Source organism: Phragmites australis, chromosome 8 (genome assembly GCF_958298935.1).
Source record: "Phragmites australis chromosome 8, lpPhrAust1.1, whole genome shotgun sequence".
NCBI classification, from domain to species: Eukaryota; Viridiplantae; Streptophyta; class Magnoliopsida; order Poales; family Poaceae; genus Phragmites; species Phragmites australis.
Genome location: NC_084928.1, coordinates 1,401,953 through 1,525,768, shown reverse-complemented (window position 1 = coordinate 1,525,768; position 123,816 = coordinate 1,401,953). Strand labels below are relative to the sequence as shown.

Here is a 123,816-nt window from a genome sequence, read left to right as displayed (position 1 = left end):
ACTCCTAGGTAATCATACTATTAAAAAACTTTATTTTCTAAATTTTTTTAATTTGTTTGCCCTAACAACCATGCTATGGTAGGTATTGGATCCGATTCCAAATAAGTGATCACACAACAACTACGACCTAGCAGGTACTCCAAGGAACACATATATTGCAATCAGGTACTCCAAGGAACACATATATTGCAGTTTTATATTATAGGTGATGACAATACTTTTAACACTAGCAGTATTTTCAGACAAATTATGACGACAACGAAAATATTATCAATGAAGCCGACTTCGACAAAGAATGCAATAAGGAGATCAACAAACCAGTGCACATAGAAGAGGAACCAACTCGATATAAATCAACAAGGTCTAGGATAAGATCTGCAAGATACACATCTTTGGATTAGAAATGTATTAGCACATAAAACATCAATTTGCTTTCTCATTTGTACCATTATACAAAAAAAAAAAAATTAAAACTTATCATGTACCTCTCCCATGCTCAAAGCTTCTAATCGCATTTTTGTATTCATATATTGTCCAACCCATATGAAGATGCACAAATACCACGTACATCTCCACCTCGGAAGCGCCGAAGGTTTAAAAAGAGAGAATGCAAACAGATAAGGCACATACTAAATTATAAAAACTAACTAAGATAATGAATGGATGCAGTTTAAATTGAGAATTCATCTTACCCTTTAAAAATCTACAAGAGAATAAACGAGAATCACCTTCTACATCTCTCACAATCTTCTGTCTGTGGTTCTCAGACTTTACTCCAACTAACTTACTAACTGATCATATTGCATGCCTTCTTTTAGCAATCTGAATTTAAAGATTTGGCTGCATATAATATATTCGATGACCAAAATGGAAAGGATCAGTATTGTGATACTTAATTTTATGCAGAAAAACAACAAAGACTGAGACATACTCGGTAAAGTACAAACACACAGTTAGAAAGCAACATGTCAAAAAGCGAAGAGTTACTGCAATGACTATGTTTATACTTTTAGATCAACCTTTTGAATGCATTATATATATACAAAATTTTATTTTGAGCAGATACTAAATAACACAACATATATGTGATTAAATACATGATGATACCTTAAATTTATCTTCTGATCAAAGTTCATCATCAAGCATGGTAGATACATACGTATACATGAATATTTCTATGTGAAGTGCACATGAAAAAGGATAGCGGCACACTGATCAGAAGGTTTTGCCATTTCATGTAGTTACATCTTAAAATTTATGGCAATAATTCTTGTGGCAGCACATAACCTTCATGCTTCAGTACAGCTAAATTCCAACAAAGTGTGATATGCCATGACCATTGACTAACATTTAATAATCTCTATACAGCACATATATTTTTATACAAAGTGAAACTAATGACCAGTGTAATAAAAGATAAAACATCAATTTGCTTTCTCATTTATACCATTCTAATCACATTTCGTCCAACCCATATTAAGATGCACAAATAACAATGCAAAATAAATACAGTTGAAAGCAAAGAAGTAGATGTTGAGTACAATCTTGATTGAAATTTGCTACAAGTCTTCAAGCAATGAATCAACACCTGGTACGGTAATCTTGCTGGCGGAGACCATGGAAGCCAACACCGGGCACCCCACCTTCCTCCTCCCCTCCCCTCCGCGAATGGCTCGAAAACTTCCATCGGGATCTCTGCTCTCGCCGGGAGCCTGTACATCTCCACCTCGGAAGCGCCGAAGGTACATGAACCAGGCGGTCCAGATCCAAGCGCAAGTCCGACCGCCTGAGCTTGGATCTGAGTGGATAAGAGAATAAACTGTGGTAGCGAGTGGACGAGGGTGACGGATGGATAAGGGGTGAGGGGTAGGTCACCGGGCGGTAGAGATCCACGGAGAAGACCGACTGAAGCGGCTCGCGTAAAACTGGAAGTGGCTGGGCGGCGCCATGGCACTGGTAGGCGGCGGCAACGGGGGAGCTGGTAGGCGATGCTAGGTCGCCTGAGGTTGGATCTGAGAGGATAAGATCGTGAGCTGTGGTAGCGAGTGCACGAGGTTGACGGATATCGCCTGTTGGACTGAGAGGATAAGGTTGAGAGCTGCGGTAACGAGTGGATAAGGGTGACGGGTAGGATATACTGTATCGATGAGGAGTAGGATACACGTCCGAATCGAAAATAAACCGAACTGCGTAAGGAAATCATCGTATAAATACAGTATGGACAAACATGGGAGAGGCAGGTGTATCCGTTCGTGCCCCAGAAGCGGATTCCCGACGAGTAGGGGGCAGAAGACTGCTATCTCGAGGCCCATCACGACCAAGCTGACAATTTCCAGCCTCCCAGGTCCTTCTCAAATTGCATATACTATTTCTATTTTGTTTTACCACTCTTTCCATCCTGCCACAACGCATTTTGTTCATTTTTTCAAAGGTCCAGCACCAGCATATGTCCTACATATCCATAATAATGTTGTCATCATATACCATAGAACTAAATGACATTTTGTAAAGTTCTAATAAATTACAAGAAATCAAAATTAGAATTAACTAACTATGTAAAAGCTTGATTTTCGTTCTACATTAGTTTAATGTAGCACTACAATTATTACATGTCTCAAACAACTTTGAAATTGCAAGCTAACTTCCATATTATCATAACTACAGGTAGCAATAAGGTGACCTAATGACGAACGAACGAAACGAACATGCATCACTTTGTAGAAAAAGGAGGAGAGAACAAATAGACTTGAAAAGGAGCAAAAAAAGAGCTATGGCTATAGATGAAACAAGGAAGACAAAAGCAAGATTAGCAAGAATGAAGAGAAAAGAAATACTTCAACAAAAGAGGGAAGCAAAGCGTGCAAGAAAAGACAGCACGGAGATAAATCAAGAGGTCAACAACCAAGCATTTAGCAGTAGCATGACTTCAACAAAAGTTGATACTGACATATGGAATTTTGGAAAGCCAACATATAGATGCCAATACTGCAATGCTCTACTATGGTATGAGGAACGACTCAATTCCAAAAAAGCAACTAAAAAACCAGCTTTTGGAATCTGTTGCAAACAAGGAAAAATAAATCTTCCTCCACACAAGAAGCCTCCACCTTATCTCGAAAACCTGTTAACAGGTGAAGGACAAAAATCAAAAAGCTTCAGAGAAAACATCAGATCTTACAACTCAATGTTCTCATTCACATCTACAGGAGGAGTTGTGGATCAAAATATAAACAAAGGACATGGACCATATGTTTTCCGCTTGCATGGCCAGAATTATCACCACATTGGAACTCTTCTACCTGAAGAAGGAAACAAACCACGCTGGGCGCAGCTATATATCTATGACACAGATAATGAGGTGCAGAACAGGATAAATGCATCAAGATGTGGCGAGGGGAAAACACCAATTGATCCTAGCATTGTCGCCGGCCTACAGAACATGCTAGATGAGAATAACGTATTGGCTCAATCATTTCGAATGGCAAGGGATAGATTCAAAAACCTAGACTACCATGATTACACTCTGAAGCTAATAGCACAGCCAAACAGAAACGGCACGCATGGCTTGCCATCAGCATCTGAGGTTGCAGCGCTGGTCGTGAAAGATCCAACAAATGAAACTGAAGGACGTGATATCATTATTGAGTTCAAAGATATGGGACCTCAGAGAATACCAGAAACTCATCCAAAGCTCATGTCACTACAATACCCGCTGCTGTATCCATACGGAGAAGATGGGTTCAACCTTCAAATACCATACAAACAAAGGGAAGGAGTTACCTACAAAAGGAATTATGTAACTATGCATGATTACTATGCATATTATCTTCATCATCGTCGTGAACAATCGATTTCACTGCTGATGTCAGGACACCTATCTTTACAATTCTGGGTAGATGTTTTCACATGCATCGAACAGAACAGACTAAACTGGATAAGACATAATCAAGGAAAATTAAGAACGGAATTGTACAGCGGCTTGCAAGATGCAATTGAACGTGGGGACACTCGGACAGAGCAGGTAGGAAAGAGAATAGTACTACCTTCAAGTTTCACAGGAAGTATAAGAAACAAGTTGCAAAACTTCCAAGATGCAATGGCGATATGTCGTTGGGCAGGATACCCAAACCTTTTTATAACATTCACGTGCAACGCAAAGTGGCCAGAGATCCAATACATACTAGATGAAACAGGAAATAAGCAAAAACCAGCAGATCGGCCTGAAATTGTGGACCGAGTCTTTATGATAAAACTAAGGGAGCTACTAAAAGACATAGTGCAAGGAAAACACTTTGGAACTACTACATCAGGTAAGTGTCATCAAATATTTAATGTCAGACAATTACAAACTTAACTAACCACTCTGAAATTGACATTCAAATGCAGTCCTCTACACAATAGAGTTCCAGAAAAGAGGACTTCCGCATGCCCACATTTTGGTATTTCTTAAAGACAAGAGCAAATGTCATGATCCATCGCACATCGATGATATAATATGTGCTGAAATCCCAGACAAGAAAGAAGATCCAAAAGCATATGCAGTTGTTGAGAATTTCATGATGCATGGCCCATGTGGAGAGGCAAACCCAAAATCTCCATGCATGATAGACCATAGATGCAGCAAGCATTTTCCAAAAAAATTCATCTCTGAGACAACAATCGATGAAGACGGTTTTCCAGTATACAAGAGGCGAGACAATGGAAGAGAGATAAAAAAAAGGAAACACGACACTAGACAACAGATTTGTCGTCCCCTACAATAGGGATCTGTTGGTCAAGTTTCAAGCACACATCAATGTCGAGTGGTGCAACAGGTCAAGATCAATCAAATACCTATTCAAGTACATTCACAAAGGAGTTGATTATGTAGTAGGACTAATAAAGGAAAAGGATGCATCAAACAATGAAATTGATGAGATAAAAAAGTACCTACAGATGAGATACATATCAACAACAGAAGCATGCTGGCGACTATTCCAGTTTGACCTAAATTATCGAGATCCACCAGTTGAGAGGTTAAATTTTCATCTTGAGAATGAGCAGCAAGTTATTTTTCCAGACTCAATTGATATTGAAAAAATAATGACAAGGGAAGCAGTGAAGAAAACTAAATTTACAGAGTGGATGGACGCAAACAAGCAGTACGAAGAAGCAAGAAGATTGACATATGCAGATTTCCCCACTAAATGGGTGTGGATCACCAAAGAAAATAAATGGAAAATGAGGAAAAAAGGTTTTGCAATTGGAAGGATATACTACGCACATCCCGCAAGCGGAGAAAGATACTATTTAAGGATGCTACTAAACACCATGAAAGGATGCAAATCATATGCAGACATAAGGACAGTCGATGGAGTTGTACATCCAACATTTAAATCAGCTTGCCAAGCGATGGGATTCCTTGATGATGACAATGAATGGATCGAGTGCATCAATGAAGCAGCTAACTGGGCAACCGGCACACAACTACGTCAGCTATTCACCACCATATTGTCCCATTGTGAAGTTACAGAACCAAAAAGGCTATGGGAGTCGACTTGGGAAGCCCTATCAGAAGATATCCAGCACAACAAAAGAATAATCCTAAACTTCCCTACACTACAACTGACAGATTCCCAGAAGAAAGCCTATACTTTGATCGAAATAGAGAAACTAATGCGACAAGCAGGAAAATCACTAAAGGAGTACCCGGGAATTGATTTTCCAAACTCAAAAGATCTCGAAGAACTAGGGAACATATTGATAAACGAAGAGCTTAATTACGACAGGAATATATTGAAGGAAGAGCATCTGAACATACTCAAAAATCTAAATCGTGAACAGAAAAATGCATACGATGCAATAATGGAATCAATCGACAATAACATGGGAAAGCAAATATTTGTCGAAGGCTACGGTGGTACAGGTAAGACATACCTATGGAAAGCAATCACAACAAAACTACGATCTGAAGGAAAAATAGTACTTGCAGTAGCATCATGCGGCATAGCTGCTCTTCTGCTCCACGGTGGGAGAACAGCACACTCCAGATTCCACATTCCAATTAACATAACAGATGAATCCACGTGTGAAATCAAGCAAGGTTCCCATCTGGCAGAGCTCCTAAAGAAGACATCACTTATATTGTGGGATGAGGCTCCAATGGCAAACAGAAATTGCTTCGAAGCACTCGACAAAAGCCTCAGAGATATACTCAGATTTACCAACAATAACAGCGACAACAAACCGTTTGGTGGAATGACTATAGTGCTTGGGGGAGACTTCTGACAAATCCTTCCGGTGGTGACAAAGGGAAGGAGAGAACACATAGTAAACGCATCAATTAAGCGTTCATATTTGTGGCAGCACTTTGAAATATTCAAATTAACAAAGAACATGAGGCTCAGCTGTACAAGTAACAATACAACAGAACAACATAATGTCCAGCAATTCGCAGAATGGATACTAAATGTAGGTGATGGGAAAACAACAACAGATGAAGGAGAAGAGTGGATCAAAATACCAAGAGACCTACTACTACAAAAAGGAGACAACCCTAAAGAAGAAATCGTCAAAAGCACGTACCAAAACTTAAAGGCCAACTACCAAGATCCAAAATTTCTAGAAGAAAGGGCCATACTATGCCCAAGAAATGAAACAGTCGATGAGATAAATGAGTACATTATGAATAAAATAGAAGGTGAAGAAATAACATACCGTAGCTGCGACACTGTTTGCAAAGCAACAACAAATAGCAACGAAATGGATCATATGTACCCAACAGAATTTCTCAACAGCTTGAAGTTCCCTGGAATACCAAACCATGAGCTGAAGCTGAAAGTTGGCTTACCAGTGATGCTCCTTCGAAATATAAACCAGTCTGCAGGTTTATGCAATGGAACGAGAATGACAATCACTCAACTTGGAAATAAATACATCGAGGCAAAAATAATTACAGGAACACATGTGGGTGACAAAGTATACGTACCTCGAATCATCATGTCACCAAGCGATTCCAAGTGGCCTTTCAAGCTGAAAAGAAGACAATACCCTGTATCCGTCTGCTTTGCAATGACCATCAATAAGAGCCAGGGTCAGTCGCTTAACAAGGTAGGAATTTATTTGCCGAAACAGGTATTCTGCCATGGACAATTATATGTGGCTTTATCTAGAGTCACAAACAGAACAGGATTGAAGCTGCTAATAGACGACTCACAATGTCCAAGTGAAGACACAGCCAAAAACATAGTGTACAAAGAGATCTTCTAATTAGTTTTCATCAATAATGCACAAGAAGCATCATCAATGTAGCTTGATTTTTAAATCATCTAAATAAATAAACAGATGTATTTTCCTTTCCTTTTTCCATCTTATTACTAAATTTCAAAATACAATAATTATTATGAATAAAATATTATACTAGGTCTAGCCGCGCAATTTGCGCGGGTCTCCATCCTAGTTGTTCTAATACTATTAGCATATTATTTCGTTAATGTAAGTTCATTAGACTGTAGCACGAGAAATGAAGATTGCTAGTGTGAGATAACCCATAATGGAATGTCCTCATGTCCGGTTGTGGAGCTCCGACTAAAATTGAGCCGAGCAAGCGGTTGGATTGGCCTGACTCTTTGAGACCAAAGATACTCGGCTTCCTCTTCATCAAGTCACGAAATTCGACGAATCAAAAAGTTTTGTTCTGATCTGAGAACGGAATTCAAATACATCAATGAGATTTTCGTGAACTTGTTGATGAATGAAGAAAATATTCGACCATAATTCATATGCACTTTCCTTCTCTTTGTCCTTTTCTTCATTCATGGACTTGATTATGGAGGTGGGCTTTGTGTGCTTGTTCACCAACTTTGTTTTCTTCACCAACTATGCAGCACCTTGTAATAGGAGCTCAATTGATTTTCCGCGAGAAATAAATATATATTGTGACCTTGGGTCTATTTTTATGTGTTAATCTAGACCATTTATTGCTTGGGTTCTCACTTGTCGTGCCCGTTCTTAGTATACTGTTTTTGATGTTTGTACTTATTTATTTTTGGTGTGCGTAATTGCAATAGGAGATAAGCAGTTCGTGAATCTACAGGATCAGATTTTTGAAGAGTTTGAGCAGCCCACTGCTGAAGTCAAGTGTACTTGATCACAATGATCTTATTGTAGGAATGTGTGTCTTTTACTTTCTAATTGCATACTTTGTCAATATGAATCCCATATTTAGAGTTTATTAGTACTTTCCATGATTATCCTTATCGCGTGTATTGTAGTTGGGTTCAAGGGTAGAAATGATTAGTTGTGCTATCAAATAAGGTGGGATAAATATTAATTTGATTAATAGTCTATGCAATATGAACCGGTTTGAGTAATCTTTGGTAGCAACATAGAACATAGAGATTTAGGTAGGTTGGTTTGGTTGGTATGCCTGTTGTGTGCGCATTGGATGATGTGCGAGTACCTGTTTGAGATCCTAAGGACCGGTTTATGGACATGTAACCCGGTATAACAGCGCAACCCCTCTGGTTATGTGAGCACTATTGGACGGTTGAGTGGTACAAGAGGGTTTTTTTTGCAGTGATGGAATAGTTGTTAGCGGTGAAACCTCATTGGATGCTTGTAGTTCGGCGGTTGCTTTGTAACGGCCTTGTAGATCACAACTCATCGGTAAAGTGTGTAGACTCTACATGGTATAAAACTGATCAATCAGTTGTGCTCACAGTCAAGAGTGGGCTTGGACTTCTTCATGATTAGTGGGGATCTTGGATGGATGGTTTTGGGTAGTCAGGTGGTGGTACCCAATGAGTTGTTAGCAGGATATAGAATATCTGGTGAGTTTGGTAGTCGGATGAAATCCGATGAGTTGTTTCTTTAATGATGGTGTTGTCACACCTAGTAACTAGGATTACTAAGTCCTTTTTGAGCCCTAGATTAGGATAACATAGATGCAGTAAACCTGAGTTAAGTCTTTCTTGCATTAAGTCTTCATGTCATATTTTTCCACAATTGTTAAGTACTCTATATACTCACGCTTGCCTTCTCCCAACCTCTTGATGTTGCTCAGAAGGTGAGGACTTCAAGAACATCCCGGCCGATGGAGCCAAGTTTTAGGTGCAAGACCATATTCTAGGCTGGCGCTCCGCCGGACAACACCTGTGGATGGATGAAAGACCCGCTACCATTGCAAGTTATCTTAGTATTTTCTTTAAGACCTATGGATACTTTTGTAATTAATCTTATCGTTATTTAATGGCACAATTATGTTATCACTTATGAAGTCACTTATGTTATCACTTATGACATACATGTGGAATGCATCTGGTTTGTTCTTTTGAAATCGGGTGTAACACATGTGGTATCAGAGCCGTGTTGACCGTATGACTCAAGCCTAGCTAGAAATGGTCATTGTTGGTGACATGAGAACCAGGGGTCCTCGAGTCCTAAGGCCAGGACAACATAGTGCCACGTGGCGCCCTCCCTCTGGGATTATCTTCCCGAGGTCCGAGAAGACTAAGTTCCGGGAGAGGGCGCTCGGGGCCATGAACAGTGGTCCCCGAGTACCCAAGTTCCCAGAGGACCCGAGAAGTACAAGTTCCGGGAGAGGGTGCTCGGGGCCATGAACAGTTGTCCCTGAATATCCGAGTTCCCCGATGACCCAAGCAGACACAGTTCTGGGAGAGGGCGTTCAGGGCCATAAACAGTGATCCCCGAGTGCCCGAGTTCCCTGAGGACTAAGAAAAGACATATCCGGGAGAGAGTGCTCAGGGCTATAAACAGTAGTCCCCGAGCACTCACAGTTCCCTGAGGACCTGGGAAGCCCCTTGCCGGTGGACCCCACAAGGGCTCAGCGATGAGGTGTGAATTGGTGAGAGGCCCGATGCTGCATTTAAGAGGGAGCGTGGCCTGTCATTTCCAACCACTCCCCCCATGCCTGTTGTCAGTCCCTGCCATTGCCTGGCAGGGAGGCGTGGGGACATTTAATACGGTGGGTCCCATCGTGCGTCATCCGGCGCGCCTCGGGATATCGACGCAGGGCTCGAGGCACATCGCCTGCCGCTCTGCTGTGTCAGGCTCGCTCTAACCGGGCGGGCATGCGAGGCTGCTCGGTGGCTACCCGGTGGGCCCTCCCTGCTGCACCCGCTGAAAAGCGAGATGATGACGACAGGACCGGACGGGGGCGCGTTTTCAACCCCCCGTAACATCAAACTGCAGCCCATGATGGTTGCTTTCCATTTATGGCGCCTTGGAACTCGCGCCCTCCTTTTTGGGCACGCTAAGTCCCCCCCCCCCCCCCCCGACGATATAAAAAGAGGCGGTGCATTCCGAGAGAAGAAAGAGAGGTTCAGAAGACAACGGCTTCCTTAGGACCAAGTCTCACGAGTTGAAGAAAACCAAGACAAGCTAACGAAGAACAAGACAGACGAAGCGCTAGACTTAGACAGAAATCCTTGTAACACAAGAGATCCTCAGAGAGGTATTCCCTGAACATTTATAGCATACACACAGGAGTAAGGTATTACGCTCCGTGCGGCCCGAACCTATCTAAATCCTCTGAGCATTTATTTCCTCTAGCATCCGATCATCCATCCCACCTGTATCTCATTTACTCCCATTTATTTCACATACGAGGTAGATTCAGAATCATCCCCCTAGCTGAATCTCAAAGGGGGTCCCTCTGGATCCCCACTTGTGGAGTTCATCCTCCGACAGTCATTATTAAAGACATATCTCTATCAAAAACTAATTTATGAAAATGTTTTACTCTACCCGTTTTATTTATGTTCTTCTTTCTATTGTTGTTGTTTATAAATTTTTGGAAAATTGTTACTGATTCATCTCTCTCATTCAAAAATTTTAGATGGCTCACACAAAGCAGATGCCCCACAAGCAGATTGGTGGTTTTGTTCCAGCTAGAGCTCCCGCAGAGGCCACCTGTGCATTCCATCCACCGCGGAGTTTCACTCTTTTGGACTTCAGGCAGGGGAGTTCCCTCGCAAGCTTTGGACGATCCTCGAGGGTCTGGGCTATCAGGAGTCCCTGGTCTACAAGGGAATTAGGACCTCGCTCAGCAGCCATGGTTACGCTTGGATGGTGGAGGTGATCATCTTTGAGAAGAACCCGGACGACGATGGCCACAGGGTGCGCATGATCCACTTAGCCCTCGCACCAAGAGAGACCATTGTAGTTGGGATCTGTGATGCAACTCACCAGGTACTTTCAGTCATCTGCGCAGAGTACCACGTCACTATTCAGACTAAATAGAAAAGCTTCTACCCGCAGCATAGGAGTGGCAGCTTGGAGGTCACCTTTGCTGGCACCAACAGGGAGGGTGACGCCAGACTAGTGGAGCAAGTTCACCTTACTGACACCTTGACTCAGGAGCTGGACAGAGCCCTTGACGAGCTAGACGACGTGCACCTGAGGCTCGTTGAGGCAGAGGAGAGGATTCACATCCTTCAGGCTATGGTGACTGATGACTCGAAGGAGGAACCAGAGGAGATGCCCGAGCCAGAGTTGGCCCGCTCTCCCTCGCGCAAGAAGGTCTGCCTTGACACCGCTCTGCGTGTTGCACCGCATGACCTTTTTGAGGGTGGCGATAGTTCCTGAGATAGCAGTTTTCCGATAGTAGCAGTTTAGCGTCGTTTAGAGTCATTTGTTTTATGATGTAATGAACGTGTTTGCTTTCGATGCTATGAACTTGTGTGTTAGGTTTGCTTTGTGTTTGTCAGTGTGATGTGAAAGTTTTTGTCTTTCGTAGTTGTATCCGTCTTCGATCTATAGATATCAGCTTATGGGTTTTTCGTCATGCTTCATCTATCCTTGCCCTGTTCTCATTTCCCAATATCATGTTCTTGCAACCGTCAGATGGTGAACATGAGGGATGCGAACAATACTGAGGATAATAGGAACAACACAGAAGGCAGCAACCCAAATGCTCACCCCCAGGACGACAACCATGATGTGTTTCCCTCATGGAATAAGAGGACCAACGGGAACCTAGTGGGACCAATGCAGATGATGGCCGTGCAGACCCAGATTCTACAGGGACTGGCGCAGACCATGGTAAGACTTCAACAGGCACCCCCAGCTTATCAGGCACTGCCACTGCCACCGCAAATGCAGTCGCAGAATAAGCTAAAGGACTTCCTGAGCACCAAGGCACCTACGGTTGCACAGGCAGTCGAGCCAATGGACGCCAACAATTGGCTCAAGACGATTGAGAGTAAACTGCAGATTTCTCAATGCATAGGTAGGGAAAGAGTCCTATTCGCTTCTCACCAGCTTGGAAGACCAGCTTCAGATTGGTGTGTAGCTTACACTATAGCCCATGATGACCCCCAAGAGATCACCTAGAAAGAATTCAAGAACAGTTTCCGCAAGCACCACGTGCCAGCAGGGGAAGTGAAACTAAAATAGAAGGAGTTTCTTGGATTAAAGCAAGGTCCCATATTAGTGTGTGAATACCTTACCAAATTCACGTAGTTATCCCGCTATGCCCCTGGAGATGTGGACACCGATGAGAAAAAACAAGACTGTTTATTAGAAGGTTTGAACTCGGGACTTCAGTATTCTCTCTCAGCCAATGAGTACCTGAGCTTTCAGAAACTTGTTAATAGAGCCCTTATTCTGGAGAAGAAGAAGCAGAATTTAGGAGAAGAACACAAGCGGATGATGCAAGGTCAGTCTTCAGGCAGCACCACCCATCCCCGCTTCAACCCACCACCCACAGGATAGGTGTACCATTAGGCAGGTCAGAACCAGCAACAGAGGGCACCAAACTAGGCTTTGGGATCTTTCAGTCAGCCAAGGCAGCAAAGCCCTAGTAGCAATAGCGCTCCAACTACCAGGCCCCATGCCCAGTGAACCAAAACCAGCAACAACAGGGTCACACTGGCCAGGGATCTAGTACCATTGACCCATACTTTAGCTGTGGGAACTTTAGGCACCTTGCCAATAAATGTCCCAAGAAATAGGAGGGTCTGACCAACAACCAGCAGCAGAACCGCCTCGGAGGTCGGCCACAGCAACAGCCACGTCATAACTAAATGAGTGGGCGAGTCAACCACTTTGTAGCAGTGAATGCCTAGGACGCCCCGGTTGTGGTACTTGGTATGTTCCCCGCCAACTCTCCCCCATTATAGTTTTATTCAATTCTGGATCAACACATTCCTTTATTTCAACTAAGTTCGTAGAAAAGCATAGTGTGCCGATAGTCATAATAAAAAGTTGGTTGATAGTCAGTTCTCTAGGCGGAGAAATGGAATCGAGGCATGTATGCCCTAAGATAATCTTTGGCATTAAAGGGGTGGAATTCCCCGCAAACCTTATTGTCTTGGAGTCTAAAGGGATATATATTATTCTAGGAATAGATTTGTTGGCTAAGTTCAATGGAGCGATATGATGCATCACCAAAACAGTTCAGTTGACACACACATATGGCATCAAGGTGGATTTCAAAGCCACAGTAGCATCAGGAGAGAATATCAAGCTCAACCAGGTCAAGGCAGTGGGGGAAGTCAGAGTAGTCAGCGAGTTCTCGGATGTCTTCCCCGAAGAGTTGTCAGGCATGCCACCAGACCGAGACATTGAGTTCATTATTGAATTAGTACTTACCACTGCTCCCATATATAATAGACCGTACAGAATATATGCCAATTAGTTGGCTGAGCTCAAGGAGCAAATCCAAGAGCTATTAGACAAGGGGTTTATTCGCCCCAGCACATCGCCCTGGGGAGCCCCAGTTATCTTTGTGCCAAAAAAGGATAGGACTCAGAGAATATGCATTGATTATCGTACACTTAATGAGGTGGCCATTAAGAACAAGTACCCCTTGCCTCGCATCGAATATTTGGTTGATCAACTAAAAGGAGCATGCGTCTTTTCCAAGATTGATCTTTGTTCAGGTTATAATCAGCTGAATATCCAAGCGTCATACATTCCCAAGACCGCTTTCGTCACCCGTTATGGTCTGTATGAATTTACAGTGATGTCTTTTGGATTAACCAATACCCCAACATAGTTCATGTACCTCATGAACAAGGTCTTCATGGATTATCTGGATAAGTTCATGGTTGTGTTCATCGATGATATTCTGGTCTTCTCAAAGGATGAGGAAGAGCACGAAGAGCATTTGAGGATGGTTCTGCAGAAGCTCAAGGAGAATCAGTTGTGTAACAAGATGAGCAAGTGTGAGTTTTAGTTGAAAGAAGTCTCTTTTCTAGGTCATATCATCTCAGCAGGGGGAGTATCCATTGACCCCAGCAAAGTGAAGGAAGTTCTAAATTGGAAGCTACAACAAACCGTTTCAGAGATCTGGAGTTTTCTAGGTTTAGCTGGATATTACCGTCGCTTTATAGAAGGCTTCTCCAAGATCACCAAGCCAATGACGGAGCTACTGGAGAAAGGGAAGGAATTTAAGTGGACTCCCTCTCGTGAGACCAACTTTAACGAATTAAAGAAGAGATTAATCACCGCTCCAGTGCTAATCATGCGCGACACACAGAAGTTGTTCTCAGTATACTGTGATGCCTCACGCCAAGGTTTGGGATAATGCAAAAAGGCCATGTAATAGCATATGCTTCAAGGCAATTAAGGAAGCATGAGGAGAATTACCCTACCCATGACTTGGAATTAGTTGTAGTGATTCATGTACTCAAAATTTGAAGACATTACCTGATAGGGCAAAGATACGGGATCTTCTTTGACCATAAAAATCTGAAGTATATCTTCACCCAACCCGGTCTCAATCTTAGCCAGCATAGATGGCTAGAACTCATCAAAGATTATAATCTTGGAATCAACTACCATCCAGGAAAAGCAAATGTAGTGACAGATGTTCTGAGCAGAAAGACCTATGTCAGTATAATGACTATACAAGAAAGATAACCTGGATTATGTAGAGAGTTTGAGGAGCTTAATTTGGGAATTGTATTCAGCACAGAAGTAATTGTAATGGAAGTGGATTCTATGTTGGAGCAGGATATACGCAAGGGTCAACAAGAAGATGAGAAGATTCTAGAAATCAAACAACTCATTAAGGAGGACAAGGCTCCAGGATTCACGAAAGATGAGAAATGAGTGGTGTGGTATAAGAAAAGAATATGTATTCCTAATGCTAAGTCTATTCGGGAGTCAATCCTAAGTGAAGCCCATGACTCAGCTTACTCTATTCACCCGGGAAGTAACAAGATGTACCAGGATCTTAAGGATCGTTACTGGTGGTACAGAATGAAATGTGAGGTAGCAGAATATGTAGCCATGTGTGATACCTGCCAACGAGTTAAGGCTGAACAACAAAGACCAGCAGGGTTGCTTCAACCACTAAAGGTATTCAAGTGGAAATGAGAAGAAATCGATATGGATTTTATAATGGGATTACCTCAAACACTGTTTGGGTATGATTCGATTTGGATCATAGTAGATCGGTTAACAAAGGTAGCTCACTTCATACCAGTCAATGAGACATATCGAGGACCGAAGCTCGTAGAGTTGTACATGTCCAAGATTGTGTGTCTTCATGGTGTACCCAAGAGGATAGTATCTGACCGAGGTAACCAGTTCACATCATATTTTTGGCAGCATTTCCATGAGTCTATTGGCACCAGGTTGAACTTTATCTCAAAGAGGACCAATAAAATTCTAGAAAATATGTTGAGAGCATGTGCTTCAAAGAACGACAATGGATAAGAATCTTCCCTGTGTGGAATTCTCATATAATAATAGCTATCAGGCAAGTTTAAATATGGCCCCTTTTGAAGCACTATATAGAAGGAAGTGCATAACCCTGCTATTTTGGAATCAGACCAAAAGAGAGCCAAGTATTTGGCACGAAAGTACTAAGGGAAGTAGAAAGGCAAGTACAGGAAATTTGAAACAACCTGCGAACGACGCAGTCAAGGCAGAAGAGTTGTGCGGACATTCAACAATGGGAGTTGACCTTCGAAGTCGGAGACTTCATGTATCTCAAGGTATCCCAGATCAGAGGCCTTCGCAGATTCAAGGTTAACGGAAAACTGGCACCTCGATACATTGGGTCGTTCAAAATACTAGAAAGGAGAAGTGAAGTAGCCTATCAGCTCGAACTGCCACCCCAGCTCTCCAACGTCCACAATGTGTTTCACATCTCGCAATTGAAGAAATGTCTGAGAGTTCTTGAAGAGCAGCTACCGATGGAGGAATTAAATGTGCAAGAGGATCTCTCTTATTCAGAATACCCTGTCAGGATTCTCGAGACATCAGAACACGTTACCCGGAATAAAAGGATTCGTATGTGCAAGGTGGAGTGGAAGCAACACTCAGAAGCGGAAGCCACCTGGGAGAGAGAAGATGATCTAAAAGCATTATTTCCTATTCTCTTCTATGATCTTTCCAAATCTCGAGGATGAGATTCATACTAAGGGTTAGGTTTGTGGCGCCCGTTCTTCGCGCCCGCGCTGCACGATCCGCCTCCATGCCCTCTCGGCCAAAACCGCTACCACGATCCCCCCCCCCCTCAACTCCGCAACTACTCCCACGCCACGATGCAATAGCTGACCGAAACTGCCAGCGCACGTCCACGACCTTGATCTCCCTTGACTCCGCAACTGCCCCTACCGCGGCTATAAACTCGGATCCAACCCTCGAGCGAGCTTCCTCTCGCTCCACCGCGCCTAAGCCCCCAACTTTCATCGGTTTTCCCCTACCCGAGAGCTCTCATGACGCCATCATAGTTCCGCTGCACCCCTTCACCGTCGTCATGCCATTCTGCGCCTCCCCGACGCTGTTTGAGCTCACGACACCATTCACCGACCGCAGCTAGACGTCCACGACCTCTCGCCATCGGAGCTGAGCTCTAGCCACCACCGAGCCTCCGCCGTCGCCCTTCACAGTCACCGAGCCACTCCATCGCATGCAGACGTCGACGCATGCCTCAAACGGAATCTCCGACGCTCGGTGAAACTTTTCCACCCGTTGGAGACCCTTGTCACCGGCGGCAAAGTTCCGGCACCACCCGAGCTAGCGCCACCGCACCGAAGGCCTGTGCTGCCGTTCGTGTCGCCCGAAGGAAGAAGGAAGCCGGTAAGACGCCCGACTCTTGATCAACGGTCGAGATTAGAACATCAACATACCTCTTCGCTAGCCAATAGGATCATGCCACGTGTCCACTTTGATGACTGGGTTTATATGATCCACGTCAGGGTGCCATATGGATGTTTTTGTCCTACTTGGCAAGCCATGTCACCCACCCGAGCATAGTTAGCCTGCTGACACATTAATTAAGTTTTTCAATTCAAAAATAAATCCTTTAATATATGAAATTAGGTGATCCTACATTTAGGTCCTTATACCTTACTGTTTTCACAATTATGCTCTTGTAAGTACTGTTATTTTACTTTTAGCCCTTTTAATTTTTACTTATTTACAAATAGGTCCCTAAAGTTTACAGATAAATCCCTAGAACTTTCTATTTTTACAAATTAGCCCTTGTTCTTTTTCAGAAAAGACCATGTAGCTTAAAACCCTCATAACTTTTTTATACGAGCTTAGTTTTAGACGATTCTTGCGCTCACACGATCATAACATCGAGTATTATCCGTTAGTAGGCTTTTCATTACGCTTTGCTTCTGTTTAGTGTACTGTTCTTAGATGTTTGTACTTGTTTATTTCCGATGTGCATGATTGCAATAGGAGACAAGCAGTTCGTGAATCTGCAAGACCGGACTTTTGAAGAGTTTGAGCAGCCCGCTGCTGAAGGCAAATGTCCTTGATCACAGTGATCCTATTGTAGGAAAGTGTGTCTTTTACTTTCTAATTGCATGCTTTGTCAATATGAATCCCATGTTTAGGATTTATTAGTACTTTCCATAATTATCCTTGTCGCATGTGTTGTAGTTGGGTGTCAAGAGTAGAAATGCTTAGCTGTGCTGTCAAGTCGGGTGGGATAAATATTAATTTAATTAATGGTCTATGCAACATGAACTGATTTGTGCGAGTACCTGCTTGAGATCCTAAGGACTGGTTCATGGACATGTAACTTGGCATAACAACGCATCCACAAGGACTATATGGGTATGGCCTAACCAATTAATTAGCCACCTCTCCTGTTCTATGAGCACTATTGGACAGATGAGTGGCACAAGAGAGGGCTTCTACAATAATAGAATTGCTGTTAACGGTGAAACCTCAGTGGGTGCTTGCAGTCCAGCGGGAGCTTTGTAACGGCCTTGTAGTAATCTCTCAGTGCACACCTTGGAAGTATGTAAGGTACCGACGGGTACAAAAAAAGAGTTGATCACAACTCGTGGGTAAAGTATGCAAACTCTGCAGAGTATAAAACTGATCGATCAGCCGTTCTCACGGTCAACAGCGGGCTTAGACTTCTTCATGATTAGTGGGGATCTTAGATGGTTGGTTTTGGATAGTCGGATGGTGTTACCCCAATGAGTTGGTAGCCGGATATGGAATGTCTAGTGAGTCTGGTAGTCGGATGTAATGCGATGAGCTGTTCCTTTAATGATGGTGTCGCCACACCAAGTAACTAGGATTGCTAAGTCCTTTTTAGTCTTAGATTATGATGGTATAAATGCAGTAAATCTGAATTAAGTCTTTCTTACCTTAAGTCTTCATGTCATATTTTTCCACACTTGCTGAGTACTCCATGTACTCACGCTTAGTTTCTCCCAACCTCTTGATGCTGCTAAGAAGGTGAGGACTTTGAGGACATCCCGGCCGATGGGGCCGAGTTTTAGGCGAATGGATGGGTGAAAGACCATATTCTAGGCTGGTGCTCCCCCGGACAACGGCCGTGGATGGATGAAAGACCCACTACCGATGAAAGTTATCTTAGTATTTTTTAAGACATACAAGTACTTTTGTAATGAATCTTATTATTATGTAATGACATATTTATATTATCACTTATGAAGTCATCGTATGTATAAAATTTGATTTTGGTATACCTATATAATATATCTGGTTTGTTCTTTTGAAACCGAGTGTGACATCACTATGCTTCATTTCAATTGTGCACAAAAGAATTAGTAATATAAGATCTAACTCCTCCCTGAGAATTACCCAGATCAGCTAGATCATTCGTTCAGTCAGATTAATGTGAAAATATTCTCGAAAAAGCGAAGGGGGCTGAAGAACTGGAAACCAATCAGCCATGTAGCAGTACGTTTGTCTTAACCGGTTCTTGTTTGTTGGTGGCGACATTTAATTTGGGTCACTGGGTGTTGCCGATATGATTATATCTTTTCGTCAAAGCATCCATGTATCGATTAAATTCAAGCAATTCATCAGGTCACTGAGCTATCCGTTTTTGCAATAAACTGAATCAAATTCAACCGAAAAGTTTTATGTGCATCAGGCCTCTGAACTGACCTGCATGTGCGACCATTACTTGGATGCATGAAGAACCAAACAGGTCGAGGTTTGCAGAAGTATTGGCAGGCCTTTGCTTAGCTCTGTCCAATCCAAAGAGCAGAGCAAGAGCAACATAAAGTCTTCCGATCTCAATAGCACCGGCAGGAAATTCATATATACCCTAAAAAAACAGCAAATTCATGCACGATCATGTATGCTCTAAAAAATCCGGCAAATCCATGCAGGGTTCGGTCCCTAGAAATAAGCAAGAACTTGACCGAACATCTAATGCCGGCACATTAAACGCCAACAAACTTCTTCTCCGATCCCGTGCATTGTTCGTCAGCGGTACGGTTGAGCTGGCGCCCAACCAGCCCCACTGTCGGCGACACCCCTACAATTTTTTTCCTCAAAAAGAAATGCACGCTTCTTGTAAAGATTTGATTTTATTTCAATTGAAGCAGCAACTAGTCTTGGTTGCCCAGAGCAAGAGTAATAAGAGAGGCTAGTTATTTTGTTCAAGTAGCCGGTACACTGTAGCTGTTGCGTGTGCAGATTACAGAATGCATGGTGCCGTGGCAATGGCGATGGTAGGGCACACAGGGTAGAGGCTTAGAGACAGGCAGGCAGGCATCAGCACCGAAATCCATGATGTGCTACGTAACCACCCTTGTGTCAATGACGACAATTGACTTGAACCCTCCTTTCCTCTTCTCATTGCCCGTACTTAACACCTTCCCATTTAAGAGACCGAAATTGCAGATGCATCTAGTGTGACTGACTGAGAGAGAGCGAGACGGAGAGAGCTATTGCATGAGAATTTTATAACGTACATACACACATTAGAAATCGAGGGTACACGACAAGTCGGATGCACAGCTGCAATGGCCAGGCTCCTGTGACTTTTCTCTGCACCGGCTGGTCGGCCACCGGTGGTTTGGCTGGTGCACGGCACACGGCAAGTGGCATGCACAGCTGCACGTACACGTTACACATTGTAAAAGGCACACCAGCAGCTCATACATTTCTCCGATGGCGTACATTAGACGCACAGGTGCAGGTGGGGCATCGCGAAAATCAGGTGCCGTGGCCCGATGGCCGGCCGGCCGGCCGGCCGGCCGGCGAATTGAAGCGCCATTAGTGCCGTGGTGCGAGTGAGTGAGTGCTGCATCTGTAGGTGCTAGTACAATTATTGAAGCTGGGCAGCTGAGCACAGTGGCGCTTACGCTAATTTCAACATCATCAATTGAAATAATGAATGGCGCACCGAATTAGCCAGCCATGAGCCTACTATCTGATCGACCGGAATTTGTGGGGGAGTGTTAGGTTTAGGAGATGACTTGCACTTTTGCATCATCCTATATACTCCATCTAGTTACAAATATAAGTCATTTTAGTTTTCTCAACTATTCTCTAAATATAAGTCATTCTCGAACTTCTATGTATTTTTTTCTCTTTTATTCTCGTTTTAACTTTGTTTAATAAATGCTACTACTCTCACAAATGAATGAGCTATTTTTTTCAATACGGAATAAATAAAAGGCAACAAGATCATTTAATCTACTTTCTTAATCCTAATGTATAAGTCTAAAACAAATTATATTTGTAATCGGAGGGAGTATGTTTTTCTTTTTGCATCATCCTATGTCGGTAGCTCGAATCGCCTTGTTTCATTAGTAGTCAAAGCATCAGCATACAGATTGTATGTTTTTTATATATAAAGAAAGCATCAGCATACAGATTGCATGTTTTTTTTTATATAAAGAAAGCTTTGTTGATTCAAGAAGATACAACAGATACAGATTGTATGTGTATCTAGTGTAAGTTGTTTAATTAGTAGCGAAAGTGAGTACTGCCTTGGCACTGGGGACTCTTGTTACCTAGATAAGAGGCGGCAAGAGATATCAAATAAATCTGATAACAAGATGTTCCAACCGAGTCGATACGACAATGTATCGGCGAATGCAAGAAATCTCAGAGAGTTTTTACGAGATGCGTAGATCGAGTCAGACACATCGAATGAATGAACCAGGTCGCCGGCGAGCCTTTCTCCCAAGCGACGCGACCTCATTCTCGTTGGAGCAACATCTTGCGAGCGCGATGATTGAGTTGCACGGGCCGGCCATTAATGGCACCCGAAGAGGTTGGAGTCTGCTCTGACTGGAGCTTCTTCGCTGGGAAGTACACCAAACAAACACCTTTGCTGCTACTCCATGTCTGCAGGGTGCAGATGCAGTGCATGTCTGCCTGCCCTGGCTAGCACGACGTGCCAGCACATGTCGTGAACTGTGGGGTTGACAGGTGGATCCCCTACATGTAGAAGGGGTATGCACTACTCATGGCCCTTAAACGAAAATGGTACTATAAGATCTGATTTTAATTTTAGTGATTAATAATAATATAGTTATTGGAACTAATATGTTTATCAATAATATATGTTAGTAGGTTTATGATATAATACATTAAGAAGTCATCAAAACCGAGACAAATTTTAATTGAATTACAGAAGTACTAAGAAGATTTGCCTTACCAGATGGTTTGATGACTTCACCAGATAATCCGCTGCTCTGTGTGTTGAACTTATCGGAGTATTTCTGACGAATGAGAGAAGATTGAAGATATCACCGGATAGTCTAGTGATCTGCACTGGGTAACACTAAAGTATTTTCTGCAAAGAATAATGTAGAAGACTGAAGATCAACTGACCGTATGGTCTGGTACTTTGTGTGTTGAACTCACTGAAGTATTTCTGACAAAGGGGGAGAAGGCTGAGTGTCACGTCCTAAATTCCATAATCGCATGATTAAGTTTAATCATGCATCATTAGCGTCATAATTATTTTTGAGGTAAATTATTTTGACGTACTAGAGCATTTTGTTTGAAATTAATTGGATGAGAGAAAGAAATTCGAGAGAGAAAAGAATTGAATTCGTATTTTAAACAGACCTCTTTCTCTAGCATATGGGACCCACCAGCTGGCCGGCCCCACACCTCACTCTCTCTCCCTCACTCGGCTGCCAACCCCACAGCAGCCCCACCTCACTCCCGTGCCTCTCCCGTGCAAGCCAAGGAAGCCCTCCTCTCTCACTCACTCTCTCAAGTCCCTCTCCCTTTATCCCTCAAATCCGCGCTCTAGGAGCCGAATCAAGATATGCATGTGGTACCATTGCGATCACAAGCTCACAAGCATTCCATTCCTCCAATTTGTTTGCTCATTCCCGAAGGATTTGAGCCGATTTGGATGTCTTTTAGTGTTAGGGTTGAAAAGTGAAGAACGCCGGAATTCTTTGATTTCCCACCGTTTTCTTCATCACCCGGCGGCCACTAACCTTCACAAGTATCGTGGGTAAGTCTCTTATGCTCCCCATGGCAGAAATTCGTGATTTGATTGGTCGATTTCGCAAAAGAGTGAAATTCATGAGTTTTTGTGAGTTTAACCCTAAATTGAGGAATTGGATGAATTTGAGTTAGGAATGGAGTTTCTAGGTTGTTAAAAGAGTTCTAGAACCCTTGAACTAGCTCAAACATGTTCCCTTTTGGTTTGGAGAATATCGTAATTCGTTCCGGACATTTTTTTCCCTCAAAACAGTCCAGTTCTGGAGCTTCCCTGAAGTATCCGGCCTTCCCCAGAGTCTCCGGGTGAGCCCCAGCCGAAAATAACAGAGAAGGTGCTGCCGGAGAGTCTCCCGGAGTCTCCAGTACCCCGGAGTATCCGGATGCACTGTTCATCAACATCTGCTGATAACTTGTAAAATTCATAATTAATTCATACGAACTCCAAAAATCATGAAACCAATTTTGTTGGTTTCATAATAAACTACTCTATCTATTAAAAATATCCCCAGCCATTAAATGTCGAATCAAATTTTTTAGGCTAATTAATTAGCCTTAAGCTTCATTAATTCACCATTAATTCTTTACAAGTCCAAAATGGATGAAACCAATTTTGTTAGTCATCTTATGACTTGTTCTAGCTAGGAAAAATGTTTTCCTACATTTTAAAGTATATTTTTATGGTATTTTATCATTTGCACCTTGTGACTTACATTGTTGCATTTCATTTATGCTTATCATTGCACGCGTTATTTTTCTTAGAGCACGCCAATCCATCGATCCCGGAGACCGAGGTTGATCCCGAGGCACCACACCTTTGTGAACCAGTGCATCAAGGCAAGCATCTATCATATTGAACCCTATCAATTGAATGAAATAAAGTCTAAATATTGATAAGTTATGCTTATGTATAGGTTTGCATGTATAGGAAGTCGATGTCGGACTTTTATGGGTAGAACCTATGTTGATCGCATTGTCTCTACCTTGAATTATTGTTGATCTATATCCTTGTAGCCTGAGTTTATTCATGATAAGGTCTAACTTAAAAGTGATGTGAGATGCTTAGCAATGCATAAGTCCTCAGTAGAAGTCGAGCGGTGGAACGTCCCATCGTTCGTGAGCTATAAGTTAAATTACTTTCACAATGGTTACCGTGTTGGGTTGTTAGTGTTAGTTGTATGAGTGGTGAGTATGGGACGAGATATGGGCGGTGCTAGAATAGTGTTTTATCCTGCTCGGATGTGGAGTTTCCCCTAGGTAGGCCGATAGAGGAAGACCGGACACCGTAGACCGCTTTCATCGTTTAAGGCCGATCGTCGGGGTAGTTGGTTTTAGCACTTACCTTACTTACCACATGCTGATCTAATGGTAAGGCAAGCCGAATACCTTTGCAGCTGTGGCTTTGTGGGGCCTGAACAACGACGGTGTGAGCGGGCGGGCTTATAAGCGGTACTAGTTTGCTCCGGGAGTAGTTCTGGTACTGCCACGCCGAGTGTTGCATGTCGCACACGGTTGAGGCTGGTTGAGAAAGGTTGACACGGGTACCACTTTGTGTGCACTTTAGTGGGTGACACAAGCCGTATGGTCCCCGAGTCATGTGGGTCCAGGAGTATCCCCTGCATGGTGTATAAACAGTTTGAACTGCCGCGCTCTTGGTCATGAGCATGCTATTGTTTCATTTGCACCCGATCGTAGAGTTCTCGTGGTTGGTTCTGTTGTATGGTTCGGATATGTGGTTTGTGGTTCGAATATGTGGGAGGTGGTCGAGATGGTACTTGTTATACATTGATACTAATGTGGTTTCAGTTTCATATGATCAGTTGGTAGGTGCAGGGTAATTTCATATATGTTGGTTAAGTTAGTTGCTCACACATATATCTAGGTTGCTTATCACATATGTTTTACTTAACCTTGTGGACTACTCTTACTAACAGCTCAATGCATAATCCTTAGAGTCGGGATATTATATACTCATATTGTGTAAGACTTGCGAGTACCTTCGTACTCAGGGTGCTGCCCTTAAGTTGATGCAGGTTCACAGGTCGACAAGGAGAGGACGGTGTTTGGCTACTTTGTGCCTGCCGATCAAGGTGGCGGGCAGGAGTAGCACATTCTACTCCGAACTCGGTGTTCTGGTATGGAGCCTAAGGGCATGTGGCTCCATATCCTTTTGTTGTATAGCTTTTAGTCTTCCGCTGCTTAGTTCTTTTGCTGGTTAGGAGTTGAGCAGGTTTTAGTCTCCTCCTAACTCTCTTTTGCTGTAAATTGTGATAACTTGTTGCATGCTTAAGAACTTTTAATATAATATTAATTACTCGCTCTTTCTTAAGATTTGTTGTGATATACATGTTGGAAAGACGTGTGTTTTGATCTTGGGCACAAAACACGTACCGGGACTACTGGGATGATATTTTGGTTAATCATCGAGGTTGTGATTATGAATAATGATCCTCCTGGTGATTAATTAGAATATTATTTGGACAGTTCCTCACAAGGATCTCACCGGATAGTCCGGTGATCTACACTAGGTAACACCAGAATATTTCCTGCAGAGAAGAATGTAAGTGCAGAAAACTGAAGATCAACCCACCAGATGGTCCGGTGTTTGGTTTGTACACACCCAGAGCATTTCTTGCAGAGACGACTGGAAGTGTTAAAGAATAAAAAACAACCCATCAGAAGGTCCGGTGCTCTGAAGATGAATGCACCGGAGCATTGTACACAGAGAGGCTACAAAGGCTCGGATAGCTCAAGATAACTGACTGAAAAGTCCAGTTTTAGATTTGAAGGTATACCAGAGTGTCCGATGTTCACAGAGACATTAAGTGAAGTTCTAACACCTAATTTTTAAGGTTGTACTCATCAGATGATCCAGTGTTAATACTACTATTCTCACCGGATCATCCGGTGTTAACAACTTTTCTAAGCTATTGGAAAAATGGTTAGTTGACAGGTTTGAGGCTATAAATACTCCTCCACTCAATTATTTGAATGTGTCGCATGCTACTGGAGCCCAGAGAAACTCATATATAATTGAGAAGACATCAAATCCACCAAAGTGCTTAAAGCGATCATTCAAAGCAATTAAGCATAAGATTAATGAGTGATTAGTACTTATAGTCCTAGAGAGAGTGTTGCTATGTGGTTGTTGCCTAGAGAGTGAATTAAGGAACGATACTAGTTTGTACCAAGTGATACGCCGGCGCCTTAGAGTCTGGATGACTCGCTGACAACTTGAGCCGGAGTTGCTCAAGCTTGTTGACCCTCCGACTTGGTGTGGAGCGGTGACAAGACACGTGTATGGTGATGTGGAGACCCTTGTCTTGGTGGCTCAAGCTCCGAAGTAATCACGATGGCAAGTGACTGTAATAGAGACTAGTGGTGAGACATTGTCTTAGTGGCTTGATGGCTCATCTAACTTGAGACCTTGCCTTGGTGACTTAGTGGCTTAAGAGTCATGACCAGATACCGACCAGGAGTATATCCTTGGAGGAGCTCCAACGTAGACTAAAGGTGACATTTATATCATCAATAACACGGGATAAAAATCATTTATGCCGAGTTTATCTCTCTACCTTATTTACATTTCCGTATTTACTTTCTTGCAATTTATCTTGCTCGAGTATGTTGCAATCCTCTTGAGCGATAGAGTAGACACACTAGATAAACTTAGAACACAATTAGATAGAAATTGAGATAGATTTATCTTGTGAAGTTTTTGGAGCAATTAGATTCTAAGTGTTCTAATTCACCTCCCTCTTAGGACGTCATCGTTCCTCACAATTAGTATCAGAGCCTCGTGCTCTTGATAGGCTTAACATCCTAGAGTTGTGACGTTCGAGGTTAGGATTGATACATATAGCGTTCCATATTTCGACGACACTAATTTTTTCTAATGAAAAATTCTTATGACTTGTTATTTGCGAGCTAAAGGTTTAGATGTTTAGAGAGTCACCGAGAAAGAGATGAAATATCGCATCACCAATAAGGAGTGGTAATTAGATGCATTGGCGAATAATATCCTTTTATCATCTTTAAATTTTAATACATTTAATTGTCTTTATTCTCTCACCAATGCACATGATATTTAGACAAGTCTCATTGAAATACATGAAGACACAAAGGATATACACAATGAGAAATCATATACTTGTTACTAAGCTCAATAGCATCAAACAATTTGCCCATGAAAATGCTAATAACATATACTCATAGTTGAATACTTGTCGATAAGATCAATGTGTTAGGTTTGATGTAAATTAATGATGATCAAGTGATGAAAAAAAAACTTCAAACTCTTCTTTCGAAGTACAAGCTGATAGTCTTCATCATCTACGGCAATAACGACATCAAGAAAATATCTCAAATCAAGTGCTCGGCAAAATCACCGCTCATGAGATTACCATGAACATAAGGGTGAAAACCTCTTCATCATCCAACACTAAGAATCTTGCTTTCACAAACAAGCAAACATCATGCACACACATGAAAACGAAGATAAAGACACAAGAACAAAAGTCAAGCTCAGCAAAGAAGATGGAAATGAAGATAAAGAGAACAATAAAGATGATAAGCAAAGCACATCAAGTGATGAAGAAATGAATCCCAAAGTTACCAAACTCATCTCTTAAGTGAAGAAGAACATCAAGAAAATCAATACCAAGATTGATCATCAAATCTCCATAAAAGACTTAGTTAAAACTATTGATCATATCAAGAATAAGAAGAAAACCAAGAGCAAATGAGACAAAGAGAAGAGTCAAAGCATTTGCAAGCATAGGAATATGAGTGAGTGAAGATGAAGATTCAAGCTAAGTGATGAGAGATTCGTCAACCACTCCTTCAAGAGAAACTCTTCCTCAAGGTCATCATCACATAAGTCATCATCGTGCAAATCATCACACAAGTGTTTTATAACCAAAAGTATAGATAGTGATGTAAGTGATGATGAATCCGATGAGAATTCACCCTCCTATGATGAACTCTTTCATTTGATCAATCAATAACAAAAGACCCTTAAGAAACAATCTAAGGAACTTAAAAAATTCAATACCCTCAATGACATTCATTCTACCTTTGTTTCTAATTATGAGCAATTATTGCGCAAATTGAATTTACTAGTTTTTTTAGCTGTTGGAAAAATAGCTAGTTGACGGGTTTGAGGCTATAAATACCCTTTCACTCAGTCATTTGAAGGTGTGTCATGATGTTAGAGTCCAGAAAAACCCATATACACTTGAGAAGACATCTAAGCCATAAAAATGCTTAAAGTGATCATCTAAGATAACTAAGCACAAAATTAGTGAGTGATTAGTGCTTATAGGCCTAGATAGAGTAATGGTAGTTAATTGCTACCTAGAAAGTGGATTAAGGAGTGATGATAATTTGTACCAAATGGTACGCCAACGCTTTAGAATCTTAATGACTCGCTGGTAACTTGAGCCAAAATTGTTCAAGCTTGTTGATCATATGACTTTGTGTGGAGTGACAAAAAAACACGTGTATGGGAACATGAAGATCTTTGTCTTAATGGCTCAAATTCCGAAGTGATCACAACGGCAAGTGACAAAAAAGAGGCTGGTGATAAGACATTGCCTTGCCTTGGTGGCTTAGTTGTTCAAGAGTCATGACCGAATACCGACCAGAAGCATATCTTTAATGGAGCTCCAATATCGACTATAAGTGATATTCATGCCATCCATATCATAAGATAAAAATCCTTTATACTGAGTTTATCTCTCTATCTTATTTACGTCTTCACATTTATTACTTATAATTTACCTTGCTAAAGTAGATTATAATCCTCTTAAGCAGTAGAGTATACACTAGATAAACCTATAGCACATTTTAATAAATAAGATAGATTTACCTCATAAATTTTTTAAAACAATTAGATTCCAAATATCCAAATTCACTCCTCTAATAACGTCACAATTCTCACAGCCCAAGGGTGCCTCCTGCTTTGAGTACGTTGTGCCTACGTACATAGTACTGGAGGTAGATTCAGACCAGTTGGGAATCTACTTGGAGTTACGCAGGCCGTTAATCCGGTCTGGACATTGTAGATCTCATGTGGGGGCCACTTGGGATCTTTCACTAAATCATGCTTCATGCTTTAAAAAAAAACTAAATCATAAACGGATTTTGAGGTGGGGATCATGTGAAATCTCTCTGGATTACATGTTAACTCCATCTTGACTGGGATGGGGTCGTGGGTTGTTAATGTGGCCGTACCCATACCCATACCCATACCCATACATAGCTCAATAGTAGGAGCTATACATGACAAGTTTAAACAACGAACTGTGCTTGTCTTCAGCAGTTGAGCAACGAGCATGGTACTAGTATTCCGTTTAGTCATGCGTGTCCATGGGGACCTAATTGTGGTCACTGATAAATATTAATTGGTGAAAGGGACTGTACCAAGAACACCAGAACAGAAGTGGTACGGCGCCTAGCATTATTCATGCTTACGATATAGACACTGCAACAATATAGTTCTACTTACCCACACGAAAGCGCTCATGGTCAAAACAAAATATATATACCTTGCCAATGCATCTCTTTGGGCTTTTTTATGCACTTTGATTCAAAGACGAGTTACAGTGCAGCACGGGAAGAAAAATATATGGAAAGTTCGCATTTGTTTCTGAAATTGAACTACGAGTTTACTATGCTCAAGGTTGCAGCTTTAAATCAGCACGACGTTCACAGGGCATGTCTCATTATTTGGATTTAAGCACCCGAGAGTGACCCATCATCATGTTCACCCGACAGAATCTGGGCCTTCCTAATATGGCCTCAAGGATAGATATCTTGTAACATCATAAGCCAATTTCGCAGTCACAGGAATGGACAAAGACCATTAGGTACATCAAACTTATTATCGAACAGAATATCTATCTCATTGGAGCCCTTTCAGTTATCTCTTGAGTCACTCAAATGGAACATCCATTTCACAAGTAAGCACAAAAACGTACCCTCTGGTACTTCAATAATCTTATAGCTAATCATCTCTAAGCTCGGTTACTAGCAACCTTTCAGCTAAGTACAGTGATCAAGTGTGAGTTGTCACTAGGTAGGAAGAGTATATGCAAAGGAGAAGAGGTTTCTTTACCTTGCATGCATAGAGAGTGGCAAACTGAAAGCAAAGGAGATTGCATTGGTGCATTGATGCTGTCCACGAGCAGTTTCACTCTGAGAAGGTAGAGCAGAGCTAGGGTTTTCGTACTTCTGACATCTATTAATTTGGTTTGTTGGAGCGACCACTTCTCCTTTGTTGCCAAGTTAAGGTCTTGACAAGATAGATATTTCCTTTAACAAGCTACAGGAAGAAAGATTCCAACAGAATGTAGCAAACAATGCTGCCGACTTTTCTTTTGCCTTTTCAGCCAAAAGAAATCTTAGTTGCCATCCATTTTTTTCCTCATGGTTAACAAATATCTAGTCCACACGTTTTGCATACTTAAGTGCCTGTTGTGCTAAGCAGTTGTTGTGATGTGCAACTTTGTAAGAATAACAACTTAAGCAACCACATACTATGAGAGCTGCAAAATGAATACAGGCAACAATAGCAAAGGGAACAAGAACAGTTGATAGGCAATTCTCGGATGGGAATGGCTAACAGTTGATCAATGGGCCGCAAAATAGCGACCTGGCTTTCATAGTACAGAGATAGATTAATTGGGGGCCCGTTGATGGCAATCAGGGGTTATGACAAGACCTACACAAGCAGAACTAGCTTCCACTGTGAACTATGGATTTACTGTGGGAAAATATGTCATGCAGTAACAGAACCATCTACTTTCAGGGGTGGATGACCAGTGGTTCAGGCCCATATGGATCCATCCATTGGTCTTATTGATCCATTAACTTAGGGGCCAAATCCATTTCAGGCACAAGATGTTTCAAAAATACATCGTTCTTAATATTGCTTGCTGCAGATTTTGTTGTCTTTTGGCAAAAGTTTCAGAATCAAATGGTACTTTCGTGAATCTAGAGTAAAAGCTTATGGTTCACCTGATAAGAAACAACAAGATGCCTGTCTGATAGTAGGCTACTAGCAAAGGCACATGACTTGAGGCAGTTTCAAAAACTAAGGCCTTACTTCAGTTTTACAAATATTAACTGCTCAAACCAGGTTTTTCTTAGAAACAAAAGCTGAAACTAGTAATTAAGGCAAATATAAACTAGGCCTAATGGATGATAGAAACCGATAAACCACTCTATATAACAAATGTTAGGCATCATTTATAGTGTTATCATCTTCTTCTGGCTTCACAAAGAATTCTATATGAGCGATTCGGCTCGTCTGTTCAGCTCCGCCAGCAATATTACGGAAGTATTGCATACCTGGCCTGGCAACTGAAACCAGGTGCTGGATTTTGAGCATCCCTTCCCTCCCAATCGTGACCTTACTCCCACGATTCTCCTTCATGACACTACTTGGGAGATTAGAGGTAGTTGCTCGAAGAAACTTGTATTTATACCTTGAAGAAATCAGTATGGTCAGAAAATTAGCACAAAGCAGCATACCATCTGAGCTTGTAGGCATAAGAAAATTTACCTGTATGACACTTCACGGTCACATCGGAATACGATTAGAAGATCGGTATTTGCATAATAGGGGAATTCGATCTGCCAAATGGTGTAACTAACAGTGAGTTATAAGCACGACTGGAGGCTAAGTGAATAATACAAACTAACTTGTAACATACCTGCAAGTCGCCATGACCTTCGCCTTTGAATATGACTGTTGGAGGATCTGGTTGCATTTGAATCTGAATGTTGGAACCTGGCCATTCAAGGTCATCGATTGATTCTTTCAGGACGGCAGACTGTGACATTTCAGAGAGTGAATCATATATTCCTGGTGCACCAAGACAAACTGCTGACGCACACTACCAACAAATAAATACGGATGCACTGGGAGTACCTTAACAGTGAAAGTGACTGGAGTATTCCCAGCATGCTCAAAATGGTAATCCCAGGGGATTGTATCTGGAATTCTGGTTCTGATTTCTGCATACATGCATGCATCTGGGGAGCCCACTGATCTGCATTAACATTAGCCAGAGTCCCTCATGCGAGCAATATCCCACAAAAGTTACATTTATCACCACAGCTAATTCAGCATCTTAAGCTCCACAGAGGAGGTTAAATTTGTGTCAATGTCAAGAGGGTCATAAGATGAAACTATAAAGTGTAAGTTATTAATCTTATCACATAGCGAGTCATCCGCCCATGAGCTTCAGCAGTTCATCTGAACATACAAGCCCATCTAGTCTTATATTCTGTAACAAGCATGGAGAACCAGCTATTGTCGGCCAAATTTATCCAAATTTCAAATGTCTAATTCTGTGGGCATTATGGGTGGACAATAATTACGTCAGCAAAAACTGTCCGGGCTGGGCTCGTTCAGCCCTAAATGGCTCCAGGTCGGGTCAGTGCACAATAATTTTGCTCATGTTTCGTCACAATTCTGGCTCCAATTCCCGTACGAACAAACATCAGCACCACGGGGCATACATACTTGAGGAGAAGCTGCATGTCGGGGCCAGGGTAGCGGATCTCGACGGCGGACGCGTTCCCCGGCGCGGAGAAGATGTTGAGGCAGTCGACGAGGAGCCCCAGGCTGAGCCCGAACCGTGGCCGCCCCTCCCCTGTGTAGTCGTACTCCACAAACAGCTGCGAGACCACCACGATTCCCGAATAAATCAAGTAGCCAGCGCCCAGGCATAAACACAAACACCTGACGGGCAGGCGGGCAGCGCGGCTCACCTCGCGTTTGAGGAAGACCTTGGCCTGGAGGCACAGGCTCTCCTCGACGGCGAGCACGATCCCGTGTGCCGACAGCTCCATAACCGCGTCCTGCGCCGTGCGGGAAGCGGAGAGTTAGGTAGGGCTTGGGGTGAGGTGGGGGGGGGGGCAGCCGGGCAGGGGAGGCGGAGGCGAGACGACCGACCGACCGACCTGGTGGCGCTTCCAGCGCACGGAGGAGAGGGCGTCGACCATGCCGTGGACGCAGTCGATCTGGCAGACGAGGTCCGGCGCGTCGTCGTCGCGGCCGGACGTCGACGAGCTCATCTCCGCCCACACGCCTCCCGCCGCCTGGGGTTTCCCGCGCTCTCTTGCCTGCCTCCGCGGGTTCTCCCGCGCGAACGAAGTGCCCGCCCGGGTTTTTAGGCCGCATCGCTGTCAAAGGCGGCCCAATAAATTTATCGAAGCTCGGTTTTGGTCCCGGCCCAACAAGTGTTAGTGGCCGACGTTGAATTTTTTTATTTTTAAATAAAAAATTTGTAAATATTTGTGTCCGTGAGTCCCTTTTCACAATAAAATGGGATCCTATATCAATATGTTTTCTTCTTTTTGATTTTTTAAATAACATTTTGAGTATACCGTTTCAATATCTCTAATATATTGTTTCAATATTTTGACAAAATATTGAACTAGTGTTAGAAAATTCTTGAACCAGGTTTCATAAAAAGTTGAATATATTTTTAAAAAAATGTTGACGTCGTCTCGAGCCGAGCTCAATTCGAGTCAAACATCTATCGGAGTCTACAATCAGACTTGAGGTTAGTTTGTTAGGGTCTCAAGCCAAGTTTGAATCGAACAACAAGTCGAGTTCGAGTAGCTCAAGAGTTTTGAATTTGTTATAGTCTTATATGAATCATATATGTATGTAGTCATGTTACTAAAGTGAATGAATATTAGTTTTGTCTCAACGGACAGTAATTGAAGTTAGCCGAGCTTTTAACAAACTATTCAAGCTCCAGCTCAAGCTTAGATGGCTCATGAGTACAGGTTCATGAGTGTATGACTAGACTTAAGCTCAACCTATTAAGATCTCAAATCAAATTCAAACACAGCCCTACACGATCTTGAGCTTATTTGAAAGCCCTACACGGAACAGGTGAAGCCTTGCTCACCGCGCCTTCACAGCCACGAACAAACACATCGGTGTCAGCGTCGCTGCCACCTGCCGACCTGCGTGGCCAGCCAAGGCGGCATGGCATGGCTGTGGTGATGCCTGATGCCTGATGCCTGATGCTGATAGCTCTGCTGCTGCTCCTGTTCTAACTGCATCTCCTCTCAATCGGAGAGCTCTACACGTACTCTCATCTTGGTAATAATAATTGGCCCCATTTCCGGCCCTGCGTCGTTCTAACTCTGAGGTACGTATTAGAAACCAATCCGGTGGCTGAGCTAGCTGAACAGGTTGCAGGCTTGTAGTGAAAACGTGAGCTCGGGCAGCTGCAGCATGTGCCCAACCCAGCAACAGCAATCCATGCCATGATGCAGCTCCAGCACCACACATGGACTGCCTGCCCTTGGCTTCAGAAGGATTCCGGCGACATCACTAGCTTTAGAGGACACAGAAATATGCGCGATCCTTGGATCCGGTTCTTTAGGGCCATAAAGAATCGCAAGGTAGGCCTAGGTTTGGTTGCTCCATGTTTTGTTTAGGTAGACGAGCATCTTCCCCGGTCAGTTAGGCGGCCTTTGCAAAGTTTTCTGAGGCAACAGGCGGACACACCAAAACTGAATTCGGTATATCCATCGGAGAAGAGAGGAGATGGAATTCAGTATCGAAGATTATCGAGTAGGTCACAGGACGGTCACGGAACTCTCTTTTAGCATTCTATAATACGAAAAGATGGCACAACACTGACACTGGAGATCTTGAATGATGACACTGATTCAGTCCTTGAACTACTTGCTCCACTACCTAGCAGAGTACAGGGACTTGTTAGATATCTGCTAGAGTAGTGATGGAAAGGAAAGGAGAATAAGAGAGAAGAAAGTTTATCAGAGATAATAATTCAATTCGAAAGAAGTTCATAGAAAAAGATTATTTTTTTAAAAAAATGAATCGGCGGAATTCCTACCTATTATATTAATAAGGAGAAAGTCCAATAGACCCAAATATATTTGCTCCTTATGTATTTTATTTATAAGGAGAAAGGCTAACAGACTGAAGTATATTTGCTCATTATGTGTTTCATTAAGATGAGATTTTTTTTCAGTGATATGTGATATATTCGTCAAGAGTGGAATGTATGTGATGACTTTATTAATTTTTAAATTTTATATCTTCAATCTCTAATAAATATTAGGTGACTATATATATATATATATGATGGTGTAAATATATACTTTCTCCAAGTTGTATGGATCTTCTTAAAGAAAACTGTTGAAAGGACAAGGACGCGGTGTGGGGCGTTTGTGGTCTTATCTATGCGGCGATGCGTGGTGCCATCCCATCCCATGCACCATTCATCCGCTGCCGGGTGTGATGAAACGAATCTAACTGTGCTTGCATGTACTCTGTTCTCTGCGCACGTCAGGCCATCGGAGGGTCAGAAGAGATTCAGAGCCCATTACAGCAGCATAGCTAGCGATAGATCCCTGTAACTGTGGACTGGAGTGGGTATAAAAACATGGCAACGGCCGTGTAGCCCTGCGCCATCCATTCCTACGCCGCCGGCGAGGTGTGCCCGGCCAGTGACCAGTGGCCGTAGCCGACGCAACTCTGCTCTCTGCATGGGACGAGCGCCTTGATCCTCGCACGAGAATCTAGACGGACCGGTAGCTAGGCTGGCGGATGCGGCGGCACATGGCAGCAATGCAGTGCAGGGCTCGAGGAGAGGGAGCAGCAACTCCAGCAGGCGGGCCGCGGCCATGTCTTGTTAACCTTCGATCTGTTCGTGGCGTGGGCATGTGAATCACGCCCTCACGTGAAGTACTTTGATGGCGCGGACAGACACGATTTAATGGAATAAGACAGGGCAACCGATGTCGTGTTTTCTTCAGCTTCGTGTATCGCGGTGTGCGTACCATGTGGGCACTGGTTTAGGTAGTGTTTGGTGAATAATTCAATTAGATCAAATGATTCTAAATAGGATGATACATGTAAGTATGTCTGGTTGTTTATATAAGATAATGTATGTTTTTGTTTGATTGGTTATATATGATATCATATAAAATTATGTTTGGTTGAATGAATATGTGCGGTTGTGGTTACTCCTCTTAAGATAGGTGGATTCACCTCTTACCAAAGGTCTACCAAAATTGCCAGCCAAATCAAGCGAAGGGTCTGTCAATTTATTAAGGTTAATGGTTGCATGGGCCTAATACATACTAGTATGACTGGTGAAGCTCTCTTACAATTTAACCGTATTGAATGAAAAATTGAACGGTATAAAATCTCGTATTTTCTTACTACACATGGTTAATAACAAAATATTTAATTGACTTTAACAATTATTGACAACATGCAACACAAGATGTCGCATTTTTTTATTTTACCGATGGGAGTTTGAAGATCATGAAACGGTATATGCAAGAGTGTTTGCTTCTGCAGAAATTTTTTTTCAGATAATTCAAAAATCTCATACAAGATATTTTTTTAACTATCTGTAAAAAAGAGTATATATAAACATGCTTTGTACATAAGTAGCTAGAAGATCTTTCACCAAGCAGGTTCTTTCCAACATTATTGGAAAGAGCCACCGGTAGATGCCTTTGCCAAAAACTCTCCATCGAGAGGATATGAGCATCAAACTCGGCACACCTGAACAGCTCGATCGTCGCATTGTCTCGATATTTTCACGCACTCACACTTGTGGAACAGGACGAGCTGTGACAGAGATAACAGGAATCGTTGCACTTCGCCGGCCCTTCTTCGTGCGGTTCGTTGCACTGCACGATCTTACACAGATCTACCGCACAGAACCGAGCTAGAGCTGTGTGAGCAGCCAGCTAGCGGAGAAAAGAAGCTCATACTATCAGGGTGAAAACAACTATCCTCGCTCGACTTTATGGGAAATTTGACAGGTTAAAAATACACTGTATTCTATTGCTTATAAAATTCAAAACAATATCAAAATAGTCATAAATTTTTTAAATAAAAGTATGTTGTAAAGAATACTGCAATCTAGCTCTTAAAAAGTGTATAACAAAATTTCTCTTTTTTTCTTATTGTAAAAGTATTTATTTGAGTTGATTTTTTTTAAAGAGATAGATCATAATATCTTCCGTAATATTTTTTAGATTTTTTATTATTTTAATAATATTTTGAAGTTTAAGAGCAATGAAACCTAATGTTTTCTAATTTTTTAATATGTCGTATGTTGGAAGGGTTACACCTGCTATCACATTTCTAACGGACTATGGTTGCTTATTTTTATAATTTTTTAAATGGACATATAGTTTTATAATTTTTTATTTTCGAAATATTAAAAAAAAAACTCCTTTTGCTTTGCGCTGATCGCGTGATCCGCCGGGCTGTGGACTGTGGTGCGCGCTTGCCCGGGCCGCATCTTTCTGCCCCGGGTTGCGCCCTCCCCCGGCCCCGCCGCCGATCGAGCCTACTCCTCCAACACATGGCAAGAGCAGCGCGCCTACCGCGGGCGCGACCCGCGATTCCGACCGCAGGACTCCATGTCCACCTGTCCCAGATAGCAGGCTTCCTTTACGTCGTCTTGTTCGACCGAGATGCAGCTTTCGATAGGTCTCTAGCATGACGCGTCTACAAAGAGTGGGGACACCAAGTGTGGTGGGGCTCAAACCTACTCTATATTGTACTAAGTTTAGGCCAGTGTACCGTAGGTGTGTGCAGGCCTAGCTACCTTCCACCTTAAAATGGCAGAGTAACATTCGAGTATGGCGTGCGCCATTATTTGCCACGCTCGACCTCAGAGACGAGCTAACTTTACTCGTCCAATAACATCCACGGTCGCTGTTAGCGAATCAGGCGAAAACGATAACCTGAACACGCTTCGCAAAAAATGTTGGGCACTCGCACGTAAAGCGGGAGAAAATGTTGCGCACGCACGCCAGGCCCGGGCAGATTGCAGCCGACTGCAGAGCGCCGTCGATTCCACGCTCGCACCCATCTGAACCGTCCATGTCCGGCCGAGCCGAGCGAGCGAGTCCATGTCCGTCGCGGAATCAAATCTCGATATTTCCGGACCCATCCCCTTTTTATCAAAAGCGGAACAATTCTGGCGCGCGTGAGGTCAGCAAGGGGTAAGCATAATGGCCTGTTTGTTTTTTAATACAATTATGGATTTTAGTTTTTAAAAACTAGGATAAAAAATAAATAGGTGAATTTCACTATTCATAATTCATAATATGAGATTAGAGGCTTGACTATATTCTAAATATCAATCCAACAGTTAGGCGTATTATAGATATTAGTACACATTAAAAATAATCATCTAAGACATACATAATCGAGAATGTAAAACCGTACTTAGTTTTATAATTTAATTTTTTATAATTCAGTTTTTCATAATCTAATATCCATAATTTACTTTTCAAAATCACAATAAAAAATAAAACAGGCCCTAGGCCAGAGGAGGGAGGCGATTCGATTTGAGAGGTGGACGCCAAGCGCGGGAAGCATTTCCTCTAACGTAACGTTAGAGGCAGTGATCACTACGTGCGGGCCCAGGCGTATGGGCCCTACGCGTCAGTGACCACTGCACAACGTCAGAGAATCTCGATTCCAAGCGCGAGGGCCCGGTCCCGCCTGCAGCCACGCGGCATCCCAACGCGGTCCTACCGATCTTGAAAGTGGTGACCTGTTTTGCGCGCAGCCCCTCGTCAGCCCGTCGAATTCGAATCACGTCCAGCTTTCCTTCACTTCCCTACCTGGATGAGTGGATGATGTGCTTTTGTGCTCTCATGCGAAAATCGCCTTTGCACATGAAATCGCCGAGGACCAAAGACTAATTTCACGCGGATTGCATATTCTCCAGCCATAAATTCTTGTGGTGCGTGTCGATGTTTATTTTAGCAAGGTACTCCTTAGGGACACAAACTTTTTTTTAAGCATCTCTAATCATATTCTCTTTATTTCATTCTCTTCCCGATTCTTTTTTCCGTTTCTTCCTTTTATTTTCTCTTATCTTCAATAGCTTCCCTTCGAGAAAAATCTGAAAGAAAAAAAAGAGAATCTCGTTCTAAAATAAATGATCTTAGAAATCCTTTCACAACAAAAATTGTGAAGGGAAATCTTTGGAGCGCTGAAGGGAATGAAAATCCCTTCACGACAGGAAACTGGATCGTGAAGGGAAACCCTTGGCTATAGTCTTAGAGCATGCCCAACGTTTCCCTTCGGGGACGAAAATCCCGTCGTGAAAGAATTTACGTTCCCTTCAGCGCTTCAACGGTTTCCCTTCAGACTTCCCGTCACAAAGAGATTCCCAAACTCATTCCCTTCAGGACAGGATTATCTCTCCTTTTTCTTCGCGATTCTCCTCGAAAGAAAGCTGTTGAAGATGAGAGAAAATAAAGAAAATAAGAACGGGAAAATGAATCGGAAAGGGAACAAAATATGGTTAGATATGGTCCTAGAAGTAGAGGTGGTCACAAAATCAGCAAAAAAAAAAGAGAGAATCAATTTCATCATTCAGGCTCTAAAATACTTCTTGCTCAGGGTGAGGCGAGGTTTTGAGTTCAACAATGCCTAAAGGGGCATCTCCAGCGGAATCGATAAATTGACCGTAACACTGTGCCAACTGGATTTTCTGTCCTTTTACATGTTCCAATAGCATCGGTATCCAGCAACACAGGGATACGGGCAGGAGCGGACGGCGGTAAATTTGCCGACCGAAAATGGAATCTGCATCACTGTAACTGAGGATGATTATGGGTCTAAGAAGAGATAGAAAGTAATGGAAGGTAGAAATAGGGTAGCTACTGGAGATGAAAAAATAAAGAATATTGTAATAGTGTTAGAAGATAATGTAATAGTGTTATAGAGGATGAATTTTTAAAGTATCTGCTGAAGATAATCTAATCTTAGAAAGATGGAGGGGTGGTGGAGGTATGGTGACAGGCCACGATATTGTTAATCGTGGGATGGAGGAGAACGACACAACAATGAGGAACGGAGGTGGTATGGAGAATCTAGCGGTGGCAGTGCCGGGCTAATAAACTAGGTGTTAGACATATTTTTGTTGCCAAAGACAATAATGATTGATACAAAGGAATAAATAATCGGAAATGCTACTCTTCACATGCTCAATGTATCGGACGGACGGCCTGCTCGGCTTACAATATCATTGGATCGGCCTAAAAATATTTTCGTATTTCCAATATTTCAGACATTCAAGCGTTATGAAAATTCGTTGCTGTAGTTATTTCCGTATGTTGCATCCCGAGAATCTCTTGTGTGTAGATTCAGATTAAAAAATTATCTATTCAAGTTAATTCCTATATTTTTGTTGCAAAAAATTCGTTATGAAAATTCGTTGCAGAAGTTTTTCGAGAATGTTACATCTCGAAATCTTTTATGTACAGATCCGGAGCCAAAAAATTATCCATTCAAGTTAATTCCTATATATCCGCATCTCTAATGTTTCAGACGTTCAAACTGAATGTTTCAGACGTTATGGAATTTCGTTGAAGAAGTTATTTTCGTATATTGCATCTTGAAATATAGGAATTAACTCAATGAATAATTTTTTGGGGGTACGGATCTGTGTGTCTTTTTGGTGTATTTTTTGATGTTACAAATGTTGATTTTAAATATTGCAGACGTTAGTCTTCGATATTACGACGGACAGTTGCAACATCCGATATATCAAGCGTCCGAGCGCTACTTTTGCCGATAAATAATTGGCAGGTAAGTGGCCTCGATAAGCACCAACAGCTTTGTAGGACGACGGTTTGTGACAAGAGGGGAGATATATGTATTAATGTTAGGTTTTGTTGGAATTAATTGGCTGGGATGCAATTGTCTCTGCATGCAATTGAAGGAGAAACGTCATGCATTTGAACATCTGTTACGAGGAGTTGGATTAGTTCCCACTGGCTATATAAAGACAGGAGTTGTGCACAGTGAAAAAATATAGCCTCCATCCTCTCTCTCATCCCACTGTTTTGCTGCTATACACACTGCCCCATCCCTACTTCGGCGTGCACTGGAGTTAGGGAGAGCAGGCCTCCGGAACCCCGCCTTTGAGTTCCTGCAACGGGAGAAGGCGAATAAGGTTTTTGGGGAGCGCTTCTTTGCACGACTGCACGACTGCTCACGTTCGTCTCCGCTTGTTCGCGCGCAGCTTTGTACGTCTACTTCTTCTACACCGACCACTTAGTGTACGGCTACATCTTCTACATCAAGTGAACAACTACGTCATGGCAGACGTCAACAACGGTACCACTAAAGTCAACAATAGTACCTTTGCGACCTTTCTTGCAAACATCACGTATATCTTGGGAATCCTTCTATTCGTGCTTTGTTTTGACTTTGTCTTGTAAACTAGCACGTCTAGACTGTTGGAGGATATTTTGATAACAATTCACAATCTGTTTAGAGATATTCTGATATTTAAGTATACTAGTTTGTCTAGCATTTGTAGGAATATCTGTTTGATCAAACTTGCTAGAAAAATATTCATGTCGTATCTAATGTTTTTCTGGATTAGTTTAATTTGGAAATTGCTTAATAATTCATCAGGTTTCACATGTATAGTATGCAGAATTGGGTTGGTATTATCGTACATGTATCCATACATTTATATTTCTTATCGCACTCAGGAAAATGTGTTGAATGAATTGCCATAAAATGAGCATACATCTTATTCCACATACATAATTACAAGAACAAAGATTCGAGCTATCTATACACATGAATAAGCAAATGAGAAAATAAATAATAACAGTAGCAAACATGTCTAACATGTGTATCTTCAATAGCCGAATTCCAGAATAAAGCATATAAGTAAGAGCTCAAAAATAATGACAGCATAAATATGACAAAAGATTTATTGCTCTCAGATTTGTGTAACAATTGGCCCCAAGACTTAGTTGTCTTGCCCCCTAATTGTTCTTTTGATTTTATCAAAGATTGGGCTATTAGTGAGATCTCAACTAGCAAATAGAACTTAGACAAAAATTAAATGTATGTTCTGGACAGTGGACTGAAATGAAATCCTTTAACTGAATTCATCTAGCCATAACAGAACTAACCAAGTCATACAAAATATGAGATATACTGAAGTACGTTATGGCCAAAACATCTCAGTACAGAGCTGATCAGAGCACCTTCAAAATAACTGACGGTGCTACGGCCAATAATCAGCAACACATGCGCAGTAGGATACAACCAACATTGAACAACATGTGCACACAAGCCTGCAGCTACTATTCTGTGCAAAAGCAATAGCAGAATTATGTCCAAAATGCAGTGCCGAACCTAAAACAGGAATAACAGCTCTCTGTCCACATCACAAGTCCATAGCTATTGTACTCATCTAATAGCCCAACCTAAAATCACAAAATCATCACAGAGCATGTGCCGTCCAGAGGGAGAGGGAGAATACTCACAGCGAAAAATCGACCGAAATCGAAATGAAGAGTGGCTAGGCACGGCTGGCAAGCTGCCGACCCAGAAAACCTATCACCCTCCGTTGCCGGCGGTGAGAGGAGATCGGAGATACAAAACCCTCTATCGTACTGCCACCGCAATACGGGCGAGCCTCGACATTGCAGCTCCGGCCACCAACAGCCCTTCCTCTAGAGTAGAACACCATAGATAGCACGAGAAAACCTCAGACTCTAGTTCCCGATGCACCTCAGTGAGAAATCATAGGGGAGAGGAAAACAGTCAAAGCTCATGCTTTTCACACAGAGAGGGAGAGGGGAAGAAATATGAGCCTTATCCCCATCGCAGAGAACCGGCGCTAGCTTCCCAGCGAGATTCCCGCGGCCATCCAGCGATCCGACGGCTCCCAATGCTGCTGCAGCCGACCATGCTGCCCAGAGGAGCAACCGCCCGAGGCAGCACCCGAGAGGATCGGCCTGAAGCCGTTGTCGCCGCTAACACCCAGGAAAGCATCGAACGTCACAGCCAGGGAAAAATCTTTCCTTTCCCAACCCTAGAAGCCAACTATATGGTGCCCATCTTGGACCTGGACCGAAAACAGAGCAGAGGTCCGGTTCTGGCAGCCCAAAGATCAGTCCAATTGGCGAAACATTTTATTCAAACAAATGTAGAACCAGAATGGATGGTTTTGTAAAGCATAAAACATTGAATTTTTCATAATTTACAACAAAATGAACCTACGAAACTCGCATCCACCAACCAAAGTGGTATTTTCCCGGGCCCAGAAGATAGAGCGAGAAAAAAAAAACCAAAGAAATTCCTCTCGCAACTCAAAGTTCCTTATCCCCTGCCTCCTCAGCAAGATAATGCCAAGCTATACATGTGTGCGGCGCACACCTACGGGGGAAAGAAAACCAAGGAAAAGTGTGCGGCGTCGACAAGGAACGGGGGTCAAACGAGTATTAGCGGCAGCAAGCAAAATCCTGAGACCCGCTTGGCTCACACGCTGCACGTGACAAAGCCCCTGGTCCGCCCGCGACGTGCGCGCCGCGTCCCCGCCCGCCGCCGGATGCCCGATCGCACGGCTGGGGCGCGGGGCCAGCTTCGGGCGCAGCGGAACAGCGAAGGGATCAAAGAGCGTGACCCCGAGGAGGGTGGGAGAAGTAGCCTCCAACAACCACCCGCACCGAGTCAGTCATGCGCCGCCGCTGGTTCGCAATTCACGGGACCTGCCCACGACCCAACCACCCTGCCACGAGGCTTCCCGGAACCCGGCCGTTGTCACTGACAAACGGGCCCGTCTTGTCAGGGTCAAACCTGACCTCGCCAGCGCTCGCACCTACCTGTCGTGCACGCAAATTTTATAGACTATATTTCATAAAAAAAATATTTTTTATGATGATAAATGTCTATTTTATCTATCTATCTTTCAATTTAACTACTAGATTACATAATAGAGGTTGTAAATAAAATTTTATAAAAATCTTTTTAAACATACACACCAACAAAAGCCAGGGTGAGGAGTGAAAAAAACAGGCGCGGCGGACGGGGCCCACCGGTGGTGCGGCCACCTATAAAAGCCCAGCCGGAACCCTCGCTTCGTTCACGACGCGCAGTCGCCCATTTCGCATCTCATCATCTCGTCTCGCTCTCCCCCCGATTGGCCAACAACAAACCAACCCGACCGACCACACAACAACAGGGAGGCGAACCCTCGCCGCCGTCTCCGTCTCCGTCCCCGTCCCCGAGGTCTCCTGCTGAACGCCGGCGTGGGGTGCCCGGGCTCCACCACCGGCGACGACTCCCTCTCCGCCGCGCGCGTTCCCACCGCCTGCTCCGTTTGCGGGGGTAGCCGGGGCTCCGGCCTCGGCGGCTTTCAAAGCCCCCTTCCTCACAACAGGATTAAAAATCCCGTCCTAGACTTCTTCTACCTTCCGTTCCAGAATTTCCTCTTTTGGCATCCGAAATAATCGATCTCGATTTCGATTTCGATTCTTTTCTCGGTTTTCTTTGATTTCTTGGTAGCTAATATATCCATCGACCGCCTCACCTCAATTTCATTCTTTTTTCATCTTCTCATCTGTCGCCGCTAACACCACCCAAACAGCAAACTTACAGCACAGAAAACAAATCAAAAAAAGGCTAACTTTTTTCTGTGGACTCTAGCGTTCTCCGGTTGTGACGAGATGCCTGCACTCGCCGTTGATGCTGCAGCACCTGTGGCGCACGCCTTCGCGTCGTGCGACGCCGCGCACTTCGCGGCCCCGCTGCTGGGCCCCGCCGTGGCCGACATGCCGGAGGCGGTCGCGTGGTCGCCCGACCTCTCCGCAGCGCTGTACAACGTAGACGGCTGGGGCGCGCCATACTTCTTCGTCAATGATGACGGCGACGTCGCCGTGCGCCCGCACGGCGCGGCCACGCTGCCCGGGCAGGAGATCAACCTGGCCAAGGTCGTGGCCAAGGCGGCGGGGCCGCGCGCTGGCGGCGGGCTCGACCTGCCGCTGCCGCTGCTCGTACGCTTCCCCGACGTGCTGCGCCACCGCTTGGAGACCCTCAACGCGGCGTTCGACTACGCCGTGCGCTCCACCGGCTACGGCGGAAGGTACCAGGGCGTGTACCCGGTCAAGTGCAACCAGGACAGGTACGTCGTGGAAGACATAGTGGAGTTCGGCGATGCTTTCCGCTTCGGCCTGGAGGCCGGCTCTAAGCCGGAGCTGCTGCTGGCCATGAGCTGCCTCGCCGCGCGCGGCAACCCGGACGCCCTTCTCGTCTGCAACGGCTACAAGGACGACGAGTATGTCTCGCTCGCGCTCATGGCGCGCACCATGGGGCTCAACACGGTGATCGTGCTCGAGCAGGAGGAGGAGCTCGACATTGTCGTCGAGGCAAGCCGCCGCCTTGGCGTGCGCCCGGTGGTCGGCATGCGGGCCAAGCTGCGCACCAAGCACGCAGGCCACTTCGGCTCCACGTCGGGGGAGAAGGGCAAGTTCGGCCTCAACGCCGCGCAGATATTGTCCGTGGTGACCAAACTCAAGGCCATTGGTATGCTCGACTGCCTCCAGCTCCTTCACTTCCACATTGGCTCCCAGATCCCGACCACTGCTCTGCTCTCCGATGGCGTGGGCGAGGCCGCGCAGATCTACTGCGAGCTCGCCCGCCTCGGCGCGGCCATGCGCGTCATTGATGTTGGCGGTGGCCTCGGCATTGACTATGATGGCAGTCACTCGGCGCAGACCGATATGTCAGTGGCATACAGCTTGGAGGAGTACGCGGCGGCCGTGGTTGCCGCGGTTGGCCGCGTCTGTGACCGCAAGGGGGTGCATCACCCCATCATCTGCAGCGAGAGTGGCCGCGCGCTGGTGTCGCACCACTCGGTCCTGGTGTTCGAGGCCTTCTCGGCTTCGGCGCCTGGCCGCATTGACACAGCAACGGCCTACCTGCTCGAGGAGCTCACCGACGACTGCCGTGCTGACTACCGCAACCTCATGGCTGCCGCGGTGCGCGGTGACTACGACACCTGTGCTCTGTACGCCGACCAACTAAAGCGGCGCTGCGCCGAGCAGTTCAAGGAGGGGGTTCTTGGCCTGGAGCACCTCGCTGCGGTTGACGGGCTCTGCGAGATCGTCGCCCGTGGCATGGGTGCGGCCGAGGCGCCGCGCACATACCACATCAACTTGTCTGTGTTCACCTCCCTGCCGGACATGTGGGCCATCGGGCAGCAGTTCCCGATCATTCCAATACAGCGCCTTCACGAGCGCCCGGCCGTCGACGGTGTCCTGTCAGACCTCACCTGCGACAGCGACGGCAAGGTCGACCAGTTTATCGGCGGGAGGCACAGCCTGCCGCTGCACGAGCTCCCCACCCACGGCACCCGCGGGTACTACCTGGGCATGTTCCTCGGGGGCGCCTACCAGGAGGCCCTCGGCGGGCTGCACAACCTGTTCGGTGGGCCGAGCTTGGTGCGCGTGTCGCAGAGCGACGGTCCTCACTGCTTCGCAGTGACGCGCGCGGCGGCCGGGCCCTCCTGCGCCGACGTGCTCCGCGCGATGCAGCATGAGCCCGAGGTCATGTTCGAGGTCCTGAAGCAGAGGACCGACGGAGCCACGGCTGCCGCCCTGGCCCGAGCGTTCGGCGCAATGCCTTACCTGATGTTCGACCCCGAGGCGGCGGTGATGTCCAGCGGAGAGAGTAGCGGCATGAGCAGCGACTCGGAGGGGTCGGCCGCCGGCGCCGCCGAGGATGATGATGATGAGTGGGAGTTCATGCGCGGGCTCACCGTGTGATGATGGAGCACACAAACTCCCCTGTACCCGTGTCCCTGGTGAATGATGTTGCCAGCAGTTGTCACTCGCCGGCGTTGGTAACCCTCCGCCCGGTGTTGTATCGTGTCATGGTCGTAGTCGTCGGGTGTCTCTCGCCGGAGTTCTTGGCGCCGCTTTTTTATTTCGAATGCGTCAATGTCCACTGTTTACCTTTTTTCTGGGAATAAGAAGGATCCAATAAGTTTCTCTGAAGTTGTCATGTAGTTTTAATTTTTCCAAGAATTTTAGCTGTGTATGCTATGAGATGAGACTAGATCGGGATTCATGGAGCAATGGTCCTCGATCCCCTTGCCCTCTTGTCAATTGCAGCTTTCTCTCTTCTTCAATCAGAAAGGATAATAAGACAAAAAAAAAAGCTGAAAAAGCTGTTCTTGCTTTGTGTCTTGTTGCTGTGATTCTTCTCTCTTCTGCTTTGAAAATGTTAGTATCAACAATCTACTGGAAACCTCGAGCGGTGCTTCCATGAGCAAGACAAGCACGAGGGCGGGAAAGGAACGGCTAGTCGGCGACCTCTCCGTCTCTGCCTCTGGCTCTGCAGATTTGCTGGGCTGCTCTCTTGCATCCTGCTGAACATTGTCCTCTGCGTTTCGTTGCTCTTCCCAGTCCACACTTGGGGCAGATGTCACGCCTGGAATCGCTGGGTGGATAAGCCCAAGATATTCGGACGTCACGCAGTGGATTGCTGCGGATTCATCGCAACTCTTCGCTACCTGTCGCTGTGCCGTTGCTCGCGTGCATGTCAGCCTCAGCCCTCAGCATGGTAGGTGAGACGAGCAGAGCTTGCTGTGCCTGGCTGCCTGCGTCTGCGTGTGTACATTCCAAGGGGCCTGCACTGCACATGTGTTTCAAGAACAAAGTCGTCCAAAAACTCTTCAACAGCAGCTTTGGGTTTCGATCAGATAGATCGGCGAGGGTTCGGCAGGATGGCGTCCGGGATACGTGGACCGGGGTAGGTGAGCGGGGCCCCGGCTAGCGGCGGCCAGGTGTGGTTAAACTACGACTGCTGTGTCGCCGCCGCGCCGCGTTCAGGTGTGGTTAAACTACGACTGTTGCTCCGGACACCTCTTGCATCTGCTACAAAACTGGGAATGAACTTGCACTTCAAGTTTGTCCTCGTTGTTGCCACTGAAGATTGATCATATCGTTGTTGTCACAGTTTATAATGGGTCTGTTTGGTAGGGTTATGGATTTTTGTAAAAAAAACGTTTCGGTTTCAGTTCCTGAACCACTAAAATTGGTGCATTCTAATCGGGTCCAGTTGGCAATTGCTCCGCGCATTCGTACATATAGCCAAGGCCACGGTTACCCTATGTCTGTCCATGCTTCCACATGGCCCTTGACCAGGTTCAACTACTAGTATTTTATCCATCACTTACAGAAGAAATGCTGCATGGCTGGTACATGAACACATGATCCTTGTGTCACTTCAACTGAATAATTGGCCACAAACGATTCTTCAAGCCACTGCCCGCGCTCGATGCCGGCCGTCCGTTCCCGATCAGGTGGGCTACAACTCTCAAGGAGCATGTGTCGTGTTTCCAATCAGGATGGATGGATCAGATCTGAATCCAATACGGTTGGCAGGGTAGAGGATAGGAGCCAGGTGACCCCCTTCACCTTTCGGCATCCTCGTTATCCATTGGCCATTTTTGCGCTGTGAGATGAGATTCCAGATCCAACACCCTGCCAACCCTGTCCAAGCAAAGCACGGCGCATGTCAAGTTCCTGGCCAGAAACCGAAAGCTCTCAGCCCCAGCTGCTGTGTGAGCTAGTGGCTCAGTGCCGAACCGCACTGCACAGATGTTGTGCTCAATATTCGACGTGCCTCAGTATCTATCTGGTGTAAAGCCTGAAGACTTCAGGGATGGCTGACTGATTGACTGACTAACACGCCGATCTGAAGAATCTTCCTTGCTCTTCTCGACAATTATACTGGTGTCCATCGGCTGTTAGATCGCCGGCTCATCGTGTCGCTGTAATGCTTGCGCTGTTGGGATTATTCGATTCCGTTTATCGACGATTATTTGCCCAACATTATCACTTTGGTGTATGGAAGGATTAGCTGCACCGTTGACACTGAGCGAATAAGTTCACACTTCCTGCACAGATCAGAAATTCAGAAGTGCGACCATGAATTTTGTCTCGTTTACTTCACCCAGCGGTGATGCGCCTAAAGATGAAGAGAGGAGATTGTAAATTCTATAGAGCGCATATAATCTCCTTCCATTTTCCTTTTTTATTTTCATTTGAGTCAAACTAGCGCAACATGTAGTTTTTCTCTTCTGAATTAACTATCACGAGATTTCATTTGAATTATTGTGGTAGTTTATCTTGACATGAGTTGCAATCATCATGAGGTGTTTGCAATGACATTTCCTTCATTTTAATGTGAAGGATTGAGTTTGCACATATATTTCTATCTCCAGTATAAGAAAGGATCACAAAAGGCACCGATGGGATTTAGCTAAAGTACATACCGGAGGATTAGAGGGAAACAGTGGCTGAGTTCAAAAGTGAAGGACCGGAACGGCGACCAAAGTAGGTGAGTGGGAGCTCTTAAAATTCTACAATAAGAACAAAGAATATGTCTAATTCGCACCTAACGCACCTCAAGAACCAATCACAACAAAGCGCAACACAAAGTACAACAAAAACACCACAAAACTACACTCACAATGAACACCGAAAGTTCCGTTGTGTAGAAGGAATTCAATGCTGATCAAGCTTAGCTTTCTCAAGCTCATCTAACAAAGAAGTATGCCTAGTTTGTAGATCAAACATTTGAATTATGTAAACACCACAAGCATCACACTCTATCTCATCTACAACTGTGGGAGCAGATTTTAGCAATTCAAGTTCTATGATAGCATTTTCAAATTTCATTTTGTATTCTCTAAGCTCACGCATAGCTAACTTGAGATTGCAATCTTGAGCTACTAAAGTATCTTCTAGTTCATCTACTTTCAGAGAGAGCTAATCGGCAGAAAGTTGTACCTTCGAGTAAAGCTCGGCGCCGCTATTTGTCGTCGGCTATGAAGCAAAGCTCTCCCTTGGACTTGATGGTGTCGGTGACGAAGCACAAGCCATTGAGGTTGTCGGTGATCTTCTTCTTCTTCTTGTCCTCATCCTCACTTCAGCTTGAAGAGTCATCATTGCTGGAGTCGAAGTCGAAGTCGCTGAGGGAGGTGAGGAAGGCGCGTTCTTTAGCCTTGAGCTTGTTGCGGAAATCCTTCTTCACCGCCTCACAATCAAAGTACTTCTTCTTCTTCTTCTTCTTATGCTTGGGCTTGTTAGCATCGACTTTGTTCTTCTTGGGGCAATCAACGATGAAGTGGTTCGGATCGCTGCACTCAAAGCATCCCTTGGTGTTACCTCTCCTCCGGTTCCTTCTGTTATCATAGAAGTGGTTGAACTTTTTCGTGATCAGCGCTAGCTCCTCATTTCCAAAGTGTCCACCTGTTCTTCTGTGATAGAAACTAGAAATGACAAAGCAAAACCAAGCTGTGAGATGTTAGCAAAACTGGAACCATCACTCGACTGGCCACCTCTCGAAACCAAGGCCATACTCCGTTGGTTTGAAGGATTCTCATATTTGGCTCTGGTCTCATTGTCAATCTTGGTAGATCTAACCTTGCTATACAACTCATCCACAATGAGAGTCTCATAGTTGAGGGACTCAATAATAGCAGCGACTTTGACCTCCTAAACCTTGCGACCTAGACTATAAAGCAATTTTATGTCTCTCTCATGATCATCATAGGGAAGTCTACCATTCACTCTCATCTTGTTCACCATCCCCTAAAACATGCTGAATATGGACTCTACGCTCTCACCAGGCAGCTGTCAAAAGTTCTCATACTGTCAAGGGTTAGTCTCTGACAATAATTTCATGGTATGCTAAACAGCGGGTGCATGAATGGTATTTCAGGAATCGATGTGTGCACGTACGATGGACTTAGGGACATATAGAGTTATACAGGTTCATACCTCTCGAAGGATAATAGTCCTACGTCTTGTATGTTATGTTATGGAGGATCTCAATTGATTACAGAAGTAGTTCTAGCTGACTGCTAGACTTGATCTGCCCTTCTCTACAAACGAGGTCCTCATCCCTTTATATAGTAGGGGGGGGGAGAACTTACATATGAATCCAAAAAAAAGACCCTGCTTATCCTAATATCTAACTCAAGCCATCATTATGGAGGACTGTCCCCGATCACTTGCTTGATCGGCATACTAACAATATCCCGTCCATCGTGTAGCGCCGCGTTGACCTTCAAAAGTCGCACTCCGTAGTATTTAATACTACAAGACGGGACAATGCCCCTTCGCGTCGTCCATGATTTTGTCCACTAGAATTGGCACATAAGGAAGGAAAACACTTGAGTAGATGTCAATAAATGTGATTAGGCAGATTGTGTCAGATCCGATCCTGCGACCAGTGAGATAGGTCACGGGTTTATGTGATGGCACAGAGAGATTGAAATTGTAGCCAAAAGCGAATAATGAAAAATCCACCAAAACTTCAAGAACAAGAGATTAGGATGGAGATAAAAAGCACCACGAATTTGCTAAACAACTGAGGAATTGAATTAAGATCAAGGAAGATTCATGGATACATGACTTGGAAGCAGCCTATCATTCTCCTACTCTTGATGAGATCAAGTCTAGAGCAATTAACCCTAATCTCTCTCTCTCTCTCTTGAAGCCCTAACCAAGCCTAGCAATTAGCAAAATAGAAAATGGTCTTGGAGAGGTGGTTTTCAACTAGCCATTTCCCTTATTTATAGGCGAGTGGATATTTCCCAAACTACCCCTTAAGTCTAATACAGGATATACACCTCTGTGGGGTAAAATGGTCCAAGTTTTTTGTTATCCATCGGATGGACCCAGCGCCTTCATGACTTTGTTATATCTTCACGCAAGCTTCATGATGGTACCACACGTCCTCAGACTCCGCTCCCGGTTTTGACAAGAAACTGGAAAACCACCTTACACGCTTCTTAAAGCATTACTCCTCTCCGCTCGTGTAGCCTCTACGCAAGCTCCTCGATGTCGACACGTGTTCGACCTCCGTCATGGTCTTTGACGCCTTCAAGCCTTTGTGCTCCCGCCATAAGGTCGCCTCTTGACTTGTCATCGTCTTGCTGTTTTGACTTGATCAACGCTGTCTTCATCACATTCTCTTTACACTATGTCTTCTTGTGCCCTCTATGTGAGCAATGCAGATCGCCCATGGATTCACTCGGCCCCGCACAATCCGTCGGTGCTAAGCCTCCACTTGCCCTTCGCCGCCTTGTTGTTGATCGTTATATCGCATCCGTACCCCTACACATCATGAGCCAAAGAGACATGTTTCTCCGCCATCCTCAATTCTCACTCCATCACCACCTCTGGTTAACCATAAACATAATCAAGCACAATTAAAATACGCTACCAAAAGGTCCAAATCAATATTCCCATTAATCACTCATCATCATCAACATAAGAGCATTTCTCACCTTGTGTTCTCAAAAATAACTCAGACAGAAATACGTAATCTAGGCTCTATTCCTTTCTTTTTCAGCAATCAGCAGCAAAGCATCATATACTGGAAGCTATACCTTGCATACCTAGTTGAGCAACCTTCTGCTTCTTTCTTTGCCAAGACGAACTTTTCATGTAGTTGTTGCTTCAGACATGTGAATTCTTGGAACATTTTTGTGATAGGCGAGCCCGTAAAAGGAACAGGTCGCGCTTGCCATTTGCAGTATTAAGCATTGTTGTTAACTACACTATTGATGTTGCATGGTCAGAAGCAGTCCTACATGCATGCAGTGCAGGCCATCCACATGATTTTAGAAGGTATGTCCCATGTTTGAGCAGATTGGAAAGGTCTCTCCTTAGTGATATGATGCGCATAGCTCCTGCGAGTTCTCGGGGAAAAAAGCATATAGAAAAAAATATACTTACACCAAGAACGGAACAGCTCCCTGGTCTAAGCTTAGAACTCAGGGACAAAATCAAAGGGAAAGATGGATGTGCATACCTAAAGTGTTAACATCAAGCATGCCATGGACGGAGACTGGTCAAGCTCCATTTTTTAAATGCAATGCTGCGACATGTTGAGGCCGGAAGTTGTAACAGTTTTCTGCATTGCAGATACAAGTAACCATTGGCAGATGCACCTCATCACGATTAATATACGAAATGATCAGGCAGGGATTGTAGCTGCATGCCTGTCACTCTGGAGTCTGTATTCAGAACTTAGACTGCAAAGCTGAACCGGTGTGTTTCAGCTCCTTGCCATAGAAATCAATTTTTTTGTTTCTTTGTTTCAATCCGAAGTTTCAAACTGCATTATCTGGTTGTCGAAAAAGTTCAACATCTGGTCCGATACAACGGGTACAAGTGACTCAATCTGGGAGACCGGTGTTAGTAAATTAATCTTAACTAATGACCAGAAACTTATCTAATCACATGAACACATGCTAAATTATGCGAAATTCCTGAATTAGATCAAGTCATCCCCTTCTTGTCGCTGTAGAGGCTTGATCACGGTCCTGGGAAGCCCTCGAGTGACGTGGTCGGCCTTCAAATCAGAAACGCCTCCAGAATGGTTTTGGAGAGAGAGAGGGACCGTTATTTTTTTAGCTTACCACTTAATGATGAGATTAAAGTGATAGCAGGACAATCCCGCTATATATAGCGCTAATATGATATGGGACCTAACCAATTTTGTGTTTAGCCCCAATCAAAGATGCAACTATTAATTAACCCTTAATGACAGCCTTAATCATATTAAGTCTAACAGCTGGGACTTGGATCCTGAAAGATCAGGATGTATCCTGGGAAAGAAATTCTACGAAATACTTCACTGAAAGGCTATTACGAGACCTTATTCATGTCATTCTTCTCTAATTTAACGACTGATATGTGCAACTGAGAGAAAAAAGAGACACATAACATACACAAGAAAGAGTATTTGTATAAGACTGGATGCAATAAAATCTCTCTGGATGTATCCGAAGATGGAAATATGGTAGGTGAGCAATCTTTGCTGATGCGGCTTTAGAAATATTTGGGCCCGAACGCTACCAGTCCCCACTCCCGAGACGATAGTTGTTGAGACGCCGTAGACTGGAGACTTCTGAGCAGGATTCGTCCAAAAGAGCAAATAATGTGGAGCAGAATTTCGACTCTGATGCGTTCAATGATCATGTGGTGGTTTGCGTTTGACCGACAATTTTTATTGTTCAGGATATAGAACTCCATGCATGGAAAAAATAAGGAATTGCATTGCATTCTTTAGCTCTTTTTAAAGGACGCTCTGCAGAGGTATGGAACTTTGTGCATGGAAACACAGGCACATTCATGGTTTATGGTCGATTAATAGAGAATATAGATACCATAAAATAGTCATGGTTGAGATTTAGTAAGTTTATATTTCTCGCTTCTAGAGCTTTTATAATTTGAAGAGAGAGAGAGAGAGCTTTTATATATTTCTGCCATATGACTTCCTGTCGGTGCCAAAAATTCTGGGCCTCTATTTTTGATGTTCCAGAGCATGACCTTGCGTGTGACTTTCATCCGAAGAAATGTCTTCGGACTGCGATGGCTACGTTTGTGTTCGTATTTTCCGTCTCTGAACTGTTGCTTTGTGTAACTAACTATAAACTGTTAAAGCTACCAAAAACATGTTGAAGCATTCCATACCTACTACTCCGTACTACTCCTGCGATCTTCCCGGTTTTTGTGCATGTGCAGTGCCGACATCGACATATTGAAATGAAAACCAAGTCCAAGTGGACAAAAAAAAATAGTTTGACCCGTGAAACAGTTTCATAGGGAGTTTTTGCAACAAAAAAAAATGATGACTCGCTCAAAAGGCATGTTGCGATAGTGATTTGTCGTTTGGAAGGAGAAGAAGGCTTTGCCAAGTAGGTTAATGGAGGATTGGAGGAGGATGCGAGGGAAGAATGCACCAAACTAGCGAGTGGCTTGCATATTTGGGCGGCTAGCTTTATTATACTACTATGCTTTTTATACCAACTTCGATTGCAAATTAACATTTATATGATCAATCATTGTTATATAGATATGTCGATCATACATAGACACAGATAATTCTCTTCACCCGTTTATCACCGTGATCACAAATGGCGTGACCCAAGCTCAACACTTGCCAGTTGCATCCTGACTTGTCAATCATAGACTTCATATGTGTTTTTTTTGTTGTCGTTGTATGTCATGACTACACCATCTGTGGCCTATAGTTGTGTCTTGCACCGTCCTTTATGTTACACCACTATCTTGTGGTGTGCAACAATAAATTTATTGTTATATTTTTAATTTCACCAATGAATTAAATTAAATGTAGCTTCACGCCATATTGTGGCTGCAACCACAAGGTACGTGGTTCAAACCTGGCTCTAGTGTCCTTAGTGTCCCGTGTCACCATCGTAGGTCGCCACTCAGACCATGTGCACACCATGTAGGTTGTGGCTTGGCTTGTTTCCTTTCTGACACCATGATCTTGTGGTACGCGGTAATAAATTTGCTATGTGGTTTTTAAATTCATTAACGAATTCAGTTAGATATAACTCCTCGTCCACCTACCATCGTGACCACGAGATACATGGCCAGCTTATGTGCCATGCCCTTATCGATGTCCCTTAACTATTGTTGAAGATCGTGGTTACACCATCTACAGGTTGCGGGTTGCGCGTTACCCCATTACATGCCTAGCATCACGACCTTGAATTACGCTGTCCAAGCCTAATATAACAACACCCATACTTTCCCTATCAATCGGATCCTACGTCCCGCCCTATCAATTTCTAGATTTGTTGATGTCCCTTTGTTGCTACTAAAGGTAATAGCTTTTATCATATATAGTATATGTGTTGTGTCTTGTCCCGCTGTCTGCTTGACGTAATGACCTTGAGCTGCATGGTGCTTCTGAATTTGTATAGAAATCACGTTACTAACTTTATTTATTTTAATTTTTTCTATGCCTTCATTTGATATTCACCTTTGTTTTTTTTTTCTATTTTTAATCCTAATTTCAATTATTACGAATTGTATTTTTATATGTACCCTTTATTTAGATATTTGTTTCCCAATCCATATGGAAATCGAACTACTAAATTTTATTATTATTTATCTCGAATTTTAGCTATTGATTAATTATATTTTACATGAACTCTTTATTTAGGTATTTTGCTTCCTAATTTGTGTTGAATCAAACTAATAATTTATCATAATTTTTAATTTCGAATTTAATCAAGATGGTTAGATGATGGTAACAATCAATGACATATATTATTTTCTTTTTTCGATTAATATGATAATTTATCCTCTTAAGAGCGAACATGAGGTTCTTTTGTTGTCCATCTACTAATATAGTAGATACGCAACAACACGTGGAATTGATTCCAAGATGTAAGTATCGTAAATCAGGGAACAATTCTCGAGGAAAAACTACATTGGAGTTATCCAAGGTAAGTAGCGGCCCATGTGGAGAACCTGCGAAGTCCTGGCTGACAGCCCAGGCGAGGAGTGAACAGGAAGCCCAGGCAAGGAGAGAACAGGAAGTCGACGGTCAATGCCCTAAATTCTGATACGCATGAAACCCTATGTGCCAAGGATCATGCCTGTCAATCTGGAATGTGGATCCAGAACTTGGACTGCAAACGCTGGAACAAATGCATTTCAGCTCCTTGCCGTAGGAATAAAAAATCTCTTTCTTTTCTTTCCATCCGAAGTTTCAAGATGCATTATCAAGTTGGCGAAAAAGTTCAGCATCTGGTCCAATTTGGAGGGCTGAGAAGCCTCAATCTATCTGGGACTTGAAACTTGAAAGATCAGGACGTTTCCGGACATGGAGAGACGGTAGGTGAGCCGTGATTTCCAGTCTCTGAGACGCTCGTATGCGGCATCTGGAGCAATTCCAGGTCTTTGACCTGATTATCTGCATTACTACTCTTGGACCTGATCTGATTGGTCGTCTTCCTACTCAGTGAAGCTTCGCCGGTCGCAGCTTAGTTACATCGATCTCATATACTAGTTTAGTAGAAGGATGGCTGCTATGTTGAATTCAGGACGGTCAAATGATTAGCTGAAGAGGGCTGGGTGAGTCTCTGACTCTAACCTATGTATGTAGCCAACGACAGTTGAATCATTCATGCAAAACAAACATTTAAATAGTAATAATATATATACATAAGAGTGACATGTCACATGTGTACAAGAAGATTAAAACATGTTTGCAGCCTGTTTGGCTATGTGACATGTGAATGTTCTCCTGGAATAAAAGAATCTGCAGGCAGAGACTAAACTCATTTGTTTTAAGTATCGTCTATATGCTTTGCAGGTAAGATGATTTGGTAAGACAGGCTGACAGAGACATCAACTTCAGCAAATACGTGGTTGGACTTTATCTTCGCTGTAGACTTGTACCAATTGCCCATGCGAGCAAATGAAAAGTAGGTAGGTTTCGTCTGAATTTGTCCGTGCGATGTTCAGAGTTCAAAGATGATAAGAAAAATAAAGTGAAGTGATTTAAGTGTGAACTCACATGCACATCGAATGACCATAATAGTGTGATGACTCAGTTCACTATTATTTGAATTCACACTGTGTAAGGCAAAAATGAATTCGACTCTGACGTGTTCAATGAACAGGGAGTGGCTTGCATTTGACCAAAATATTACGTAGGGCTCCAAACACGCGGCCACTCGAAAATTATGTGCCTCTATTTTTGATGTTTCAGAGCATGACCTTGCGTGTTCTTTCGTCCGACAAAATCTTATGAAACTAAGTTGAAATATGATTTAGTTTATATGTGATGAGAGATTGATAAAGTTTTTGATTTGGTTTGTCGAGTTTTGGATTGCTTGGGTTGTATAGAGAGTCCGTAAAATTCTTCGGATAGTCTGTAGTTTTGAAATAAACTGGGATATGTGGAGAGTCCGCATATTTTCTCAAAAAGTCCGTATTTTTTTGAGAGTCCGCATATTTTCTCAAAAAGTCCGTATTTTTTTGAGAGTCCATAAAATTCTTCGAATAGTCCGCACATTTTTTTAGAAAGTCCATATTTTTATGGAGTGTCTGTTTTTTCTTTGGAGAGTCCGTAGTTGAGCAGAATTTGAATTTTGATTGGAATGTACTCTGAGTTGATTTGAGTTTTCAGTTGAACATTTTGATTATAGAATAACTGTAGATAAAGTTAGAGATATATGTTTTCTTGTCTCATAGGGTTTAATACTGCAACTGACATATCTCCTTTGCCCAGCTCTTATCTCATGGCTCTTAAGGACCTTAACTGGCATCAAGCTATGGTTAAGGAGTTTAATGCTCTAATCTCCAACAACATTTGGACATTGGTATCCCCTCCTGCAGGTGCTAATGTTGTCACCGAAAAATGGATCCTTCACCATAAATTTAACCCTGATGGATCCCTCTCTTGCTATAAGGCTCGCTGGGTCATGCATGGGTTCTCACAACAAGCATGCATCGACTATAATGAGACTTTTAGTCCTTTCATTAAGCCGGCTACAATCTGCATTGTGCTTAGTCTCTTCACCTCTATGTCATGGCCAATCCATCAACTTGATGTGAAGAACACTTTCTTGCATGGTAAGCTTACTGAGATCATTTTTTGCCAGCAACCTTCGGGTTTTGTCAATCCTTCTTGTCCTAAGCATGTTTGCCAATTGAATAGGTCTTTATATCGTCTTAAGCAAGCACCAAGAACTTGGTTCCTTCAGTTCAAAAGCTTTCTTTCTTCTATCGGTTTTCAATGTTCAAAGTTTGATCCTTCACTTTTTACTTACCACTCATCATCTCATCTGGTGTACCTTCCTCTATATGTCGATGTCATCATTTTGACAGCAAACATTTCTTCGTTTCTTCACCACTTGATTTCTTGGTTACATGGTGAATTTGCTATGACCGATATAGGGCTATTGCATCACTTTCTTGGGATCTTTGTACACAGGAACTCGCAAGGACTCTTTCTCTCTCAGAAACAATACACACTGGACCTTCTCACTCGAGTAAACATGTCGAATTGTAATCCTTACACCACTCCAATTGACAACAAGCCAAAATTTCAGGTCGCATCGTAGCTCCTGCCTCTAACCCCACTACATACCGTAGCCTTGCTAGGGCTTTGCAATACTTGATTCTTACACGACCCGACATTAGTTATGCAGTACAAAAAAATTTCCTTTTTATGCATGATCCTAGAGAGCCATATTTTCTTCTACTCAAATGAATTCTTCGCTATATTCGTGGCACACTTGACTTTGGTCTGCAGATCTACTAATCTTCATCTCGTGATATCATGGCTTATTCAGATTCTGATTGAGCTGGATGCCCGGACACCAGGAGGTCTACATTAGGTTGATGCGTGTTCTTCGATTCTAACCTGGTTGCTTGGTTCTCAAAACGGCAAGTCACAATCTCAAGATCAAGTGTTGAAAAAGAATATCGAGACGTCGTCAATGCTGTAGCTAAATGTTGTTGGTTACAGTAGCTTCTCGGTGAACTTCGTCAGCTACCCACATGCTCTTCGGTTGTGTTTTGTGATAATGTGAGTTCTACATATCTTTCATCCAACCCGGTACATCATCAGTGGACAAAGCATATAGAAATAGATCTGCACTTTGTACGTGAGAAGGTTTCTTTGGGCGCTATCAAAGCTCTACATGTGCCTTCTGGGTCGCATTTTGCAGACATTTTTACAAAATATTTACCAGCAATTCTCTTCAGTGATTTTCGGCGCAGTCTGCACATCTTATCGAGTTCAGACTGAGGGGGTTGTCAGCGGAATGTTTCCTATCCACGCAACCTCTGACGCTCTATTCTTCCAGTGCACTTGACTACGCTCATCTCAGATGCTCTCCCGGCGGTTGTCGTCCTCATCTGTTCAACAGCATGCGCTTTTGGTGGATCATGAGCGATTTTGGTGGATCGGCAGCGACTGCATGAGTAGTTAGATCAAGCGCCTATGGCGCTTATGTACTTAGCCTATAAATATGTACTTATATCTCAACAATACATTCATTCGAGTCATCAATTCGTAGAGATATAGTAAGTACTATAAGCGTATAGTTATATAAAATAAATATTATGACTTTTACCTCATACAATGTCTCTGTGCGGGAAACCAAACAACATCTCTTTTTAGTCAGGTTGAACACAAGCAAATAAACAAAGTGTTATTGTATGTATGCAGTCTAGCTACAGTGAGATTAGATCACATAAATGGAAAGCTAGAGCACACAGGCAACCAAAAAGACCCCACAGGACGTTGTGCCAGAAAAGCTCACTAGTGAATGAGAAAAAGGGAAGACAAGTTTGTTATAAAAGCTCACCAGTAGACATGACCTCGGGCCGTGTCTACTGGGCCAGCCCGAGGCCTGCCACTGTAGGCACGACCCAGGCACGGTACGGCTCGAAGTTAGTCAGACCGGGTCGGTATGACACAAGGTGTCGGGTCGTGTCTAGCCTGAGGCCGTGACATGTCGTGCCGGCACAGGCCAGCCCAGCTAAGCCCCACCCTGGCTGTCCTGCCCTGCTCCGCCACGCCCACGCCGCCTTCACACCCCACGCCACCCTAGCCAACCAGCCCTGCCTCCGCCTCCTTGGTAGCCACGCCTTTGCCTCGCCACCCCGCCCTGCCTCCGCACCTCACCCCGACCGTCGCGCCGCCTCCCCGAACTCAACGCCCCTGCTTACACGCCGCCGCCTCGCCGTGGTTGTGAGTCGAGCCTCTAGCACGTGGGCCAGAACAACACAGACCGGTTAGTTAGCCAGACATGCCGTGTCGTGCCTAGCTGAGCCCGTGCCATGCCGAACTGGGCGGCTACTTGGCTAGCTTTGCACCCACCCAACCCTCACCTGGGCATCCCTATCTCCATCCCCACATCGATGTCGCCGTCGCCAAGCTGCGAACCCCACCCAGTTGGTCGCCACCACCAAGCCATGCCTCACCTGCACCCCTCCCCCAGCCACCCGCTTGTGCCCGTTGTCGCCACCCATAGGTGCCCCTCCCCTAGCTGAATGACCGTTGCCAGCTCGCATCCCGCCCCCACCTGGTAGGCTGCTCGCCCATGCCTCGCTGCCGCTGCCCAGCCGCGCCTCTCCCCCAACCGCTCACCCCATTGTTGCCATCGTGGCCAGCCCACAACCCTCCCCTAGTCGACCGACCACCGCCAGTTCATGTCCCGCCCTCGCCTGGCAAGCTGCCAGCCCGCGCCTCGCTGTCGCCGCCCAGCCGTGCCTCTCCCCTAACTGCTCACCCCGTTGTCGTCGTTGTTGCCCGCCCATGACCCTCCCCAGCCAGCAGACTACCGCCAGCTTGCATCCCACCCCCATCTAGCAGGCCGCTCGTTGGCACCTCTCCCTTAGTCGGCCGTCACTGCTCACCCACGCCGTACTGTCGCCGTCACTTCCCACCCGCACCCATCCCCCAACCACCCGCTACCACCGGACCGTGCCTCGCCACTGCTGCCCGCTCGAGTCCCACCCCCAGCCGGCCATTGCCGCCGCAGAGCGCAGAGCACATTGGTACCCACGGGTGAATCGGCGAGTTTTGAGTATCTGACAGGCATGGGTATGAAAATTTGCACATCACCCTTCACGGGTATGGATTGGATTAGACGATTCAGCTGGTGGGTTGGATACAAATTTGCTCCGCCTGTACCCGACATGTTGCCATGACGCTCTATGGTCACCTTTGAGTAGAATGTAGTGTTTCGTTTATCATCGATGTGTAGTCTGAAGAAGCTTATGATAAAAGGCATCAATACATTACTTTGTTAACGTTTTTTAAATACTCTAATCCGTGTACTCAAGAGTCAAAACCTCAGTAGCTTCCACGTTTCAAAAATTCTCACGAGTTTAAGTTTCCGGCCGTGTTTGTTTTATTGCTGTTCCAAGCTAAATTGTGATCGTGCCCGGAGAATTGCCGTGCCATGGCCAAATTTTTTCCGTAACAAACTTGTGCAATAAAGTTTGGCTTGGCCTCGAGGATGCATCAGACATAACGTTCGAAACAACGGTAACAGCCTCACAGAGTTTGCATGTCTTCAGTTGTTTCTCTTCCTTCGCTTGGCTGTTTGCATCGGATCATAACTTACTCTCAATCGTTTGCGATAACTTCAAATTTTCACTGCATTGCTGTCCGGCAATTTAGCAAAAAAACACCAAACATGGCAATATACCTTCGTGAAAATACAAGCAAGACTTATCATCCACTAAGAGTATGTTCGGTTACAGAGGTATTCCTAGATAGAAGATTGACGTCCAATCTTTTTAAAATTAGACAAAAACATCCTTGGATGAAATTTATCCCTACTAATATAGCATATTCTAGTTAATTAGAGTAAATACACCTTTTTGCTAGCATAATTTAAATTATATTATCTCCTAAACAGTTTATCTGATTTGCAGTCCAATTGTACTATTATATTCATTACAATTAAATCAATAAAACAAGATCTCGCATAATTATATTTTAATAAAAACTAAAATATGACAAGTCTTACAAAATTTTAACTAATCTCATCCAAATTCTGTCTGTCAACCTCATCCAAATTCTGTCTGTCCAACCAAACAAGAAATTAGATCATCATATCTAAACTACCAAACAAGAAATGATCGCCTCATCCAACAAAACATGATGGTCATATCTCATCTAAGATCCAATATTATCCTCCAACCAAACACACACTAATCTAGGTTTCAGCACTGCAGACCTAACCAAACTAACAGGAGAACTCATCCGTCGTTGTGATGCCTGCTTTGCTTGGAATTTTAGGGGGATAGAGCTCCCATAATGCAACCGTAGTATCCGCCGAGCAGGAAGCCATCAGTTTGCAGTCAGACGAGAAAGTCACGCCATTACACTGCAAGCAAAAAAAAAACAGCATCAGAATTCTGCAGAAATTGGAATGCTAAGTGATAACTGAATCGAATATCAATCTGGCACTAACGAACAAAGTGCAAACATATTTCAATTCTGATAAAGCAGGGAATGAGAATGATACTTTTGAATTTTGGGACTAGCTGAGGGAGGTAAGTCCATATCAATTGGTTGAGTTACACAAGACTACCAAATATGAAAAGAAAATTAGGAATGCAATCAGATGAACTAAGTTGCATACCGAATCACTGTGATATTTCAACACAGCTAGAGCATTTCCTTTGTTGTAGTTATACACCCGAATCCTGCAAGTTTGTAAAACCACCAAAAGATCACACAAATGCAAACAATTGCAAACTTAAAGCCAACAACTAGAAGAGATGACAATAAGAAGTCCCCCATATTCTCAGTAGCATCCATGATCACTGCAACCACGTTAAGATTAATTTTAATTGCCATTTAGATTGTGTCCGCCACCAAATAGTAATATCATCAAATCAGATGCAGTCACTGACCTGAGCAAGTTGATAAATGAAAGCCACTAAAAATAGGTTATATTGCCATCCCTAGTCAACAGTAAAAGCCAAGAATAGGGAAACACCTGTGATCCCAACCAGCGGTTGCTGCAATCTTGTTGTCTAGCCGAATCGCTGTGTCAGCTATACCCGGTCGCTCAAGTTCTATTTCTTTCCTAAGAGCAAATTTACCCTGTAACCAAAAGGAAATAACATGTTACATATATGAAGGAATTCAAATGATGTGGTTCACTGTGCAATTACAAGCACTCCTATGGAACAAAAACACTACATCTTCAAGTCAAGATGATTTTTGTGATGAACTACAGAATATTTTATTGACACTCTTTAATAATTATCACCAGAATAGCAACACTGCAACAGAAACTGCAAAGCATTCCAATTAATAAAATGGTTGGTCTATATGCTACTCATGAACCTTGTATAAAGACTAACACATTGCACGATATTGCATGTCCATTCGATATAAAAGAGTTAACAAATAAAAATTAGCTAGCCCCAAAACATGTTTCTCCTATATAATAATAAATTCTTATCTTATAAGCACTTCCTGTATGTATTATTGCTGTTGCATATACTTGGTTGAAAATTACTAATGCTGCATTGACAAAGATATAACTACTTAACTAGGAAACCTGCAAGGAATACAAGGTATATTCAGGCATGTAGTAAATAAGTACATAAGGAAGATCATTACTCACAGCACACACCTCCATGATAAGCATAAAAATCCACATATAGCTAGGAAAGAAAAGAAACAGTCAAGGGTGCACCTTTGGATGATCGAGAGTGAACATGATTATTTTATTATCAGCGCCTCCTGAGATCCCACCATTGCATAACCCATCAATAGTAATGGATAAAGCTGCACAGTGCACACAAGAATCTTATTAGATCATACGCCGTTCCATTCTACCAAAAGAAGATAAATTTAAATATTATTGAAAATTGAAAAATATAAGTTAAACAACTAAAAAACGAGAAAAATGAGAGGGGACAGCACGAGACCTGATTCTGAGTGATATTTCACTGAAGACAAAGGTAACCCAGGCTTTCGTACATCCCACCAAAGAGTGCTTCCATCTTCATAACTGGTGTCCATAAAACCAGAGCACTGTTAATAACCCGTTACATAAACTGGAAATGTTAAAATACTTCAGTGGGAACAATCCAACTGACGTTCAGCAAAGATATAAAGTTAAACACAATGACTGGAGAAGAAGGATTCTCTTGTGAATAAAATATAAAGGTTCCGGTAATTAGCCCCAGAAGCATGATTATTTCTTAGATCAAGTACTTAGCTAGTGGCTTAAGAATGAATAATTCAAGTGGTTAGAATAGAGATCAAGGTACCATATTTAGTCCTCAACTTTTGAAGATCAGAAAGGAGGCCAGAGAATGAAAGAGGCATATTTGACCTTGACAAAATATTTACGTAGCCGGCAGATTCACAGGGGATGAAAGCTTGCACAGCCATACATAGTCCTACAATCAACAGAATAAGCTTTCAAGGTTCACTTAATGAATAAACAGTAAGGGTGAACAAATACCATTGAACAATTTAAAGGGAGTTTTATGACTGTTCTGCAGATGCAGAGCACTATACCACACTCCAATCTCATATTATGGAAAAGGGATCCATCGTAACCCATATATATACTGATATACAAGCTTGCTCCAGAGTCCAGTGATGCCAGAGAAGTTGGTTAATTGCAAATTACAGGTTTCTTGGATAATTGCAGGAGTTGACAACTATCTGCTAGATGTGTCTAAAAATCCAATGTGTGGCTATGAGCTTGAATATACTCCATATTACAGAAGCAAGTAAAATTATGTCGTAATCCAGATTTTTTTTGTTGAAATCAAATAAATAAAAATGGAGAAATAAGGAAATATTTATCTTCCAAGTCAACAGTATAATAATGCAGCTTTTAGTACTATCACCAAGGGGCTACCCAGGATCTGATAGTATAATGTTTGAAGGCTCTACAAAGAAAAACTACAAGGCATAACCTGATCCACATACTATAATTAACCGGCACTAGTATTTTGTCATGCGACATAACTACAGTGGAACAGTGAAAACGAACCTCTTTGCTTAGTAGGGTGATCTGTCGTATTAGCACTACATGTTTGGGGCAAGCACAATATCCTTCTTGCACTTGTGATGTCCCAAAGCTCAACCTGCAGAATTTTTCTTTGAGTTACAGCATGAAAATAAAGGTAAGAAAATAAAGTTCAGACAGTTTTACTCTATTGTAACAGCTCATCCAACCATTCTCTAATACTAATCAGTCATTTCATACAATAAATCAACTTTGTCCAATAGTAAGCATAATAATGGACTGACCTGGGACGATTCTTGACCAGCAATTGCCATCATATTTTGTCCATTAGAGGTAATGCCTAGCCAATCCATTAGTCAATAATGAGGAAAGAATCAACTAAGAGTTACCTGACACCATTTCCTTTACAAGAGGGATAAAGTGGATGCACCATACCTTGCTCGTGTTCTTCGGGTCCTTCCATAGAATTTACACCATGAGATTCTGTATTTTCTTCAATCATTACTCTTCGTGGCTCTCCATCATTAGTTGAGCAGCTTGAGCCAGATTGTGGGGCATGTATTAGAGAAGGAGACTTCACCAGTGACATCTTGCAGAAATGGTATGTACTTGTTTTGACTGTAAATAGGGGCCTCCTAGAAGAAGGCAAGAAAATTGGATTATATTCCATCAAGATTCATACAAGCAAATGCAAACCACACATGAATCATAAAGCTTGCTAGAAATACACATCCCTCATTCCCTCCAGATTCCCTCATGAACCTTACACAAATTGACTTATCTTCCTTAGGTGCTTCTCAACAAAAAGTCACAACAACAACAACAACAAAGCCTTTGTCCCAAGCAAGTTGGGGTAGGCTAGAGATAAAACCCACAAGATCCAACTAAAAAGATGATGAAAAAATAATAATGATAATAAAGGTACTAGAGGCACATATCTAGACTGATCGGCGCAAAACTATATAGAAAAGACAGAATTCATGATTATTTAATTTCTGGCTAATTTTTAGAAGTTTTTAATAAATTTATCACTGCAGTTTATATATGGACGGCATTACTGTGAATTAAAGAGTATCGCGTTGCTACAGCATGTGCACTCTACTTTGATCTAGGGCCATAAGTTGTCCAATATGAATTTGGTATGTGGCTTCCCTACATGCCATAATAAGGAAGAAATAGAAGGCGCTAGTCGGGCGGCAAACCAGTGCCTAGCACCTAATCGGCAATTAAGCGGGGCTAGGCAACTGTCTAGGCAGGCCTAGGCAAGCCAGGTGGGATGGTATTGACTAGCTCCTAGGCAGGCTATGGGGGCGCCTTGGGCAACAGTTATAGAACACCACAAAACATGAATAGCAAAATGCTGATGAATTGGTAGTCAGAAGAATACTCATATTTTGCTCTTTAACTAATTGATATCATGGAGGCTTCCACTGAGTTTTACCACAAGATAAATAGCAACAATGGTAATCTGACAAGCACAGTAGTTAGAAGAGAAAATTTAATCATATTGGAGCACAAGAACCCAAATATGGTGATGCTTCTGAATGTACTATTACAATTCTGCTCTGATTTATAGGTTTACCGCATATGATTAGCATATGATAATTGACACCTACGGGATGATAGCTGATGGCTTGAAACGTGATGACAGGCAGATAGCTGTTTTGCGTTGAGGGATAAAATTAGAAGTTGTCTTGTAAAGACTTCTCCCTGATGAGCTGTATGGTTTCTAATATTCCAAACATCCTCTGTCTCTGTGTATCTATGTGTATTCTCTTTATATTTACATTCGTGAGTTTATTCCCACTAATCATGTTCCAGCTTATATTTTAAGGTAAAATGGTCTCTATTGTCCTTTTAGAAAAGGAAACGTGTGAACCTGCATATAGTACCCCAAACATTATTCTTTTCCAACTTCTAGTACAGTGCATGAGCAAGGAGTCATACCGTGACAGCCCTGCTTCTTCAATCACCCAGCATTTGCAAGTCCCATCCCTGCCCTGGCTGCGTCAAGATCAGAAACATAGATATTGATCAAAATCATCAGAATGATAAAACAATTTTCTTAAAATATGTGCTGAAATCTCTTCCATCTCTCTATATTCTACGCTGTGTTGAAGTGTCTAGAATGCAGAACCAGATTGATGGTTCAGTCATAAGAAATTGAATCCGGACTTTGTTAAGATTCCAATTCTACACAACTATGCTCTGCAATGGTATCTCAAACATGAGATTTCGAGCAGGTTCAACAAAATCGTCCTCCATATAGCTACATTAAATCTTTCTAGCAATAGTAACAATGCAAACATCTCAACTAGTCTGGTACAAGAGAATAATAGAACCAGCTAACTTCTGGACATCCTCGAATCAACAGCAACTGATAAAATTCACCTCTATCCACTCACCTGATGATCTTGTTCCCAAGTCCGGCACTAGCAGACACCGAATACACCCCAGCCGACCCGCCATGAGCCCTGCAAAACCGCACGCCGTCACATCGAATCGCCCGAAACTAAACTCAACTCGTAGTTGCAGGCGTGGAATTCACCAGACCGAGGAGGCGGTGCGGTGGCTCGTGGTATCCCACGCCCTGAGCTCCCCGTCGGCCGCACTGGATGACAGCAAAAAAGCTTAGGCGTTAAAAACTACACTTCTGTGGAGGATCGGGGAGGGGTTTAGGTCTTGGGGAGTGGGAGAGAGTACCCGGAGAAGAGGAGCGGAAGGGACGGATGGAAGCAGGCGTCGTTGACGGCGGCGCGGTGGCCGCGGAGCACGGCAACGGGGTCCGGCGGAGGGCGGCGGCGCGGCCTCTCGGTGTTGGCCATGGCCGATTGGCCGGCCTGAGATTCGGAGCACGGGCGAACAGAGGCGACGGGGTGGCGATCGACGAACCCCGAGCCGATTTTCGGCGGTCTGACGACGGCGACCGGCGGTGAGGTGTGCACCGGGAAGGGCGCTGCGTGGTGGTGAAGGTCTGAAGGAGCAGCGAGCGGCAGATTCGCGCGGAGGCAAAAGGGCCGAGCGCTGCGCGTGACGAGTCGCCGACGCACCGAACCGAAGATGGTGGCCGGCGTGACGAGCGTATAAGGCGGAGTGGTGAATTTGGACTTTTTTTACCTCAACATATATATATATATATAACTCGATCTCGTATCATTTATTCTTCCGATCAGCTTTGAGTATCTATAAACTATTATATAGTGCTTTCTATTCTCCTTGTATGTGTGCCGTTTTCGGTATTTTCAGCTTTGCGTTTCGCTTCGCTCCCTCGCGTGGGTCCACGTCTCACGCTCGTGCTCCGTGTGCTGCCTCGTGCTATTGCGTGGCACGCCTGCCATGCACGTTCTCACGCCCGCTCTCGTATGGACCCGCCTGTCGTACGCTTCCGCCCGTAACGTGACCGCAACGACAAGTACATCTCTTTTTTGTTACTAATTATGTGCACATGCTTAAACGCGGCCGCACGGCTGCGCGTGGGAAATAGGCCCACGTGGAAGCGAGCGTGGCAGCACGTGGGAGTACGGGCCTATTTTCCGCCTACGAGCGTGTTACGTGCGAAATATATGTATGTAACCGGTAATAAGAAGAGATGTATTTATTATTGTAACTGTGTTACGCGCTAAGCATGTAAAAAAAAAAATACTTATCGTTTACGAAGCACAAGCTTCATGAATCTATCTATCGAAGCTGATCGAAAAAATAAATGATACGAGATCGAGAATCCAACTCCCGACAGGTTGTTTGCTCCCAGCGAGCAGACCATACAGCACGTTCGTGATGAATTTGGACTTGGAAAAGGTAGCCAAGTTCGGAGCCGAATGCTTCACTGGGGTCTGGAGCAGGGATGCCCATCCCCACCTTGATGAAAATTCTCCATCTCGGTTGACCCTTTTCCCATCTCCGTTTATGCGGTTTTCCGTTACAAGCAAAATATTAGCATTAACATAAAATACAAGATTGAATTTTGACATTTAATACGATTAGCGATAAACACAAGATACAAGATAGATGTATATTACTAATGGAGTATTTATAAAAGTACATAGCAACACAAGCTAGATGTCTAAAACCATAAATATAACACAATATAGATGTTTAAAACAATGGGAAAATATTTGATGTAAACAATCAAATGGGTGCAAATGTCAGATCTCAATCCAAAAGTTACGGTTGATCTATAGGTTATTTTGCGATGTTTCATGGCCACATATATGATTTTCTGCAAATCAACTTCTCCACGGATAAGATGGTGGGATCAACTGTAACCCTCGTATGACAATTGGATGGATGATATTCGTTATTTGTTTACTTTCACCAATTTACTTGTTTGCAATAAGGATTTCTCCTAAAAACGTCACATATGAGGATTTTCAAAACCCCACAGGGATACGAGAACAGAGATAGAGGAAGTACACATTCTACTTCACCTGCTAGGGGAAAGAACTTCCCCAATAACATTCCCATAGCGGAGAAAGAGTCATACCCCCGTTGTCTATAGGAGAATTACTGGTCAGGAAACGGGGAACAGGCCATTGACATCCCTAGTATGGAGCAACTGATTACACACCTACATTCTTGGTGCCAGATTGGGGTTAAGAGGGCATCCACTCAACATTTATTTACGCCTGATGGAGATGCTTTTTGCTTTCGTTAGAATAGTTTATATTGCTTTCAATTACCATGTCTCTAATTGTATTTATTGTGATATGTTGACAGTTAGTGAAATTGATTATACACATATTTATTTAATGCAGAGATATATAATTATTAATTGTGCGTATCAAAAAATATGACACAAGATTTATACAGATTCATGCCTCCCTTAAGATAATATGTTGTTTTGATTAATCTCGGAGAAGATAATTGTAACGGGGTGTATCTAGATCTACTACTATGAATCTTAATAAGTTCTCTAGTGTTCTAAATTTTGAATCTCTTGTCGGATGAATTTAATTGTGGCTTAAAGCTACTATGGATTTTAATGGATTATTTGTTCTTCTATTTAAACTCATATTGTTTCTGTTTAGCTCTCTTTCTAGCTTGTTTGATGGCTCCACTCCGATTTTCCTTCAAGGTAGCCCTCCCTTCTGTATATAGTTATGTCATAGAGTGTACCATATTCGGAGTTATAAGCGTAACATTCTTGAATTATGTTATCCAGATGATTATTTTTCTAATTCATGTAGAACACGATAAATTTTTTAAAATATCTGCATATGACTTATTTACCACATAACGGTTATTAAACATAGTATACATGGTGATAGATATGTGTACAATGCTGCTCCATCCTAAAGATGTATCGTATGTTAGTAATTCTTTAATTGTTAATTATCAAAACCTCATCATGACCCTTGTTGCTACCCGTTAATGATCGGGTCATTACGGGCTTGTGGAAGCTTTGGTAACTGTAATGAAAGAGAAGGACGAGGTGCACATTGAGTTTAGTCGTGAATACCTATTTCAGAGCTTCGAATAATCGAGCTTGTGATACAACATTGCACATCTAAGACATTTGGTTCAAACTTGTTTGAATTTTTTTCAAAACATGTTTGGAACCTAAACATGAAGAGTTGCAGATCCTCTTGCGGCTGGTCCTGATTGGTTTGCGAGATTTTATCCGCGCGAATGCAAGGAGTGTACAAGTGGAACCACAACTGCTCACTTCATATGAAAACAACACAAAGTGTGTAAAAAAAATACAGTTAGTGTGAGAACCACGTGTAGCTTAATTGGTTAGGAAGAAAAACTACCTATGATATTAGTAACAATACCATCATAAGAGCAACTCTAGTGCATCATTTTCGTATTGAAATCATAAGAGTAACAATACCAGCTTACATATTAGAATTTTCAATATCCAGCTCTGTTCGAAATCGGATGCAAATGCGCGTACACTCCTTGAATCAAATAAGTACTCAAACCACATACAAACGGAGATGATCTACTTTTCATAGCATATGTTTGTACTATGAAATAGTATCACATATGCTTGAATGACACGTGCATCATTTTCGTATGATGCGGAAGTAGTATGACAGGACCACTTTTCATAGCATATGTTTGTACAGGCATGACTGTACTATCTTACCTATTGGAATTTTCAATATTTATATTGTACAGTGTGCACAATAATGATAGATTTCTAACTATATGTTTGTTTCAATTTTGGATTGTGACTTTCAGCTTTTATAATTCGAAGCTGAAATAAATAGATAGTTTTTGGTTATACCTTTTTAAAATCTATAAGTTGGATTGTGGGAATCTGAAAAGCTGTTTTTTCTCAGCTTTTGATAGATTATGAAAGTTAATCTTACTAAATTATTCATCAAATTTTTTTAAAATCCACAATCTAAAATCTTTTCACAATACAGCTTTTCACAATCCAAATTCTATAAGCTACTTTTCAAAATCTCCAACTGAAACAAACAAACCGTAATACTTACATTGCACGATGCACATAGTCTGCTTGAATGGCACATGCATGATAAAAAAGCAAATAAGTACTCAAACTACGTACAGACGGAGACATCATCTATCATCATATATTCTAGATTTCCAACATCTCACAGCCTGCTTGAACGACACATGTACGATAAAAAAGCAAATAAGTGCTCAAATTATATAGAAATGGAGACATCATTCATAACATACTCTGGATTTAGAACACGTTTGTTTCATGCATAATGGTGCCATGACCAACCTTAACAAAATATGGTTTGCAAAAATAAGTGCGGTCAATAAAATTTTTGCCACATGTACGATAAATTTAGTCAAAAACAAAATTGAGTGTATAATATATAGAACAATAGACTAACAAAGTATAATTTATCATAAATATAGCTTAGACCTTGCAAGATTAAACTAAAACTAAACATTTCCTTATTTTTTTCACATATTCTTGACGAAGACTTCGAATGCTACACGCCTTATGCACATATAGAGTAATGATCCATATTTCTCGTTCTTTTGAAATTTCAAACTTGAAAAGAAATAAACAAACTAGCTAATGGCTACACCTTTTTGAAATAAGTACTGTCTCCATACATCTTTGATCTATAGGTTTAAAAAAAACAGCATGTCTTAGCTATACGCGGTACATACGTATACTAGCCGCATACGGAGCGCGTCTCCGAACCGACTACGCGTGCACTCCACCGACTCGAAGCCCAGCCCACGTAGAGACCGTTAGTCACTGCCAACCCTGGCCCAAACGCTCCGCCACGTCATCGATCCGCAGCTCCCCACCCCACCGCCAACCAGCGACGAGCACACGGATCGTGTGCTTTCTCCCAGCCAGCACGAGCCGTCGGATCGCATCGCGCACCCCAAAATCCACTTTCCAAACGGTCACAAGAAACCGCCTCGGTCCACGCCCACGCCCCCACGCTCCCTTCCCCGTCTATATAAAGCGCCCCACCTCTCCCCCACTCTTCGCCTTCGCGCAGCCGCCTCTTTTGCCGCAACGAATTCGATCTTCCCCACCAACAGATCCGCCGAGTCGAGGAGATGGCCCGTACGAAGCAGACCGCTCGCAAGTCTACCGGCGGCAAGGCCCCGCGCAAGCAGCTCGCCACTAAGGTTCGTTCTCGTCTAGTCCCATCTCTGTCGTGTTCTTCCGATCTGTTCTGTTTCTCTCTGAGATTCGTTTGTAGTTTGCGGCTAGTTTTGTTGAGACGTTGTGGTGGTTGTGCAGGCGGCGAGGAAGTCCGCGCCGACAACCGGTGGCGTGAAGAAGCCCCATCGCTACCGGCCCGGGACGGTGGCGCTCCGCGAGATCCGCAAGTACCAGAAGAGCACGGAGCTTCTGATCCGGAAGCTGCCCTTCCAACGCCTGGTCCGCGAGATCGCCCAGGACTTCAAGACGGACCTCCGGTTCCAGAGTCACGCCGTGCTGGCGCTCCAGGAGGCGGCCGAGGCCTACCTCGTGGGTCTCTTCGAGGACACCAACCTGTGTGCCATCCACGCCAAGCGCGTCACCATCATGCCCAAGGACATCCAGCTCGCGCGCCGCATCCGAGGCGAGCGCGCTTGAGCCCGCGTCGATCAGCGCAGCAAAATAGGACGGAAGGGGGATCAAGATGGCGGCGAACTTGTTGATTTCCTTCCGCGTTTAGAGCTGAGATAGCTGTATTAGGGTTGGTCTCTTTCCTGTAGAACCAGGTCAGCCTTACGTGACCTATTTTGTGCTATTATTTTGCTTTCCTTAGCGATGAAGCATACTTATGAACCACTATTGGTGCTGTTGCTAGGGAGTAAAATTACATTGATCTTATTTTACCAGGAGCAAAATTACGTTCCTCTTCGTCTATTGGTGCTGTTACTAGTAAATTTGCATTGTTGTTTTATCAGGGCTAAAATTTCATTGTTTCTAGGAAGATTATCGTGTTGAATTGAAGGAAATGCGTAGACCAATCAGAATCACTCGGAGCGGTTCCGTCTCTTCGATTTGGTTTCTCAATGGTGCCGAGTAGATTCGGCCCCCAGTTTCGCGCGTCATGGATTGTATCTTTTAGAACATCGAGAGGTCCACGTGACCTTGTGCTTTGGTATCCACAACAGCGATTTTTATTTTTAAATCCAATTTTTGCAAATTTACGTTCGTTTTGAAATTTATAATTTTACGTCCCGTCGTCCGTTACGTGTTTAGGCCATCTTCAACCGAATAGGGATTTTTGTTTTCAATGCTTGAATTTTGTTAAACTCAACCCTCCAATCCTTCGAAGAAAAGCGGTTGGCGATAAAGTGGAAATACCCATTCACGTTCTCGCCGAAATGGCTCGATTCAATGTCCAAGCAGAGAAACTGTACACGATATGACGTGCCAAGTTTGTCTACTCATTTGATGACTTCATTCAGCTTCTGGTAGAAAGTTGGTTAAGTACAAAGTCTTATCAACTCATGTTCTTTAAAAAAAATTGCCAACTCTTTAGATCGACATCAATGTATATGGTCTACCTCATGGCCTTGCTACCCTCCTTATTCCCCATCGTGGCTGCCCTAACAGTTTTGTCCGCCGCGGCTATGCTCAGCTTCTATTTTTTCTTTTCTTTTTGCGAGTAAAGAGACCACTAATCGCTCAGCTTCCTTTTAACCTAGTGGTAACTAGACACACAAATGGAACATCTTACATCAAATACCGTGGCCGATATAAAAGTTCTAATCCAGTTCTCAACCTTAACCAATCAACAAATTGTACGAGAAACCTGAACCCTAACGCTCAGTCCCGTCCGCAAACACACACACACACACCAGGTCACGAGCCGTCCAAAATTCTCCCTCAGGCCTCAAATCAAAACCGTGCACCATAATTCAAAATCCCCAGTTCCCATCTAGCCCCCAATTTGAATCCAAACCAAAATTACAAAATTTGTACCCCAAATTCGCCCCCGAAACGATCCCCCAAAAAACAGCCGAAAACACACACCTAAAGACCAATACCTGGCGCGTGAAAAGTCCAGAAGGAACCAGAACCCACGCGATCGCATCTGCCGCCACGTGTACGCCTGGGATTCATAGTCCGAGGACCCTGATCCGCGTGCGCCGGCTCCACGCCAATAGGAGCGCCCCACGAGCGAATATAAATTGCGCGCCTTCATGCCACGCCGCTGGGAATCCCGCCACTTTGACAAGATAAGCACAGCGAGAGAGAGAGAGGGTGATCTGCCTCATGGCGGCCGTGACTGAGGAAGCTGCACCGGCCGTCGTCGGCGAGGCGCCAGCGCCGGAGCCGGAGAAGGTGGCTGAAGTGAAGGAGGGAGAGACAAAGGTGGAGGAGGTTCAGAAGCCGCAGGAGGGCGAGCAGGGGACGAAGGCGGATGAGGGCGAGCTGGGGAAGAAGGCGAGGAAGCCGCGCAGCAGGAAGCCCAAGTCCGCCGGGCCGCACCACCCGCCCTACTTTGAGGTGAGCGAAAAAAATTCACTTTTGTCACGGTTGATCAATGAATTGTTCTTGATCGTGCTGCCATGTGATGCATACTGTGATTTGGATCAGATGATCAAGGAGGCGATCCTGGCGCTGGAAGGCAACGGAAAGTCGGGGTCGAGCCCGTACGCGATGGCCAAGTACATAGGGGAGAAGCACCGCGACGAGCTCCCGGCCAACTACCGCAAGGTGCTGGCCGTGCAGCTGCGGAGCTTCGCCGCCAAGGGCAGGCTCGTCAAGGTCAAGGCCTCCTTCAAGCTCGCCGCGGCCGAGGAGGAGAAGGCCGCCCCCGCGGCCGTGGAGAAGGCGACGGCCAGGCGCAAGAGGACGCCGGCGCCCACCAAGAAGCCGGCTGTCGCCGCTTCGGCGCCGAAGGAGGCCAGGAAGGTGCGCGCGAAGCGGGCGAGGAAGGCGGCGCCGGCGCCGACGCAGCCGAAGCCGAAGCAGCCCAAGTCGATCCGCACCGCCGTCTCCAAGAAGGCCAACAAGGCCAGGGCCTAACCACCGCCGCCGCCGCCGCCGCCGTGTCGGTTTGGTCTGTGTTGTGTATAGCTAGTAGAAGTAGCACTCCAGTGGCAGTAGCGGTCGTCTCTGCCGGCTCGTTGGAGCGCTCTGCTCCGCCGGGTGATGTAGTGGCAATAAGCGCGCGCACTTATAGTGACGTACTAGTGTATATTTGAGGAGGCTTAATAAGATCATCTTGGTAGCTCACTGGTGCTTGTTCATCTTGATCTCCGTCTGATAGCGTGATTATCTCCAAACATTTCTACTCTTCCCGTATCAATCGTGAGAATGTTTTTTATAGCGTGGGAGAAAAGAAGCTTTTGGGTTCTGGTTGGGATGAACCTGCGCAGTTCACGAGAAGCAGGGGAAAGCTTCGGTGCGCACGCGTCGGGCAAAAGGCGGCAAGAGTTAAGAGTTGGGACTCCGGCCGTACCATTCTGGACTGTCCAAGGCATGAGTTTTGGTAGGTTTAAAGTACGGCGCGAAATATTTAGATTAGACCGCTATGAATACGATGGGTATATCGACATGGCACAATGATTTAGACCGCGCATGTACATGTATGAAAAATATACGATATAACAATATATATATATATATATATATGTCTCGTGTTTATACTTTAACTTCTTTAATATAAAGTACAAGATATTAATAGAGATATGTAAATATAAAAGATATATTATCAGATGATAGAAGTAGGGTCGTACCTGAGTTGGTATGGCGTGTCCATGGGCGTGCTTAAATTTTTCTATAATTGACTCTTACCAGTACGACGGCATGATAAGTTAATCGTATTTAGTGAGCATGATAAGATGTGACGGTAAGGGCACGGCCGTACCCAGCACTAACAACACCAACGGAAGCGCTGGCTGCTGGTACTGCTTGCTGCTTGGTTGGCAGCGCCGAGTGGATGAGGACGGCTTCATGCTGCCGACGACGTGGCATCCAAAGCCTCGGCAGCGCCGGCGCCGGATTACCTGTGCAGAGTGAAAGGCCACCACAATGTGTCCCTGCATTTTGACCCATGACACCAGCGACTCGCCTTTGGACTGTAGGGGTTCGGGTCACATGACCGCCCCCACCCACTGCACACAATAGACCCACTAAACTTGTAGACTAAAATTACCACACTGCACCATCCTAAAATCTAAAAATCACACGTGTATATTTTAATTTTATGGTATTCATATATATTTTGCTCATAAATATATAAAATTACTGATGAGTTTGATCCAATTTATTTTTTTTAAATTTGTTTACAGTAAAATTATTCTTATTTTTAATTTAAAATATGTAGCAGGTAGATCTAATATTGTCTTTAAATTGTTCTAAATTGTTCACGAAATTTATTGAACATTCGATCTAAATTGTTTTAATTTGTTTCTTAAATTGCTCACAATTCTATTCTAATTTACTTTTGATTTTTCACAAATTACTTATATAACTGCATTTAAGAGCAGACGAGTAGGTCTTATTTACTTTGATGCTGATTAGAAAGTATACTCGCAAGTCCACTTCTGGCTATGCAACACTCCTAGGTTAAAATGTTATTTTCTAGTCCTCCAAATGTCAGAACATAATGTCTCGGTCCAGTGCAAAGGTAGAGTATCGGGTTGTGGCCAATACCATTGACGAGACTTGCTAGTTGCAGCGGTTATTTCAGGAGCTTTACAGTCCCCTTCGTCGTGCGACCCTTGTCTATTGTGATAACATCAGTGTAGTCTACATCTCTACGAACTCGATGTAGCATCAGCGCACCAAACACATAAAGATTGATCTACACTTTGTTCAAAGTGTATCGCCCTCAGTGACGTTCGCGTTCTTCACGTTCCAACTTCGTCCCAGTAAGCTAACATCTTCACCAAAAGACTTTTAATGTTGGTATTCACTGAGTTTAGGTCCAATCTAAATATCCGCTTCAACGACACTCTGACTGTGAGGGCATATTAGACAAAACATTTGACCCCTTTGCTTTCTGCGCTTGCATGCAAGCCGTCCAACCCTTTACCTTCTGCGCCTGGTTGTCCGGTTGCCCTGTGCCTATCCAGTTTCTTCACTAGTGGCTATATAATGTAACACTTGTAATACTTACAACTTGAATCAATACAATCCTATTATGCCTGATTAGCTCAGCTTTAGATATATACTAGAGTTGAACCTACGTCCTCTTGGGTCCTGTGACCTTTTGAGTCTTTTTTTATCATTTTTAAAAATAAACTTTTCTGTTTATAATATATACTAGCCACCTGTGAACATTTTCTATACATATAGAGATTCCATTACTAGACATAAGAATATAACAAATATTAATAGATCTGGATACATAATTTTATACTATGCATCATCAACTTGACATCCATCTCCCCAAATTAAAGAGAGATACTATTGGATAGAGTTGCTCAATGAATTACAGAGTGGACGGGGAGGTCAGAACCGGCCAGAATGAACGTATGCCGGACGTGCTCCCGCCGTCTCCTATGAATTGGCTCGGCCTCACTCTAATCTCTTAGGCGTGGCTGGCCATCTGTCAGGCCATCACCAGCTGGATGACTGGATCGATCTTCCTGTGGCGGCGGAAGAGGAGCAACAATCCTCGTCGAGGAGGGTCAACAGTGTGAGAAGGGGTGAGAAAGAGGGAATTGGATCCTCTAACTTCACCTGTAGGTGACTTCAAACCTCAATGGACCGTTGGATCGTAGATGGATGGACCAGATGTACTACTATAGTGTAACTGGAACAGTAAAATTACGGAACCACTGCTGCAGTGCTTTTGCTACAGTAATTACCGTTAGGGAACTATCCATCTACTCACAATTTACTGTTTCTTCGTGACTTCGTACCTCTGAAGTCGGGGGATCCGGATCCGAGAAAGAGTAGGAAAAGGAGAGCTAGAGAGAGAGGCCGATGCACGGACCCAGTAGTATAGAAGGGTATTGAGGGTATTTTGAATTTTTTCTTCTAATTAATAAAATATTATATTTTAATAGGCTTGGTGACAAATAAATAACCACAGTTTTAAAGTATCAATCTGCATATATTAAAAAATTATGTCATACAGTAAAAGCCACAGCTAAAAAGTGGCCGAGAGGAAATTTTGCCAAACCATAACAAACTTTCAATCCCAATGCTGCCATTTGTGATTGGAACTCAGCCGAAAACACCCTACTCAACCATTTCTCTATAAACCCATCGTGCCAAATTTTGCACTACAGAGGCGAAATGGACGTAGAGTTTCAGTAGAAAGCCATTATTAGCTACTTCCCGCGACACGGATACCTCTCTGGCAGGCCCATGCTGCAGTGGCACAGCGCCAGTAATTTCAAAAACAATACGCAAAATCACAAAATTATAAAAATAATAACTATTCATGTCCTGCTGTTTCGAAAAAGAGATTTTCACACCACCAAAACGTGAAAACAGTATTTTTTGTATGATTAGGACGTGAAAACTATTTTTCATAGGACCAAGATGCGAAAACTATTTTTAATGTTTTGCTACAGTAATCGGAGTAGTTGCGGGCTAAAGACATGAAAACTCCAGGGTGAACATTGCTAGCCCGTTTTCTAAAATTTTCTCTTTCCCTCTTTTTCTATTTGGACAATGAGGTTACCGTACTCTAAAATTTATGAAACCTTTTTTTAGCTCCCATAATTCATGATGAATTCATTTAAAAAGATTCATCTCAATACCCCATATAGGTTTCAAAATAAAAAAAACTCCAAAGAAGACTACTTTTAGAACTTCTAGTAATTTTTAAGATCTAAAACAAATTCCCAAATATCTAAAAAAAAAAATCACTAATATTCCTACATGTGGCATAATAATTTTTAAAATTATTTCTAGCCATATGATACTTGGTGAAAAACTAAGTTCCTTTGTAATACTATATTTACACTCATTTTTATCATTTCATATGATATGCTCTTTTTAATTCAATTTGAATTCAATCAACTTCAAGAATGCATAAATTCATCCAAACTCTTATAGAATACATATAAATATAAATATGCACAAATTACTTGGGTATCTCAAAAAAATTCAGGAACTTGTCTTTGGCACCAAAGTTACCTGTATTTGTCTTTGGTGCAAGGGTGTGACAGGTCAAAGAAAGCTAGGGAGGAGAAGAAAAAGAAGATGAGGGGTATTTCGGATATATGTAATTTTGTGTAGGTACTTATCCGATTACCGATGTTTCTTTTTTATTTGATGTCACACCCTAAATTGTGCACATTTATATTTATATGTATTCCATAAGAGTTTAGATGAATTTTTGCATGCTTGAATTTGTTTGAATTCAAATTGAATCAAAAAGAGCATATCACATGAAATGATAAAAATACATATAAATAGAGTATTGTAAAGGAATTTACTTTTTTACCAAGTAACCTAGGGTTAAAAATAATTTTAGAAATTATTATGCCACATGAGAGGATTATTAGTGAATTGTTTTAGATTTTTGGGAAAATTTTTGAGACCTTAAAAATTACTGGAAGTTCTAAAAGTTGTTCTCTTTGGAGTTTTTTATTTTGAATTCTACAAAGGGTATTGAGGTGAATAATTTTAAAATAGATCCATTGTAAATTATAGGACATAAAAAAAGTTTCATGAATTTTAAAGTATAGCAACCCTACTGTCCGAATAGAGAAATGGAAAAGGAGAAAATTCGGAAAATGGGTTAGCACTGTTCATCCGGGAGTTTTCGCGTCCTGCGCCAGACTACTCTAATTAGTTAAAAATAGTTTTCGTGTACTGTACTGCAAAAATTAAGAAAAAAATATTTAAAAATTAGTTTTTGTGTTCTATTCCTGTGAAAATTAGTTTTCGCACGTTCGGACGTGAAAACTCCTTCGTGTACCGAGACGTGAAAACTCCTTTTTCTGGTACAGGACGTGACTAGATATTATTTTTTAATTTTCGTTATTTACTTATTATTTTTAAAATTACTGTAGGTACAATAATATTCTTTAAAAAAGTCCCGGATAATTGTGCCACACGCGGGCCTACAAATACCGTGATGAGCGGAAAGCTGCAGTCCATCCCCTCCCTCCCCATCTATCCAGCCACCCGCGCCCATCCACTGCTTCCTCCCTGACTCGTGGGCCCGCCCCTCCCCTCCACTTCCCTTCGTCTCCTCAACGTTCGCTGCTCTTGCTCCCCCAACCCCCATCACTCCATCAGCCGAGAGAGAGAGAGAGAGAGAGAGAAGCTAGCTTCGAGCCCTACCGCTCCTCGCCTCTGCACCACCGCGGCTTCCTCCCTCGCGCTCGTGCTGGTGCTCACACGCTCGCCGATGGCGGAACCCCACTGGCGGTAGGGGGGACTCACCTGTCCTTCTCCGATGGAAGCCTCCTGTCCTTCTCCGACGGAAGCCTCTAAAAGGAGGGGAAGCTGCTGGTAGTGTACGGTAACAGCCGCATCCCTCTCTGCGATGACTGGTTATTCGCTTGAAATAACCAGGAGTCGATTTCCCCCAAATTTTCTGTGCGGTTTCGTGGGAGGGAGGCTGCATTGGATTAGGGAGGGCGGCGGATTAGGTTATTCCCCCCAGTGAGTCCGTGCGGGTTTTGGCGGTGGTGTTGCTGGGCGATTGGGTGATCTAGGGTTTAGCGCTTATTCGGGTTTCTCCTATTAGACCCGCGGTGATGGGGCTAATTGAGTTCCTCCTCTGCCTCCGGAGTTGTGCGGTCCATGTGCCGGTTTTGCAGGTTGAAGTGGCAGTAGCTGCTAGTAGCAGCGTTCGTGCTTGATGTCATCATTTTGTGGTGTGAATTGCGTGTCTGCATTGTGATTCATTGTGCTTCGGAGTGTCCAAAGTGCAGTTGCTGTCGTTGCAGTTGGTAGAATGGAAATTTGGTGCTCTAGTTAGTGCTGTACTGCTGCCCCCTGTGCCATGCTGGCTTCTTAATCCAAAACATTATGGTAGTACGAGCATTGACTGGCAAGAGGCATAATTATCTGGTAGGGATGTCATGTCCCGTGGTCGATTGAACACGTTTACGAAATATGAATCAACCAGAGATTTGGTGCTACTGTTTTGGGGTTTTGTGCATTGGGACTGATGTTTCATCAATCAGTTTGCTTGGGTTTGGTTCAGTAATTTGAGAACCAGATTCAGTCACCAGTCATGTCAATAATTCTTCCTCATCCAATGATGTATAGTTTTTGGGTCGACTGGTGTTTACTCTAGCTATGTGCCGTGCACTTGCCATATGAGATCAGTGCATGCATAAATCGCATTTGCGTTAGTGCATGAAATCAGTTATCACTGGGAATAGCGTTTGTAAGAAGCTTCGGTGCTTTCAGAGGAGGACGATGCACATTTTGGTGCTCTAGTTTACTCAGCTTTGTTGCTGCGTATGACGTGCGATCTTCTGAAGTATAAAACATTATAACTCTTGGTGACCGTTTTGGAAACAAAACCCAATAAATGTTGCACGCCATTTTACTGTTCTAGGAAGTATGCACTGCATGCATTTGATATTGTCTCCTGTCACAAGGAGTTACACTGATATGAGGTACTAGCATATTTAGCTCCAAAGTTTATGCGATAACTTGAGTCTCAGTCCAAATCGAGGCCATGTTTCAGTTAATGGAGCTCTGAATCTGGAGTCAATCCATAACTACTACTCTTCTAATGTTTTGGATCCATAATTCTGTTATAGGTGGACCAAGACCTGGATCCATACACCTGTAGCTTCTAGTTTGTTCTGGATAATCTAGGTAGGTTACCCGTTGGCAAACACTTTCCTATATTGTTTGCTGTATCATTGATTTTGTTCCTTGTATTTTGCAGGTGATCTACTGATCTCATAGCTGCCCTTTTTTGCTGGCTGCAAGCTCGTGTAATAATGGACAACCTTGGCCATAGAGAAAATGGCAGGCAAAGGTCCGACCAATATAAAGCAGTTCATACTCAGGTTTGTGTAGTTCATCATCTAGAATTCTTATGCAGCATTTCATATTTATAGTTTTTTATACATGTTGCTTTGACACATGAAAGATAGTAACTAAATGTGGCAAGACATAATTATTTTCACTACTGGATGCTGTGCTGTAGCAAACCTTCATTTTTTGAAAGAAAAACCTTCATTTTTTAAGGATGTATATCCAGAACATATCTGTAGACGGATCAATGTAAATATGCCTTTTCTACACCAAAAGCAAATGGGTCCAGCTCTATTAGAAAGCTGAAAGTCTGATTACTAAAACAGGGGGAGATAATGGCTGGTATACCAACTGTCCAACTTTACAGACTTAATGGCTAAGATTAACAAGTCAAAGAACAAAACACGCTCTACAGCAATATTTTTAGCTAAAATGTACATAGGCCGATCTGTCAATTTCTACATGGGGAAGCTTTTTATGATGGTGTATTTTGTTCGCTTTATTGCTCTTTGAGGAAAACGAAGACTTGCACTTCTTATGAGTAACCGAGGTTGCTTCTGGGCCAACATATCCAATCAGTTCCACTGGTTCTTTATTGTTCATGTCTGTTATATTGTTTTGTGTTACTGTGTGATGCGTGTGCTATTTCTTTTTTTTTACCAGAGATAACCTCGGCTTATATTGAAAGCCAAAAATGCGTGTGCTATTTCGTATTTTGGAATTAGTTATTATGGATGCAATCATGCAACTACCTGTACCCTAATATTCAAGGAGAAAAATCTTGAACGTGTGAGCACTTAGCATGCATTTTCGCACTCTTTATCTAGACTTGACGTTTTCTAGTAACTTCTTTATCTCAATGCTATATTATACTGCATTGCTTTTGGCTTCTTTCCTTGAGTGGTGCCTATATCACACACCATGTTTATTATAATGAGGAATTGATCCAGATGCTGAAACCTTGTTAGTCTAAGACAAGCAATGTTACAGGCTCCTTTGTTATTTTCTTCTCTTTGGTTTCTTATGCTATATAGCTTTGTAGCAAGTGGTAGGACTAGATGTGCAGTGTGAAATTTGCATGTATTGTGTTTCAGCATAAATTACAAATGACAAGCTTGTAGCTACCGTCGTTTATTGCAAGCATGCTGTTCCTAAAGACAATGGAACTTACAATATATGTTCTGTGTTTCAGTGGATGATGCCTCAAAGACAGCTAAAGGACCATCATAGTATGAATCTCCTGGCACTGATGAATGATAGGGACAGTGTCATCCGAGAAAGAGACCATGCTCTCGCAGAGAAGAAAGCTGCTATAGCTGAGCGAGATATGGCATTCGCCCAGCGGGATGCTGCAATGGCTCAGCGGAATGCTGCGATCGTAGAAAGGGACAATGCCCTTGCTGCACTTGAACTCGCCCGTACAAATGGATTTAATATGAATAATGGAAATGGATGTCACCAAGGTTCTCTCAATGGAACAAAGAACGTCCACCATCATGACCAACTTTCTCGTGTTCAATCATCCCCATTGCAGTTGGCGGATTCTCCATATGATCATGTTAGAGAAATGCACATATCAGAAGCATACCCTATCTCAACAGCTCTGGGGAGTGTTGGAAAGGGAAAGAAGCCAAGGAAGAATAATTCCCAAGCTTCTCCATTGAAGAGGCCATCAGGTGTGCTTCGGAAAGCCAAGAAAGCAACCGGTGATTGGAAGAATAAGGGGATTTCTGGTGTAGGTGAAGATCCAGCTCGTGCTTCTGTGATGAAGAATGAGTGGAAGGACCAAGACCTTGGTCTGAACCAGGTCGCATTCGACGAGTCAACCATGCCTGCGCCCGCCTGCTCGTGCACAGGGGAGCTCCGTCAGTGCTATAAGTGGGGGAATGGCGGGTGGCAGTCATCCTGCTGCACCATGAGCATCTCCATGTACCCGCTTCCAGTTATGCCCAACAGGCGCCATGCTCGCATGGGGGGAAGGAAGATGAGCGGTGGCGCATTCACAAAGCTGCTCAGCCGGCTGGCGGCTGAAGGCCATGATCTCTCAACACCAGTGGACCTCAAGGACCACTGGGCCAAGCATGGCACAAACCGGTACATCACCATCAAGTAGCTCCTCCTCCATTGCTGTATCTGCCATTCAAGCTGGAAAGGGGAGATGACGTAAATGTTGCTTCTCCTGCATTCCCTAAAGCCTCACTGGTGCCATCTTTTGTAATGTCATTGGTTTCTAGTGGATGTAGGCAGAGTTTTCTGTTCACAATGCCGTAGGTTCTCCCTTCTCTGAACTGGTAATTGGGCTTGTGGACGCTGAAATGCTGCAGTCCACGAGAATGGAAATGTAAGTGTAACCCCCCAAGTATTCATCATGAGATCGTTGTATAGTTTGACATCCGGATTCAAGTGGTAGTAGTGGAAGGTCTACTATATTTAGCTTCAAGCTCATGGCTTGTCCATATTCTACCTCGCCGTCAGTTTAATCTTCCAAACATCTGCTTCAGCCATGTGTGTCAGTGAATATTTTTTTCCTTTCTTTTTTGTGGAGAATTGTGGTTGAATCTGAAGCTGCCGTGAACGCAGGGCATCGCGCATGAAAGCATTTTGTTGGGCAGAACTGTTGGACTGGAGTTGTTTAAACAGGTTGCAAGAGATCCAGACCATACGAGTATTGATATCTAATTCTCCGGAAAACTATTCCAATCACTATTCAAGTATTGCTATACAAGTATTGTATAGTATCAATACTCGATCAATACCTGTATGGTACCAATACACGATCAATACTTGTACAGTATCAATACTCGATCAATACTCCGGATTGGAAACTACTCCAGTCACTCCAGATTGAAAACTACTCCATTCACTCCGGATTGTACCATACTTAGTATTGCTTTTTCAGGGGTAAAAATTCAAAATTAGATAACATACATAACGGTATTTACTGAAATAGATAATATATTATCGTATTTATAATTTTTAGCATCTGTATTTGACATCTTTACCAAAAACTGGCTTTCGGTACACCGTGCGCTGAAAAAACGCGGGCTCAACCATATTCAACACACGAGGTGTCATATATTCGGTATATGAGATGCTAAATATAGGCTACAGTGATATATTCGACACCTCATATGTCAAATATGGTCCATATCCCGGTATAAAATGACAGTATCAAAGTACCACAAGTACATATCATATTTGGCATACGATGTGCCGAATATAACACTATAACCCATATTCGGTACCTCGTATACCAAATATCAAGCATATGATGTGCCGAATATATACTACAGTGCTATATTCGACATTTCATGTACCGAATATAACCGGACTCAAAGTTAGTTTTTAGTAAATAAAGTACCAAATATTAATGCTAAAATTGTAAATACGATGATATAGTATCTATTTCGATAAATAAGATCGCATATATTATCAAATTTTAAATTTTTGACTTTTTCAGGAGATTGTATCATACAAGGTACAATCTGCCCTAAGTCAACTTAAAACCAACATTCCATAGGTCACAACAGCATAGCCAATTAGGCATTACAAATCTTGATGTTCTGCAAGCAATGTGTCACTTTGGAGTAACCCTCCCATCACAATTGGGACGTCTGAACTGCAGGCAAAAAGAATTAAATAGCAATCTTTTGGAACTGCAGAAAAAGAACTTGTATTTCAATAACATTCAGGTAAATCAAATCCATAGCTCAGAAGCAGAAAGTTTTCAGTTCCTAGATTAGCCTCCTCAGACAACAAAACCAATGGAAACATAAACGTGACCAATGCAAACATGACCGCTTACCAATCATGTCAATGGAGAACGAAAACTCCAAAGTTACAGATCACAACATCTGCGAATTACGCGCTACAAACTCGAAAGCAATGCGTCCTGTGAAATTACAATCCACATCACAACTCACAATTCAGGATGGGCAAGAAATTGCTATGCAGATCGGTTAATACACCATTGCAATACGATGTGCTTGCAATAAGAAAAGATTCGGGCAGATCATATCCATGGATCAGCCAAGATGCAGAGTTCGAGTTCCAGAACCTGGTGGATCAGCCAACCTCCTGTCCAGTACTCCAAGAGGCAAGAACACGAGCAGCAAAACAATTCAGCCGGCGAGTGGATTGGCGTGGATGGTGACGCGGTTGAGCCTGATCTCCGCGAGCGGGCGGTCCCCTGGCCCAGTCTGGGCCTTCTCCATGAGGTCGAGCACCTCGAAGCCGTGGATGACCTTGGCGAAGACGGTGTAGTGTCCGTTGAGGTGCGGCTGCTTGGCGTAGGTGATGAAGAACTGGCTGCCGTTGGTGTTGGGCCCGCTGTTCGCCATCGACATGATCCCTCGGGCGTTGTGCTGCATCAATCGGTCAAGCAGTAAGCGAGGGTTCACGAGAGAAATCAATCGAGCTGGGATTTCTTCGGCAGGGGTTTCGGATCGGAGGACAAGAACTGCGGCGGCGGTGGGAGGGGGCGGATACCTACCTTGAGGGACTCCCTGAACTCGTCGGCGAACTTGGTGCCCCAGATGGAGGTGCCGCCCTTGCCGGTGCCAGTAGGGTCGCCGCCCTGGATCATGAAGCCCTTGATGTTGCGGTGGAAGACGGTGCCGTCGTAGTAGCCGCTCGCGCAGAGGGCCAGGAAGTTCTCCGCCGTGCGGGGCACCTGGTCGCAGAACACCTCGCACTTGATGTCCCCCAGGTTGGTGTGCAGCGTCACAGACTGCACCGATGCATCGATTCAGTCAGTACGAGAGCGAAATCGAGAGAAAAAAAAAAAGATAGGGGAAGAGCGACAGAAGGGGACACAGGTTCACCATGGCGCCGGGGCGGAGCGGGAGGGGCGGCGGGCAGCGGTGGTCGGGGGGGTTTAGGAGGCGGCGAGCCGGAGAGACAGACGACGGACGGGGGTGTGCGGTCTGTATTGGTGGCGTGCAGGCCGGAAAAGTGTGGAGGAGCCTGGAAGGCGTTGTGCGCGTGTTGGGCTCTTACATCTTTGGGCCACCAAAAATGACAAGGTACAAAAAATTTTTCCCTCTAAAAACCACCGGCACATATTTTCTATACGTATACACTCACACAACGTCTACTCTTATACAGTGCCTATTAAAGACTGGAGCCATGGAACTTTGATTTGGCAATGTATGATGATCACATTCTCATAGATTCGAGTCAACAGCCCAAAGCAAGGTCACAGGCTCATCATTAGAAAATCAATCTCCTGAGCTTTTCACAAGCATTTCTCACTCTGTCATCCATATCTTATTCTGTAATCAACCTATGAGAAACGGATGCAAAAAGACATTTGAGGAGCACCTGCACGCGGCATAAGTAAAAAATCAAGCAAAATCTCCCACCCAATGTCTCCGATGTTTCCTCATTCTTTGACTGACTTGTTTGTTGAGCGTTAACTGTTCAAATTGACAACAGATGTATGAACCCCTCCAAAAAATAAATTACTTTTAACGACAACGTATGAGCTGCGTCCAAAACCCTGGCACAAGCAGGAACTGTTGCTTTACAAAGGACAAACAAACCTGGACACTAGCTTATCTCATCAAAGAACCAAAAGAAAAGGCAAAGGAAAAGAAAAAACAAGAGTGCATGAAAGGTTCGGCTCAACCTATCACCAGACGGGCATTTCCCATCTGAAGCACCTACAGGGGAAGCAGCTGAGATCAACAAGGTACAACCATCCAAATTGCTGCAGCATGGCAGATCTCACGAACAGTGGACTCGCGACTGATATCAACATGTTTCCAGAATCCCATTCTTCGCTCCACCAATTCTATCAAAGACCAAATTTCTATTACCAAAACATAATGATGGGTTTTTCCATTTTTCCTGAGTGTCCCTGCATTCCATTGTGGAGCACCCGCCGAGATGTAGTTATTTCAATACCTCAGGAGTTCGAAAAGAGAACCTAGTCTTTCAACGGTTTGATTTGCGGGTGTCTGTAACCCTCCTGAGCCTTTCCACTAAGAGAGGAATGTCCTGCTCACTCAATGTTGTGAAACAACACCTGAACCATCCAGGCTCAATGCAATGGCAAGATGAACCTGGGGTAACATTGACCTTTGCCTCCTCCAACAGCCTATCCCAAAGCTTGCGCTCTCCTTTCTCGCTGTAAGACCGGATGTACCTGCTCATGTCTGCCCAGCAATAGAACCCTCCACTGCTCTTGAAGCATTCGATCCCCACTTGTTTCAAAGCATCAACAAACAAAAGATACATTTTCCGGAGTCTCTCTCTGTTAATTTTTAGGTAATTTGAAATGAACTTTTGGTCTGAAAGCATGGAAACAAGCAGGCGTTGTGTCGGAGTTGACACAGACGAGAATCTAGCAATCTTAGCAGCAGCTGCCACAATGTTTTCATTATAGGAATATATCACTCCAACTCGAAATCCCGCAAGAGATAGGTCCTTTGAAAGTCCGTATATGATGTGAACCCTGCCTCTATCAAAGTCTTCTAGCTCATTGATAACCTCTGCCACACTGACAAATCTATCACTTACATACGTTGAACCAGCAAATATTTCATCAGAAATCAAGTGTATGTTCTTCTCAGCAGCAAACTCCAAAAGATCGTGCAGTGTTTCCCTGGGCACAATGCCTCCTGTAGGGTTGCAAGGGTTAGATATGAGAACACCACGAACCCTTACTCCTCGCTTCTTTGCCTGTTTGTAGGCCATTTCTAGAGCAGTGATGCTAATGTTGAAGTTGTCAGTGCTACGGCAAGGAACAGGTATCAGCTCAACACCAGTTCGCCATTTTATGTCCCTGTCCCAACTTCAGAAATAAAGTGGCAATGTCAGTGCTTTGCCTTAAAGATCAAATCATGCATACAAGTGCACCTAGAGAGTGAGGGAAACAAAAGTACCCAGGGTAGTAAGGTGATGGGACAAGAAATGCATTTCCTGAATCAGCAAGACAGAAACTCAGTATTTCCATTGCAGGAGTTGCACCAGAGGTAATCACCATTTGAGATGGATAAAAGGACACCGAATCATGCATGATTTGCCTCATAAATCCGGCAAGAGCCTGAAAGAGAAACCGAGCAGTTCATATTGGGAAATTACCACATCAAAAGACAAAACAATTGACATTCATGGATTTTAGTTTGAGTAGAGCACCAGATGTAGAGATATGAGTTCCAGTTTCACTGAAGCATCACAATTCAGAACAGGTTAATTAGATTCCCTAAATGATTTGGATGGAAACAAGTTCACTAAAAGAGAAAAAGAAGTGCTTCCAAGATCCAACAAGCAGAGCCATCGTATCTATCAACATCGATAGGGTACTAGGTGTTTTGGCAGCATATCATTCAACACTAAACCACTTCATGCGACTCATCTAAGCAGTACAATATGACGTAAAATCTCAAGCTCAAACTCACAAATATTCACAGCAGCAAAAGATACAGAGCGATGGAATTAAATCTCTTGAAATCGTTTCTGCTTTAGGAACAAGTTGATCAGGACAACGGGGTCTTCCCAGTTCAAGTCAAGACCTAACAAATGATGCGATTCCAGCCATCATAAATTTATAACTAAAATTACAACCAAGAAAAAACAGAACTGGAGTGGTGGCTCTTTGTCACATCTGCTTCGGATGACATATATATGGCTACAAAATTCAAAAGGGAAAGGAAACAAAAAATACACAGCATCATGTGGACAATTATACCCCCACTTCAGGCATAGACAAAAGTTTAGTTGGAATAGATGAATTTTCAGCAAATCAATGATTAACTCGTAACTGTTCTGTGATTGAGCTACCAATTCCAAAACTGTGTCTGAGACAACATCCCCAGAATCAGAACAGTCACCTAAAAGTACAAATGCTACAGAAACTATTTCTGAAAAAGGAAAGGATATAACTTTTACATGAAGCAGTATCACAGCTCGGGTTCTTAAAATCGGATATTTTCATCGATGGATCCGAGGTGATTCCACAGCATAGCATTCTTGACCAGACATGGAACGCATCTTGCAGATAGAATCATAGAATGGGACGTTTTAGGGACGGAAGAACCCAGAGGGAAGGGAATGGAGGCAGGATTCCGTTGGCTTACCATCTTCAAGGCAAGTATCCCGTCGTACGGCTGGTAGGTGGCGAGCCCCCTGATGGTGAGGTCCCTCTCCTCCTTCCCTCGTCCTTCCGTCATCCCCTCCAGCATGGCCGCCCCCGCGTGCTCCTCCATCCACCTCCCCACCAAATCCAGCGACAGCTGCAGGCATGCACGGGCATCAAAATCTCTGTACTAATTCATTCCAAGGATAACGCAGGCAGGCAGGAAGGGGATATGATTCTTACGTGGTTCTCAGCGAGGCCCAGGTTGATGAGGCCGGCGGGGTTGGTGGCCGGGTGGTAGGGGTCGTCGGCGCATCGGCGGAGGCCGGCGTAGTAGAGGGAGACCTCGTCCCCGGCGCGGACGACAGCGCCGCGGGCGGAGAGGCCCGGGAGCGCTGCGCGCGAGAAGAGGAGACCGCGGGAGAGGGAGCGGTGGATCAAGGAGGAAGTTGAATTGGCCTCAGCGGCAGCGGAGGCGGAGGCGACAGATCCGGGGGATCCGGGCGGCGGGCGGTTGCGCTTGATGTAGAGCTGGAGGAAGTAGAAGAGGGCGCAGGGGATGAGGGAGCCGAGCACGAGGCCCCCGCGGCCCTGCACCACCCCCTGCAGCGGCACGACGATGCGCATCCCCCCGTCCGCGCGCGGCCGGCCCTTGTCGCGCGGTTGTTTCGCGTAGGACGGCGACGGTTTCCTCTTGCCGGGCGGGGTGGCGTCGTCGTCGTCCTCGTCCCTCATGAGAGGAGGAGGACTAGGAGGAGGAGGAGGCTGCGTGCGCGGCGCGGGTGGTGCCGCGCCGTCGTGGAGTGCGCGCTGTGGCGCCGGGGCAGCATAGGCGGGCGCGTGGTGGTGAGCGCGGGATTGGGTTGGCGCGGGGGCGGGGGCGGGGGATTTGGGACGGACAGGGGTGGGGCGGGGTGGTGGTGGCCGAGGCCGGTTGCTTCTGACGAGACGGCGTGGTTGTGACTTGTACATGTGGAATCGGTCTCACGCGTCAGTGATCAACGGTGCAGTTTGGTGATCCCAATCACATTGGTTTGGGCGAGCACGATGCTGGTCAGGTGGGTTTCCTCCGCCGGCGGCTCCAACTCCCAATTGTTCTGTTCCAATTGGGAACTGAAAATTTACAAGCAAAAAGCATCGAATTCTCAGCTGTACAACAACGCACCGACGCAGAAAAGAGAGGGAATTCCAGAAAAATAATGGCTTTTGTGCACATCTCTTCTGCTAAAGGTATGAACAATACTAGATATTTGTAGCGTTGCCAAAAAAATCTAATTTTTTATAAACATCTACTCGCACCCCGTTGTACATACTGAGCAAGGACGAAACCTACAACCGTCATAGAAAATGACGTGGGCGTTGGCCGTTTCTGTCTCAACATGGTGGCAAAAGGAAGGTCAGGGTGGGAGCTCCCAAAGCCCTTTCTGTCCGTCCATTTCTTATCAGTAGGCCAAGACTCCTGCAACGCCCAGACGTATGACCGGACACTGTTCTTATCGTTCAATGGGATGCCGGAATAAAATGTCCGGAATCCCTCACACCAGAAATCCTTTTTTCTGATTCCGTGTAGCATCTGGGTCACACGATAGGATTGTGCTGCTGTCTGTGTGTCCTGTTGAGACCACAAAGCACGGTGGCCAAACGCACGCAGGTGGTGTCCCAGTCCCACACCGGTGGCCAGACCTGACGACTACTCGGTACTCGCTCATCTGGCCGCCATGCATCACATCGCACTGCTTCAGATGCCCCGTCGTCGGAGGAGCGGCCACCATCAGCCACCATTAATCCCAAGCGGACCATGAACGATCGGACGACGGGCCAAGTGGGAAGAAGACATGCCGGCCGGCGGCCGGGGGATCTATCCTGTGTCAGCGTGTGGCCGTCGTAGGGCTGCCATTGCCAACGATGAAGGTGTGCTTGTGGCCTCAGATTTCCGGGGAGGGAAGAGGACACGACTGGACACCTAGCACGGAACGGCCTTCTTCACAGGGAGGATTTGTTCGTCATTTGACTGAGATTTTAGAACCGGCGCATTTTCTTTCTTTCTTTCTTTCTTTCTTTCTTTCGATAAAAGCAGGTATTTGTAGTGGAAATTTGCCATGCCACCTACCAAGGCCAGTCGGATCGGCTAAACCTAAAGATAGCTGATTAAACCACGGGGAGGTTCTCACTACGTACTTCTTAGTCAAAACAAAAACAAAAACAAAAACAAAAACAGATGGAGGATACAGGAGTTGAAGGAAATGCGAAAGTGGAGTCTGGACAAGGAATTCTTTTGGCGTCATCCAAGTGTGGCGGCACCAAGCTCTTCGTCCTTTTACTTTGCTTTTGCAAAAGGCAAAACACAGGCAGCATCTGCACGTCTGTTGCGTTCCTTTTGTTCTCTCGTGTTCTCGGCTAAAGCTGTCTGATTAGTCAGGGGATTAAGGTTCCCGTAGGCTCTTTTCTTTCTTTCTTTCTTCCTTTCTTTTTTTAAAGCTGTCACATCTCCACCACACCGGTTTATAAGTAAGCATCCATAATCAAGCCTTGGTTTGGAGGGTTAGCGGTGACTGATCCAAGATTTTAGGCCAGGATAGTCTAGGCGACTTGATCGGATGACGCTGCAGCCCAGCACACTGGTCGGCGGCGCGCGCTGCAGTCAAGCCTAGACCGGCGGCGCTATAAGCTGAGCCGCTGAGGGACGGCTGAACGGACAGGAGTCGAGTGTGGATGTGTTCCACCCATCCGTAGAGAAAAGGAAAACATAGATCACTGACATGCATGTTGTAAAGAAACATCTTAAGGTCAAGCATATACAAATCGGAGCTCAGAAAACAGAAAATCTCCCAAAAAAATTGCTCATGATGCCTTAACTGACAAGCAAAATACGTGTTAGCTTGTAAGCTCCTGCAAAATTTTCATTTAGCAAATCTCTCTGCTTTGTTTTGCAGCAAAAGCAGCCCATGGCTACACTATCATCGCCGTGGTCGAGTGCCGATACACGCCCAAGAAGCAAGAGCAGGAGCGGGCAAGCGGTAGACCCCCATCGAGCTCGCGCAGCTCCGACTCGTCGCGCTAGACCATTGGCCACTCATCCGTGGCGTCCGACAAGCCGATGTCGTCCTTCCTCCGCCTCACCATGAGCTCGTCCCCTGCATAGCTCCTCCTCATCCGCAAGCAAATTCTGGATCCGCCCCGATGCATTTTCCTATGGTGGAGGTAATTGTACTCTTTACTCATCATGGATCAAACTATGTTTAGTACTTTTATGTCCTATCAATATGAAATTTTCAATCAGTGGTAGGTAACGTAATCGTCAATAGCGAGACATCTATGATATCTTTGTTTAACTTCAAGCTCCGCATCTTTGATATTCAGTAGGATTATATGAGTACGTGTGTGGTGATGTAAGTGCGTTCGTGCGTCTAAGAGTTGTACATATGTTTCTCAAAAAGGAAAAGTTCATAAGCAAGTACCTTTTTTAGAAGGGTGATTTCTATTAGATTAAATGTAGCGCACACATATTACAAAACAGAAACCTGAGAAGAAGAAAAACACAGGTCTTGCTACTGACACCTCGAGCTTTATCTCTGATCCACCATCTCTGAACATGGTCGAAGCGACCGAAGCCGAAATCCGCACCGACGGGGAGGGGCCATTAGATTTTTAGCAGCCGCCAAAAGTAACATCCCATAACTAGGACGCATTAAGAATATTGAACGCTTTGGGCAACCTCGCTGACCAGAAAGAAATCCAATACCATCGAGCACGCCAACAGTTCGGAAGAGAGAAACGACATTTCCAATGAGCACGTCGTCAACCTAGACTTGAAGCTCACACCTGAAGTGCTCACTAAGCCAAATCCAAAGACCACCACCTTGTCGGTGGATTTGATTTGGAGTAAACCAAACCTCATCACGAGAATGCCATAGAAGACATCAAGGATGACACCGCCGCCTCTGCCGATCTCCAGGAGGGACAAAAACTCCTTCACCATGCCACCACTACTGTGGACGAAAGGAAGAAAGTAGCAGGAACTCCATGCACACACAACACCATAAAGGAACCTAGACATATCTCAAATCAGTCCTCGTCGAAGGAGTCACCGTCAGCAGAAGTACCAAAGGGGAGCAAAAGTCCCAATAGGATCTATTTTCCATAGAAAAACCCTAAGTAGCATATAAAAAACTTATACTAAATAGTATTTACAGATTATACTACGGGAGATTGGTTCCCCCGCCTTCTGGTGCTGGAAAGGCCACCGAAGGGGGGATAACCGACGAATCCAGCACCGAATCAACCTGTCGCCTTTCCTTTCTCCTCCCTCAACTACAGTAAGGGAAGGGTGAAGGTTCGAGAGTTCATAAGCAAGCACCTGCACCGTGAATCGAGTCCTGCTGGAGTTGCCAACAGCCTTGATGCATCTACACTCCACAGGCCACGCAGCCAATCGCTGATGTGCCACAAATGGGCCTGGATCCATATGTTCTATGGATCTGACTCAATTAGTACAGGTGTACATATAATTTGATGCATTGTGCATCCATGCGTTCAAGTACGCATACGAGTACCGTACAGTTAATCAGTAGCACACTACGTAAGTACGTACGCTGCTAGCGTACAATTGTACCTTTGAGTACATATACACAGCGAAACCGGTCGAGGGATTTATACGCCTGTACTGCCGCTGGTCTCCTTCTAGATCCCAACACGCGGATATTTTTTTTAACACTGCGATCCCATCTGCACGATTTTTATTGTATGTCTTGAAGTAGATCCCCGCTGGAGCTCAATTCTACTGTGGAGTCGAGCCCCCACGCTCCGTGCGTGTCTACGAGTAAGACAAGAAAATCCCGAGCTGACGCATACCTATATGAGTATCCACGCTCGAACACGGGCTGGCTCGGGAGCTACGCTCCATCCTTGCCAACCAAGCTGGCACTCATATGCACACAGGGATGTTTGCAGTGGCGGATCAGAAGGAAAGTTGACCTAGGGCAGAGTCTAAGTAGACTAAGTTACTAAAAGTAATGTATACTACAGAAATTAACACATATTGATCTGCAGATTGCAGAACGGAGAGAACACTGATCGCCTCTAACCTCTCCATGCCTGATGTCTACCCTGCGTCCCTGCCACTGCAGCACAGAGCTCCAGTTACTGCCAAACAATAGGTTAGTGCTGCATCCTACCCAGGAATTGTTATCAACATAAGCAAAATTGCAAGGGGAGCAGGAAGGGTAGCATTTGCATCAAATCATTGCAAATTTCTGACACAACGGTAAATAGCATCTCGATTCTCAGAAGAGCAAGGTGGTGAAGGGACAATCTGCAGAGTAACAGATTTCTTGTTTGGCTGGGATTGCAAAACTAGAGCGATGAACAGACAGTCACCACAAGTTTTCAGTACTTTTGGCGACGACCACTCATGAAAATGCAACAAACATTGTTTCATAACATAAAGTCGAATAACAAACTCACTGTTTCACCGGTTATTACAAAAACCATCCAATTTTTGGCAGTTTGTTTTATGAACAGAAATCATGTATTCCTCCTTGATCAGGAATCAACAAAAACTAGTGCACTATCATGAATCCCAAATAAATGTTCATACCTTAGCACTGTGATTGATTATTGGAAGAATACTTAGTTGCCGTCTCAACTATCAATGAATCCAAACTACCACTGGCTGAAGTGACCTAATATATAGCTTTATCGTAGAATCCGCCATGATCAGATGCCCCTGCTATTTCGCTTCAAGTAGCTATTGAAAGATCTTCAGTATGTGCACTAGGAACACTGGATTAGGTATTAGACCTTTGCTTACGCGTAGAGAGAAATGTTATGCCAAAAAATAACGCTCGCTTCTTTAAGGCAATCCGTCGAACACAGAGCAAGCATGTGAGAATAAAACGATGTAGCACTATTACGGCAGGCGGCAGTGACAAAGAACGTTACCGTCAATTTCTGAACAAGAAAGCTAATAAAGCACACCAACTCCCGTTTGGATGGGATTTTTTTTCAGCTTTTTTTTTTAAAAAAGCTAGAAGCTATTTAAACGGTTAATATCTGATCTCGGTTTTTGGTAGTTTTTAGTTGACTGAGAAAGCTACGGTGGCAAAAAAAGAACTAAAATATGAGAGACTGATTATGACTGATTTTTATGACTTTTAGATGTGCTAAGAAACTAAAAAATTATTATAAAAATTGACAACCAAAATTTAACAATCAAAGTCACTTCCTCAATTAGCTAGAAGCTTCGAAGCCTCATCATATACAAACGAGCCCTAAAAGCATGCATGATGGCCTACTTAGAGGAGATGATGATGAAAAGACGGTTTTTTTTTCTCAATTGCACTGGCACATGTGCATAGGCTGAGAGTGCATAGGCCGGTGCTTATATTTGTGTTAACAATATAATTAACCACGTTTAAATATATTTAGTCTTTGTTTGTATTGAAAATTAAATTTTATATGTAGATGTTTTAACACTATCTTTTCTTAAACACTTAGAATTGTCCATACCCTAACAAACTAAGAATAAGGTACTATGACATGCAAGATTGCAAAATTCGACAATCAACTACACAAGGTCATCACTATACTGAGAAAAGGGAGATGCAAAGGTGGGCCCAAGGTATTAGGTATTTAACTATTAAATATTTATTAGCTATTCAATCAAGCTAACATGATCACGATTAGGTCTACATGCTCAAGGCCATATGCGTGACGCACTCATGGCCTCATTTGACCTGGCCCAACCCCCACTAAACCCTACGGTCTCACGTGGTCACGCCTGACTACTTGAGAATTGAGACACAAGCTGACACACACACGAAGCCATGATCCAGATGAAGGGCGAGGGAGGCGATAGGGCACAACGGTGGCACCGACGCGTGAGAGATCAAGGCACAAGCGACATCCAAGCCAGCCAAGCGAGAGCCGTGTGGCGTAGGCGAGATGTGATTAGCGCGGGCGAGATCCACACCCAGGCAAGGACTGTGAGGCGTGAGCGCTGCATGGTCGGCATGGTCGATGCTCTATGTTGATGGTTGGGGAGATAGAGCATATGATTATGGATCTGTGTGACTGTATATAGCATGAGAGTTATCTTAACTTTTAGATTAGTCTGTATGCATTAATTTGAATAAGTTTGCTAGAAATTAAAATGAATGATTAGCATGTATATAGCATGAGGGTATATGTTTATGGAATAAATTTGCTACAAATTAATGTTTCTAAGAGAGCATTCAATTGGGCAATAATTGAGAAAATATGATTCTCACAAAGTTGCATAGAGTGCTTGTATCTACCTAAGTATATTTCCCTTTGCATTCAGTTAAAGCACCACTAGAGAGTTGAGTGATCATACTTCTTAGATGTTGCTATTATTATAAATAATTTTTATTTTAAATCCTAGTATTATTTAATATTTATAATTATAAAAAATTAGCTATATATAATGCGATATGTATCTAAGATTTTAATTGTTAGGCCCGCCACTCGGGAGAGGGGCAGAGAGCAGAGTGAGGAAATACGCTGCGCTGTGGCAGAATCCATCGCGGCGGCGGGTGGTCGAGCTCCGCCGGCGGTGGGGGTGGGGGGTCTGCCGCCGGGCACCTCGGGCGGCCGCCCGACCTCGCCCCTGCACGCGGATGCTTGTCTCGTAGCTGTGTACGTACGTGGATGCTCGAGTAAATTAAAAAGGTGATGCGTGTACACTTGTGCATTCTGAGCTCTTCTGACGCGCCAAGCAGCAGCATGGCTGCATGGGCAACGTCTCCGTTACCGTACGTCCGTACGTGCATCAGACGATGAGAGTCGCGACACGATTGTACGTATACTACACCCTTCGTACACCGCTCTTGTCTCCTTGCCATGAAGAAATGCTGCTTTGATGCGTGCCAACTGCCATGGCAGTCAGTCAAGCATGGCACACCGGCAGCTTTTCACTACCGTACGCGCATGCATCAGATCAGATCAAAGGCAGCTGTGATGCAGTAACTAGCAAGCAAGATGGTAGATGGCGTCACAAGGGACAAGACTAGGGGCTCCTTTGGTTCACACGAATGGAGAAAGGAATAGAGTGCCAAAATTTTCTTTGCCTACCGTTTTAGAGGAAAACTGCAGGAAACTTACATCCAATCGGACCTCTTTTTCTTGCTCTGACACGTAGTATCAAGGAAAAACATTTTGTCTTCTTTCTTAAACTAACATCTATACTGCTACTGCTCATCATCCGAGGTGTCGACGCCAACTAAGCTAATGTAAGGCTATTTTCAATAGCTATTTTAAAAATTCATCCCTAACACTATTACAATATACCTTATTTTTTTCTTCTCCAACAGGTATAGTAATATAAGTGTCTTTTTTCTATCCGCAAGTTTGCCACTAGCTGTATCCCACTATATCCCTGTAGAGGTTGATTCTATAGCTATTGGAGAACGATACCGCTGGTTCCGATCGGCAAAACTGTGGCAACAGTGCCTGGGCACAGGGATACGGTAAGTTTTGCCGATTCTTTTGAAGATGGCCTAAGCAGCACTATATGCTATTGTTGCAACTCATCAAAAACGGCTACTTCTACAACTTTCACTGGCTTTCTGATCATCTGTTTTACACATTAATTCCTTTTCTATTCATTTTTTTTCTATTTCTATATTTTTAATTCTTACGTTCCAAATGAGTCTTAAAAAAGAATAGGTGACCCTTGAGAAGCCGGGGAACGAATATGTATGTACTTTGAAGTTTGAAGAGCATTCCAGATTATTCAAGTTAACTTGGATCTGGGCAAAATTTAGCCGAAACCGATGCGTTGAACAAGGTGTCTGTCAGGCTTGGGAGACATGGCCAACCCGGATCTCGATGGTGCACAACAGTAGGCAGCGCTCCGGAATGGAAAGAGAACTCGACAAGCGCTGCAGCTCGCATGGGATTCCTGCGCGCGTCTCCCGAGGCAGGCGCGGGATGGAAGGCCTCCGTGGAGGCGAGGACCAGGTCCGGCCAAGGCACGCACGATGGAAGATGGCTCGCGACTACGTGGGGCCACGCCACACAAAGGTCCAGGTACTCTTTCTTTCCTCTTTGCTAATAGCACCCTGTTTGTTCAGGGCTCAATTTCTCAAATGCTATCGACTGGTCTCCCTTGATGCGCAGTAAAACTTGGTGGCAATGCAGTTTCAACGTCTCAAGTAGTAGCAACTTGGTGGTGCCAAACATCTGTTTTGCAGTAAAACTGAGATAAACACTTAACGTAGTAGTACAACAATGATACATAGAAGACAATGACGGACCTAGAACTAACACGAAGGAGGGACTCTCTTCTTCTCTCATTTTCTTTTTTTTTCTTCCTCTTTCTTTTCCACCCCTATTTTCCCTGTATTCCAATGGCTAGGGCAATGGTGAATTCAAAAACAAAAATAATCGAGTGTTTCAGGCTTTCCTATTAAGAACCCGAGTGTCCTACTTGTTGTACTAAAGAATGTCACATAAACTCCTATATATAATGAATCGTTGAAAATAAAAATTTAACGGTGTCCTGTGCACCCTAAAGATAGAAGGTAGATCCATCTAGATATTGAGCTTAAGCTCCTCTAGCCCATGAAGATCTGTTGCTTGCAAAAGAATAATATAGATCATATTTGGCAGAGCTGCAGCTTAAAGATTCATACATGATTTGAAGTTTATAAAATAAAATCATTTAAATATCTATTTTTAATTTAAAAACAAAATATCTTAACCACAGACACTCAATCTGTTCACATAACCGGCTCAAAATTTTTAAGAACTAGAGCTCCAATAAATATAATAGCCTGAGAAATTGAGAAGAAACAATAACTTATCAGTACCTACCACATCAACTGCCACCTGTCTCCGCCGTTCCGGCAAAACTCTGCAGCAGCGGCAACACTAGTACTGTGCACGATAGGATCGGTATTCTGCTTGCAGGGCATTCTCCTCCAGTGGTTGCTCCCCCAAAATCCATCAGCAAAGCAGAGGAAAAAAAGGAAACTACAGGGGCCTAAGAGCAAATGGTCCCCGGGTCAAATCCGGAACTCGCCGAGACCCCCACCCCCCGTGTCGACCCCGCATTTCAAATTTCCTCGCCCTCCCTTCCCTTCCGCCCCTTCTCCGGCCACCGCGAAATACCTCGCCACCGCCGCCTCGGCCCCGCGCCGTGCCGTGCCGCCCCTCCTTGCGCGAGCGCCATGGACAGCGACGACGAGGAGATGCGCGATGCCTCCTCCGCCCCCTTCTCCCCTGGCGGCGAAGGCGGGGAGGGGGGATTCGAGGCGGAGGTGGAGGGGGTGGGCGAGGGCGTGATGGTTATGGAGGTGGCGTGGTTCCAGGTGGACCTGGACTACGAGTTCGACGCGCCCAGGTGGTTCGACCTCGCCCAGGAGGAGGCGCCGGTGGAGGCGGCGGCGGCGCAGCTGTGGTTCACCTCCACCCCAAGCTACCCGCCCTCGCGTGCGTGCCTTCTCGCTCTCCGCCCTTGGAAATTTCTCATTCTGTTTTCCGCATGGAGGGGTGGTGATTTGGGAAGGGGCCGGGGTCATGCGGGAATGGGAGTGGTTCCAGCGGTCGGTTTGCGCTTGAAATGTGATGCTCCAAAGTTCCTCCTGTGTTATATGTTTATGCAGGTTCCCTGGCGGAATTTGATGGATTTAGGAAGTGGCCATTTCACGAGATTTTTATGGTTCTTAACATCTTATTATGTCATCAATACTATATATTAAAGCTCCAAGAATTGGAGCGGTCAATGCACTGTAGCTTTATGTGGTTCTATGTATGTATACATGTATATATACAGATATGGATACTATATGTATACGTATATATACGTATATATGTATCTATATTTACATGTATAATATAGTTTTTTATGAAATTCCAGAAAAATAGCGAAAGGTATAATAGTTATATTGATAAACCGGTTGAAATAATCTAAAATGCATAGAAAAATATCTAAAACTCAAAAAAAAATATGAAACAAATTTTGTTAGGTTCGTATTACTATCGTCTACATATTAAAATTATGTGCATGCATAAAATAATACTGTTTTCCTCATAATTAAATGAATGTGTTAAATATTAATAAATTCATAAATAAATATTGAGATGCCCAAAATTGGTGAATCTAATTTTTTTAGTCTTCTTTTGTCATGTTTTGTGCAACAAAAAAACGGGTGCGGTGTAGGCGTGCCAATCTGCCTAGTTTCTTTTACTCGTGCATAAATGATCGGCGCTAGTTTCGGTCGCCGAATTTATGCTTCTTATGATGTTTTGAGTTAATCCTTTGAGCATAGCGGGGCAATTTTGGTGGAGATGATTTGTTGGCACTTTCAATCCATGGAGCTTTATCAGTTTGTGAAAAGTTAGGTTTTTGGTAATGTTATACTATGATGGTCAAATGTCACTGATCCGTGATTAGTATAGACGATAAAAATGTTTGCAAGGTGTAGACATGTAGATCTTGATGGCCAGCCACAATGAGAATCTGGTCCTGCTATCCTTACAGTATCCGCTCTAATATCGATATCGTAAGCAAAGTGATAAAAACTATCATTATTGTTTGATTTGGAGGCTTATATTTGCAACACAAGCTAGTAACCAACTTTATGTATCATCTACTGCTTAGGGTCAATGATTAAAAATGGATAAAGCACGTGCAGTTACTATAGCAACAATTGTTGATTGATCGACTGTATAAAAAAGACATTATGTGCTACTTTATTTAGCTCCATCAACGTCAAACTTTCTATTTCTTCTTTTTAACTGTTACTAGCATTCTACGCCTACTTAATCACTAACCTTTCCTTGTTTGTTTCTGTAGCTTTAATTGCTCGGATGTTAGCCGAAGATCTTGGATTGCAAAGCTTAAGAATCATTGCAGATACAGATGTTGTGCATTGTTCTACAACTTCTCATGAATGTTCCAGTGGTGCTGAACAAACATTCCATGGGAGTGAAGGTCTCGAAAAGCTAAATGCTAAAGCTAAATGCTAGCATTGAGTTTCCTGAACTCTACCATTTCATTTCTAATCTGTTAATTTGCTTCATCATCCAGTTATCATCTACGTTTAGATTTTGCTTTATTTTTATTAATATGTCACCGAATAATGCTTGTATTCTACTTCTATTCATGTTTTGGATATTACTGTTAATTCTGAGCATTGCACACCCTCCACTTGATCACTATAGTGTTTAGCTTTCTAGAACAATTGGGTCGCAGTAGGCCAGTAGCAGCAAACACGAGGAACTCCAGCTTTCTTGAATATAAATATTGATACCAAGACATGCTAAGCAAAGTCCTTTCTCTTGATGAAAGGTACCCGCTAGGCTACATATCAACATGTTTTTACAGCATGCCTACGTCTAGCCTGGCAACAGACAAAAATTTCAAATATAAACCATCTAATAGAACCAAGACAAACTCTTGGAACAGTTTGTTTTTCAGCCTGGCATGCTTGATGCTTCTATATTTTCATTGATTACTTCCAAGAAAGTTTAATTGTTTGTGTTTTTTTTTCTGTAAAATAGCACGGGGACTATGTGATGGAGTATCAGAAAATGAACGAAGACCTGGCAATCGAACTACTATGAGGGGCACTTCCTCGAGAGGCTCCACGCTGATGAAGCCTACAGCCAGTCAATTGGCCAGGCAAAACAGACAAGTGGGAGTGAAGAATCTGATGCAGTAAGTACTAAGTAATATTATGCATTAAAGTAACCGATTTTGTGAACTTTTTCTGGGGCTGACTATAAAAGAATTGGAGATAGCATTTTCTTTGTTTATTCTGTGAGCCACCTGACTAAATGAAATCCTCAAATTTATTGTCACACCTGCACTATATATGCTGTTTGGTTTGTTCATTTAGATTAATTATACGTTATGAAATTGGTGTCTTCAGCATTGACCATAACAGTTTATGCCAAATTATGGGTTTCAATATTGTTGTAATCACAAGTATTCTCTTCGTTTTTCTTTTTTCCCCTTCATTTTTTAACGGTATCCCCAAATGGCCAAATATCTGTTATTATTACCCTCGACTTACCTAATTTTCAATAAATCTAAAATGTATGGCATCCGTCTTTTTAACCAAAAAAGAAACTGTCTTCATGTTTGTGAATACCGTTTGGATCTCAATTTGATTTGTTTTCAGGAGTAAAAAGTCAGTGGGCGCGAGAAGTAAGAGGAGTACAATGAGCTCGAACGATTGCACTTACCAATCTGCTAAAAGGCAGAGATTAGAAAATGGCCATCTCAACAAGGTATGCTACAATTCCATGGGGACGTGAAATTTACCAAATTTCTGGTGAAGCTGATTTTAATTTAGATTAATGTGAAGTTGTTCATCATTTAAACTTTCTATTTTTTTGGCTGTGTAATTGTCCAACTTAATGTTCTTGTTTGATCTGAACTAATTTACAATGTTTATCTTGACTTTGATTTTGTCAAGTGGCATTTGCAGCTCCTGTTGTACTTATGATGGCAAAAATAACAGCCACTAAACTTTCTAATTCCTGTTGTACTTATGATGGTAGTGTCATTTGTCTGCACCTGCGAGCTTCAGTATTGGCACAAAAATAAATTTATTTCCCCCCTGCAAGTGGTGTACTGGTGTTGTCATTTGCTTTAGTTGAGGCCTTCAGCGTTGGCACCAAAATGAACAAAACATAGAAAGCCGAGTTGCATATTACATGCCTTGATGCTTTGTCAGTATGCAAATGTATTGTGGATTCTCTGTAGCATAAATACATCATGTGGATTATGCTTGCCTTTTGAAGGGAAATCCTAGTTTTCTTCCTGTAGAAACTTAAATTTATGTTCCTTGCTAATTCGGATGAACTGCTGTTCAGTTAGTTACTGGAAGTACCAACAGTCTTCAGAAATTGGCAATAACTTCAATTTTTTATCTAGAAAAATCTAATATCATCTTGAAGTGAACTAACATTCTTTGATACATTTTATTAGCATGAATTATATGTAGATCCCACACTTCTGTTTTTGATACTTGAACGCTGGCTTGTTATCTTGAGATATTTGTGAGACCTAAAGGTGCAAATCTTGCTCTTTACTGAAGCTATTTGCTCGTGCTACAGGCTGCTGCTACTCACCAGCTTGAGTTTATTCATAAAAATCATGAAAAGGTAAAAACATCCTCAAACCATCTGTTTAAATTGATTATAAATAGATACTTCATGCTTGCACCATCCATATATCCGTTATTTCCTGGACCATCTTTCAGATGCTGTACTGTTCCAGTTCTCTGATGCTACTTATATTGGGTTTTTAATATATAATTATATTTATATCTTTTTTAAAGAAAAAAATGCATGGCTGCTACTTTTGCAACAAGTCATAGTTGTTGCACCGTTTCTAAACTTCCCTTTAAAGATATTGCTATTATGTTACAAAACACGGTCATTTTGCTATTTTTCTTATAGTTTCTATTAGTTATGCCTAAAATTTTGCTTGACATCAGTTTCTTATGGATGCTACAGAATGTTATGAATCGCAACATTGATCGTCCTAGTGGTCTACCCAAATTGAAGGTTACAATTCCTAGAGAACCTGAGTTGGCAACAAAGCTAAGAGCGGAGAGGTCAAGGGTTCTAAGAGCAGTGTAAAGTCATTTTTACTTGATTTTATGTTTTGACTCCTGAATATAGGTACTTCTACTATGGTAGTTTTCACACCTTTGCCTGAAAATTCCAGGCCAGCTAATTCAAAGCAGTTGAATCAACGGGTTGCACCATCTGCTTCTACCATGCAAGTGACATCAACAAGGAAGGTGGGAACTATCAAACATGTACTTCTTAGTTCTTTAAGTGGTTATGAATCACATCTGCATTTGCTAATTGATATCCATTATTACCTACTTGCTAAGAAGATCAGTGTAACAAACCCTTACACATGTACCTGAATGTTCCAAGGTTTTCATTTTGAGAGGAGTTTACACACATTTTTTGAGTGCTAAATGTAAAATCATGGCATAGTTGCACGATCTTAAAAAAATAATGAGCAGAATGGTTCCCACGAACATATGCTTAGTCTAACATTCTAGGTGTGATTTTATTAATGTTATCTCCAAAGAAATGAATGATTTCTAACGATCTGCAGAGAAGATAGTTTGGGGAAACCAATACATTCATACATCATTGATTCATTGACTGTAAATTAACTTCGCCTTCCCTTATTTTATCCTTGTACAACATTTTGGAGCAAATTTCACAGTTGAAGATGTTCTGTTTGCTCCTATTTTTTCCCCTTGTAGTTTATCCGGTGTGCTATACTAGAATATGTGCATCCACTTTTAATTAGGCAGCTACTGGATTTGCAATATGTATATGTTTTTCTCTCTTTCTTGTATAGTTGTATACTTTGTTGCTGGTTTAGATTCGAAACTTGTTCACTAGCAGGTGGTTCAACCTTTTCGGGCTACTGATAATCAGCATGCAAGTAGACAACACAATGATGTTGGGTCAAATGTGCCAGCATGTACATCGAATCGTGCAAGGCATCTTAACAAGTAAGTCTGTTTCATAGTTTTCCAGCGGACTACCCAAATTCTACTTCTGTCATACTCTTATGCAATGGTCGAATCACCAATCTATTAACTACTGCGGGTCCTGTGGTATACCTCTGTGTGTGTGTGTGTGTGTGTGTGTGGCTTTTGTCAAGGCATGACTTGATCTGGCAAAAGACGATCTGTAAGATTCCTTTTGTGATACCATCCATTTCTACAGCTTTTTGTTTGTTAACTTATGCATGTTTTGTATGTTGTCTCCTAGCAGTGTTGATAAAAAGCCAGAAGATTGCAGAGATGACCTGTTTAAATTTAAAGCTCGGCCTTTGGATAGAAAGGTAGCTGACATTGATAATATCTTCTATGTCTGTGGTCTTATTTTAACTTTGAAGACTCTAGTTTCAACTGGCCTGGACGCTTATTCTAAAGTTTCTTTTTTGGATCATATTTCAATGATGATAATTCCATGTTTCTGGGTTTTAGTGCCTTTTTTCTTGTACATTAATCAGATAGAAAGGAATTGATTGTCGGATCATATAGTTGCATGGGGAATAGTTATAGATAAACTATATGAAGGTTCCTGCCTTGCAGTTTGTTGAAACAGCAGATGCAACTAGTGAATCTAGTATCTTCTTCCTTAAACAGATATTAGCAAGCAAAGGTGATGTTGGTGTATTTCGAAGTGCAAAAAGGAATACAACTGTGCCTAAGGTAATTTTGTAGAAATACTCCTTTTTCCTTTGATTTTTTGTTTGTTGCCTGTGGCTGAGATAAGAATGTATAGCCCCTTGATTTCTCAAACTATCTGCATTTTGTGGTTTAAAATCGTAGGAATTCAACTTATCAACAAGCAGGAAAGGCAATCCGGCACCATTATCTGAACTCTTTAACAAGGTTTTTCCGAATGTAACATAAACGGGTCGCCTATACGTTGATGACATTGATATTTACACAAGTCATTTTGGCAGCTTTCTTTAACTGCTGGAGCACACCGTGGAATAGACCGCCAGACCAGTGGCCTGCCAAATTATATCACTACCAAGGTTCTCTCCTTGTTTCCCTTTCGTTTCTTGTTTGTAACTCCCTTGCATCTTATTTCGAAGTGCTCAAAGATCTCTTTTATTATATTGCAAGGATTGCAAAGAGAACATGATTGGTAACATGCAGTGCTAGCTCTGGTAAGTATATTGTTTCTCTACCTTATGAGATAATTATCATGTTGTTTCTCGAGTTAAAAAAAGATGCATGACACAGCTTCCATTTGTTTCTCAATTTTCAGACCCAAGTCAATCAAGAAATACAATATACAGGATTTCTCTTTTTCCAATGACTGGTTCAGATTCCCATTTCTCCGCCTGCACAAAGGTAAATACTTATCATATCAAATGCGATATAATTAAGCTCATGTGTTGACAGTGCTCCCCCACACCAATCGTCTGTTTTGTAGGACTTACAAGGGAGCCCATTGTCTCCTTCATTTAACAAGATGAAGCCATATATTATTTGACATTGAGGCACCACCGCTGAGGTGCGCGTCCGGCAATCTCCGGCATTCGGATAGTTGACCACTTGACCCTGGGAATCAAACGTTGTTTCTTGTCTCAGCCTGTTACATAGTTGTTGCTGCTGGGCAGCTTAACGTTATCTCTTCAGCTGCCCATAGCCATGGCTGGGATCCTTTTGTACAGCTAGAGAAACCATAGCTCACCAATCCTGCATCCTGCCTTTCAACATATTGCCATTATCTGGCCAAAGCTGTTCGCTTCTTCCCCATCGTAGTTGAGAAATGGAAATGATTTGTGTCCAAAATTTCCAGATGCATTGGAGCAGAATTTTATTGTTGCTGTAGATGGCAGCAGCAGACCAGGAATCTCCCGGTTCACAGAATCACGGTTGTGGTTCAGGGAGCGGTCAAGCTCACGCATCCCTGAAGATCGGTCAGTGAACCGTGAGATACCACTCCCGGGCACATCGGTTTGTCCCATCACGTCCGAATAAAGCGCAGCACTTGCTGGTTCAGGCTCTCCACCGTCGCGGCGGCGCTGTCGCCATGGACCCCGACCCGTCTGACAGGCGGTTTGCACGGCGTCGGCTCTGATAGATTTTTTTCCTGAACAGAAAGAAAAAATTACAAACATCTCTTATATTAAAACTTTTGGGCAGTACAAACCTCTCTTATATTTAAGAACCTAAAAGTCAAGCAAATTATATTTTTTAATAATAGAAGTATAACTTTCAGTCTTTGACATTTAAATTCACATTCAAGAGGAATCAAATTTAGGTGTTCTAGATATACATTCACACTCTTAACCAATTGAGTTAAGCTCAATTTCTACATAAAATTATATGTAGGTCTTTCATTTATGTTCTTCAACTTCACTAACTCCTCTAATTTCGACCTTTGCCTCTGCCCATGGCATTTCTCCACTGGACCCCGGCACGATAGAATGTTGAAGCTGAAGTCAAATTTTACAACTGGATCTGTCGAACAGCCTCAAACCTTGAAATCATCATAAAATCCAACATCTCATATCCAAAGTTGAGACACATCTTAAATTGTGAAGGAGTTGTCGCCTCACACGCGCGTTAGAGTGTGTTTGGTTGAAGAGCGAAGTTGGATGAGATATGACCATTCATATTTTTCTATATAAAATGATTTAATTTTCTGTTTAATTGAGATGGATAAGATGAACTAGTTTTCTGTTTGTTTGGTGGGATTAGTTGGATAGAATGACCTAGTTTTTTGTTTGGTTGGTGGAATTATGATGGATAGGATGATCTATTCATATTTATAGTACATCACATGAGAAAAATATTAGTGATTTTTTCCCGATTTTTTGGAATTTATTTGAGGCATTAAAAATTACTAAAAGTTAAAAAATAAGTTTTTTTAGATAATTTTAATTAATATTGGTTTATATTTTTTGGATTAAACCAATTAAAACGGATTGCTAATGAGCTCTAATTTACTTATAAAAATATTTAAAAAATTTAGACCACTTTTATACTTTAAAATAAAATCGTGAGTTAAATAAAAAATATTAACGCTTATGTACACGAAACGATCACGGGAGCTGGATGGCTCCATTCTATCGATTTGGCCGGACCGAGCTATCTAGCATCTACTCCGCTTTCTCGTACAATCAAACAGCAGGTAAACATAAATAGTCATGTCCCAGACGGCTCTATCCAACCATCCAAACGGACCCTCAGTGTGTGTTTCTGTGTTCGATGATGCTCGCGTTGCATGCGAGGACGAACCAGTACTGTTGAGTTTAGGGCCATGTCGTGAGCCGCATGCGTGACAGGATTAGGATGGTACAGTGCAGTCGCCGGCCCAAGTGAAAGGCAGCAGGACAAGTCTCTGCTCGGCGTTGGGGAGCTGCGAGAGAGAGCAGCTGACCCTGGGCTTCAGGGGAGATGCCAGTGGTGTGCATCGATGTGTCACGCACGGTCCGTGCGTTACCAGCTACATGGCAGCGCCTGCTATGCTTCGATACATATAATCTTAATTTATTATTACATCATTTTCACGTAAAGAAAACAAGAGAAGAAAACATAATAGCATGCACATAGTCTATGATTAAACAGCTATCCATTCTTAATAAAGATTTATATAGCTACCATCTTTAAAAAATGACATGTTCATAAAATATCTTCATTTTGGTTTTCTTTTATAGCCGCCTCCAGAATCGTAACTAGTATGTTTCTTTGAAAATTTCCTACATCAAAATTATAGAGATCGTTTTTTATTAAAAACAATATCATATCTACATATACGTATAAACCAAAATATGGCCGTCACCCCTACTTAGAACTTGGAAATTAGAATTACCTCTCCTTTTCCTAAGCCAATTTCCTATTATATAGCCTATACTGTTAGGTTTTTGAATTCCTAAGATAATAAAGATTATTTGCTAAATAGATCTAACGAAATGACACTAAAGAACAAATGCAGCGCCTGCTACTAACAGAAGCCTTCCATGCTTCAGCTCAAAGCAGCAGCAGCATCTGCTGTGGCTGGCAGAGCATCGCATGATAGGGTCAAATCGGAGAACCGAAAGGGCATCATCTGCTTGCAGAACTGCCATTGACTACCAGACGAGGCGGAGCGAGCGAGGGTTTTGACACGGTCCTGAGTGTCTCCTACCTGTTACGTGTTCTTCAATACTACCGTAACACAGAAATTCCTAGATGTTCCATTTCCCAGCAAAGATTTCAGAAACAGTACAGGTGTACATCACAAACAAAAGCGAAGAAGTATATTCATCCATTCAACGCAAAAGTTCCACTGTGCGAGTTGCCAGCTACACCTAATCTGACGAACGGGCAGGACACTGAAGCATAAATACAGATCAGTCATGCACCGAGAGGCAGAGGCACCTACCAGTACACAGCAACAGCAGAGAGGCAGAGCAGCTCATAAATCCCGTCAAAAAAAGGGTGATGCATTTCATTTACACTAGACATTGCACGACCCTCTCCAATGCAGGGTGCATGGTTCAATTCAATGCGTTTCCAGGATCCAAGAAATTCATGGCCTCTGGCTCTGAATCGCAACACATAAATGGCTCAGATTCAAGGCGCTCACGGGACATCTCTGATCCGCTCTCATTACACCAAGAACCACACTCCTAGCAGCAACAGAATCTTCTTCTGTTTGGACACTTCTAAATCAACACCAACAAGGACAATGGACATCACCTACTTCTTCGAATCCTACAACTATTTCCTGCACTGTGCTACTATGCTTTTACATTCTTACTTCCAGCTCTACTTGGGCGGAAAAAATTGGGGTCCCTAGAGTTAGAGAGAATCATGACATTGTGTGCTTGGATATGACCTCGCCGAACCTTACGAACCACTGCTCGTCGGAGGAGCTATTGTCGCTGATGTCAGACACGTCGTGGTTCATGTTGGTCGCCGTCGTTGCGAGAAGGCGTGTGTAGTCGACCGTCTTCGTCGTGGGAGGCTTCACGGCGGGGGCCGGCAAGAGGGAGAGGAGCACCCTTGCGACATCGTGCATGGTTGGCCGGTCGGAGGGATGCCGCTTGGTGCAAAGCAGGGCGAGCTGGAAGCCTTTCCGGACCAGGTCCATGTCTGTGCACGTCACTGACACCTCCGAGTCCACAGCCTCCATCACCGTGTTGTCATCAGCTTTCGAGAGTATCTATACATGCAAGGAACATGTAGTCATGCAAAACATTCCAAGAAATCACAGTACATTTCTATTTAATCAGTGAAGTAGGTTGGAATCTGCAGCTACATTTCATCATACTGTTCAAGTTGTTCAGTATTTACTTGCATGGTCTGTGTAACAAAAGTTAACAAGGAAATTCAGCATGGGTCACTTACCAATTGATGCAAGTTTGATTCGTTGTCGACGGCCTTCTTCCCTGTAAGCAACTCCAGAAGAACTATGCCAAAGCTGTAGACATCTGATTTCTCATTGAGCCTCGACGTCCGGGCATACTCTGGATCAATGTAGCCGATGGTTCCTAGCACATAAGTGGAAGCATGGGACTTGGCAACTGGGACACATTTGGCGATGCCGAAATCTGAGAGGTGAGCTTGAAAGTTCTCATCAAGCAGGATGTTTGAGGACTTGACATCCCTGTGGATTATGCGAGGGTTGCAGTCATGGTGAAGATAGGCCAGTCCTTGCGCAGCACCCACCGCGATCTTCAGCCGTGTGTCCCAATCAAGCTTCACCTTCTTTGATGGACCTGAAAGAGACCACAGATCATCAGAGAACCTTAACGAGACCCACAAAAGAATAAAAGACGCAAATAAAAGTCTAACCGTGGAGAAGATCCCACAGGGAACCGTTTTCCATGTAATCGTAGAAGAGCAAGTTTCCATGAGGAGAGAGTGAGAAGCCGTGAAGGCTGACAAGATTTCTGTGTCGGATGCTACCGATGGTCTCTAGTTCTGTCTCAAACTCACGGTGGCTATTGTTATACTGACTGTAAAGCCGCTTGATAGCAATGGCCTTGCCGCTCTTGAGCTCACATTTGTACACAGTACTTGATGCACCGTAACCAATGATGTATTTCTCGCTCAAATTCTCAGTCAACCTCATAACGTCTTCATAGGTATGGACAGCCATGTCCATTTGAAGGACTACTAGCTTTGGTGGTCCTGGAACATGATCAAGAAAATTACAGATGAATGTCATCATATCAGCGCAAGCCTCTGGCATAGATTGCAATTCAAGGGGTGAGGTACACAAACCTTGTACTGGCTTGTCAGATCCTTTCTCAGGTGGCTGTGGATGATTTGTTTTGTATATTGCCAATAGCATAATGCAGAGTAATATGATGAAGCCTAAGATGATGCAGGCAACAACCGTCCTAGAAATATTAACTGGAGCATACGTTATGTAAGCATGAGTTAGAAGCAAATGCAGTAGTGACTGCTGAGTATTAGCTCAGGAATTGTTTGGTACCTTTTGTTCCATGAGAGTGTCCACAGGTCGAGTCTTGGCAGTACACATGCAGCATTGGATTACCCATGAAACTGCAATTAGGTATTGGTTTCTATAAGAAAATATAATCCTATAGAAAAAGGGTATCAAAGACTCAGATGGAGTCAATTGCTTGTACCTATCCATTGGGAATTTTGAGAAGTTCTTTGCCGATGGGACACGTCCAGAAAAGTTGTTGTATGACAAATTTCTGAAATGGAAACCACACATGTTTTAATGATGGAGAAGTCATTGCCGATGCTAATAGGATAGACTTAGCACACAGAACTTACAAGGTATTTAAGCTGAAGCAGTTAGCCAGCTGAGCAGGGATCTCCCCAATCAAATTGTTGTTGTTAAGAATCCTGCATAATAAAACCACAGCTCAGTAAAATGCTAAAGTGGCATGAAGTCCAAGTTCAAACTAATAGTATCATGAAAGAGGACTCACAGACTATCAAGGTCCTGCAACTGTCCAAGTTCTTCAGGGAGATAACCAGACAAGTTGTTGCTGGATATATCGCTGTGCATTTAAAAAAAAAAACCTAAGATGAATCATATGATTGAAAGATGACTATAACATATCACAAGGGTGTTCACTTACATTACTTGGACGCTTCTCAAGTTTCCAAATTCAGCAGGCACAGACCCAGTCAGATGATTTTTACTCAAATTCCTGTATGTACAATTTTAAACATTAGGCAATAGTGCCCATAAAAAAGACTATGAATTCTAAAGGGTTGATCATCAACATACAATTGAAGGAGATGCTCAAGATCACCAATAGTAGGAGGAACTGGTCCAGAGAATTCATTGTAGGAAAGATCTCTGTGCCAAAATGAAGGAAGAAGGTTTAAGTTATCAACCCAAAGCGGATGCAAACTAACAACATAACTCGGAGAATTCATAGCTCTAGGTAACAAATATTGGTAAAAGGGCCTCCTTACAGTGTGTCCAAGTTGACAATGTGACCAAGTTCAGGTGGAATCTGGCCTTTGAAATCGTTAGAAGAAAGGTTCCTGTAAATTTATTTTTTAGAAAAAATAATAATATATTGGAGTCTTCTCAAATAAAGCAATGATTGTAACTTGTAAGCAAACTGCTGCATGTGCAACTACTCACAGGTATGTTAAGCTCTCCAACTTATGGAAACCAGCAGGGATAGAGCCATTCAGTCTATTGCCATAAACATTGCTGAGAATGAAAGGAACACGGTTAAGCATTGGAAATGCAAAATTGTTCTGTCGAATACTAAGATAAATACATGGTTACAAACTTACAATTTGTTCAGTGCCGTGCACGAACTGATATTTGTGGGAATATGACCCTCAAGATTGTTGTTGGCAAGATTTCTAGAGAAATGTAGAACGTATCAGAAATTCCAAAGATCAAAACTAACATTAGTTCACCTACTTGCATACGGGACAGGTTCTTACAATTCGAATAATTCTGTGAGCTTGCCAAGCTCAGCTGGAATTGTGCCTGCTAGTTCATTATCATTCAGTTGCCTGGATGGAACAAATACTGAACCTCATTAAGATTTTACATCAACAGAACTGCACAATTATTTAGATAACAATCACTTACAGGTAGCTAAGTTTGCTCATGTTCCCCAGTTCTGGTGGTATGTGTCCAGTAAGTTTGTTGCCATGTAAATAGCTGAAAAAGAAAAGTGGTAGAAACTATTAATAAAAGAAAAGAAGATGGTTTCGGGAAAGAAGAGTATTGCTGATGATACTAACAGTTTGCCAGTGTAGGATAGGTTGCCAAATATTGGAGGAATAGGCCCTACCAATTCATTCTCGCTCAGGTCTCTGAGAAACATTTCAGACAAAAGAACTCATTATGGACTAGTAAAAAAACCGATAAGTATGTATTGAAGTGTTGTATTTTACTCACAGGACAGCAAGAGCCTGCATGAGGCCAATCACTTCTGGAATTCTCCCAGTCAGTCTATTTCCTTGAAGCGAGCTGTAAAACAACAATGCAAGAATTATACAGAAGGCTTTCAAGCAAGCATCCACATATGCATGAATAAGCGAACAATATAGCAAGATTTGAAAAAAACAGGAAAACTTACAGTGTGGCTACTTGAAGATAACCTATGTTGTAAGGTATTTCTCCAGATATTTGGTTGTATGAAATGTCTCTGCATCCCATACAAGAAATTAGCATCATAGTATATGATACCTATGAGAGCCAAAACATCAATAAAATTGCTCGACAACCAACATACAGAATCTCAAAGCTCGTGCAGTTCCCTATGCTCTCTGGAATGGTTCCTGTGAGGTTGTTTCCCCTTACATCACTGCATATATGGATGGCAGCTAATGTCAATAAGATGAAGATGTACCATAAACATCACCACATAATTTAGAGCAGAGCAGATTACTTACAAGTACCACAGGCCAGTCAGTTGGCACATGTCAGGTGACAAAGTTCCAGTCAGAGAGTTACCCCTCAAGCCTCTGAAGATCACGATCAGAAATGTTAACATCTGAAAAGTATTTTCTATAGTAAACAAAACGACATGCTTCAGAGGGCTTACAGGTATTGCAGCACTTCATTCCAGTAGATGAGCCTCGGGATGTCGCCGGTAAGCTTGTTCTGCGCTAGATCCCTATTTCAACAGAACAAATGGACATTTCATTATAGCACAAAAACTTCTTCCCCTTGGTATGAACATTATAGCACAAAAAGGTAGGTAAACAAAAAGAACACAAATCACTAAATGTGTCCAGGAATCACAAAATAAGTAAAGAGTCACGGATAGAGAAAGATCCTAGGAAGCTTACAAGAACTTGAGATTTGGAATCTGGGACAATGTTGAAGGTATGGGCCCAGTGAGCTGGTTGTTCTTCAAAATCCTGTATCAAGAAAAGAGAGAAAAATATCACAAAACGAGCAACTTAAAAGCATTGAAGAGAGTGGGTAAGAAGAGGCATAAACCACAAAAAACAAAATCTCTAGTACCACAACACTTGTCTGTACCATACAGTAAACTTTACACAAAGTCAATCCTGAAATGCAAAATAAGGAACTGGCCTCCCGTTTCTAACTTCTAACTGTGAATCCCCAAATATCCCATAGATGGGTGAAAAAGTGATCACATCTCAAAAGATGTTAAAAGGCAGGCAAGAAACAAGAGTAGGGACTTACAGCTGCTCAAGCTGCTTGAGCTTGGAGATGGAGAAGGGGATGTCTCCATACAGCAAATTGCCAGACAAATCCCTGCAAAGAATAAACATAGCCCAATTAAAAAAATACTAACCTACAGCAAAAGGGTGATAACAAAATAAAAGAAGACTTGGATTAGGGAAGTACAGATATTTTAAGTAGACACAATCCCCAATCTCATCTGGGATTTGGCCTGTGAGTTTGTTCTCCTTGAGATCCCTGAACGAGCAAATCATTAGCACACAAATAAACAAATCAGCAAGCAAGACCAGAGGGCAGCGGCTTAAAGTAAAATACTAAAGAACTGTGTCACATCATGGCATGAGGAGTCAAATCAGGTGTAGGATTTAAAAAAGAGATGCAGGTGTGGTCAAATGCACAAAATCTCAAGCTGATGCAAGGAAGGGGAAATAGTACGGTAGTCCTACGCATAGGCACTCACACGGACTGTAGGCTCTTGAGCTCACCCATAGCCGGCGAGATCTCCCCTCCGAGGTTTAGATTTGACAGGTTCCTGTATTTTCACAGAAAACAATCTCATCAGAAGATTCTTCTTTTCCAGCAAACAAATAAGAAAATCATGCTGCTGCTACGGCAAAGAAGATTTCAAGAACAGAACTTCAAAAGAAAGAAAAGCATGCTGCAAGAGCTAAAAAAAGTAAAACCATCACAATGATTTGCTCCAGATCAAAATGCAAGAAAAAATACTTTAAAAAACCCACATGGAACACCAAATGCAGATAGGAAGAAGGGGAAGAAGATTTCACGAACGCCGTCGCGCAACGGCGAAACTAAAGCAAACAACAAGGAGATATCGAAGAGGACGCACAAGGCGACGACGGCGAAGGAGGCGCTGTCGCAGGTGACCCCTCGCCAGGCGCAGTGGTCGCGGCCGCCATCCCAGTCCACCAGTGCGTTGGCCGCGTTTCCGAACCCCGCCTTCACCGCCATCAGCGCCTGCCCCTCCCCCTCCCCGTCCCCTCCTCCCGCCTCCGCCGCAACGGCCGCAAGAACCAGCACCGCCGCCCACCACCACGGCAGCGTCACCCTCGCCGCCATTCCAAGAATCCGCAAGAATCTTGAAACCTTCGCCCTCCCGGCCCGAAAGCCACAACCTTTCCGGCCTTCTCCTCTTGATAAACCAAACCCGGCCAAGAAGCTACCACCACGCCAGCACCGGCACCAGTATTGCTCCATGTCCATGTGATGGGAAGGAGTAGGAGGGCGACGGGGTCGGCGTGTGATGCGAATGGTGATTTGTGGTGGTGGTGGCGATAGCGACGTGACTGTTGTTGCTTTCGGGGGGCAGCCGCTGCACTGCACGAAGCGAGGAGAGAGAGAGAGGAGGAGGAGGAGGTGGTAGGAGAGAGAAGAGGGAACGGAGAGAGGGGGAGAGAGAAGGCCAGAAGGGTGGGGTGTTAAGGCTGACGGTTTCGGGCCCACTGCGTCAGTGACTGGGCCCTGGCAGAGGGGTACGTGTAGCCTGTAGGGGCCCGTGGCCTCCATATTTTAAACCTCTCTATGGCCGTCCGCCTACAACATCGATGACATGCCGGTCCCGCCAATCTCTGGGGACAACATGTCAGTGGGTGAAGGAGCAACTATCTCCTCGGCATGGGAATCCGGGCCCACCTGTCATCGTGGGTGTGAGGGGTTTAAAGGGGCCAAACGCTGGTCGGGTTAACGGGGAGGAGGGATCGTTTCCGCGCGCAAAACCCTGTGGCCGTTGCTGTGTCTCACGTCAAGCCACGAGTCAAACTAAATAGTCCAATTGTGAGTAAATTTTTGAAAAGTTAAAAAGTTGGTTTTTAAAGAAATAAACTAAAAACTGAGAAGCGGTTTGCGAGAAAATTTTCTAGTTTAACTGTGAGTTGGTTTTTGAAAAATTGAAAAATTGTTTTCTAAAAAAAATAAATTAAAAACTAAAAAGCTGATTGAGAGAAATTTTTTAATTTTTATGTGCCAAGAAGTTAAAAATTTATTATAAAAATCAATAATAAAATATCAAAAACCAGAAACACTGACCATCTGACCGGCTCGTACGAGCTGTTGCCCATGCACGGCTGGCTCGTCAAGGGTTTGATTAAGGGAAGGGGGTCATGGGTGCTATTAATCATGGTAGGTGATGGTCTGGTTAGATCGGACCATATGTGTCCGTGTCACCATGGGATTAATTAGGGTTATCCAAAAGAGTGAGAGTGGTGCGAACGTAAGATCATGTGGCTTGACGTGTTTTGAATAGAGGTGCTATGAGGCCATCTAGCTAGACAGCATAGAGACTAGAGTATCGTAACGTTGGATCATGTTTATACGTATTTGTCTATAAAAATCAGTTAAATATGTTTTAAATATCTTAGGAATGGTTTACAGCACTTTGAAGAATCTCTAAATACTTTAAAGAAAGAAAAAAAAATAGAAGAACGATGATGAGGAGAGATTTAGGAAAATTACAGCGAAAAAACCTCTTGCGGTCTGACCGAAGTCACCGGCGGTTTAATCGTCAAGTGCGTTGTCACGTGGATTTTCCGCAGTCTGACCATCCGAGCTTGCGGTCTGACCGCCAGCACACAAAGACTCAGATTAAGTAGATCGATCACTTTCTTTTGCTCTCCCCCTCTCATTTTTCTCTCACTCTCCTTCTCTTCACTTGACCCTGGAGAGAGAAAGAGAGGTTCATTCATCGCGTTCGAAGGTCGAAGATCGGAGATGGAAACTCTCACGAGCTTTTCAAAGGATTTTTCCTCTCTTTTCCTCGTCGTAAAAGGGTTCCTCGGGTGTTTCCTCCTCCTCGAGCTTCACCACCACTCTGAGAGCCAATCCGCGAATCGGAGTCTCCCATAAACATTCCAATCCAATAGAAAGCTTCCATAAACTGAGGTGAGTTATCCCCTACCGTTTTCCCTTTTTTTTCGAGCTCGATTTGCCCCTCGTGTCGTTTAGGCCTAAGTTCAACCTAACCTAGAACCAATCCATGGGGTATTTTGAATTTAGCTCGGTGAATGATGTTCGAATCACTTTAGGAACAGTTCACTAGTTTCATAGAGCATTTTGGTACCCTTCATTGTCGAAGGTTTCGTCGGAGTCCTCTCCAATGATCCCGTAAAGGCGTTGCTGGCAAGGTCTGACGGTCTGACTACTACTAGGGCCGGTTGGGACCGAAAAATCCGACTTCAAAGCTTATACAGGAGTCTAACCGCTATTAGGGCTGATCTGATCGTTGGTGGGTAGTCTGAGCGCCACCATGCCTACGGTCAAACCGCCAGATGCCAAAACTCTCTACTGGCCGTCGGTTAGATCGCCACCTACACGTCGGTCTGATCGCCAGCCTGTTAAGGCTAGGTATACTTAAGTTACCTTGTCCGGGATTTTAAACTTAGAAACACTAATCACTTAGCGGACCTTTGCAAATGTTTTCGAAACACGACGCTCTATTATACTTCATACATGCATCATTTGCACGTTTTTCCATCGTTCATTTATTTATGCAATGCATTTTGATTTGTTTAGAGGGCGTTGCATCGACGGTCCAAGCGAGTGAAGGCGACGCCAACCTCCCGAAGTTTTGTGCGGGAAGTATCAGGTAAAACCAAGAGCAACAAGACAAGCATCTAAGCATATTGCACCATTTGATTTGAATTGTGGAGTCTAAAATTGATAAACTACGCTTTATGTAAGTTTACATATTCAATAAATCAATATCGGGCTTAAATGGGTGGAACATATACGATGCATTGTCCTACCTTAGTTATTTGATGATTCATATACTGATAACCTTGATAACATTATTGATGTCTAACTTAAAAGTTATTCAAAATATTTAAAAATATAGAATAAATAAAAGACAACAAAATCATTTAATCTACTTTTTTAATCTTTATACATAAATCTAAAACGACCTACGCTACATAAGAACTGATCGCTCCGTGAGCAGCACCAACTTCTCCCTGCGATTTCACAATACATATGCATGCGTGCCTGCACCTCTGCATGCATGTACCAGAAATTCAGAAGGCACAGGCATCAGGCGGCCATTGCATGCAGCTGCGATCGAAGTAACTGCTGCTGCTCTGCACGCTGTGCTCAGGCTCACACTTGCTACATGATCGAGACACGGCTGCAATGGCTGCCCGGCTCTGCATCATGCACACACACATATGCTGTGTTATGTTGTGCAAGCAAAGAAATAATCAGCCTACGTACGCTTGCAGAGTCTATATATGGATGCAGTTGCAGGCATCGAATTAATCCATTCATTGATCGATCCAAGACTAGACATGGATTGCGCAGGATCCAAGATCGAGAGAGTTGATAATCGTGCCTATTGATGGGAACCAAGTTAAGAGTGACGATCGACGGTTCAATTATCTTTCCGAAACATACAAAAGAAATATCTGGATATGCTATCAGGCGTTCGATCGATCCAAATTCACGCAATGCACGATCTTGTCCGTGAATTGAGAGAAATTTCGAAGTTGAGACCACACTTGTAGCTCCTCCTACTGACTACAAACTACACATTTGACCTGTTTTGAGCGTAAAGCTGCATTATTGGAGTAACTGTTTTGGTAGTTGATTCAATTTGGCACGTGATTTTGGGGAGAACTGTTTTGAGCGTAAAGCTGCATTATTAGAGTTGAAAGTCTATTTTTCGTATTAAGAGCTATAATTCGGGATTCTCAATTATTGACAGTTAATTTTTTTTCAACATTTGACCTGCAAGTATGTGATTTAAAGTTGAAACTCGAACCGTAGTTTGTTTGAAAATGGATGCCTACGAAGGGACGGGGTGGGGTTAAATAAGTGAATTGTGCCCATGATTTCCCGTTCTTGTGGGATAGTTACGCGTTGATGCAAAACATGATATAGCCATCCGTCGATGCAAATTAAGCGTTCAATTCTCATCCAACGGCCTATATATATTGTACATATAACAGCGGGAAATGATATTTCAGAAATTTGCTCGTTATATCCTGTATATTTAACAGTGGCTATATTATATATAGCCCCTGCACGCCTGATCGATGTGCCAAAACATTCATATAGCCCCTTTTCTTTGAAGTTTCTGCCCCTGACAAAGCTGCTGTGTCTCTCACTTCTTCCTTTGAGCAGCCTAACGCATGGCTGCTGCTGGCTCCATGTAGGCTAGAGGTGAGACAAAGCAAGCAAGTACTCCAGGAGCAACAAGGCAGATGAATATGTCATATTATTTTACAGAGAGATGCTAGATTAGGTCTCATGCATGAGTCATAAAACTCAGGCTCACACCAAGTAGCCTCCTCAGACATGTGCGACTTTGCAGCCTTCATCACCACGGCCTAGCTCTGAACAAAGTGTGTGACAACACAGGCCAGCCAATAAAAGTAAACAGAAAACAAACATGAACATTCCAAGCCCTCCCCCTCTCTCTCTCCCTCTACACTCATCTCTCTCTCTCTCTATGCAAACAAACATGAACATTCCAAGCCCCCCTCCCTCTCTGTGTGTGTGTGAGAGAGAGGAAAGCCCAAAGAGATGCATCAAATCTTTGCCTTCAATGAACCAGTGTCCATGCTCTCTTTTCTGCATTGGCCGAAAGCCTAGCCAAAACTGTGCAAAGGTGTTGCACCTTTGTAACTGCCATACAATAACCGGCAAGCAGGCTTGCAGAGAGCTAGAGCTGGGTAAGAGCAAGCAATGGCAGCAGCTAGCTAGCTGGGTGCTGCTACACTGCATTGCAATTCATCACAAGTCAGCCACCAGCTGGCTCACAGGCCGGCCAGCCATGATGCATGGGGCAGCGTCTGCGTGCCTAGTTTTGGTCTAGTCAAAAGGTTGCTGCTGCTGCTGCCGTTGTGGACGTTGCCATTGCCCATTGCCCATTGCCCATGCCTGCAGCAATGGTGCATACATGCAGCCAGGTCTTGGAGAATTTCTGCATCTCAGATCCTGTTCTTGCTTTGGTTTTAGTTTAATTTTGGTAATCTATGAAGATCTGTTCAAGCATTGTAGAGAGAGGGGACCAATAGCAACAGTAGGAACGAGCTTCCATCTTCTCCCGGTAGGCCGGTCTGAAGGCGATTCTTTGGGAGGTTTCAGCCTCAGGTTTAGCTGCAATGTTCTGAAACCCTGAACTTCGAAAGGCCAATTCAGATTCAAATGAGCATACATGATTAGAATTTCAAAAGGCCAATTCAGATTCAAATGCATGATTAGATTTTTTTCAATCATGTCAGTTCCAAAAATGTTCTGAAACTAGTCCCTGTAATTTTGAAGCACAATAGGCACAGTACAGTGCGCACAAACAAGGAATGCTGCTGTCCCGCAACTGTAGTATGCAGAGCAACAGGGGCCATTATTTGTGCAAGCTCACAGGTCCCATCAATCAGCAACAACATGCAGTTCTTTTCTCCTTCCTGCGCACACAAAATCATGGGAGATCATGAATAGTGATTGGCCTATGTAATATATCAATATTATTTCTTTTCAGTTTCAGTTTGTTCTTCTGCGTATGAAAGTGAAACTAATGCCCGGGACTGCAGCTCAATCTACAATGGATAATGCTGCCCGTGTACGTATGTAACTGTGAAGTGGCTAGGACCATGCATGGGGATGGATTGATTGAACCCATCATAGAGTCCGTGATGGGTATCTATACTTTTAGATCCTTCTTCTCTCTCCCCCTAATGAACAAGTCATGATGGAAGAAACATATGGCATCAAAAAGGAGAGAGAATTTGCAACGTGCCTGTTGGATATAAGCCCATGCAACAAAATTAAATATTTTTCACAGGAAATTATACTAAGAGCATGCGTCAAGTGTCTACACAGTCAACTCAAGGAGCGTGAACCCATCCTTGTTGAGTAGCTCTTGCCATGATTTCTCTGTGTGCAGGATTAAGATAGGTGATTAAAGAGAGGTAAATAGATTTTTTATAATTTTTTTACAAAATAGATGCTTTTTGTTTATCTAACGCTTTAAAAAACGCACAAACAAAAATATAAACTTTAGAAACATAAAGTAAGAAAGAAAGTTCTAATGTAACACGACTCCGCAGATATAATATGAACCATATGCTCTATTCAAAACCATTTTATATGTCTTTGTGTACAAAATCTTGAAACTTGAATGAAAAACAAAGTAAAAATAAAGTCATCGAAAGAAGCAATTCTTCAAGTTGATAATCTAGAGACAAGATAATTCACAATCCTGTGAACGTTTATGCTTTTAGCAATATGAAGAATTACTTCACAAAGATGAAAAAACTACAGCTCATAAAGAAAAATAAAATCATAAAAAAAAACTTGCAAACTTGCAAGAGAACTAATAGAGAGACTAGAAGGAGGAGATTTCAAGCATATGCAAAAATATAAACTTTATTACTTAAAGATGTCAACTCTATTTTAGACGGATTATAAGAATTTTTCTCTAAAAAAACTCTCACCTATTACATAGGTTAAACACTCATCTTCTCCTCCTTTAAAACACTAGCACTAGGTTCTTAAATGGGTGGCACAAATAGCTCAAGTGGCTATTTCTTCATCTCTCTACAACCCTACCCCTTTATTTATAGGTTTAAAGAGGTGCATTGGCCTTTAAGTTTACTTGTTCACAAAATACCCTCACCGGTAATACACTCCTATCTACCACCGGACCATTTTGGTCTATTTTTCACTTCATTCATCGAACGGTCATAACTTTTTTATGACTTAACTTCGCTTCGATGCAAGCTTGGCGATGATACCACACGACACTCTAGTCCTCCTACGATTTTGTGGCAAAACCATAAAACCCTAGTACACTTTTCAAAGCGTAACTAGCCGCTACTTGCTTTGCCTCAAGCAGATGCTCTGATATCAACACGTGTACTCTGCCTTGTGATCTTGACCGCCGGCAAGTCTCTCCCGCTCCTAATCCCTTGGGCCGCCTTATCACTTGCATTGGCATCCATTTCTCTTGACTTTATCAACACGTCATCTTCATCTTTCTTCATCCATACTTTGCTTGACCTCCACGTGTACCGCTAGGATCACTCTTGACTCCGCTTGACCTCCTTAATTGTCCGGCACCAAGCCTCCCGCTTGGCCCCAATCATCCCGCCGTCAACCGCCAAGTTGCATTCATCATCTGCACACTATGAAACAAGCAAACAAGTTTCTCCCACTCCAAAACCATCTCCAGGTTAGCTCAAAACAAAAATTCTCAAATGAAAACACATCATGTAGAAATTGTGAACACCGCATGTTCCTGTGTGTTCTGCTCCTGAACACCATACCATCCGGTGAGTTCAACTTTATTTGCGCATAAAAAAAATTCTCTGCAAGAAAAGCTCTGGTGAACTCATATACATCACCGGATCATCTGGTCAGTTCACATGCACCAAACTCTCTGCAACATCTCTGCAAGAATTTGTTCGATAAATAGTCCAGTGTGCACAAGGCATAAGCACTGA

The 123,816-nt window shown here is 43.3% G+C and overlaps 10 protein-coding genes across 14 annotated transcripts; 5 read left to right on the top strand and 5 right to left on the bottom strand.

The window, feature by feature from the left end:
• Positions 1 to 30,713: 30,713 nt before the first annotated feature.
• LOC133926169 (uncharacterized) lies at positions 30,714 to 32,826 on the bottom strand. Its single transcript, XM_062371961.1, has 7 exons — positions 32,629 to 32,826; positions 32,437 to 32,526; positions 32,189 to 32,343; positions 31,592 to 31,712; positions 31,374 to 31,493; positions 31,223 to 31,293; positions 30,714 to 31,145 (listed from the first exon to the last, which is right to left on the bottom strand). The coding sequence occupies exons 1-7, from the start codon at positions 32,740 to 32,742 to the stop codon at positions 30,896 to 30,898; spliced, it is 921 nt and encodes a 306-aa protein (XP_062227945.1). The 5' UTR covers positions 32,743 to 32,826; the 3' UTR covers positions 30,714 to 30,895.
• A 10,758-nt stretch (positions 32,827 to 43,584) lies between these two features.
• Positions 43,585 to 46,509, top strand: LOC133926168 (arginine decarboxylase 1). The gene has a single exon (XM_062371960.1). The coding sequence runs from the start codon at positions 44,182 to 44,184 to the stop codon at positions 46,276 to 46,278; it is 2,097 nt and encodes a 698-aa protein (XP_062227944.1). The 5' UTR covers positions 43,585 to 44,181; the 3' UTR covers positions 46,279 to 46,509.
• Positions 46,510 to 61,786: 15,277 nt separating this feature from the next.
• Positions 61,787 to 67,938, bottom strand: LOC133926167 (protein DECREASED SIZE EXCLUSION LIMIT 1). Of its 2 annotated transcripts, none has more exons than XM_062371958.1 (13): positions 67,536 to 67,938; positions 67,381 to 67,443; positions 67,238 to 67,306; positions 66,780 to 66,836; positions 65,268 to 65,467; positions 65,117 to 65,172; positions 64,857 to 64,950; positions 64,185 to 64,251; positions 63,775 to 63,857; positions 63,540 to 63,631; positions 62,832 to 62,938; positions 62,472 to 62,535; positions 61,787 to 62,213 (listed from the first exon to the last, which is right to left on the bottom strand). In XM_062371958.1, the coding sequence occupies exons 1-13, from the start codon at positions 67,655 to 67,657 to the stop codon at positions 62,073 to 62,075; spliced, it is 1,215 nt and encodes a 404-aa protein (XP_062227942.1). In that variant the 5' UTR covers positions 67,658 to 67,938; the 3' UTR covers positions 61,787 to 62,072. The 2 variants fall into 2 exon arrangements, with proteins under 2 accessions (XP_062227942.1, XP_062227943.1); XM_062371959.1 differs by having other exon boundaries at positions 67,386 to 67,443; positions 67,536 to 67,608.
• Positions 67,939 to 72,252: 4,314 nt separating this feature from the next.
• On the top strand, positions 72,253 to 73,143 carry LOC133926165 (histone H3.3). Its single transcript, XM_062371957.1, has 2 exons — positions 72,253 to 72,413; positions 72,529 to 73,143. The coding sequence occupies exons 1-2, from the start codon at positions 72,342 to 72,344 to the stop codon at positions 72,865 to 72,867; spliced, it is 411 nt and encodes a 136-aa protein (XP_062227941.1). The 5' UTR covers positions 72,253 to 72,341; the 3' UTR covers positions 72,868 to 73,143.
• Positions 73,144 to 74,137: 994 nt separating this feature from the next.
• On the top strand, positions 74,138 to 75,468 carry LOC133926164 (histone H1-like). Its single transcript, XM_062371956.1, has 2 exons — positions 74,138 to 74,736; positions 74,827 to 75,468. Exons 1-2 carry the CDS (start codon positions 74,503 to 74,505, stop codon positions 75,256 to 75,258), a joined length of 666 nt encoding a protein of 221 aa, XP_062227940.1. The 5' UTR covers positions 74,138 to 74,502; the 3' UTR covers positions 75,259 to 75,468.
• A 4,842-nt stretch (positions 75,469 to 80,310) lies between these two features.
• LOC133926163 (barley B recombinant-like protein D) lies at positions 80,311 to 84,605 on the top strand. Of its 4 annotated transcripts, none has more exons than XM_062371952.1 (4): positions 80,311 to 80,663; positions 81,927 to 81,984; positions 82,058 to 82,181; positions 83,342 to 84,605. In XM_062371952.1, the coding sequence occupies exons 3-4, from the start codon at positions 82,113 to 82,115 to the stop codon at positions 84,260 to 84,262; spliced, it is 990 nt and encodes a 329-aa protein (XP_062227936.1). In that variant the 5' UTR covers positions 80,311 to 80,663; positions 81,927 to 81,984; positions 82,058 to 82,112; the 3' UTR covers positions 84,263 to 84,605. The 4 variants fall into 4 exon arrangements, with proteins under 4 accessions (XP_062227936.1, XP_062227937.1, XP_062227939.1 ...); XM_062371953.1 differs by having other exon boundaries at positions 80,311 to 80,668; XM_062371955.1 differs by lacking the exon at positions 81,927 to 81,984.
• A 1,323-nt stretch (positions 84,606 to 85,928) lies between these two features.
• On the bottom strand, positions 85,929 to 87,447 carry LOC133926162 (peptidyl-prolyl cis-trans isomerase CYP18-1). Its single transcript, XM_062371951.1, has 3 exons — positions 86,973 to 87,447; positions 86,642 to 86,878; positions 85,929 to 86,513 (listed from the first exon to the last, which is right to left on the bottom strand). The coding sequence occupies exons 1-3, from the start codon at positions 86,973 to 86,975 to the stop codon at positions 86,271 to 86,273; spliced, it is 483 nt and encodes a 160-aa protein (XP_062227935.1). The 5' UTR covers positions 86,976 to 87,447; the 3' UTR covers positions 85,929 to 86,270.
• A 141-nt stretch (positions 87,448 to 87,588) lies between these two features.
• On the bottom strand, positions 87,589 to 91,410 carry LOC133926161 (1-aminocyclopropane-1-carboxylate synthase 6-like). The gene is made up of 4 exons (XM_062371950.1): positions 90,473 to 91,410; positions 90,231 to 90,386; positions 89,037 to 89,197; positions 87,589 to 88,945 (listed from the first exon to the last, which is right to left on the bottom strand). The coding sequence occupies exons 1-4, from the start codon at positions 91,199 to 91,201 to the stop codon at positions 88,087 to 88,089; spliced, it is 1,905 nt and encodes a 634-aa protein (XP_062227934.1). The 5' UTR covers positions 91,202 to 91,410; the 3' UTR covers positions 87,589 to 88,086.
• Positions 91,411 to 99,951: 8,541 nt separating this feature from the next.
• Positions 99,952 to 107,565, top strand: LOC133927840 (protein TPX2-like). The gene is made up of 15 exons (XM_062374228.1): positions 99,952 to 100,681; positions 102,048 to 102,185; positions 102,755 to 102,911; positions 103,378 to 103,486; positions 104,318 to 104,365; positions 104,720 to 104,841; positions 104,934 to 105,009; positions 105,638 to 105,747; positions 106,013 to 106,082; positions 106,390 to 106,455; positions 106,576 to 106,638; positions 106,713 to 106,787; positions 106,879 to 106,922; positions 107,024 to 107,109; positions 107,192 to 107,565. The coding sequence occupies exons 1-13, from the start codon at positions 100,243 to 100,245 to the stop codon at positions 106,915 to 106,917; spliced, it is 1,512 nt and encodes a 503-aa protein (XP_062230212.1). The 5' UTR covers positions 99,952 to 100,242; the 3' UTR covers positions 106,918 to 106,922; positions 107,024 to 107,109; positions 107,192 to 107,565.
• A 2,602-nt stretch (positions 107,566 to 110,167) lies between these two features.
• LOC133926160 (LRR receptor-like serine/threonine-protein kinase SIK1) lies at positions 110,168 to 116,765 on the bottom strand. The gene is made up of 26 exons (XM_062371948.1): positions 116,217 to 116,765; positions 115,830 to 115,901; positions 115,535 to 115,606; positions 115,370 to 115,441; positions 115,006 to 115,077; positions 114,759 to 114,830; positions 114,607 to 114,678; positions 114,447 to 114,518; positions 114,291 to 114,359; positions 114,110 to 114,181; positions 113,953 to 114,024; positions 113,798 to 113,869; positions 113,647 to 113,718; positions 113,491 to 113,562; positions 113,333 to 113,404; positions 113,158 to 113,229; positions 112,967 to 113,038; positions 112,815 to 112,886; positions 112,662 to 112,733; positions 112,504 to 112,575; positions 112,350 to 112,421; positions 112,193 to 112,263; positions 111,979 to 112,110; positions 111,547 to 111,885; positions 111,100 to 111,470; positions 110,168 to 110,914 (listed from the first exon to the last, which is right to left on the bottom strand). Exons 1-26 carry the CDS (start codon positions 116,588 to 116,590, stop codon positions 110,561 to 110,563), a joined length of 3,078 nt encoding a protein of 1,025 aa, XP_062227932.1. The 5' UTR covers positions 116,591 to 116,765; the 3' UTR covers positions 110,168 to 110,560.
• Between the last annotated feature and the right edge of the window lie 7,051 nt (positions 116,766 to 123,816).

Bases quoted from the DNA above. Each gene is read 5' to 3' on its own strand.
- LOC133926165 (XM_062371957.1), top strand. From the start codon at position 72,342: ATGGCCCGTACGAAGCAGACCGCTCGCAAGTCTACCGGCGGCAAGGCC. The intron at 72,414-72,528 runs GTTCGTTCTCGT...GTGGTTGTGCAG, and splicing joins GCAAGCAGCTCGCCACTAAG to GCGGCGAGGAAGTCCGCGCC.
- LOC133926163 (XM_062371955.1), top strand. From the start codon at position 82,113: ATGGACAACCTTGGCCATAGAGAAAATGGCAGGCAAAGGTCCGACCAA. The intron at 82,182-83,341 runs GTTTGTGTAGTT...TCTGTGTTTCAG, and splicing joins ATAAAGCAGTTCATACTCAG to TGGATGATGCCTCAAAGACA.
- LOC133927840 (XM_062374228.1), top strand. From the start codon at position 100,243: ATGGTCCCCGGGTCAAATCCGGAACTCGCCGAGACCCCCACCCCCCGT. The intron at 106,456-106,575 runs GTAATTTTGTAG...TTAAAATCGTAG, and splicing joins GGAATACAACTGTGCCTAAG to GAATTCAACTTATCAACAAG. The intron at 106,788-106,878 runs GTTCTCTCCTTG...TTATATTGCAAG, and splicing joins CAAATTATATCACTACCAAG to GATTGCAAAGAGAACATGAT.
- LOC133926169 (XM_062371961.1), bottom strand. From the start codon at position 32,742: ATGAGCTCGTCGACGTCCGGCCGCGACGACGACGCGCCGGACCTCGTC. The intron at 31,494-31,591 runs GTACTCCCAGTG...GAAATGTCACAG, and splicing joins CAGTCACTTTCACTGTTAAG to TCTGCCGTCCTGAAAGAATC. The intron at 31,294-31,373 runs GTATGTTACAAG...ACCATTTGGCAG, and splicing joins AAGGTCATGGCGACTTGCAG to ATCGAATTCCCCTATTATGC.
- LOC133926160 (XM_062371948.1), bottom strand. From the start codon at position 116,590: ATGGACATGGAGCAATACTGGTGCCGGTGCTGGCGTGGTGGTAGCTTC. The intron at 113,405-113,490 runs GTAAGTTTGTAA...TTTCATTCTCAG, and splicing joins TGCACGGCACTGAACAAATT to CAATGTTTATGGCAATAGAC. The intron at 112,111-112,192 runs GTACCAAACAAT...CGTATGCTCCAG, and splicing joins ACACTCTCATGGAACAAAAG to TTAATATTTCTAGGACGGTT.
- LOC133926168 (XM_062371960.1), top strand. From the start codon at position 44,182: ATGCCTGCACTCGCCGTTGATGCTGCAGCACCTGTGGCGCACGCCTTC.
- LOC133926162 (XM_062371951.1), bottom strand. The intron at 86,514-86,641 runs GTAGGTATCCGC...CGATTGATGCAG, and splicing joins AGTTCAGGGAGTCCCTCAAG to CACAACGCCCGAGGGATCAT.
- LOC133926161 (XM_062371950.1), bottom strand. From the start codon at position 91,201: ATGTACAAGTCACAACCACGCCGTCTCGTCAGAAGCAACCGGCCTCGG. The intron at 89,198-90,230 runs GTAAGCCAACGG...TTTCTCTTTCAG, and splicing joins GGATACTTGCCTTGAAGATG to GCTCTTGCCGGATTTATGAG. The intron at 88,946-89,036 runs GTACTTTTGTTT...TTATTTCTGAAG, and splicing joins CCATCACCTTACTACCCTGG to TTGGGACAGGGACATAAAAT.
- LOC133926164 (XM_062371956.1), top strand. From the start codon at position 74,503: ATGGCGGCCGTGACTGAGGAAGCTGCACCGGCCGTCGTCGGCGAGGCG. The intron at 74,737-74,826 runs GTGAGCGAAAAA...GATTTGGATCAG, and splicing joins ACCACCCGCCCTACTTTGAG to ATGATCAAGGAGGCGATCCT.
- LOC133926167 (XM_062371958.1), bottom strand. From the start codon at position 67,657: ATGGCCAACACCGAGAGGCCGCGCCGCCGCCCTCCGCCGGACCCCGTT. The intron at 64,252-64,856 runs GTTCGTTTTCAC...TGTTGATTGTAG, and splicing joins TCACCCTACTAAGCAAAGAG to GACTATGTATGGCTGTGCAA. The intron at 62,214-62,471 runs GTATGCAACTTA...TTTTGCTTGCAG, and splicing joins TGAAATATCACAGTGATTCG to TGTAATGGCGTGACTTTCTC.